The sequence below is a fragment of the Pinus tabuliformis genome, chromosome 6 (genome assembly GCF_031772625.1).
Source record: "Pinus tabuliformis cultivar Carrire ecotype Pingquan chromosome 6, CPIR1, whole genome shotgun sequence".
In the NCBI taxonomy this organism is placed as follows: domain Eukaryota; kingdom Viridiplantae; phylum Streptophyta; class Pinopsida; order Pinales; family Pinaceae; genus Pinus; species Pinus tabuliformis.
This window is the reverse complement of record NC_142292.1, coordinates 1118265584-1118409762: the sequence shown is the minus strand read 5'-3', so window position 1 is coordinate 1118409762 and position 144179 is coordinate 1118265584.

Sequence of the window (144179 nt, the reverse complement as noted above, 5' to 3'; positions counted from 1 at the left end):
CTGCTAGCTCTGTTTTTCCTACTTGCTGTCCATTATCTTCAGCTGATTTCTCGATGGTGTTTCGTTGTTCTCGTCCTTCTTTCTTCAAAACTTCTCTGAAATTTTCTACTATTTCCGGAATGCTTTCTGCTTCAACTAATTGACTATCTACATCATTAAAACTATTTGAATACAAAACAAAATACTCTAGATCTGTATGTACATAATTAATTGGATGATTAATGGGTTTCTCCTTGCTTATAATCATGTATTTCATTTTTTGTTCCCGATACAGTTTTCTCGTCTGGCCAAACACCAGAATTGTTGCATAGGAGAAATCTAGTTGTAGTGTCCCTTTTAATTTTTCTGCCCAAGACCTGGAAAGAAGCATACCGAACCTGGGAGGAATATCCACTACCACAATATCCATCAAAACATTCTTCACTGGGATTTGATCCAGACTTACAACCAAGTCTTTGATGAGCCCGATACATCTTACTCTGCTGGAATCAAATGAATAGAGATCATGGTATTTTTGGGTGACGTCCAAACCCAACTTATCCATGATAGCCTTGGGCATGAGATTGTGAGAAGCTCCGGAATCGAACATGGCATTGTGTAACACAAAATCATGCAATATTAAACTAATATAAAAAGGTGGCACATCATTGTCTGGAGACTCACCATTCAACGCTGGTCCAAAGATCATTTCGGGTTGATCATCTTCAACATTCACCATATCAGACATTGGATCACAGTTCAAAATTTTAGAAACTTGCCCTCTATAACTTATATTCTTCATTATTTCAATCAAGGGAATGGATACCTTCAATTTAGAAATTTCATTTTCTAAACTAAAAGCGGAAGTATTTTCTACCTCTTTGACCGAGGCTTCTTTCTTTTCCTTTTCTCTCGATACAATTTGCTGATTTGATTTTTCTGCTGATGGTGAATTGTTGCTGTCAGGTCCAAGTGCCTCTTTGCCTTTCTTTTGTGCAACTGACGAATCATTCTTTGATGTCGAAACTTCCTTCCTCTTCTGAATTGGGTTAACCGGCACATCTCTGTTTCTAAGTGAATATTGCCGCTGCTGAGTGGATAGAGCATTCATATAGCCCCTTTGATACTCCTCTGATTCTTCTTCTAAAACTGTCACTTGCTAGAATGAAATCTGCATCTTTGTGTGCAGCTGAACTTTCTACATACTCCTCCTCTTCGGTGATATAAGTAGGCAGATCATCCAGAGTAAAGAAGTGATTCTCTTCCCCTATTACTTTCCCTTCCTCATTAGATTTCGATCCATTCACAAAATTTTTCTGAAGAGGTGTCTGTACTGGCTGCTGTGCTGTTTGATCTTGGGCTCGTTGATCTCTCTGCCTTATCCTATATTATGGCTGCTGCTGGCCACGGAAGTTAGGATTTCTAACTTGTGGCTCAGGTTTGTCGAGTTTCACCCTTTCAAGCATCGTCTCTACCTTCTTGAGTAATTGATCCATCGAGGAAGAGTCTTCCTTGACTGTGACCTTCTTTTCTGCTTTCTCTCTAGCTCTTTTGGACGGCAGATTTGCTTCAATGTTGACCGCGATTTTTTGCATGTCTTCCATTGTGGCCAGCTCTCTCTCTCTCAGTTGATAAGCCATGTCAGCATCAAAACCATCCGGAAATTTCATCATGGCTAGTCCCACAGGTGGCCTTAGATGATCAAGAATTTCATTATAAACGGAATTGAATCTAATGCAGTAGTCTTGGACCGACTCACCAGCATTTTGTTTGATCTGCTCATACTCAGCAAGAATTTGAAGAGGATTCTTTTTCACTTCCCAGCGGTCTAAAAATTTTCTTTGCAGTTCAGCCAAGGTGGTGATACGTGCAACTGGCAAACCTCTGAACCATTTCCTAACTTCACTTGCAAATGTCTAAACAAAGAGTCTCATTGCTACATTTTCTGCATTGATCTCATGAAGGTCATAGAAATCTGCCATTCTGTCCACATGTTGTTGAGCGATAATGCTGTGAGGGGCACCATCAAACAAAGGGATTTTGCTTTGATAATCTGCAGGCATATCATCTAGAACTTGAGGCAGCACAAGAGGTGCAAATATTTCAATGATTTGATTCTAACAGGTGATGAGAAACTGATAAAATATTCAACGAGGATCTTGCAAGAGAATTCAAGATGAAGGACTTGGGGCTCATGCAATAATTTCTTTGTATGGAAGTATGATAAGGAGATGGGGAATTATTTGTCTCTCAGGGAAAGTATGCCAATGAGATACTGAAGAAGTTCCACATCGGGAGCAACAAACTAATGGAGACTCCTCTAGCAGCTAATTGGAAGAACGAAGATGCTACTTCAGGTGAAGTAGTGGAGGCTACTATTTATAAACAACTTATGGGTTCACTTATGTATTTCATGAACAGACGACCGAAAATATGTTTTTCAATTAACCAAATTAGTCAAGAAATGGTCAAGCTAACCAAACTCTATTGGAAAGCATGTAAACATGTGTTTAGAAACCTCAAAGGGACCACTCAGTTTAGTCTTTGGTAAAAATGGATTGAGGGAGTGCAACTTCAAGGCTTTACGAATGAAAATTAGCTTAGGATTCCATTTGACATGAAGAGCACATCAGGGGGAATCTTCAGTTTTGGGTTAGCAACAGTTTCTTGGTACAAAAGGAAGAAAATATTAGGTCCACTCATTTCAACAGAAGTAGAGTACATGGTTTCTAGTCAAGCAACTTGTGAGGCTATTTGAATGAGGAAGATCCTTGTTGGGTTATTTGGTTAGAAGATGGATCCTATAGTGATTTACTGTGATAATTAGAGTTGTATCAAACTCTCTGAGAATCCTATTTTTCATGATTGGTCCAAGCATGTCGACATCCAGCATCACCATCTATGAGATTGTGTGCAAAGGAGAATCATGTTGTTGGGGTACATTCCTACATAGGAACATGATGCAGATATTTTGACAAAGGTGTTATGAAGATGAAAATTTGAGTTTCACAAAGTCAAGATTAGGGTAGAAGATAATGCCTTTCCTGTTGAGAGGAGTGTTTAAAATGCAACAAGAAAATCTTAATTTAATTTTGTCCTTGTATTAAATTGGGAAGAAAATTGTAATTCCACATCTCATGACAACTTGTAACAGTTAACTAAGTTAATTTGACTTAGTTGGCTCAATTTATTCAAGTTTAGGGTCTAACTAGATTCATTTAGAGTGTATCCTACAATTAGGAACACTAGTTGATTTTGTTTTGAGTTGTGATTAATTAATTCAATCTAACTGAGTTAAATCCAATTAAACTAGTTCCAACTAATGGAGGAATTAGTGGGAGGTCTAGTAGTGTGGTGCTTCCTACAGTCGAGTGTGGTGTTGCCTAAAGTGTAGTGTGGTGCTTCCTAAAGTATAGTGGGGTGTTTCCTGAAGTGCAGTGTGGTGTTTCTTGCAGTGATCAACCAATAAATAGATATTCACTCATAATTAACTCATGCATGTCAGATCATAGAAAGACCCATTTGGGATTGGAGTTTAGGGACAGTGTATTATCAGTTATAAAATCATCTAAATTAAATCGATGGTGCATGCAATCAGAGGAAGCCCTATGATGACTGTGTAATTCATAATTGAGGAATTTCCCTATTAAATAGGAGCTAATTCCTTTTGGAAAAAAGCAAGGAAATAGGTACTTGGGAAAGCAAGAAATTGACTAAGTATTGGCATGAGTTTGTCTAGGAAGAAATGAGATAGATGGAGATAGTGCAGAGGTTGCTCATGCTTGAGAAAATCATTGTAATATTCTCATATTTTCTGATTAATGTAATATACAGATAGCAGGGGTTTTAGTTTTGGCTTTCCCCATGAAATCATTATGTTATGTGTGATTGAATTATTTCTCTTATATGCTTCGTGATTTCATCGATAATTTATTGTTTCCCCTGATGAGTGGAGTAGATTCAAGTCAAGTTTTTTAATATTACAATTTGCAGTTTCAACCTACAAGGAATTTCTACACTCAACAAGGTTAAATCCTATTGGAACGCCATTTTTATATTTCCAGACTTGCCTACATATATTGTGAAGAGTAGTGATAATTTTACTACATCTGAGACAAAATTTTAAGTGGCTTTCAGTATAAATGTTAAGTAATGGGCATCTCTATAGAATTATGAACTAGGCCCTCTGCATGGTTCAATACATTGGCCTTGACCACTTATGTGTTGCTACCCTTATATTGCATAACTAAGGAAACTATCTAGTTCACTCATTATTTAATTAAAAGAACTATTAAATTTATTACTAAAACTAGTATTACCCCTAAAGTCCCATGTTATGCTAGTTTGTAGTAAAGTTTGATTGTTGAAGATAGGAGAGTCATTTTAATATAACCTGTTAACATTTAGAGACTACAAAATCTGTTAGTATGTATCTATTAATACGTTAATATATTGTTGACATTTGTCTCCTTTGTCTTTTATGAAAAGGAAGACTACATTTTATGTAGTTGTAGTAAGCTTAATAAAATGTTACATTGTTTTTCCAATGAACTGCATAATGTTTTTTGCAGTTATGTTTCACATTAGCTTGCAATTGGGACTATTCCCTTCATTTTCTTGGTCAAGTGTGAATTAGGTAATTATACCCTAGTATTGTATTTATTTATTTTTATGTTCTTGATTGATCTAGATTTAATTTGTTTTGAAATGCTTAAAATTGTGAAAATTTTCTTGTGGTAATTTGACAATATATCTTCTCTTTGGCTTATGAAAAATTAGGTATATCATAGCATTTGAAGGAGATTTCATATTGTTGTGTCAAGGAAAGATTAGGTAGTCTCATTGGTCATTGTGTTGGTTTCTTAGGAAACCATTTATTATTGGTTAAATTATATTTAAATAAATTATTTAGAGAAATTATGAGGATTGTGTTAGTTCCCTAATTTGCATCCTTTTTGACCATTTTTCCCTTCCCAAATCATAACCATTTACCCCTGTTTTAATTATATTATGCACCCTCATCTTGCACTAGTGCGAGAATGATGACACATTTTGCATTAACTTCATATTTTACATTTTTTAATTTAACTTAGCATTTATTAACTATTTACTACGTGATTTCCTGCTTAGAATTAATTTTGTAACTTATTGTTACCTCCTATGTTATTTAATAGTTAAATGCTCACCTTGACCGCTGATTTTAAGTGTAGATCAAATCTCGCACCAATGCCAGCATCGCGAATCTTGGCAACAAATCCAGATCTCTTAGATTGCCGCCCAATTTTGCACCGCCTTAGCCATGAATAACAGAACATATCTGAAGGCAACCGAGTCCCAATTATAACAACAAGTCAATCTGGAGTAGCTCAGATCGGACTTAGGTGGAACGAACATCTGGAGATAGCCATGACCTATTTTGTTAAAATGTCTAATTGTGGAGGCCGAGAGCTTATTCTACAATCGGCTATGTAACGAGTTAAATGATCCTTTTGGCCTTCAACCAAGGATCTATATAAGAAGAAATGTAAATAGGACGAAATACAAAATGGTTGATAAAATTGTATAGAACAAAGAGTAGAACCAGGAAGGTGGTAACAGGTCTGTCATTTGTTATCGCGCAAATCTGGGTTGGATATGTAATCACGCATGTACTTGCTTTAATTATTTAATAAGAAGAGCTCTGCCTTACGCTTCATGAATTTTATTCTTTATGTTTAATAGTTGATGAATCGATTCAGTACTGAGTAGTGTTTCCATTTGAAAGGGAAACGCGCTGGTTGGCTAGGGCCCAACCAACCCAACACGTTTTCCCTCTTTTCTGATCTTGTAATTTATGTTTTTGAACTGCCAAGTGTGATTTACTTTACAGCATTTAAATTCCTATCTGAGTGAAAGCAGATTTGTAGCTTGAAGTAGTTAAATTTCCTTTTCTGCATCTAATTTTGAGTTGGTTTTTCCCACCTGGTTCGAGCAGGAGAAATTACCTGCACCAGTGCACGTTGGTGTGCTATTCACTTTCTGCACGATTGGTTTGGTTCTCCCTGCCTGGTTTGAGCAGGAGAAATTACCTGCACTAGTGCACGTTGGTGTGCTATTCACTTTCTACATGTTTGGGTTGGTTTCCGCCTGGTCCAAGCAGGAGAATTGTTCCTGCACCAGTGCTAGATAGTGTGATGCAGTAAGCCTCTTTAGTTTACTTCTAACAACTTTCTTGCTTTCGTTAACATTTCACAACAGGATAAATTGAAAAAGATTGTTTCTTCACTTCTGCAGATATTCATCTTTTTGATATGCAATCTGGTTTCATAACACTTGCAATAATTAAGCATTGGTTTCAAGAATTAAAAAGTTAAAGTGTAAGAAGCTCTAATTGGGTACAAGAACTAGTTTCTTGGTACTATATCTAAGTGCTTTGGACTTTGGAAAGTTCAAAGCCCTTGCACGAAGAAAAGCACTTTTAGTACAAGACATTACTTCACACCTTCTGCATAAATTGTTGTTCCTGCACTAGTGCAAGAAGAATGCATTAGTGCAAGATCAGTTCCTACAAGAAGGACATATTTACATAAGTAGGTTTGAAGGGCCCATATGTTGAAGACTACTAAGGTGTCTTTGCTAAAGAAAACCATTCTCAGTAGTTAATCAATAATAAGCTAGAGTAATTGCCTCCTTTTTCTGAATCTCTTTTGCAAGCACCATTCTTCTTGTTCTAGCCTTGGATTCTTTGGATAGTTCGAGTTGCCATTTTCCTCTATAGTTTTATTCTGCAATTTTTCCTTTAAAGAAAGTAGGAGTTGCTATTAGAAATATTCATACCATCTCTGGCATTGCCTATGCTTCATCTCTAAGTTTACGAATCCTCTGGGTTGACAATGTAAGTGTTGAGGAGTTTTACTTAAGTGTAATTCCCGCACCCAACATTTTGGTGCCATTTCTGAGGAGGCGATTTGATTTGGTAAGAATTTTTTGATTGTACAATAGAGGTAATTTTTTTCTCTTTCAGCATTGTTTGGGAAAGATTTTTCTTTTGAAGGAATTTTACTGGTGTTAATTGATTTATGACAACATATTTTTATTAGAAATTACTTGTTGTTTTTCTTTCTTTGAAATGAATGCCTAGGAAAGGTAAGGGTTCAAAGCCCACTAAGGGCCAAAAGAATTTTGAAAACATTTCTCATATTGAGTCTCCTTCTGTGAGTAGGAAGTCCAATCAAACCCATCACGCAGGAACAATCCACCTGGATTCTGGTGACAACAACTTAGGTGTGGTTCAGCCTGTTGAGAGTAAGAAAGAGATAATGGTAGATCATGAAATTTATGTGGAAGGGTCTGGTGAAAACCAAGATCAGGTAAGTGAAGAACAATACACTTTTGTGTTTCTAATTGTGGATCCTGATACTGTGGCGGAGATGAAGAATATTCCACCATCAGCTCTCCCCCATATCCATCGTAAATTTCATGAAGACCTTGACTCTTTTCTCTTCAAGTATGATATTTTGTGTAGAAGTTATGATTATTCAACTGATGCTCAGAAGTTAAGATTATTTCCTGCTACCCTCAAGGACTCACCCTTGCACTGGTTCATGGGGCTAAGAGGAAACTCTATAACCTCTTGGGAACAGATGAAGAGAGTGTTTTTGTCTAAATATCAAGAATATTGCAAAACTTGGGACATGCAGGATGAAATTTTTACGATCATACAAGATGATGATGAAACTCTTGAATATTACTTAGAAAGATTTATGTATATTCTACAAAGGTCGAAACTTAAGCTTGATTCGAGCACTATTAGAACCTTGTTCTTAAGAGGACTTACTGATAATGCTAGAAATAATCTAAACCTACTAGGACAAGGTGACATCTCTCAGCAAACTTTTGATCAAATTTGTGAATTATGCAAGAAATTTTCAAGAAATCAATATAGATCTGGTAGAGGAACTCGAAATAGAAATAGAAAAACTGAATATACCGATGCTATGGTTATTGGACTAGAAAATAAAATGGAAAATATGAAAATTGATATAATGAATGCTGTTTCTAAACAGTTGGACCCTTTAAAATTTCAGCAAAAACTCATAAAAGAACAAGAGTCACTATGTATTTTCTATCCTAAATTTAGAGATAAGCATCCGCCTAAAGAGTGTCCTCTTAATTTAAAAGAAACTAATAAGTGTGCTATTTGTGTAGAAGACCATATCACTGAAAAATGTCCCTCCATACCAGGACTTAAAGCTGTATTCATAGGAGGACAGGATGAAGCCGAATACTTGAATGCTATGGAAGCAAGAAGAAATTGACCTCAAGTAGGTGCAGGCATGGCTCCTAAATTTTCTCCACACTATTTTGGTTATAATTCACATGCATATTCTTATCCTAACACTAATCAGCAGTGGTAGTATGGAAATCAATATCAGCATGGACAACCTTCTCAACCATGGCAGCCAGGTTGGAGAGGGTCAACTCATTCCCCATATTCCTACCAGCCACATATGTAGTCATATCCTCATACAAAAAATTCAATGCCATAACTTCTGAGTCATTCTAATCCACCATTGCCTTTACCTCCACCCGTTTGACCTCCTCAATTGCCTGCTCAACCTTTGCCTAATCCTAACAATAACAAAGCAGTGTAAATGATTTATGTAACAAACCCACCTTTATCATTTGAGTACCAATCTATTCCAGTTGGGTTTCATGATATATCATTAAGATTGGGAAGGACTGTAACAGCAAAAAATCAGAACCAACCCACGGTGATTGTTGAAGAGAAAGGAGAAGAGGAAACTCCTAACCATTCTCTGAAAGCAACCACCAAATAACCCTCATCCTCTGGATCCTTACCACCTTCTTCCAGCCAACCTCCCTTCCTAGAGAGGCTAGTTATGGAAAGAAGTGAGCCTATTTCTAAGACTAGCTTGGCATCAGAGTTTTAGAATCTTTTCATTAATATACCTTTGCTTCAAGCCATCAAAGAGATCCCTACTTTCACTAAGATTATTAAGTAACTCTGTCACAAGAAACCTGGGAGGAATAAATTGGAACCCCAAACCATTCAATTTGTTGGTAGGGAAGCAGAGTTAATGACAGGATGTGTATCTATGGAAAAATATACTGATCCTGGAAACCCTGTTGTCTCAGTTCAGATTGGTAATGTCCTTGTCTCTAATGTTCTTATAGACCTAGGGGCAGCGATTAATGTCATGACCAAGCAAACCATGGATCAACTTCAGTTAACCCACCTTCGCCTACTCCCACTATGCTTGAATTAGCAGATAGATATGAAATTAAGCCAGAAAGAGTATTGGATGATGTGATCATTACATTATATTCTTGGGAATATCCTATTGATTTCATTGTGCTTTAGCCAAAGAACCCATTAGGAGGACGCCCTTTGATCTTGGGTTGATCATGGCTTGCTACCGTCGACACATATATTGGATGTCGTTTAAGTGATATGTATATTTCACATGGAGACTCTAGGAAGAAATTTACCCTATATCCCCGTGCCAGATCCATTCAGGACCTTCGAGATACTTTGTGGTTGGATTAATGTAGAAATGACGATACTTAGCCCATCTCCCTTATCCATCATTATACTGGGTCCTCACAAGAAGATGAGATTTAAGACTCCTAAATAATCTAGACACTATGCATAATTTTGAGCCCTTGAGCCAAATTTTCAGCCTAGATTTTCAAGAAGATCATGATCCTCATTCTTCTGCACCACTACATTTGACCACTCCCTTGAATACTCCTGAGCCTGATACTACTCTTGTTGAGATTATCCCTAGTAAATCCTTGTATATTAGTTCAAATTTGGACTCATCTCAGCAAGAGCAGCTTGTGAATTTGTTGTGAAACCATCTTAGTGCCTTTGCATGGGGTTATGAAGATATGAAGGGTATCCCTCCTGAAACCTACACACATCATATCTATATTCAGGAAGGAGCCCGACCTGTCCGAAAACCCCAAAGGCAAATGAATCCAGCTCTAAGAGATATTGTGAAAGAAGAAGTATAGAAACTCTTGGATGTCGGTTTTATCTATCCTATTTCCGATAGTCAGTGGGTCTCTCCATTAGTTCTAGTACCTAAGAAGGATGGAAGATGGCATATTTGTATTGATTATCGAGAATTAAACAAAGCCACTCTCAAAGATTATTTCCCTCTCCCATTCATTGACTAGGTGCTTGATACCCTTGTAGGAAAGAAATACTTTTCTTTTTTGGATGGCTTTAGTGGTTATAACCAGATACAGATTGCACCCGAAGATCAAGATAAAACTACTTTTACATGTCCATGGGGTACATTTTCTTATAGAGTGCTTCCCTTTGGTTTATGTAATGCCCCAGCTACCTTTCAAAGGGCAGTCTTGGCTATTTTTGCTGATCTAGAATTTGTGGAAATTTATATGGATGACTTTTCTATGTTTGGTGATTCTTTTTAGGAAGCTCTTGAAAATTTGGAAAAAGTACTTCTTTGGTGTGAGGAAGCCCATCTCGCTTTGAGTGACAAGAAATGCAAATTTATGTGCAAAGCAAGGGTGGTACTTGGCCATTTGATTTCCAGTAAAGGTATCCAGGTTGATCCAGCAAAGATTGAAATCATTCTGCATCTTCCTACACCCAAAACTCAAAGGGAGGTAAGAGGTTTTTTAGGACATGCTGGTTACTATAGAATATTCATTGAAAATTTCTCTAAGATAGCTGCTCCTCTTTTTAGACTTCTAGCTAAGGATAGTGAATTTTCTTGGACTACAGCTTGCCAACGGTCTTTTGAAACATTAAAGGAAAAGTTAGTACAGTCACCAGTTCTGATAGGTCCTAACTGGTCTCTTCCTTTCCATATTTCCTCTGATGCTTTATATTTGGCTATTGTTGAAGCTCTAGGACAAGAGGAAAATAAGCAATCCTATGTTATTTATTATATTAGTAAAAATTTGTCTTCTGCTGAATTAAACTATACAGTTACAGAGTAAGAGTTTTTAGCTGTGACTTTTGCAATTAATATGTTCAGACACTATATTACAAGATATGAAGTGTTTGTACATACTGGTCATTCCGCAGTTAAATATTTGATGAACAAACCTTTAACTAGTGGTAGAGTGACTAGGTGGTTACTATTGTTGCAGGAGTTTAATATTACTATTGTTGATAGACGAAGAAAATCTAATGTTGTAGCAGATTTTCTTTCTAGATTAGATAATCCTGGTGAAACAACTCCTGTTAATGATGATTTTCTAGATGAACATCTCTTTTCTATGTCAACAGATTCTCCATGGTTTGCTGACATTGCTAATTACTTGGTTACTAGGAAAACACCACCCCACTTGTCCACCCGTGAAAAGTGGAATATTATTCAGAAAAGTGTTGCATATTCCTGGATTCAAGGAGATCTCTTTTACACCGACCCAGATCTAATTATCCGTAGATTTGTAGGAGAGGAGGAGGTGTTTGACATTTTGAAATCTGCTCATGATGAACCTTGTTGAGGCCACTTCGCTGATAAGTGGATGGCATATAAAGCATTGCACGGTGGTTAATTTTGGCCTTCCTTGTTTAAGGATGCCAAACAATATGTCAAGTGTTGTGATAGCTGTCAGTGAATGGGCCAGCCCAATCAGACCAACGAAATGCCTTTATGCCCTCAAGTTATGATTGAGTCATTTGAAAAATGGGCTATTGATTTTATAAGGCCAATAAATCCAACATCATTAAGTAAAAATCATATTTTGGTTTGTAAAGATTTCATTACAAAATGGGTAGAAGCTAAAGCCGTTTCTTTTGCAACAGAAAACGTTGTTGTTGATTTTCTTTTTACTGAAATCTTTACTAGATTTGGTGTGCCTAGAGAAATTGTTTCTGACAATGGTCCGCAGTTTATTTCTAATCTGGTACAGGGTGTAATGGAGCAATACAAGATCCAACACAGGAAGTCCATGTCATATCACTCAGAAGAAAATGGCCAGGTGGAATCTATAAATAAAGTGATCGAGTCCATTCTTACAAAGACAGTCAATATGCATCGAAAAGACTGGGCTGAAAGATTACCAGAAGCTTTGTGGACATACAGAACCTCTTGGAGAAATAGCACGGGACATACACCATATGAGCTGGTATATGGCAAACAGGTTCTGTTACCAATTGAATTCCAAATCAAAACTTTCAGAACTCAGTAGTCCAGTTAGGGCTAGATCTCTCTGAGGAACAGCAACAACGTCTTCTCCAATTAAATGAGCTAGATGAATTTCGAAGGGATGTTTTTCAGCAAAACATACTAATTCAGCAAAAACGTAAGAGATTTCATGACAAATTTATTCAGAAAAATCAGTTCCAACCAGGTGATTGGGTGCTCCTTTGTGATTCTATATTTAAAATTTTTAAAGGGAAATTCCATACATGGTGGATGGGACCTTATGAAGTGATTCAAGTATTCGATAATGGAACAGTTGAAGTTAAAACTATTGATGGACAAGACTCAGTCTTCTTGGTAAATGGACACAGGTTAAAGAAGCACTTTAAGCCACCTACCAAGAAGGATTTTTCACAAGTCCAACAACAATTTGGGACGATAGTGGAAAATGGTAATACCAACTTTTTGGAGACTTGAATTTTTCTTCTTCTCATATATATATATATATATATATATATATATATATATATATATATATATATATATATATATATATATATATATATATATATATAGATAAGAAAGAAATGTATAATATATATATATATATATATATATAAAGAAAAAATCTTTTCCTGTACTTATGAAAATCAGTTTGCTGACATGATTGTAAAAGGATCAACCTGAAACCAACTTGTTGGCAGAAAGATCAAAAATTCCTAATAAAAAGAAACTGTTGCTTGACCTTTAGATATGCTAAGCTACCACCAAGTAGAAGCAGGTTCATCAGAACCAACCTTTATACAGTTGGGGTAATTAGCATGGATATTTTTTATTCAAGTAACGCTTAATTTTCACTGTAGTTATTTTTCTTGCACCAGTGCAGGCAGGTTTTCCAAAACAAATTCTGCCTTTCGTAATACTCCCTCAGTTTTCTTCTTTGATCCCAAAATATTGACCTTCCCACATTCTTCTAAATTTACCCTGTCCATTTCAAAGAAATCCCACTTTAACCCTGAATTTTTTTTCCTATCCCACTTCTATTTATTCCCTCTTTTGGTACTTTCCTGGAATCCCTGTAACAAAATTCCTTCCCATTCTAAAAATTCCCCTTTCCCACTCCTTTATTCCCTCATGAGTTTATTGTAGGATCTTGCATACGAAGAGCAAAAGGATGTGCTCTGAAACATCAGAAAGGGCGAAGGAAACTTTAGAAGTTGAGGAAATCATGTGAAATCTAGCCTACATTTTAATTCTCTATCTTAATATTATGCTTGCACTAGTGCAAGCATGTTGTCCTATGTGATAAGATGAGCAGAAAAGTACCAACAGAACGATATGATTTAAGTGGTACAAAGATCAGTATGAGCATGCACTTCGTCGACAGCATAGTACAAGTTATCATATGACATAAGAAAGTGGTCATTATGGAAAGTTATATGATGTATTTTCATGTCATCGATGAGTATTTATGCTATTATACTACCTAGGAGGAAATTAGTTAAAAGTACAAAGTTTTTAAGTAGAAATCATGATCTTTTTTAATGAATGCTAAGTCCTTTTTTGTAATTATGAAGAAATGTAAGAATTGTGTTAATTGTTGCTTGCATATAATCTACCCCGCTCCGCCATGATTTGAAACATATTTCACTCATAATTCCCCCGCTCTTCCATTTATCCTAAACGTCCCTTCACTGTGATTATTATTGCACTTAACCGTTAAACTGCCGCTGTGCATGCCAATTAGGCCTGACCAAAAATGAGAAGTACCTACGGCAAATAAATCGTAAATACAGTGGATGAGCGGTTATATTTTTATTTATGAAGGCCGATTCCTCAGTATTGCATGCAAAGTCTCAGAGCTCAACTATTCACAGCCTCTAGCAGTAATGCCACCTGTCTGAAATGAACCCCTATCTCTCAAAAAAATGAGCAAACTGTCAAATATCGCAACAGTCTTGCACTGTTGCAAGAGTCGGGATTTATACAGTTCCTGTAGAAGCTCGATGAGTATGATAGAGAGGTCACCCTATAATTTGCAATAAGTTATAAGAACAACCAAGTGAGAATTGGACCACAAAAAGTTAAAGTCACGAAGAAATTTGTAGCAGCAGCAACAGGTTTGGAGAATACGAGAGAAAAGTGGTTCAAGAACCAGAAGCTGGAAAGAAAATGCTGGTAGCGTTTCGTCGAGGACAAAAATATAGAGGTGAACTGGAAATGCGGAGTCCCGTGCAAAGCCTTGCTGGGTTAATGGCAGAACCTCCTGTTTATTTTGCCGAAATTTGTGACCTGCAAAGGGAGATACACCCACACCCTGGTGTATCACTTCAGAGTGTTGCAACACTTTGACATAGGCCAACACATTTGTTGGAGGATTAACTTCCCTCACTTCTTGCTCAAAAGCCTGGAGAAAATGGCTAGAAGTGTATAAGATGGAAAGGAAGACCAGGTTGATACACAGTTATACCATCACGGCTTAATCAAGATATTCATCCTAAAACAACTAGAGAGCATAGGTATGTCATGGGAAAATCTGTTGAAATAGCTACACGAAGAGTCAACCGAGGAAAGAAGACAGAGGCCCCTGTTAGTACAAGTAAGGGCCCGAACATAATCGAAAAGGGAAGTCCTTCTCACACTAGTGCAAGAAGGAAGCGATAATAGAAATAGACAGGAGAGAAGGCCTTGTCCTCCACTAAGGAAATAGTTGGTGCACTCATTGAAGAAACCCCTTCTCCACAGGCACAGGCCTCCGCTCGCAGATTTTATCAAAAGGTCCCATAAGAAGAGTAAAATCTCTAGTGTAGGTAAAGAAACACAACCCCCACAAGGTATGGAACCCCATCCTGCACCAGTATAGGAGGAAGCACCAACCTGAGAAGAAGAACATAAGATAGAAGGAGGATCTGAAGAAAAAGAAGACGCAGGAGAAGAAGAGATAGGAGAGGAGGAACCAGACAATGAAGAGCCTGAAAAAGAAGAGACAAAACCCATAGAGGAAGAAGAACCAGAGGAAGAAGAACCGAAATAAGAAGGATCAAAAGAAGAAGAACCAGAGGAAGAAGAAGAACTGGAGGAAGAGGAACCAGAGGAAGAAGAACCAGAGGAAGAAGAAGAGGTGGAAGAACCTGAAAAAGAAAAGGAAAAATCAGAAGAAGAGCAGAAGGAAGGAGACCTGGAAAAAGAGGGACCACAGGAAGAAGAATTCCCTGATATGACCATGGTAGATATGGAAGTCCCTAAAAAGGTGACAGCCCCTACTGAGACAGAGGGAGGAAAATAATTGGTGATTCCTGCTGCTCAAATAGCTGAGTTAGAGCTCCAAGTGAAAAACTTGGAGCAACTTGTGACCAAAGCATAGGAGGAGAAAGAACAAAGTAGGGAAGAATTAATGGCAGAGCTCAAACAAAAGAAAAGTGAGGTTAGAGTTTGGAAATACCAGGTTGGACGCTGTTTCAGGCAGTTGAAAAAGGTAGCAAAGAAGTTAAGGCACATCAAGAAGAAGAAGGCTGAAACAGTGTAGCCTGAGGAGAACGTGCCAGAACAGGATTGAGTTGGAGTGCTCAGAATTTTAAAGTTTTTTTATAGAGGTAAAGAGTTGTGTGAGGACACACAACAATTTAGGGATGGGAGGATATTATTTCCCTAATTTGCATCCTTTTTGACCATTTTTCCCTTCCCAGATCATAACCATTTACCCCTGTTTTTCTTATCTTATGCGCCCTCATCTTGCACTAGTGCAAGAATGATGACACATTTTGCATTATCTTCATATTTTACATTTTTTATTTTACCTTAGCATTTATTAACTATTTACTACGTGATTTCCTGATTAGAATTACTTTTGTAACTTGTCGTTACCTCCTATGTTATTTAATAGTTAAATGCTCATCTTGACTACTGATTATAAGTGCAGATCAGATATCTCACCAGTGCTAGTGCCGCAAATCTTGGAAGCAAATCCGATCTCTTAGATTGCCGCCCAATTTTGCACCGCCTTAGCCACGAATAGTAGAACATATCTGAAGGCAGCCAAGTCCTAGTTATAACAGCAAGTCAATCTGGAGTAGTTGAGATCGGACTTAGGTGGAACGAACAGCTAGAGATAGCCATAACCTGTTCTGTTAAAATGTCTAATTGTGGAGGCTGAGAGCATATTTTGCAATTGGTTATGTAATCTGGTGTAACTAAAGCTTATTTTTTAATTAGTTATGTATTTTGTTATAACGAAAGCTTATTCTACAATCGGCTATGTAACGAGTTAAATGATCCTTTTGGCCTTCGGCGAAGGATCTATATAAGAAGAAATGTAAATAGGACGAAGTGAAAAATGGTTGATAGAATTGTATTGAATAGAGAGTAGAACTGGGAAGACAATAACAGGCCTGTCATTTGTTATCACCCAAATCTAGGCTAGATATGTAATCATGCATGTACTTGCTTTGATGATTTAATAAGAAGAGCTCTGCCTTACGCTTCATGAATTTTATTCTTTATGTTTAACAGTTGATGAATCGATTCAGTACTGAGTAGCGTTTCCATTTGAAAGGGAAACACGATGGTTGGCTAGGGCCTAGCCAACTAGCACGTTTTCCCTCTTTTCTAATCTTGTAATTTATGTTTTTGAACTGCCAAGTGTGATTTACTTTACAACATTTAAATTCCTGTCTGAGTGAAAGCAGATCTGAAACTTGAAGTAGTTAAATTTCCTTTTCTGCATCTGATTTTGAGTTGGTTTTTCCCACCTAGTTTGAGTAGGAGAAATTACCTGCACTAGTGCATGTTATCACCCCAAGAAACTCTCCTAGGTTGTATCTCAGAGATGCTCGAGAACATTACAAACTCAAAAAAATGTTGGAAATGGATGAATGGAAGGAATGATGCTTGTTCAAGACAGATAACCACTTCTACTATGCTTAACTCCAGACATGGGTGAACTTCCCCAGAATATAAGGCTTTAGACCACCAATTACTCATAATTTGAGGATTAGGTGAACATCGAGAATACTGACCACACCAGCAGATGCACAAGACCATGTGATGGCCGGCTGCAACCAGTAAAGAGGTCTGCAAATCTATTTCCTAATGCACAGACAAGATGACAGCTCTCTGGCATTAAGTAAACAGAAACCTGCATAACACATTCAATGATACATACTAGACTTCAACATAGAGGTGGGATGATAGCCCCTCTAATGTTAAATATCAAGAGCACATGAACAAATGCATAACAGGCCCAGCCTGGAAAAGAGTAGAAATGGAAAGTGAGAAATTAACAACAAAAGAAGCTTATATTAGCTAGAAATGAAGACCAGACGTTGCAAGTATCAAAGTAGTTATAGTCTCCAAAATTTGAACCTTACATCAAGACAACAACCATCCACCCCCCTTACATTTTTGTTCTGGGTATATTTAGAGTTTGATTACAAATATCTTATGTTGTTCTATGCGTGGAGGGGTCATAATCGCCACCAACCACTTTAACTGTCTGATGACGTCTTTAGTGTAGTCTGCCTACTTTAGTGGACAGATTTGATATTATCGGATGTTTTGTTGTACTTCTCGGGTAGGTGGAGTGAAATATGGAAGACATTCCATAACCGATAAATGCGTTTAACTGCTCGAGACTTGTCCTTCTCACTCTTCAGCCATACTGCTCTTGAATGTAGTTTTTGAAGAGTAACTGCGCCGAGTACAGGTCGAGAATAAGAGGACTGCATGGCGGATGAATGGAGGAGGAAGATCAGTCGTTGGATTGCATGGATGGACGACGAAGAGCGCTTGATAAGTAGTATTGGGAAGTATGTGAGCGGGATAAACGAGGGCCGTCGGATCTTATATGGGCAGATCTAATGATCATCGGGGGTGGAAGATATGCGGACAATAACGAGCAGGGGACAGTACGATGCGTGGTAAGCGGTATTTCCAACACCGCTTTTCGGAGGTGGGTGGTAAACGTACACAGGCTCGCGATACGAGTCATAGCGCGACACGCGGTAGATGGGACTGGCAGAAAACCACTTTCCCCGCGGGTTAATGTGTGGGCATCTTATGGGTGCGAGAGGTGCGAATGCCATCGGATCACGTGGCAAACGATCGGATGATGGGGAAATAAACGGGGTTTAGCACGTAGGGGAAAAAGGTTTTGGCAGCAGGGACCGTTGGATCAGGACGATCAACGGCTACGATCAAAGGATGATGAAGGGCTGCGGAAGTGTGGGGTCATGTGATATCATAGGGTCATATGGGCATGGGTTCATGGGTTAAGCGCCCGGGCCTTAAGGTTTGAAAGAGCGATTTTACAGAGTTTATAGGAAAAATAGAGGGAATAGAACTGAAGGAGGATAAGTGGGATAGGGGAAGGAAGGAGATAGCGACCTGTGTGGAGTCCTTCTGCGCATAATCAAGAAGACCAAGCTTGTTCCTGACCTCAAAAAATGATCATTGAGTAGCAGAGCTAACAATGGCTCCTTCTGGGGATGAGATCCTCCCTGTGATGTCTCAAGATCTGCAGACCAATGCCTTCATTCAAAACAAGCTTAAAAACATTTCCTATTATTCCATTGGGCATGGAGTCTAATTAAGTCTATGCTAAAGCCTATAAAAAAAAATTCTTACAATCATTAAGGCATGAGAACCTTAAACAACATAAATCTTCAAAAACTGGCCATCTGTTGGGCCATCAAAACTGTTTCTCTGCCTCTTGGCCGGTTCATCATAGATCTACAAATTTGGGTTTATTTGATCCTCTAACTCAAATGTTTTAGGGAATTTGACCTTATTAGGTAGAGATGGCTTATATTTCACCCCCTCTCTGTATACTCTACTCCTTGGATGTTCTTCATGGGAGCTTTTGTACACCTGCTCAATAACCATGGTTACTGTGTACTTCTTTGTGCCCTTTGTGCCTTGCACAATTAGTATGACTGATGAACCATGGAATTCTTGTGTGGAGGACATAAAGACTTCATTTTCTACTGCATATTTCTTAGAGCAGTCCATGTCCAAGGAGGTGTTCCATCTTTCTGCACCCTCTTCCTCTGTGACCTGATAAACTACCCCTTGAAGTTGTGTGGAGGCCACTTGGGTAGGCTTCGGAATATCAAGACAGATATTATCCATATCAGCCTTGGGCATTGAATTCTGGCCTGCTTCAATGCCTAATGGGAAATTATGAGGGATTGTCACTTGAGAAGACAGAGAAACATAAGATGATGGGGAGCTTTATTCTCCCTTTTTGGTCACTGGACTGGGGATCACAGCAGGCTGGTCAGTTTGCAGATCTGCATAGTCATTGGAAGATGGGCTAGCTTTAGGCTCTTCAAGGATGGTGAGGTCTTCTGCTAGCTGCTACTACTGATAAGCTTGTTGTTCTGCAGGTACAACAAACTCATGAGCAGTGCCTCTGGATAATGACCTTTCAAAGGCAGCTTAGGTTAAGAAAGGGGCACTACCCTTAACTTCCAAACCATGGACCTCATCCTCTTCTTGAACATGCTCTTCTTCCATGACTATATTATGAAAAAGGGTCTTTACCCTTTTGACTTTGTTTACATCCTTATTTATCTGCAAAATCTGCAGCTGCTCCTTTGCTCCTCTATATGGATTTGGATTTGGAAGAGTAAAGGAACAAGGAACTCCTGCTTCCTCAGAACACTACTTAGCCTCTAATCTAGAAACTTCAGAGGCTAGTAACTCTATCATCTTGGCTAATTTATCGATCTTAAGATCTGAGGATGACGAGAGCTCTCCTCCCTGTATTCTCCTTTCAGCATCACCTTCGAGTCTTTCTACAGCCATGATGTTTGATTCTACTTCAAAGGCTACATCTTGCATATCAGCCAAAGAAGCACATCTTCTTTCTCTTAATAGTAGGAAAAACTGAGAATCGAAGGCATTGGGATAAGTAAGCATAGAAGAAGTATGGGTAGGTTTCACTTCAGTTGGCATTCTGCTGTTCATATGGTTGAATCTGATGTTGAAATTAGACAGCAACTCACCACTCTCTCTCTGTAAGTTCCCAAATTTAGTATGATAGTAGAGAAGATCTTTATTACCCCCCCCCGGTGCCTTAGGAACACATCATCTAAGGCTTCAATATCTGCTATAGACCTAGGGGCTAATTCTCTGAACCATTTCCTCGCTTCCCCATCTAGGCTTTGGACAAAAACCCTCATCCATACATCAACTTCATTAATATCTAGATTATCAACATAGCTATAAAAGGACTCTAGATGCTCTTCAGCTATTACTCCTTCTTTACTAGTAAACTTAGGCATATATTTCATATAATCTCCTATAGTCATGGCATTTAAAGGGGCAGGCAAGACCAAGGGTCCATACCTAGCAGCAACGATTCTTTCTATCTTTGTAGGAGCTTGCTGACCTGCCATGACTGAGGTAGGTGGATGGCTACTGGTAGACTGAGTAGTATGGATCAATGAAATGGATAACAGAGACAGAGGAATATGATGGACAACATGGGATACTTTCTTTGGGCTGAAATATGAGAGGGAAATGAATGAACAGGAGATTTATGAATCTCTGAAGGTGATTTCTTCACTAGCGGAGATACATGAGATTTTTTTTAAAGGCTTACCTGATCCTGATGCTCCTTTCTACAAAGTTTTCTTCTGCTTAACGATCTTTTCAGGATCAGGCATTGGGTCAGCTGGTGATTTCTGAAGATTTCTCCAAGCATACCTCACACACTGAGCCAGGACTGTGATTTGGAGTCGCCAAAGGTTGGTCTTCCTCCAGTGGAGTCACCAGATAGATGAATACAACCAGAAATGTGTCCAGGCCTCATCTATCATCAAAACCTAGAATTGTGTCGTTCTCCCAGGGAAGCTGAGCTTCAATCTCCTCTCCCCGGCAACAGTGCCAATTAATGTTATCACCCCAAGAAACTCTCCTAGGTTGTATCTCAGAGATGCTCGGGAACGTTACAAACTCAACAAAATGTTGGAAATGGATGAATGGAAGCAATGATGCTTGTTCAATCTAGATAACCACTTCTACTATGCTTAACTCCAGACATGGGTGAACACCCCAGACTACAAGGCGTTAGACCACCAATTACTCTTAGTTTGAGGATTAGGTGAACATGGAGAATACTGACCACACCAGCAGATGCACAAGACCATGTGATGGCCGGCTGCAACCAGTAAAGAGGTCTGAAAATCTATTTCCTAATGCACAGACATGATGACAACTCTCTGGCATTAAGTAAATAGAAACCTACATAACACATTCAATGATACATACTAGACTTCAACACAAAGGTGGTATGACAGCCCCTCTAATGCTAAATATCAAGAGCATATGAACAAATGCATAATAGGCCCAGCCTGGAATAGAGTAGAAATGGAAAGTGAGCAATTAACAACAAAAGAAGCTTGTATTAGCTGGAAATGAAGACCAGACGTTGCAAGTATCAAAGTAGTTATAGTCTCCAGAATTTGAACCTTACATCAAAACAACAACCATCCACCCCCCTTACATCTGTGTTCTGGGTATATTTAGAGCTTGATTACAAATATCTTCTGTTGTTCTATGCGTGGAGGGGTCATAATTGACCACCAACCGCTTTAACTGTCTGATGGAGTCTTTGGTGTAGTTTTCCTGCTTCAGTGGACGGATTTGTTATTATCGGATGTTCTATTGTACTTCTCGGGCAGGTGGAGTGCAATATGGAAGACATTCCATAACTGATAAATGCGTTTAACTACTTGAGGCTTCTCTTTCTCATTCTTCAGCCATACTGCTCTTGAATGTAGTTGTTGAATAGCAACTATGTTGGGTATAGGTCGAGGATAAGAGAACTGCATGGCCGATGAATAGAGGAGGAAGATGAGCCATTGGATCGCATGGATGGATGGTGGAGAGCGCTTGATAAGGAGTATCGGGAGGTATGTGAGCGGGATAAATGAGGGCTGTCAGATCTTATACGGGTAGATCTAACAACTGTCGAGGGTGGAAGATACACGGACGATAATGAGCGGGGGATGGTACGATGGGTGGTAAGTGGTATTTCCCACACTTCTTTTCGAAGGTGGGTGGTAAACGCATGCGGGCTCACGATACGAGCCATCCCGCGACGTGTGGCAGATGGGACTGGCAGAAAACTGCTTTCCCTAAGGGTTAATGTGCGGGCATCTTATGGGTGCAGGAGGTGCGAATTCCATCAGATCGCGCAGCAAATGATCGGACAACAGGGAAATAAGCGGGGTTTAGCACGCAGGGGAAAAAGGTTTTGGCAGCGGGGACCATTGGATTAGGACGATCAATGGCTGTGATCAAAGGACGACGAAGGGTTGCGGAAGCGCGAGGTCGTGTTATCGCGGAGGGTCGTATGGGCATGGGTTCATGGGTTAAGCACCTGGGGCTTAAGGTTTGAAAGGGTGATTTTACAGAGTTTATAGGAGAAATAGAGGGAACGGAACTGAAGGAGGATAAGCAAGATAGGGGAAGGAAGGAGAAAGTGACCTGTGTCGAGTCCTTTTGTGCATAATCAAGCAGACCAAGCCTGTTCCTGACCTCAGAAAATGATCACTGAGTAGCAGAGCTAACAGTGCACGTTGGTGTTCTATTCATTTTCTACACGATTGGTTTGGTTCTCCTCACCTGGTTCGAGCAAGAGAAATTACCCGCACCATTGCATGGTGGTGTGCTATTCACTTTCTACATGATTGGGTTGGTTTCCACCTGGTCCAAGCAGAAGAGCTATTCTTGCACCAGTGCTAGATAGTGTGATGCAGTAAGGCTCTTTAGTTTACTTCTAACAACTTTCTTGCTTTCATTAACATTTCACAACAACATAAGTTGAAAAAGATTTTTTCTTCATTTCTACAAATATTCATCTTTTTGATATGCAATCTGGTTTCATAACACTTGTAGTAATTAAGCATTGGTTTCAAGAATTAAAAAGTTTAAGTGTAAGAAGCTCTGATCGGGTAAAAGAACCAGTTTCTTGGTACTAGATTTGAGTGCTTTGGACTTGGAAAAGTTCAAATCCCTTGCACAAAGAAAAGCACTTTTAGTACAAGACATTACTTCACACCTTCTGCATAAATTGTTGTTCCTGCACTAGTGCAAGCAGACTACACTAGTGCAAGATCGATTCCTACAAGAAGGACATCTTTACATAATCAAGTTTGAAGGGGCCCATCTGTTGAAGGCTTCTAAGGTGTATTTTCTAAAGAAAACCATTCTCAGTAGTTAATCAATATTCAACTAGAGTAATTTCCTCCTTTTACTGAATCTCTTTTGCAAGCACCTTTCTTCTTGTTCCAGCCTTGGATTATTTTGATGGTTCGAGTTGCCTTTTTCCTCTATAGTTTGATTTTGCAATTTTTCCTTTAAAGAAAGTAGGAGTTGATATTAGAAATATTCATACCATCTCTGGCATTTCCTGTGCTTTGTCTCTAAGTTTACGAATCCCTTGAGTTGAAAATTTAAGTGTTGAGGAGTTTTACTTAAGTGTAATTCCTGCACCGAATAGATTGAATCCATGAATTGAACTAAACTTGTGTTGGGTATGTGATAGAGCTAACAATTCATGTTGTATATGAATTTGATCATTGAATTGATTGAAATTTAGTTAGCTTGTAATTGTTTAAAAATAAAAATTCAAGAAGAGTCCTCCCTAATAATTTTGATTGTAAAATTTGCATGAATTGGAAAGCTAAAATAATTGTCTAGTTTGTAGAATGAAAGAGATTGTTGGATTTGCCATGGTTTTGATTGGATGTATAGTTGCATGATTAGTTAATATACCTAAAAATTGTTGTAATATTTTGAGGTGGAAGTAATTTTCCTTTGTATTTGGGGCAAAAATGAACCTAGCTTCAAGAAGTAAATGCTTAAACTAAATATTATGTCAATTAAGAAGATTATTAATAATATTGCGAAGGTATATTTTCATAGGTTGGTTTAAGGTTATTGTATATGTGGTTATGCTATGAAATAATGCACGAAATCAAATGAATTGATTAATTATTGAATAGAAATTATGAGTGATTTTATAGTTGGAAAATAGGTTGACTTGCAGTTATTAAGATAGATTCAATAATATTAATATCGCATTTGCATAATGATGATAGTTGTTCTTGATTGCAAAAATACATTTTTAATTTGTTTTTGGAATGAAGATCTTCTAACTGAGTCATTCATAATTTATTCTCAAGTAACAGAAGTGAATAATAATGAATATTATGGCAATTCAAGGAATGGTCTATAATACAAAAGTGGGTCAATGAGTATATGGATCTTTAACATGTTACTTAAAAAAAAACCTTGTTATGTAAAATACAATTGGAATAAATGTTATTCATATTTATATTTGTCAGTTAGTTGATTCCCTTAAAGGTTTTATTTTTATCTTTCGTCTAATAATAGTGGTGTTATGCAAAAGTTTGCTTGGCAATAGTTGTTTTGAAGGCACTTGGCACATTGTTTCTACTTTATGTTCTCTTTGAAATATTTCACTTATTCCTTTTGCAGAAAATTAAAATATAAATCTCCCCTTAATTTTTTCCAATATCAATGTGCTAATTTAGAGTGTCCTATTAATAAATGAAACATTTGATAACATTTTTAGTTTGATTGATGCAAACATTGGCATGTTACATTTACTTCGGTTAATGCTTGAGATACCTATTGTTTGTGATATAAATATGTGGTAAACTTTTGTAACTTTTACTATAAGACATTGTATACATTCTTGGCAAATATGAGTTTATAATTTCTCCCTTTGTTCTATGTAGTTTAAAGTTTTGATTATTTTCAAAATTATTAGTCTCGAACAATTTTTAAAATAATTTAATCTCGATAATGTCTTATAACGTTGGTAATATTTTATAACCTTGATAACTTTTATATACATTCTTGACAAAGATGATTTTATGATTTCTCCATTTGCATTATTTGGTTTAAAGTTTTTGTTATTGTCAAAAGTATTAGTCTAGAATAGTTTTTGAAAGAGGTTAAGCTTTGTAATATTTTACATTGATTATTGGTATTTGGTCATTTTAAGATTCATTGTTAAATAGTTGCCTTTTGGAATAAGTTTAAATTAATTATTTTTATTTTTATAGGAAGGAAGGATATACGTTGATTTTGTTTCATGCAACACGCAATGGCAACAACAAGAATCTTTAGTTAAAAATCACCTATTTTGGGTAACTTAGGTTATAGACCTAGTTGGCAGTAGAGGGATCTTAATTAAGGTATCTAATTCACTTGTTTTGAGTAAAAATAACAATTGTGTATTGAACCTCCTATTGTGAGAGTAAACATTTAGTTAAAGTTGTGACCAGAGAGATGTCTTATGCAATAAAAAGGGGAAAATTGGATTGAGAAGACATAAATCAAGTGGGATGTAAGAGTGGATTATATATATGGCATCATGTTTTGTTGAGTAGTTTCACTGGCAACTTTATGTGGATGTTTTGATGCTTCTTGCATGCAAATTTGATTGTGAGATGGGATGGACCATCATTGTTGTTTATACAACTAATGTGGGAGTTTTTTGTGAGTTGGAAAGCTCAAATTTTATATAGAAAACTAAGAGAATGACATGTGAAATATTACTGAATTCTTAATGCATTAGATAGGGGAAAGACAACCATGTGTAACGTGAGATCATTGTCATTTATATGAGTAGATGTTCTATATTCTATATCATTTATAGATAATAATATATAGATAAAAAATGCTTGATTAGATGATTGTTTTGATATAATATGTATTGTAGTGTATATCAAATCTATATAGTATGGAATGACTATACATGGTACTTGATTAATAATGGTATGTTTTTTATTTTATTTTTTTGTGTATGTATTCATGGACAACCCGATTGGATATATATATAAGAAAAATTTGGTCCAAGTTTAATCCAAAAGGGGGAGTATGTAATGTCCCACCTTGGCAAGGTTAATTTTGTGACACTTAGAGAGGATGATTTTCTATGGACTGATATATGGATTATGCATGTTAAAACTTGGGAATAGGCCTATAGGTTGTAGACCTATTTTTTGTTCATATGGTTGATGCATATATACATATAGTGGTATCTTCGATTATCTTTATCATATTTTTTTAGTTAAATAGTTGCTATACAATATTTTTTATTTATGCATCTAACTTATGACATGGGTGCATGGCATGGATTATGATCCAAGATTAAGACATATAGATCCATGGATGACCATGGTTATGTGGAACACATGGGTAAGAATGGTTTACAAATGATACATTATTTGTATGACTATATATGCTTAATCTTGTACTGACCAAGATGTGGTAGGGGACTTGGTCATTTGGCAAAAAGGATGCTCAAATTATAAATGATTGTGGAAGGCATTTCTTAAAAACCAAAATGACTATGGAAGTCATGAAAATTTTAGGGTAAAATTTGATTAATTCAATTTCATTATGAAATTCATTTGATTCCTTTGATCTATGAGATTGTGATGTGTGTAGGTTTTGGAACAAGACCTTACCAACTGACCATCAAATGGGTATGAGCTCACAACTAGTATCTTAAGGTGAAGCACATAGTTTCAAAGCATAGAGATGTGAAGCCATGGAAATTAGGGCATGGAGTCTTTAATCCATGAAGGATGAAGACATGGAGCCTTGTATCTATACTAAAGATATTAGGGTGGTGAGTCCTAAATCTTTGAAATATCAAGGTGTAGAATCTTGGATCTTTGGAGTAGATTAGGGCATAGAGTCTTGAATCTACCAAGACATGAAGAGGCATGCAATTGGGGTGAAAAACCCATATTCTTTGGAAGAAAAATACCACTCATGGGCATGAATTGAATAGGTAATCCAACCTTGTTTAACCCATAAATGAATTAAATTCTAAATTTACCCACTTTGGAAGTGCTCTTAACTTTCATATTATTTTAATAAAAAGGTAGATTATTTATTTATGAAAAAAAATAATAAACAAATTATTTAAACATGACACATGTGGTGATGAATTTTAATTAATTTATGGCATTATATAATTTAGAAACTTTAAGAGATTGTCACATCAAGGGAGGGTGATGAATAATATGAAATATTTGAATTTAAAAATAAATTAATTTTGCATGAAAGGGGTGATGTGTCATCCCACTCAAATGATATAAATAGGGAAGCATCCCCATGGTTTGTGGGGGTGGATGGAGACTAGCCAAATGCTGCCAAAATGAATCTAATATTTCCTAAACTAAATCTACTTAGTAGCTCTACCTAGTTGAGTTGAAAATGAGTGGTATTTAGAGGAAATAAAAATTATCTTCCTTAACTTTTCTTTTCTCTCTCTACTACTGTGTATTTTGGTATTTCATGTGAGCTCTTACAACTCGGGGGTTTGAGGGGGGAGAAGTTCTCCCTAAATATGGTTGGGTGGAAAATTGGATGGTTCATAATGAGTTGGTAAGGACATTGGAGCTAGAGCATACTCTCATCTTTTTGGAGTTGGTAATCAAAGTTTTCAACGAAGTAGAACGAGTGATTATCAATTCCTTGTCAAATTAAACGTCCAATATAATTGGATTATGGAAGGAAAAATTTTGTTGTCTTTTGCAAAGAATATTATTATGTTCATTATTATTAGGAAAGAAGAATAAATATTACAAATTAAGCTAATTTTGGAATATATTTTTCACCCAATGATATTTACAAATCTTGTTATTCTCAAATATATTTTTTACCCAACCATGTTTACAAGATTGAATTTGTTATTATAGCTTATTTTTAAGCTTGAGAATATTATATTTTCCATATTAAAGTGTTGTATCATTACATGTGATACATAGATGTGAATCTTGGCATGATACAAAATGTGTTAACAAGATATATGTTTAATTTACTATTAGTAAAGTGCATTTTTGTTTACCTTTGACTTGTGATTTAAATATGTTTAGTTATGTTGTATAATTTTGGACAATTTGACAAGTTCTCTTGAATTTCATAAATTCAAGAGTACATATGTATATTTATATAAAGTGTAATTCTTGGAGTATGAGAAGGGTGATCTAAAGAGGAAATAATTTTGAGACAATTTTTTCAAATGTGTATTTAAAGAAAATGTGTAACAAGATTGAAATTAGATCATTATATGTAATCTTTTGTTTTTTTTATTTATATTGATATGCATCCATTTCATTCCAAATTCGCACATTGATTGTAATGTGTATTTAATCTTTGGATTAAATATGAAATTAGATGTCTATGGATATAATACTATGTTTTAGGCATGGAATTAAAGTTTGCTAATGTGTTAGCAAGTTGTGTTACAATGGTGGAACTTGGTTTGAATCAAACTAATCAACACAAGTATGCAATTTATGGGTTGAACGCTCAACAAGGTTAAATAATATTAGAACACCATGTTTATATTTCCAGACTTGCCTACAAATATTGTGAAGCATAGTGATAATTTTACTACATCTAGGACAAACTTTTAGGTTTCGTTGAGTATAAATGTCAAGTAATGGGCATCTTTGTGGAATTACGAACCAAGCCTTCTCTGTGGTTTAATAAATTGTCCTTTGACCATTTATGTGTTTCTACCCTTATATCGCATAACTAAGGAAATTATCTAGTTCACTCATTATTTAATTAAATAACTATTACATTTATGACTCAAACTAGTATTATCCTTGAAGTCCCATGTTATGGTAATTTGCAGTAAAATTTAATTGTTGAATATATGGAGTGTGGTTTTAATATAATGTTTTAAAATTTATAGACTACAAAAATAGTTAGTATGTATCCATTAATATGTGCAAATATTGTTGACATTTGTCTTCTTTGTCTTTTCTAAAAAGAAAGGCTAAATTTTATGTAATTGTAGTAAGCTTAATAAAATGTTACAATGTTTTTCCAATGAGCTACATAATGTTTTGTGCAGTTATGTTGCACATTAGCTTGAAATTGGATGATTATTACCCTTATTTTCCCGAGATCTATTTTTTGGGCACCATTTTCTTACTGGATTGTGAATTGAGTAGAGGCTAATATTTCAATTTCACTTCTTTCTTTCAACCATTTGCATCTCAAATTTCAAGTAAAATCCTTTAGGCATATCTACTTGTCTTGTGGTACAAATTGGAGATTTTATTTAAAATATTCAATTAACATTACATCACATTCTTACTCATTAATTGAAGGGTCTCTTGTAAAAATGAATACTCATGTGTTGTTCCTCCTTTCAAGAAATATTCAGTAAATGGTATTTAAACTTGACATTTAATTAATGTTGGGAAATTTGTGTTAATCACCTTCCAAGATGATGGATCTAGGAATTACCCAACTCATTGGATTAATGTTTTTTTTATCATTCTAAACTTTGATTGTTTAAAACACCATCTTATAATAGAATCTTTCTCGCATTTTTGCATGAGGATGTTTTCTGATTTTTAGGGCACACATTCTTATGGATGAGACATTCTAAATCCATAATAAGATAATTGGTTGTTGGAACATATAAATCTTATATTATATAATATGAATATCCACAAAATCTTGAAAGGAAAATAAAATAAAATAAAGAATTAAAAAATAAAATCGTATTTTGAGTCTTAGTATTCAATGGGAGTTTTACTTCTCTATTATATTGATGGTTGGTAAGGTGGGACCTTACAATCCTGAACAAGAGAAAGTATCGTACTTGTATTCTTCTTATCAAACTTTTCCAAGTTCCTCCCCTTTCCTTTCCTCGTGAGAGATGCAAGAGATTGAGTTTCTTCATCCAGTGGATTCTACAAGCTATTCCTAGATAGAATTATAGTCTCATATTGGACATAATTAGTCTATACCTTATCAAACTTGGGAACTTTTTCTCGTGCACAAATTCCCTGAATAAATGGTCCCATAACGGAAATCCATTTAGAGTCACTGTAACAAGCTTTGTATTATCAATGGTATGTCAAATGGCTACAAGCTCATCTCTAATATAGGATACACTCATAAGATATGAGACAATTGAATCTAATTTAGTCATCATGACATTATGGAGATGATTTTTCAAGATTAACTTCCTACTAGTGTTGTCACTATCATAATATTCTACCAAAGCATCATATACTTCCTTCGCAATATTCAATGCAACAACATGAGGAATAAAGTGGTCCTTTATGGAATCAACCAAGAGTCTCTTGGCCTTGGCTATATTATTTTTATACTTGGTTTTATCCTTAACTCCCTCTATCTCTAGAATGAATTTTAACATGATATTGAAGCTCATTCTCTTCCAATATAAGGAGTATACTAGTCTTCCAAGATATAAAGTTTATGGGACCATCTAACCTATCTTTAACTCTAAGACTTGGTGCCATAAGAGATCAAAAATCAAATCAAGTTGTGGAACACTTGCTTCTTAGGTTGTATTCAATGACTACTCTTTCAAAAAGAAGGATTTGATGCCATGTTGAATTTTCTACAAGATGCAAAGTAGAAACCATATTTTTTATTTGATAAATACTACCTAGTGATATTCAATAAATTTATCTCATGTCACTAATATCATTGAGAAATTATGCACAAAAAATCTCAACAGTGAATGTAGCGGAAATAGTCATAGAAAGATAACCATGCATAATAGAGACAATAACCTTACCTTGGGAAACCCAACCTTGGAAGAAAACCCAACAACTTTTCTTTCAGGAGAAATTATTCTTTAGCAAGGCTTACAAATCCAAATTTTCTAGAAATATGTGCCAATGTCCAATTCAAAAAACACCAATCAAACCTAGTCAAAATCAAAAGTAATATAACAATGGTCAAACTCAATCAAACCAACCAACTCTTGTTAAGATCAGTCGTGCAACTTCTACAATCAATCTATAGTTGGATGTCATCAAATTGGTCAAACTTTAGTCTGCATTCAATTGTGGTCAATTATGGTCAAACTAGTCAAAATTCAACCTATGGCTTCTGAGATCAACTTGTAGTTGACTATGGTCAAACTCGACCCTCCTGCAAATTGGTTAACTCTGGTCAAATTTGGTCAAATAGAGAGTGAATCAAATCGTTCAAAAAGATTCAATTTATCCTTATATTCTCCACACACGTGGTTGTCCAAGAGACCTTAGAAATGAAGAAGGAACATGCTTGCTTGATGATAAAAATTAAATGTCACATCATGTATTTATACTCATCGAATGGGATAAAATAAGCCAAGGGACACACCACTTCACTTGGTTGGGCTAACTTGATTTCCTAAGCCAATTTTCACTCCAAAAATAAAAGTTTAATTTTAATTTTCTTAGGATGACTTGGAGACCTCTTTGGTATGCAAGATTACCTATTGATTCTATAAATATCATCACCTTATTACATCAAGACTTCTCCCATAGCATACCCACTTGCTTTTGTCTCCAATTTGAAGGGTTGTTGCAATTTTGGTAATGTTAGAACTAGTGCTTGATTGGTATTCTACTTTAACTCCTCAAGGGCCCATTGCTGGCCCTTTCACGACTAGAAACTCTTGCCACTTGTTGTTATGGCGTGGAGTGGTGTTACTACCATTGAAAATGAGGCTACGAATTTCCTCAGATATTGTGCAACCCCAATAAAATTTCTAACCTCATAAACATTAGTTGGCATTGGCCATTTCATGATGGCCTTCATCTTCACAAGATCTATCTTCAACACTCCTCCACCTATCATGTACCCTAGATACAACAAATATTGTTGTGAAAACTCACATTTTTTTAGATTTGCTAGTAGTTGGTGCTTCTTTAATGTCTCCAAAACCTATGTCAAATGTGGGATGTGATCCTTCCAGGCAGCACTACATACTAATATATCATCCAAATAAACAATAACAAATAAATCTATAAACGGGTGCAATTTATCATTTATTAACCTCATAAGTGTAGTTGGTGGATTTGATAGGAAAAATTGAATCAATAACAACTCATACAAACCTTTCCTAGTTTTGATCAGGTATCTTCTCCTCTAATTTGAACCTGGTGATATTTAGACTTTAATTCCATGTTGGTGAAGTATTTATCTCACTGCCATTGATCCAAAAAATCATTTATTCTAGAAAGGGCTACCTTTTCTTGAGCATGATTTTTATCAACACCCTATAATCAATACACATCCTCCAAGTTCCATTCTTCTTTGGCAAAATGATGATGGGTGACCCACATGGTAATGTACCCGGTTGAAAGACACCCTATTCTATTAGATAATATAATTGTTTCTTCACCTCACTTGCTTGTATAACAAATTGTCTGTACAACCCAAAGTTTGGAAATGGGGATTCGAACAATAGTTGGATTTCATGCTCTACTACCCTCTTAAGTGGTAACCCTTTATGCTCTTCGAGCACATCCTTGTATTCATGCAGAAAATCTTGTAGTTGTTGTTTATGTTTCTTATTAAAACCCTCTAGGGATGCCTTGCCTCTTACTGACTCTTCTATAAATAGATTTTCTCAAGAAAACATTAAAACATACTTCTTGTTGGACCTAATCAATTTCTTGTCTTGGGTGGCACTTACCAATGAAATTTTTGACTTTTGTTTGTGTGCATTAATAGCGAAGGATTTCCCATCCTTGACTATCGAATATTGGTTCCATCTCCACATGAATATTGCATCTTTCATGTACATGTAGGGAATTCTAAACACTACTCTATATACATCAAGGGGAACTACATCTAGTTATACTTCATCAAAAAAATCAACACTGATAGGAAATCTAATTTTGCAATGCTTTTTTACCTTTAACTATGCATCCTTATTTAGCCATCCCAATGAATATAGTCTTGGATGATCATGAACTCCTAGTCCCAATTTTTTGACCGACTCTATTGCAATGAGATTTGCCTGCAATATTGAGTCAAAGAGAGCATCAATATTTTTCTTTTTGACCTGTATCTTTATGTGGAATAGTTAGGTCAGTTCTCTCTTCCTATTCAATGAATGCTACTCAGATTCACCTCCTTCTACACTGTTGTACAAACAATCTTCTCATCAACAACTAAGTTGTTTTCAATCTAGTTGCTCAAATAATTGGTCATGATATTCTTCTTCTTATTATCTCTTTTTTTTTCTTCAAGTTATGCTCTAGATGTAGGTTCCTACACTTTTCCTTTGTATGACCACCAATATTAAAGTGGTTATAGTGGTTGTTGGGCTCCTTGCATTAGTTTTGTGGCTACTATTTTTTTTATTTTTTATTTTTCCCCTTTCCACTTCTTCTTCGCCTGTTTAGAAGTGTCCTGGCGCTCCAACTTCGATCCACTTAATTTCCATTCCTTATGGCCTATCTTCTCTAGGTACTATGCCTATATACATGCCTTTTCCATTGATCTAGGCTTAAACAACATCACTTTCTTTCGGATATGGTTTTCTATACTCCCCAGATACTTGAGGAGTATATTTGGGTTCTTTGGGAAGATACCCAACATTATGGCCATGTTTCTGAACTCTATGGTGTACTCTTGTACACTCCACACTTGCATATGTCTAAAGTATTGCCACCAGATCATGGGGGCTTCACTCAATGAACCTCTTACTTATCATGTGCGTTCCTGGCATATTAAAAAATACCCTTAATTTGACTACATATTGGAAAATACCTCTAAAAATCACATTATTTAACTCATTACCAATATGAACCCAATATACCTTGCCAATTTAAAAACCCCTACTTTCACTAGATATTGTAGGTATCCATTTTTTCATTAAATTTTTTTATACCCCTTTATATTTTTTTATTAACTTTAGGTTCCATTTTTTATACTTGTCAATATAAAAACTCTCTACCTTGTATATATCCTCCATTATATTATGTCATTTTTTCCTCAATAAATATCCCCCAATATGAAACCACATGGTATGGTATTTCTCCCCTAGTGAAACCCCCGTGCACCAGATCCACTCGTCCTCTACATACCCAATAAGGTAAAATTGTCACTTTATAAGGGTTTTAAGGTCCTCCCAGCTAGTCACTGAAGGATCTCCCTCTAACCTTAAGGTCTCTTTTTGGCTTTCCTACTAAGTTAGGGCATCGCCTTCTCATTGTATCCACATAGCTGAAATCTTATGTTCTTCCTCTATATGATGAAAACTAAAATAGACTTCTAATTGTTACAACTAGTGATTTAGCTTCAGAGCGTAGATCTCACCAAGATACAACTTGATATTGAGGTTTTCTTCCATTTTAAATAGGGATTGTGAATGGTTCATGGCACTCGAACTGGGTTGATCTTTTTTAGTTTCGTTCTTTGGCTCCTCTTCTGGATCTCTTGATCTCCCCTCTAATTGATCATCTACATTATAACCCCTATATTCTTTGAATAGCCTAAGCTTATTACTTAGGTTCAACTTTAGGAGATTCAAATTACACCTTACATCTACAAATTTTGCTTACGATTGTGAAACCCTCTCCTCTATAGGATCACGAGGGTTCTTCACATATTCGTCAGCCATTACTAGGGTTTTATGAATTTTTACTTAGTCGGTCTAAATCCCTTAGAAATCTCCACAACATATTGAAAGAAATTAGTTATAATACTAATATGATTCATAAATCGCCATGGATAGTCCACTAGATAGTTCGTCACAACAAATCTGATAAATTATACTTAAAAATAAAAAATCTACACTATTAGAGTTTATTTATCTTTATATTTTTGGATCTATAAATTAATTTTTATTGCATATGCAAATTGTAATTATGAAGAAAATAGAGAAAAAAATAAATAGAAACTCACAAACCATGATTTGACACAAGATATAACATGGGAAACCTTTTGAGGAGAAAACTTAGCTAGAAGGTGAGGTCGCTCTACTCTCTTTATTTGAATATAAAATGGTTGCAAGTACAAAGAAGTATGGCTCGTGGCCTATGGGATACTTCAATGAAAAAATCCACTATGTGTTCTCTCTCCTTATCCCTCTCAGCTACTATGCTTGTCTATGGAACAAATGCACCCTAAAAGAATGGAATATTTTTTCCTCGTAACAATTGGTTATAACACATTTGGATAGCCTACTAGTGGTTAGGTTGTAATATGGTGTTACTCAACCAAGTGCCTAATTGATGGGCTCTTCAATTAGCTTCTAATTATTTGGTAGATAACTAAAGAACTATGCATTTAATTATCAATCTATTGTTCATATAGAACTTGTCAACTGTCATGCATTGTATAAGTTAGTATTATATTGTTAAGGGTCAATGAAGTTGTACTATTTTAGATGTGTTTAAAAGAAAGATATTAATGTATTTTACAATTCAAAAAGAAAATAAAACCACACTTGCAGAAAATTAAAGATCACACTCACAAAATTGAGAATAGCACACTTTTACATAGTGGGAGTAGAAAGCTTAATGTTGTTATCCTCAACACAGGTAGAACAATCCACACAGGTAGAAAGTAAATAACATAAAATGTAAAGTGGTGACTTTCTCAAGGACTATGGTCATCTTAATCCATGTATAAAAGATGCATATGTAATGGTAGAATGTTGGTAAATTGCATTATACAAAATCCAATCCAATTGAATATACCAAAGGTAATACTACAAATTTGGGAAACAAAGTAATGAAAGGCAATCTTTAGAAAAAAGAGTAAGTTACCTATTCAAATTTATGAGTTGCAAAACTATAAGAAAAAAAAACTACTTCTCATATAGATTAATAACATAGAGGAATAAAGTTATTTACCTGGATTCGAGAGTTGCAACAACATATAGGAACAAAGTAACTTACTAGACTAGTGTGTTGTAGTAACTAACTTATCAAATTAGTGAGTCGCAACACAATAGAGTGAGTTATTAGATTAAAGAGTCGAAACAAAGAAAAGTGATTGAATTAAAAAGTTGCAATGAAACAAAGTAAGCTATTGAATTAAAAAGTTGTAACAAAACATTGTAAGCTATTGAAATAATGAGTTACAACAAAACATAGTAAGTTATTAGAATAAGGAGTCGCAAAAATGTAAATAATATAAGTTAACAAAATGAAACTAAAAAATGATATATAAGGAAGTACATGACTAACAAGGGGGGCCTACATCAAGGGAGGCATTGTTTATAAAATCATATCACCTCAATTAGTAGAACACTAGTTGCATAAAATAGAACAAGAAATGCAACAGAAGCATGATCTTTGTATTAATAAAAGTTCATAAATAAAAATGCAATTATCTTTGTCCTCCCTATTGGATACCTAATCCACTGGGATTGGAAAAATATTGTAAATATGTAAATAGAAAATTAGAATAGGAAGAGACCCTGGAATGTGAATCCCAAGGGTTACCATCCTGATTATATATAATTACATTCATCTTAACGAAATGCATCAATTCGAGAGTTTCCATCCTAGCTTGACATGGTATCAGAGCATAGGTTCCAAATTTTGCATTCCTCTACCCTAGTAACTCCTTCACTATAGATTCCCTATCTATCAGGGGTGTAGAGCTACACCAATCCTTTTCCCTTTCCATAATTTATTTCTCATAATAATTCCTTACTCGTAATTATTCCATATGCAATCACTACTCCTCTAGACTTGTCCTAGACTCAAGGTGCATTATTTTGTGAGCAAACACATATGTTATACACTATGTTTTGTGACATCACTATGTATTCTTCTCTATGAACCCTTCTTATCATAATTTTTCTTCTAATTAGATCTTGTCATTAGAATCAAAGGTTCTTGGTAGTTTTCCTTTGAATCTCCCTTACACAAATCACCCTTCATAGTAATTATATTTAATATCACAACAAAATCACCTCATAAATGTTATGTGTTTCTACATGGCCTGTGTGTTGAGCGATTCAGTGGGAGCTGGCTATCAACTTAAAAATATTTTTGGCCTTGAAATGGTGAAAGGAGAGTTGCGATTTTCAAAATAGTTGTGCTAACAAATAATTGAAGTAGAAACCAAAGATTAGAGCTGAATAAATTTTGCACTACGAGAATCAAGATTTTGTGCTCTGTAATTTGGTAGTAATCCATAGCTTCCATGAAGTACACAATGTTTAGAAATTTTCCCACTAGCATATTACATCAAAAGGTCAAGGTAAACCATCAATTTCCATGGAGTCAGTAGCCGCTTTATTGGCACCAGGTGGCCTCATCAAATATTTTATGAGAGTTTCCCATACAACATCTCCTCTATGTTGAATGGTGTCCCTTGGATGAGGGTGAGGATGTGAATGTACCTACTTTGGGTCCAATTTTTTTGTGGAGCCACTCCTATACACTTTTCTTCCACTGGTGGGAATTTGGAGGTAATGGAAAAATTATGAGTGTGGCACTAAAATTGATGCACAGGTTGTCAATTAAATATTTGATCTTACCATGGGCATTATTTGATTAAATTTTGGTGAAATAATTTTGAGTGAATTATTGATCGATTTAGATATTAATTGAAAGTCATATTGCAACAATTTTTAGTGAACAAAGAGATATTTTTTATATTTTAAATAGAAATTATTGTTGCAGTAGCCTAAATTTATCTAAGTTGATCTTGAAAATGCATTCTCTCATCTTTTTTGTTGGAGATGTACTCACTGGGAAAGAAAACTACCTTGAATAATCAAGAAAGGTCGGGCACACACTTATCTTTAATGACCTATGGAAAGGTGTATATGATGGAGAAGGTGACAATCCATTTTCCAAGACCATATTAGATAAATATCTTACCATATGGGAGAATAAGAACAACAAATCATATGACCACATTGCTACTCGCGTAAACTAAGAGGTGAGTTTCCATATTATTCCAATTGCAAATGCTTTTGATGCATTAATGAAGTTGAAATATTTACATGACTCACACTTACAGCTCGAGGTAGTCTAATTAATGATCAATATTTTCAACCTAGAGTTGAAGGATGATGATCCCTTGGCCCTAGCCTCAGAAATTAGAGCTATCATGCATGGTGTAGAAGCCACAAGAGTTAAAATAGACATTCCTCTCACAAATTTTGTTAAGTCTCTCTATCCCACACATTCTTACTATCTTGAATCCTTAAAAGCTAATTCCCAACTTAAGAACATTACTTTTGACACTCTTGTGGAGAATTTTGTAGAAAGGAAAAGTTGTTGTTGGAAAATATGGTAGCCATGGTCAGTATTTTCATCATGAGGAGAATTTAAAATTTTGAAATTTTGATTTGCATACAAAAAAATTTCAAAGTCACCCTCATATTATTTTAGGTTAGTTAGGCCCCCAAGAGGCCCCAATTTGACCCCCCTTAATGTCTAAATAAAGGAGAACCTTCCTCCATCATTTGACACATATAAATTGATATTTGTGATCCAACAAAGGAAGAAAAAAATAGGAGGGACAAATTTCAGAAGGAGGTCTTGGAGGATTGCATCTTGTTATTGGTTTGGTTGTTATCATGTTATGATTATTTCTGATGTATTGATGAATCTGTAACTCTCTCTCTCTCATAAGGAAAGAATTTTATAGGTTTTCCCATTGTGGGTTTTCCCTGGCCTCGTGCCTAAATTTTATGTGTCTCTTGTCTTATTCTGTCTCATGCTTATATTTATTTCCCTTTCATGTTTAATGGTTTACATTTTCTTTTGTGTAACCACTTAATGATATTAAATGTTTTTAACGGTAACTAACCATTATAAGTAGTTATCTTTTGAAGGAAATTATTGTGTGCCCTAGAAAAATCAACATGGTATTAGAGTTGGAGACTGAAAAGTAGTTGGGAATAGGAGCATCATGATCAATCCTATGCGCTCCTATACGGATTTTTATATCTATTTTTATAAGTCCATGCAAAGATCCCAAGGCTATATGTATTTTGGGCTATGTGATACTCCATGTTATAGCTGAGAAAATTTTAGAGAGACCCTATTTAATGTGATAGGTCAAGGTCCTCTTCAAAGGAAGTGAAGAATATCAGAAGTTATATATTAAACTCAAGTCCACTCATCCATCTTTGTGCTAAATCTCCTTGGTTTGAGGTAATGTGTGAGTTTTGTAAATTCTATGGAAAGTAATTCTATGATTAAGAGAGATTTGAATTCTATGTAAAAAGACCAAACCTATAGTAACAAAGTATCAAATACTTTTTGAGATCTATGGAACCATTTTTTTCCTTATAATTGTGTGAGCCATCTATGGCATCTCTTGCAAGACATGAATATGTCTACTCAAATGACAACAATTAGAATGATGAGCATCTAATCTTCTTTGTGGCATGGTATGAAAATTTCCCGAGGCTTCTTATATCTCAAAGGCACAAAGATCTGAGGATAGGATATGCAAGCTACTTTAGTGAATTCTAATCCCTCCAGGGCATCCTAAAAATTTCAATCTATGGCATCAAAATCATCTATTTCATTGTGAAACAGAGACAAGCCTTAGGAATTGTATGTGCACAAAGCTATGGAAAACTAAGGCTACTTATATTAGAAAGGTATGAAGTTTTTTCCATATCAAGAAGTATGAAACTATGTTAATTCCCTATGAGGTAAGACATGCAAATTTTGTGTTGAATCTAAAAGCATTTGAGCTCTCTTTGTGGATCTGAGATTTGTGATCCAACTTATTGCAATAATAATTATGATCCTATCATGGGAGATTCTTTATGGTGTGGTATACAAGATCCCCTATATGGTATGAATTCATATCATAAACATAATCCATACTACACTCAGATATGATAGAAATCTAAACCCTGAGCTCCATTCAGAAACAATCAACTTGAAGTGTCAAATCCATACAAATCCTAGGGTTGGATATCTCTGTGATAATTCCAAGTTCTTGTGATAGATTAGAAGTTTATATTTGTCATTCAAGATCATTGTTCGGTAATATGATTTTATTTGTATTGAATCATTCAAGGCTATTGTATCACTAAAGTATGATAACATATAATTCTAAGGTTATCTCCATGGAAGTTGAATTCTCCAGCTGATGTTAATATTTTATACATAAAATATGATTGAAACCTTCATTGCAAATAAGGTTGACCTAATAGATCTAAATTTAAAGAAGCCAACTCTCGCATGTTCCAAGGTCATGTCACTTTGTTCAGAAGGAAATTTGAAGATCACAGTAGCCCAGTGTTGTAGCTGCTACAACCACCCTCCAAATTGTTTTCCATGATTCGATTTTGGAGCCTCCCTTCTGTCCACAAGAGCTTATCATTCACTATCGTCAAGTATTTATGCTATGATTAAGACTTATCTTTTCATTTTGTGCTAGTGATTTCTTGTTTTGATCCTGACTTGAATCATTTCAATCACAACCAAGCTTATGCCCACACCTTGAAGCATTACCAGACTTCCCTTCAGAAGTTGTGTAACCTTGGAAGGTGGGCGAACCTCGAGGATTTTAATTACACAATCTAGATAGGTAGGATAGCCTTGAGCTCAAAAACTATGCAATTCTCATAGACATCCCGACCTTGAGTTCAGAAATTATGAAAAGCTTCCCTTGCTCTCAGAAACTGCACAATTCACTGAGTCAAGGAGTTTCTTAGTCCCCTATGGTTGGGAACTAAAAAATCCTTATTGAAAGTGTGAATTTTTTGTTTCCAAAAAAATAAAAAGAAAAAGAAAAAAGTAATCCCTAGAAAATAGGGAGTGATTAATTAGTTTCCCAAAGATTGGCACAAGTTATTATTTTTTATCTTCCACCAAGTATCACTTTTTCCTTGATTTAGTCGTGTGCGCCAGAAACCCTAACAAATCTAGATCTATATAATAAATGCCCCTAGAGCTCATTTACACATTCGATCTTGGATATCTAGCCTTCCCAAGGATATCAAGGAGGCTTTGTTGGAGTTTGCGACACTTTTCTGGGTGAGTTTTGCTTCTGACGTATTTTGTCACTTTTTTGTCGCTTTTTGTCATTTCATTTCTATGAGTTTTGTTTTTCTTGTTTCCTTTCATGGTTTCTGGCTTTTTAACTTATATTAGGTTGTACAAGTGTTGGTTCAATCCTTCTTTCACCTTTTACAAGTCTCACATCAACTTTCTTGTTTTTCCCAATTAGTAGTCGTCATTTTGTTGACTCCTTGTGCATGTTTTCTTTTTCTTTTAAATGTTGAGTTTTTGCACTTAATTTTCACTAATATATCTTTTCTTAGTCAAATCTACACTCTAAATTGCACTATCACTCAGAACTTTCACTTTCCCATCCTCTTCCTACGCAGATCTTCCCTTCTCTTGGCCAACATTTTCCATGTTCAACTGGGCATTGTGCATGTCCAGTGCTCAAGGCTCATGCTTTGCCTTTGATACTGTGCAATGTGAATTCCTTGGCTTTCCCAACTACGCATTGCACAATTCCAGGGCTCAAGCCTCATCCTTGGCCACTTAGACTACGCAATGTGTAGTCTCTCCCTCAATCTACCTAGGCTGAGATTGTGCATGGTGCAGTCTCAAGCCTCAATCCTCTCCCTTGCAGGAAAAAATTTAGGGGCTAATATTTGCAGATGGCCTAATTTCCATGCTTTCTCCCAAAAAAAATTTGCCAATATCCATTTTTTCTCTAAAATGGTTTACCAAAATTCTACAGTACACCATTATTTTACCTTAAAAATTGCCAAAATATTATATAAACTAATATAAAATCATTGGAAATCTAAATATTTCTACAAAAATATCACCAAAAAGTTTTACAATTTTCATATTAGAAACTAGTAAGATTCGCCAAGGTTTCTAAACATTAAGATAAACTTCCATCCTTAAAATTATCCCTACCCCCTTGACTACTAAGACTACGCAATGCATAGTTCATCAATCCAGTCTCCCACCTTCAGCTCAGGAATTGCACAGTTTTCCCTCTTATTCTTGTGGTTGTTGCCTTGATATTGATTTGTGAGTCATTTTTCTTGAGTTAATTTATCTCTTCCATAAGTGCATTTTTCTCCTACAAGTACTACAGTTGTTGAGAACTTCTCTTGATTAGTTACTATCACTATGGCTCTCAAGATATTTTTCTCAAAGGAAACTATAAAAAGTAGCACTGGGGAGGTAGTTGAGAGTACTCCAGTGAACTTGCTAGTATTCTCAGATACTTGGTTGTTCATAGAGAAAGAGTCATACATTACATGGCAGAAATTGAATTATACACTCTCAACAAGAAGTTTCAAATAAGACCTTGAAGACTAGCAAGTGTATATCAATATCCAAAGGTTAGGGTTACATAATATTGCATGTAGGTACCTTACTTTCCCATGTCAAAACATTGTCAGTTGGTACTATCTCATACAGATTCCAAGACCATGACTCTTAGTAGTGCCACTGGACAAAGGCTTTCCTCTTTCCTAGCACTAGATTACCATCTCATGTATCATTTGTCACTTCCAAAATATTATAGGGATTCCCACTTCTATGTGGTCAAAAATTACTTAAGCATAAATGATACCATCAAAAGTTAGGTGAATGAGCCTTCTAAACCCCACCAAAAACCCAAAAACACTTACAAGACCAAATACCTCAGGAAGGATAATCGGTACTTGATAATCTTATGTTGTCGGATCTATGGCTAGAGTTGTACTAAGACCTTTCTAGAAGGCTAGGCATTCTTTCTTAAACGGGTTGTGAATGAAGAAAACCATTAAACTGGTCAAATTTGTTGGATCAACAATTGAGAACCCATGTAAGCAATTCCAGAAACCCTCCCAAGGGTAAGAAAGCCAGGTTCTACATGTCTACCTACTTGTTGGATGCAATCTGTGCTCAAAACACTTTTCCCGATATGAATTGGACCTAGTCAGCAAAAGAACCTGTTGTGCACATTTACTGCAAGATGCTTTCAGATGGAAGTTAGAAATGAGTGATGGAAAATCTGACTGATCACTTCCTCATTCCATTGTACAGGTTAATCTTTCAGGAAGATCCACCTTTCATGTCTCATGGGGAAATGGAAGTGGTGTCAGAATTAACATATTGGCTTGCCTCACTGGATGGCACCTTCCTCATAGTGTTTGGGGGTTAGAAGTCTCCACATCTAGTTTTGTTTAGGTATTCTGTTAACACCCAGGTTGTTCCCTATGACTCCCAAGGGAATACGGCCGGGGTAACCACTAACCAATCTTTGGATCACAGTTTCTAGCCAAACTGTAATCAGAGAGGGCTCTCTCTTTATGATTTATCTCTATTATGCTGGTATTTTAGGCTAGCTATTATGCTTAGATTTTGGTTTATGATTTGGTTGAAGGATTTCTTTCAAGTCTTATGATATAGTGTTTAGACAGTGAAATACCATTGGGAAATGGAGTCTGGAGTTGTGAAATGGTTTGAGATGCAGGATTAGTGGTGTTCAAACTGCAGGGCCTATTGTGTATTTTAGACAAACAAAGTTAGATTAAATGGTGATGTATGTCAACCAACAGAAAGCAATTAAGAATTTTCTATTAAGTTGGTGGGGTGAAGGTGAACACACTGCACAGGAGCAAAACTTGAATTCCTGTGACAAAGGCCACTGTGAAAGGTGTATTCTGAAAGTGCAGCAATTAAGAATTACACTTATCTAGATTACAGCTGAAGAAAACATTCATAAACAACACAGATTGAACTCAGGGTACTCAGTGAATAAATCCTGAAAGTTATTCTTTTTCCTTGTTGCTTAGTATTGAAAATCAGATAACATATATGGAATTTTAACTAAACAAGTAAATAACAGAGAGAGTTACAGAGACTTATTGTATGGTGAAATACACAGGAATCCAGCAGTTATCAACAGACACCAGAACACTTTCAACACTTCAGAAATCCGAGAAATTCCATCACTTTCTTTATTAAACTTGTGAAAGGATTACAGCATAAGAATTTCTTCAGGAGAAATCAACAACAACCCTTGCAAGCTCATGCGAAGGGGACTTTATAGGAATGTTTATACAAAATATCTCAGGCATTGAGTCATCTGAGAGAGAAAATATCTTCATAACTTCATACAGAAAGTAGAAAAGAAGTTATTACAACTTTGAATGCAGCATAAATGCTCGTTATGTCTGTCAGAGGATAATTTGACCTTTGGAGGTCAGTGAGTCGGTTGAGCCACTTTGATTTAATGCTGGAGAACACGTCTTTATGCTTGCTGCGCTGTATTTTCTCGGGTTTGCCACCTGTGATTGTGATTGCTGCTGTGGTGACCGAATAGCCCTGCTGAGTTGGCTCAGCCTTTATCTTTCCTTTGTATGCTTATCTACCAAAATTCTGCCTGTGTATGACTACTTATAAACTGGACAAAAATTAACATTTACAGGTTCTGGCTTGACAATATTATCTGTGTCAAATTTTTCCAGACTTCCTGTGTGGGCAATTGGTGCTTCACAATTGCCTCTATCGTTTCATCTGCTTCTGTATACTTAAAAAAGTTTGGAGGCACATCGAACAGATGATTGATCTCATTCATAATAAAAAATAGGTTGTCCACCCTATTGTATAAAGTTTGCCCTGATGTTGGCCCTGATTCTGCTGAGGTGCTGGGCTGTCTTGCAATTTGTCCTGCAGCATGGGCATCAACCCTTTTGATGTAGTTTTCAAGGGTAAGCAGTCTTCCTACACTGCTTAATATGCTGGGGAGGCCTCTGTTCTGTAATGCCTGAAATCTGTCCATGAACTTGTTGATTTCAATCTGCATATCCTGGGTTCTTCTTTCCAGTGTTCCAACCAGGTTTCATAGTGTCAGGACCCTTTTAACCATTGAGATTGTCTCAGTCCTGTGAGCAATTCCCATGGTGGCCAGTTGAGAGCTTGTCCTGTTATTTAAAATATTTATCATTCTGGTGGCAGCATCAGGCATGTTGCCAAGGCTTGCTCTAGCTCTGTGTATTTCCCTGTTTGCATTTGTAATGAGTACTTTTTGTTCATCTATAGTCTCAATGTACTGCTACTGATTGGTGATAGACCGGCCAATATTGCCCCAAAGGACTGCTTTTAGCTCTGCTGTTACCTTTTCTAGTGTGAGCTCCTTCTCAAGCTCAGTTATCCTCTTCTTTAGAGCTTTTATTTCTCGATCTTTTTCAGCTGCATTCTGTTTGCTCTTATCATATCTCTCATTTATTTTAGCCAAAGATTCTTTGGCTGAATTGAGCTCCAACATTTGAGCTTCCAGGACTTGAATTTCATTTTGGATCTTCTGCATATCCAGACTATGAGTCTGTTCTGTTGTTGGTGCAGTTGTTGATGTAGTTGGTGCTGTAGGCCCTGTTTGCTGAGGAGGAGGGGCAGTTGTTGGGGCAGCTTCTTCAAGATTGATTATTTCAGGAGGAGGCTGGGAGGTTTGACCCTCTTCTTTTTGTTTCAATGCTGCCTGTAGTGCTGCCTTTGCAGCCTCTGATTCTCCTAGTTTGTCTTGAGTCCGGATTAGCTCCTTGTATAGAGATATCAACAGGGTTGTGGCCTCTTGATCATGCCTTTGCTGGGCCACATCATCTGTTTGAGGGTGGATTGTGGTAGGGAGTTTCATCTTTCTCCTCAATGCTGCCATGTCAGCATCCCTCAACTTCAATATCTCTTGGATCCCTTTGATATCTTTGGGATCATGTCCAATCTCAATGATTATTTCTTCCAAGGACCTTATTCTGTTGTCCTTTGCCTGGGATGATGCCCTCTCCAACTCCAGTTGAGAGGCTGTATTGTTAAGGCTATTTTGTAGCCTATAGTTATCCAAGGTCTGGTCTGCCAGGGAAGCATAGACCATCTCACCCGTTTGCTTGTGCAATTCTATTTTGTCCATTGGGTGGATATCCTTGGCAAGGACTTCCAAGTTAGTCCTCAAATAATGAGAGGTAGTTTGGGGCTGTACTTCTGTTGGCATGAAATGACTCATGATCATTTTGCCTCCCTGCACATCATATGCAGACATGAGTCTTTGCTGATTGGTGGGAGCCAAGTTAAGCAGATGGTTGTACAGCTGTCTTTTGATGGGCTCATTTCTCATCTTAATATCGATGAACTGTTGTTTAATACTAGGCCCACCTTCCCTTTGCTGCCTGGAGGAACTTACTTCTCCTCCCATTGCCCTATCCTGTTCCTGTTGAAAGGAACTCGCTGATGTTTCCCTGCTGGGTGGGACCATACCCAGCGGCTGCCCTATTGGTATCTCTTCCTCTGAAAGAGGATTGATTCTCTGCCTCTTCTCCCCATGAGTTGCTGACGTTGTAAGGGGAGTTTCTCTGTCCCTTTTCCTACTTGTGTCCTCCTTTTGTGGTGTCTGGAGTGTGGATGCCTCAGCTGAAGTCTCTTGCCTTGGAGGCTCAGTTTGTTCAGTGCATTTAGGGGCTTCCACTGTTTGCTGTTGCTGGGCAGGCTGTTCCTGCCTTTGTTCTTTTTGTTGTTGCTGCTCCTCTTGCTGCTGTCCTTCACCCTGCTGCTCCATCTCTTCTTGTTGCTGCACTAGGGTTTCCATTTCTTCTTCGGTCATAGGAGGTGGTTGTTCCACCTACTTTTCTTTGCCCTTGTTGACTGTCTGTGGAGGATTCATGGCAGCTTGATGATGCTTTGTTGAGGACGAGGCAGCTGCTCCAAGTTGTTTTTTGTATGAGAGGGGAACCTGTCCACAAGTTTCTAAGTCAGCTTCCTTTTGAATATTTCTAGCCTCTCTCTCTAGCAGCTCCTCACTAGTAATTTCCTCTTCTAGGGTACCTTCTTCCCAGCTTAATGTATTGGCATACTGCTCAATCTCAGGCTGCCTCACGTGTGAATAACTGCCCAATTTGTATTTTATCCTCCTGAGGGAGACAAAGTGATTGGGGTCATAGGGTATCCATTCAAAACTAGTTTGCAGTTTGAGGGCCTCTAGGATACTGTTTGCCTCTTTCCACCCCTCCTCTTTTCTGTTGTATAGGAAAGGGCCCAGCTGGCTCCTTACCTTTAACTGGGACTTCTTGTTCTTGCTTTGAAAGTGGAGGTAGTCGGCATTCCCAAACTGCCTGAAATATTCTAAGGCAAAAAGCCTCATGGGGACATACCTTGGCAACCTAAAAGGCTTCAACTCACAGCCATATATTCTGATGACTGTGTGGTCTTGGTAGAGGTACCAATTACCAATGCTGTAGGTTTTGTTCAGGTGGAGAATTCTCCTCATGTCATCAGTTAACCTTGGAGGAGGAACACCATACAATACTGTCATGGCTGGATGAATGAATAAGTCAATGAACTCGGAGTATGTGTATGGTGATACAGAGGCACAATGAAAGACAGAGGTCCAAAACACAACTGACCTTGGATTTCCCTGGGCATTGACTTGCTTCAAGGGAATAGAGAAGCTGGCTAGCTGATAAAACAAGAATAGGTGGTATATATATGAAGTATACCTGAACAGTCTTTCCCTCTTCAAATTCATAAGCTGGTCATGGATCTTATCTGCAATGTATGTAGCATAATCATAATGTACAGCTGGGGGCTTACCAGGAGAGAATATAGACAGCATTGCCATTATGATTTCATCCACATCGTCCAGTCCCTTGAACCCTAGGACATAGCTGATCAAATCCACTAACATCCTGCCCAATTCATTCAAGTACTGATATCCAATAGGAGGAGTTCTGATGGCTTCAGAGCCTGGTTGTACAAACAGCTGGTTGATTTTGATGAGTTGGTCATTTGACAACTTGTTCCCCTTCTTTATCAAGTTCTGCATGTGGAGGGGGGTCAATGGCTTTGCAGTATGGAAGTGCAGCATCTCATTTATACTCTCTGGGGTGATATGGAACAGGACTGAGCCTGTAGGGCTGAGGACAGCTCTTTGGCCTGGGTCATAGCACTCCTGGCATCTGTAGATCAACTCTGGCATAGGATTTACCTGGGGGAGGTTGTAGATGGGCAAGTTTGAGTCCCAAATACCTAAGATGTCTGCTCCACTAAGGTGTTGGGCTTTCAACTCATTCAGCATCTGAATATTATATTTGGTGCCCAATGGAAACCAGTCTAGCATTTGATAATCCATATCTCCTAGGGCTTTCCATTCTAATTCCTGGTGAGGGGCATTGAGAGGCTTGATGTTCAGTGCAATTGGAGTCTCCATGGTCTACTCAGTTTCTGTCTTGCAGGTGAATTAGTTTCAAGTGAGAAGTACAGCACAGAGGTGAGTTTTTGCAATGCAACTGTGAATTATGGGGAGCAGAGGGTGGAGTGGACACACAGCAATTGAAATATTGCTCGAATTATAAATAAGACCAATGCCTGGTCTCCCTCTGTCTTCTATGGTAGGTTTTAAGTAACTTGACCAACTGTCTCACGTTTGCGCGAGCAGTTTACAGTTTTTGACCAAAACTCGGGAAATGAAGGCTCTGGTGGTGGTTTCAAGGTTGCAATTGTAATTAAAAGTGTTGCAGAGGAAAACTGCTGGTGAAATAGTGAGTTTCAGTGTTACTTAAGCGTTCTGAGCAATTTACAGTGAATTTAGGCATATGGAGGACGAACTATGAGAAATACCTGGCTAACCGCGAACAGAGGTCGTAACTGTGGGTGTAATTGGTGCTTTGGAGGTCTTCAGGACGTTTCCCGCAGGTGGCGCAGTTCAGGACGTAAAAATAGCATGCAGAGGAAACAGTAGCAAATGAGTGAAAAGTACACAAAAACGCGTTTTTTGGCTAAATATGGACTTTTTGCAATTTGGCGCTTTTTCTGTGATGACGTCAGCATGACGTCATAGGGTGGGGTCAGCCTTGGATGACGTCAGCATGACGTCATCGGATGAGGTGGCAGGCTGCCATTGGTCCACGGGGTAATGAGGTGGCGGGCACGTTGGCACAGATGCGGACAAAAGTGTGATGCTGTGGCAGGCAGGGTGATGACGTGGAGGTTACACTGGACCATCAAACCGGGCGGTGAGTGACCTAACAGTTACGGTTTAGCCCTAGCCGCCACGGTTTCTCGGGGCGGTTATGATACGGCCCCTCAATTGTCAGAGGTTTCTCCGAGAGCCCTTAATGGGCGACGCGTGGCCGCGCCCTGACGTAACGCAACGTCACTTTCTCGGGCGCTAAACCTCTGTCGCGGGGGCCGCTCCGATATTAATACGGACCGTCGGATCTCTTGGATCTGATCCGACGGTGGACGGGGGAATGATATGATCAGGGGATACGAATGCGGGCGGGTACTTTTTTTATTATTTATTTTTGGGAACAGCGCCCGGCAGAGACCTTAGGATATGGGTTTTCATAATGTTCTCAATGTATTTCAAAAAATAAACCAAATGCATGCGCCAACTTTGGTTTAGGCGGTCAAAAGTGGGTTTTTTGGGTCTTTTCGTGATTTGAAAGGGGTTATGGGTAAAAGGGGCTTGTATAGGGTTTTTCTTATGCACAAAAAGACAGCCCCAATACTTTGGATAAGAGAATGAAATAGGTATTTAGGAGTTATTTTGTAAATGAAGTGGGTATAGGCAAAACCAGGTCATTTGTGAGACTTTTTAGCAAATGAAGTTTTTCAAGGGGCCAACTGAATTCAGAGGAGGGGGTTAGGGTTAGGTTCATCAAAGTGACCAGATGCCATTTGATCCCTGACAGAGAACTTATTGGCTAAAATGCCAAAAGGAGGGATATTTATACAAATTTTGGGGTTTATACACCATGGTGTTAATACTAGTAGGGGAAAGGTGATATAGGGATTTACATAGTAAAGTTAGAGTTAATATGGATGGGGTAAATGAAGGGGGAAAATACTGAATTTGTTTTTACAACACTTGGTTTAAAGAGTAGATCAAAATGAAAAGATTTTTACACAAGAAATGTGGCTTTTGAATGAACAAGAACCACCATGAAACCATGATCTTCTTCCATGAATCTCAGCTGATAAGGGGATGTTAGTAATGAAATGAAAGGGGGAAAGAGGGAGGTTAGTCATGCTCCTTGCTGTAACTTGATGAAGATGAACACCTTGTCAATTGATAGACTTTGCCTTGGTAAGCACAGTTAACACATCTGCAATGGTAAAGATAACCTTTCTGCAACCCCAACTACTTACCCAACTACTTGCCTAGCATTTTTTATTTCTTCTTAGAGGGTGCACTTGGAATTGCAGACCCTTGCCTTTTCTTTTCTTTGGCTTTTCCTTTGTTTTTTCTATCTACTTCTACCCTTATCTCATCCAAGGTCCCAGATTAAGCTGTTGGGAGCCTTTTCTTCTCTACCTGAACTACTTGTCTGCCAAGATTAAACAGTTTGGACAGACTCCTTTCTCTATTCTACAGCTGCAAATTTAAACCATGGAATGATCCAGATTAGACTTTTGGACCATCCATCAAAACTTTGAGTCCATACCAAGCTATAAGCACAGATCAGATTCTCTAGAAAATATGTGATTTTTGAGTCATCAAAGCAGAGCATATTTGGACCTTCCATAGCCAATCATGAAATATGAAACCTATTGGTATAGGTATCTAACAGTGGCTCCACATGGGGATGGTTTTTCTTTTGAAAGACCAAGAACAGCAGGTCAGAATGGCTTGGCCTTTTACTGCTTTTATGAACTTGAAGTTTTGCTGCCTTGAGATGCCAAAATTGTGTACTTCTCTTCTTGGTAAACCTCTGATTCTTTTCACCCTTTGCTGACAACTAATAACACTTGAGAAACTGTATTTTACAATTAAACAGAAAATGATATATACATTTGGGTATGTACAATGGAAGCTCATGCTGCACTTAGGGGTGGTATTCAAAATAGTGCTTCAGCATCCTGCCATTCACAGGACCTTCATCCAAGTCAGTTTCACTAAGACTTTTGAGGAAGTAAGTATTGTTTCCTTGCACTGCTTGGACAGCAAATGGTCCTCTCCATAAGGAATCAAATTTCCCATGTTTTCCTTTGTCTTCTCTCCTTGCATCCCACTTGAGGACTTTATCACCAACATTAAAATCTTCTGCTTTGGTTCTTTTGTCAAAAGCCTTCTTTAGTTTTTCTTGTAATACCTGAACTCTGCTGAAAACTTGATCTCTGGTTTGCTGCAGACATATGATTTGATTTATCCTTCTTTGCATATCATTTGGTTCTGCTTGGCTTTCTTGAAGAAGCTTCATAACGGGTACTCCTAGTGATGAGGGAAATTTGGCTTCTAGTCCATAAACCAACTCATATGGGCTGGTCCCAATTGATCTTTTTGTTGTTAGTCTATCTGCCCATAAGGCATTGACTAGTTTCTTGTGCCAGTTCTTTTTGTTCTCTTCCAGCACCTTCTTTATGATAATTACCAGGCTTTTATTTGATGACTCAGCAAGGCCATTTCCTTGGGGATAGTATGTAGTAGAATGGCCCAAAGTAATATGAAATTTGTGACAGAAATTCACCATTTCCTTGGATCTGAAAGCAGCAGCATTGTCTGTAATAATTTTATCAGGGCAGCCAAATCTAGCCAATATGTTGTTTTCCAAGAACTGAATGATTACTGAATCATTTGCTTGTCTGCATGGGGCAGCTTCAATCCACTTAGTGAAGTAGTCTATGGCTGTTAAGATCCATCTATGTTGGCCTGAAGATGAGGGATGAATTTCCCCAATGAAGTCCAATCTCCATTGTTGAAAAGGTCTCTCTGTTGCAATAGGCCTTAAAGGAAGTGGCAGCAGTTGTCTCTTTCCCTCAAACACTTGGCATTTATGACATGATGTGATGAATTTTTTGACATCAGAGAACATGGTGGGCCAGTAGTATCCAGCCCTTAGTATTTTATCCACAGTGGACTTCCAGTACAAGTGTCCACCACAGTCTCCTGCATGAAACTCTTGCATGATATTGTTAATCTCATTTTCCATTAAACAGTGCAGCAATATACCTTCATGGTTTTTCCAAAGCAAATTGCCATCCATCACACAAAATCTTGATGTTTTCATTTTTAAGAACCTACACTTAGTTTTGGATAGTCCTGGGGGAGCACACAGGTTTTGTAACACATAACAGATATCAAAATACCAGGGGGATTGTTCAAAGGCTACATTGATCTTTGGAGTCGCCAGCTCTGTTTCACTGTCTAGCTGATTGATGTCTAAGGCTTGAAAATTTTCTTCTGTCATTAATTTGGCCAAGCCTTGCCCTTTTATTAGTTTTGTTGGTTTTATTTCAATGTCAAATTCCAAAATGCTGGCAATCCATTTTCCTCTTCTGCCTTCTAAATTCTCTTGGGTGAGAATGTCTTTGACAATAGGACTTGGCACATATGCTTTGACATGGGAATAAAGGATATAAATCCTAAAGTCTTTAATTGCTTTGACTAAAGCATAAGCTTGCTTTTCCATGATTTGATACTTTAAAGGTGCATCTCTAAGAGCTTTGCTAAAGAAAGCAATTGGATTCTCATTTCCTTGGTCATCTTTTTGTAATAGAACAACAGCAATAGTATGTTGGGAGGCAAAAGAAAAAATGATAAATTCTCTGTCAAACTGAGGATTGGTCAAGACTGGGGTTTGGGTAAGGGCCAATTTTATACCTTCAAATTCTTGATTGGCTTCAACATTCCACTTCACTTTTGAATCCTTTTTCAGCATGTTATTTAATAATCTGATTAGCTCAGCTAGGTTTGGGATAAACCTTCTCAAGAAATTTATTTTTCCCAAGAATCCTTGTAATTCTTTGACATTCCTAGGGTGAGGCATTTGCAAGATAGCTTGTATCCTATCTGGGTCAATTCTGATGCCATCTTTTGAGATGATGTGTCCTAAGAGCTTGCCTTCTTCTAAACCAAAGAGGGACTTCTTAGGATTCAAGGAGATTCCATATTTTCTGCATTTTAGGAAGATCTGTCTCAAATGTTTTATATGTTCTTGGTCTGATTTTGAGAAAGGTGTTAGGTCATCTAGATAAATGACTAAAAAGTCATGAATTTCCTTGGCAAAGGCAATATCCATTGCTCTTTGAAATGTTGCCCCTGCATTCTTTAATCCAAAAGGCATCTTTACATATTTGAAAGTTCCCCATGGGGTTGTAAATGTTGTTTTGTCCTGATCATCAGGGTGAACTAAAATCTGGTTGAAACCTGAAAATCCATCCAGTAATGAGATCCTTGAGGCCCCTACCACCCTTTGAAGAATGTGATCCATCTTGGGTAAGGGGTAGTTGTCCTTTAAGGATACTTGGTTTAGATTCCTTAAATCCACACACAGCCTGATCTCACCTGTCTTCTTTCTTGTAGGGACTAAGTTGGAAATCCATTCAGAGAATCTGATTGGTGCTATGATGCCTGCTTTGAACATTTTTTGTACCTCTAGTTCCATTGCTGGGAGAAGCATTGGATTGATTCTCCTCAGTTTTTGTTTAAAGGGCTTTTGATCTGGTTTGAGAGGGATAGTGTGTTGGATTACCGAGGTGTCATAGGACTTTAGGTCCTCATAGCTCCATGCAAAAACATCCTGGAATTCTTTGAAGAGGTCAATGTATTTTGGCTTTTGGTCAGGAGGTAAGGAAGCAGATAATTTAATTATCTTGGGTTTGTCAATTGTACCTATGTTACATTCTTCAATGGCTGCATTTAGGGGCTGCATTTTTGGTTTTCTGGGAATATCATTTGAATCAAAGATGTCCTCTAGTGGGGTTAGGCCTGTTGGTAGAAAATTGTCTTTTAGCTCAATGATTTCAGTTTCAGCATTGGATACTCCCTCTTGCCAGTCAATTTGTTGAATTTGCTGGATGTTTTCTATATTGAAAATAGTTGGATTCAGCATTTGTTTTGCAGTTCTAGGTGATATTGGCTGAGCAGTCTGTTGAAACTGTATTTGTGATGGACTTGCTCCATTGAGTATTTGTGATTGACTTGCTGGCTCAAGTATTTGTGATTGACTTGCTGGATCAAGTATTTGTGATTGACTTGCTGACTCAATGTCTATATTTAGTCCTGCAAATTCTTGCTGCAGAGTTAAAAAATGGTTTATTTGCTTGTCATCCTCAAATACTTGCCAATCATTGATGTTGTTTGGTATGGAGGGTCTGTGTTTTACCTCAGCTGTAAAACAATGGTGGGGCTCAAAAGGCAACTTGCAGGTACTTGCAAAGGTGGCTAAACTATGAGCATGTAGATTCTGGGTTCTGGGAATTTTAGTAATTTGGAATTCAGAGAAGAAGTTTAGTACCTCGACAACAGCAGACCTATAAGTCCTTAGTCTTTTGTCATTGGTGACAAAGTTTCCTTTCACTTGTTCGATGACTAAATCTGAATCTCCCATGATTGAAACCCTAGCAGCTTGTAAGAATTTTGCCAACTTGAGTCCTAGTAAAAGGGCTTCATATTCTGCCATGTTATTAGTACATCTGAAATTTAGTCTATAGGCTCTGCCCTCTGCATGACTATTTTCTTTATTGTGTACCCAGACTCCAGCTCCTGCCCCTAATTTGTTGACTGAGCCATCAAATTCAAGGAACCATAGAATATCTTGTTGGGAAGGAGGTTTTATGATCTGTTCATGGGCTGGTAATGTAAGTAGCAATTGTGGTTTTTTCTCTAGCTTGTCATCTAGGGCAGTCTCATCATTTAATTGGATGTTCTTGACAACTAAGGCAGCAGCACTATCTAAAGTTTGATTGACTGTTGTTTCATAAGTGATACTACTTTCATTTGCATCTTCCTCTTGTATGAATATCTTGGTTTCAACTTCACCTTTGGAGGGAGTAGTTGTATCATTGAAGAGAATGTATGAGTCTATGTCTGAATGGACAGCATATATAGGAAAATTTTGAGGTTTTTCTTCACTGCTGACCATGTACTTCATTAGTGTTTCTCTGTACAGTCTTTTTGGTTGCCCAAACACAGAGATGGTAGCATATGACATGTCTAATTGCAGGGAACCTTGGAGTTTAGCTCCCCATGATCTTGATAACAACATTCCATACTTAGGTGGGATATCAACAACTACCACATCCATTAGGATTGTCTTGTTTGGGTATTGAACTAGAGAGACACATAAGTCTTTTATGAGACCTAGACACTTGACTTGGCTAGAGTCAAAGGAAAACAGATCCTTGTATGGTCTTGTTATGTCTAAATTCAATCTCTCCATTACTGCTTTTGGCATGAGATTGTGAGAGGCACCTGAGTCAAACATTGCATATATTTTGTCATGAATATGTAAACTGACATAGAACGGTAGTACACCTGTGACCACTATTTTTCCATCCACTTCTGGGCCAAACAGGAGTTCCGGGGTGTCATCCAGCACGTTGACATCATCTTTGTTGCTAGTGAGTTGAAGGGACCTTTTGATTTGTAATTTATAAATGTCATGCTTGGCTAATTCCACAAGAGGAATAGCTATCTTTATTTTGCCAATTTCTGTTTCAAGATCAAAAGGTTTTTCAGATTGGGTCTTGGGGTTATAGGTGACAGTTCTTTCCTTGTTCATTACATCTTCTTCCTGATTTTTGTTTTGACCTTGGGACTTATCCTTTTTACTCATCTCTTGAGGAGTAACATTTAAATTAGGATGAGAAGGTGAAGTGTCCAGAGACTGTTGTCTTAAAGACAGTGGTTCAGTGATCTCCTCAACAATCACCTCTTCTGTAGATGAATTTATTTTGTCATTAGGTTCTGTGACTATAACTCCTTTATGTTGCTGATTATCCTTTTTCTTTTCAGGCTGGCTAACATTCACAGTTCTGCTCCTTAGCTTGTACTGTTTATGGACTTCATAAACAGCAGTGTCATAGCCTTGTTTAAAGTCAAAGGATTCCCCTGATTTAGTTTGGAATAGTTTGATTTCCTCATCCTCATGATCTTCTTGTGTTAAGAAAACTTGACTTTCACCATCTAGCCCTATTAAATTAATCTCAGGATCTTCATTGGGCTCTGCTGAAGTGGAGGTTTCAGCGTAATTTTCTTGGAAAGGGGGTCTTATATCTTGATCAGCACTGGTTTTACCAATGCCTGGGTTTTGATTTCTCCTAAAATTTGGATTCCTAGGAGGGTTGTTTTGTGGTGCTTCCCATGATGATTTTCTTTCAACAGATTCCACTCTATCACCTAATCTTTTCATTCCATTTAATATGGCATCAAGCTTTTGATCAAAGGTAGAGGGTTCCTCTTTGAAAACAGTCCTCTTTTCCAACCTTGCCCTGTTTCTTTTGGCAATCAGGTTGGCTTCCACTGTGACAGCAACCCTTTGGGCCTCTTCAAGGGATTGACAGTCTCTCTCTTTCAACTGGTAGGCCATGTCAGGGTCAAAGCCATCAGGGAATTTGTACAAGGCTAAATCAGGAGGAGGCCTTAAGTTTTGTGGAATTGAGTTATATACATTGTTAAATCTTGCACAATACTCCAAAACAGTCTCCTGGGGACCTCTTTTGATAGTGTCATATTCCCCAAGTATGTGCAGAGGATCTTTCTTCTTCTCCCATCTACTGGTGAAGGCTTGATACAGTTCAGCAGGAGTTGTAATGGAGTTTGCATTCAGGGATCTAAACCAAGTTCTTACATCCCCAGTTAGGCTTTGAACAAACATCCTCATTCTGACACTGTCATCATCTATTTCATAGGTCTCAAAATGGTCTTGCATCCTTTTGGCATGCTGGGCAGCTGTCAGAGGGCCATTGGAGTAAAAATATGAAATTTTGGTTTGGTAATCTTGGGGTAGGGCTGCAACATTAGCTGGTATCTGCAGTGGTGCATATCTGTTGGCCATATTTACAGGATTTAGAGGATTTACAGGGGCAGCTGGGACAATAGGAACAGTGGGTATCACAGGGGTAACAGGTAGGGGTGAACTTAGAAGGTTGATCAAGGGGATATGTGCAGTGGATGAAGATATGAGAGGGGGACTTTGAGATGTGGATGGTGAACTAGGGGAACTAGGGGTAGACCTAAAAAGGACCTTTCATGGAGTAGGTATGAGGCTAGGATGATCTGGCTCTGAAGTCAAATCAGCAGGCTGCTCCTGCTTTTGCTGCCTCCTAATGTTTCTTGGGATGGTATTTGGATTATCAATAATGGTAGGTGGATTAGGGTCAGGATTTGCCCTAGTGTGTCGAGGATTTTTCTTAGGAGCCAGTTTCTGACTGTTTTTTAGGATTTTGTGGGAAATTTTTATATCTGAAGGACTGGATGAAGATTTTGGAATGGCTATATATTCTCAGAGCTAAGATGAAGATTCCCTAAACAAGCTCCTCCCTGAAACTGTTAATGTGATACAGAAACAGATCAAAGGCCTCTTGACTTATTTCAGGCTTGATAGTAGCTTATGGAAGATATATAGTAATTAAAAAATCTCAAGCACTCCCCAGTGGAGTTGCCAATTATGTTAACACCCAGGTTGTTCCCTATGACTCCCAAGGGAATACGGCCGGGGTAACCACTAACCAATCTTTGGATCACAATTTCTAGCCAAACTGTAATCAGAGAGGGCTCTCTCTTTATGATTTATCTCTGTTATAATGGTAGTTTAGGCTAGCTATTATGCTCAGATTTTGGTTTATGTTTTGGTTGAAGGATTTCTTTCAAGTCTTATGATATAGTGTTTAGACAGTGAAATACCATTGGGCAATGGAGTCTGGAGTTGTGAAATGGTTTGAGATGCAGGATTAGTGGTGTTCAAACTGCAGGGCCTATTGTGTATTTTAGACAAACAAAGTTAGATTAAATGGTGATGTATGTCAACCAACAGAAAGAAATTAAGAATTTTCTATTAAGTTGGTGGGGTGAAGGTGAACACACTGCACAGGAGAAAAACTTGAATTCCTGTGACAAAGGCCACTGAGAAAGGTGTATTCTGAAAGTGCAGCAATTAAGAATTACACTTATCTAGATTACAGCTGAAGAAAACATTCATAAACAACACAGATTGAACTCAGGGTACTCAGTGAATAAATCCTGAAAGTTATTCTTTTTCCTTGTTGCTTAGTATTGAAAATCAGATAACATATATGGAATTTTAACTAAACAAGTAAATAACAGAGAGAGTTACAGAGACTTATTGTATGGTGAAATACACAAGAATCCAGCAGTTATCAACAGACACCAGAACGCTTTCAACACTTCAGAAATCCGAGAAATTCCATCACTTTCTTTATTAAACTTGTGAAAGGATTACAGCATAAGAATTTCTTCAGGAGAAATCAACAACAACCCTTGCAAGCTCATGCGAAGGGGACTTTATAGGAATGTTTATACAAAATATCTCAGGCATTGAGTCATCTGAGAGAGAAAATATCTTCATAACTTCATACAGAAAGTAGAAAAGAAGTTATTACAACTTTGAATGCAGCATAAATGCTCTTTATGTCTGTCAGAGGATAATTTGACCTTTGGAGGTCAATGAGTCGGTTGAGCCACTTTGCTTTAATGCTGGAGAACATGTCTTTATGCTTGCTGCGCTGTATTTTCTTGGGTTTGCCACCTGTGATTGTGATTGTTGCTGTGGTGACCGAATAGCCCTGCTGAGTTGGCTCAGCCTTTATCTTTCCTTTTTATGCTTATCTACCAAAATTCTGCCTGTGTATGACTACTTATAAACTGGACAAAAATTAACATTTACAGGTTCTGGCTTGACAATATTATCTGTGTCAAATTTTTCCAGACTTCCTGTGTGGGCAATTGGTGCTTCACAATTGCCTCTATCGTTTCATCTGCTTCTGTATACTTAAAAAAGTTTGGAGGCACATCGAACAGATGATTGATCTCATTCATAATAAAAAATAGGTTGTCCACCCTATTGTATAAAGTTTTCCCTGATGCTGGCCCTGATTCTGCTGAGGTGCTGGGCTGTCTTGCAATTTGTCCTGCAGCATGGGCATCAACCCTTTTGATGTAGTTTTCAAGGGTAAGCAGTCTTCCTACACTGCTTAATATGCTGGGGAGGCCTCTGTTCTGTAATGCCTGAAATCTGTCCATGAACTTGTTGATTTCAGTCTGCATATCCTGGGTTCTTCTTTCCAGTGTTCCAACCAGGTTTCGTAGTGTCAGGACCCTTTTAACCATTGAGATTGTCTCAGTCCTGTGAGCAATTCCCATGGTGGCCAGTTGAGAGCTTGTCCTGTTATTTAAAATATTTATCATTCTGGTGGCAGCATCAGGCATGTTGCCAAGGCTTGCTCTAGCTCTGTGTATTTCCCTGTTTGCCTTTGTAATGAGTACTGTTTGTTCATCTATAGTCTCAATGTACTGCCACTGATTGGTGATAGACCGGCCAATATTGCCCCAAAGGACTGCTTTTAGCTCTGTTGTTACCTTTTCTAGTGTGAGCTCCTTCTCAAGCTCAGTTATCCTCTTCTTTAGAGCTTTTATTTCTCGATATTTTTCAGCTGCATTCTGTTTGCTCTTATCATATCTCTCATTTATTTTAGCCAAAGATTCTTTGGCTGAATTGAGCTCCAACATTTGAGCTTCCAGGACTTGAATTTCATTTTGGAGCTTCTGCATATCCAGACTATGAGTCTGTTCTGTTGCTGGTGCAGTTGTTGATGTAGTTGGTGCTGTAGGCCCTGTTTGCTGAGGAGGAGGGGCAGTTGTTGGGGCAACTTCTTCAAGATTGATTATTTCAGGAGGAGGCTGGGAGGTTTGACCCTCTTCTTTTTGTTTCAATGCTGCCTTTGCAGCCTCTGATTCTCCTAGTTTGTCTTGAGTCCAGATTAGCTCCTTGTATAGAGATATCAACAGGGTTGTGGCCTCTTGATCATGCCTTTGCTGGGCCACATCATCTGTTTGAGGGTGGATTGTGGCAGGGAGTTTCATCTTTCTCCTCAATGCTGCCATGTCAGCATCCCTCAACTTCAATATCTCTTGGATCCCTTTGATATCTTTGGGATCATGTCCAATCTCAATGATTATTTCTTCCAAGGACCTTATTCTATTGTCCTTTGCCTGGGATGATGCCCTCTCCAACTCCAGTTGAGAGGCTGTATTGTTAAGGCTATTTTGTAGCCTATAGTTATCCAAGGTCTGGTCTGCCAAGGAAGCATAGACCATCTCACCCGTTTGCTTGTGCAGTTCTATTTTGTCCATTGGGTGGATATCCTTGGCAAGGACTTCCAAGTTAGTCCTCAAATAATGAGAGGCAGTTTGGGGCTGTACTGCTGTTGGCATGAAATGACTCATGATCATTTTGCCTCCCTGCACATCATATGCAGACATGAGTCTTTGCTGATTGGTGGGAGCCAAGTTTAGCAGATGGTTGTACAGCTGTCTTTTGATGGGCTCATTTCTCATCTTAATATCGATGAATTGTTGTTTAATACTAGGCGCACCTTCCCTTTGCTGCCTGGAGGAACTTACTTCTCCTCCCATTGCCCTATCCTGTTCCTGTTGAAAGGAACTCGCTGATGTTTCCCTGCTGGGTGGGACCATACCCAGCGGCTGCCCTATTGGTATCTCTTCCTCTGAAAGAGGATTGATTCTCTGCCTCTTCTCCCCATGAGTTGCAGACGTTGTAAGGGGAGTTTCTCTGTCCCTTTTCCTGCTTGTGTCCTCCTTTTGTGGTGTCTGGAGTGTGGATGCCTCAGCTGAAGTCTCTTGCCTTGGAGGCTCAGTTTGTTCAGTGGATTTAGGGGCTTCCACTGTTTGTTGTTGCTGGGCAGGCTGTTCCTGCCTTTGTTCTTTTTGTTGTTGCTGCTCCTCTTACTGCTGTCCTTCACCCTGCTGCTCCATCTCTTCTTGTTGCTGCACTAGGGTTTCCATTTCTTCTTCGGTCATAGGAGGTGGCTGTTCCACCTGCTTTTCTTTGCCCTTGTTGACTGTCTGTGGAGGATTCATGGCAGCTTGATGATGCTTTGTTGAGGACGAGGCAGCTGCTCCAAGTTGTTTTTTGTATGAGAGGGGAACCTGTCCACAAGTTTCTAAGTCAGCTTCCTTTTGAATATTTCTAGCCTCTCTCTCTAGCAGCTCCTCACTAGTAATTTCCTCTTCTAGGGTACCTTCTTCCCAGCTTAATGTATTGGCATACTGCTCAATCTCAGGCTGCCTCACGTGTGAATAACTGCCCAATTTGTATTTTATCCTCCTGAGGGAGACAAAGTGATTGGGGTCATAGGGTATCCATTCAAAACTAGTTTGCAGTTTGAGGGCCTCTAGGATACTGTTTGCCTCTTTCCACCCCTCCTCTTTTCTGTTGTATAGGAAAGGGCCCAGCTGGCTCCTTACCTTTAACTGGGACTTCTTGTTCTTGCTTTGAAAGTGGAGGTAGTCGGCATTCCCAAACTGCCTGAAATATTCTAAGGCAAAAAGCCTCATGGGGACATACCTTGGCAACCTAAAAGGCTTCAACTCACAGCCATATATTCTGATGATTGTGTGGTCTTGGTAGAGGTACCAATTACCAATGCTGTAGGTTTTGTTCAGGTGGAGAATTCTCCTCATGTCATCAGTTAACCTTGGAGGAGGAACACCATACAATACTGTCATGGCTGGATGAATGAATAAGTCAATGAACTCGGAGTATGTGTATGGTGATACAGAGGCACAATGAAAGACAGAGGTCCAAAACACAACTGACCTTGGATTTCCCTGGGCATTGACTTGCTTCAAGGGAATAGAGAAGCTGGCTGGCTGATAAAACAAGAATAGGTGGTATATGTATGAAGTATACCTGAACAGTATTTCCCTCTTCAAATTCATAAGCTGGTCATGGATCTTATCTGCAATGTATGTAGCATAATCATAATGTACAGCTAGGGGCTTACCAGGAGAGAATATAGACAGCATTTCCATTATGATTTCATCCACATCCTCCAGTCCCTTGAACCCTAGGACATAGCTGATCAAATCCACTAACATCCTGCCCAATTCATTCAAGTACTGATATCCAATAGGAGGAGTTCTGATGGCTTCAGAGCCTGGTTGTACAAACAGCTGGTTGATTTTGATGAGTTGGTCATTTGAAAACTTGTTCCCCTTCTTTATCAAGTTCTGCATGTGGAGGGGGGTCAATGGCTTTGCAGTATGGAAGTGCAGCATCTCATTTATACTCTCTGGGGTGATATGGAACAGGACTGAGCCTGTAGGGCTGAGGACAGCTCTTTGGCCTGGGTCATAGCACTCCTGGCATCTGTAGATCAACTCTGGCATAGGATTTACCTGGGGGAGGTTGTAGATGGGAAAGTTTGAGTCCCAAATCCCTAAGATGTCTGCTCCACTAAGGTGCTGGGCTTTCAACTCATTCAGCATCTGAATATTATATTTGGAGCCCAATGGAAACCAGTCTAGCATTTGATAATCCATATCTCCCAGGGCTTTCCATTCTAATTCCTGGTGAGGGGCATTGAGAGGCTTGATGTTCAGTGCAATTGGAGTCTCCATGGTCTACTCAGTTTCTGTCTTGCAGGTGAATTAGTTTCAAGTGAGCAGTACAGCACAGAGGTGAGTTTTTGCAATGCAACTGTGAATTATGGGGAGCAGAGGGTGGAGTGGACACGCAGCAATTGAAATACTGCTCGAATTATAAATAAGACCAATGCCTGGTCTCCCTCTGTCTTCTATGGCAGGTTTTAAGTAACTTGACCAACTGTCTCACGTTTGCGCGAGCAGTTTACAGTTTTTGACCAAAACTCGGGAAATGAAGGCTCTGCTGGTGGTTTCAAGGTTGCAATTGTAATTAAAAGTGTTGCAGAGGAAAACTGTTGGTGAAATAGTGAGTTTCAGTGTTACTTAAGCGTTCTGAGCAATTTACAGTGAATTTAGGCGTATGGAGGATGAACTATGAGAAATACCTGGCTAACCGCGAACAGAGGTCGTAACTGTGGGTGTAATTGGTGCTATGGAGGTCTTCAGGACGTTTCCCGTAGGTGGCGTAGTTCAGGACGTAAAAATAGCATGCAGAGGAAACAGTAGCAAATGAGTGAAAAGTACACAAAAACGCGTTTTTGGATAAATATGGACTTTTTGCAATTTGGCGCTTTTTCTGTGATGACGTCAGCATGACGTCATAGGGTGGGGTCAGCCTTGGATGACGTCAGCATGACGTCATCGGATGAGGTGGCGGGCTGCCATTGGTCCACGGGGTAATGAGGTGGCGGGCACGTTGGCACAGATGTGGACAAAAGTGTGATGCGGTGGCAGGCAGGGTGATGACGTGGAGGTTACGCTGGACCATCAAACCGGGCAGTGAGTGACCTAACGGTTACGGTTTAGCCCTAGCCGCCACGGTTTCTCGGGGCGGTTATGATACGGCCCCTCAATTGTCAGAGGTTTCTCTGAGAGCCCTCAATGGGCGACGCGTGGTCGCGCCCTGACGTAACGCAACGTCACTTTCTCGGGCGCTAAACCTCTGTCGCGGGGGCCGCTCCGATATTAATACGGACCGTCGGATCTCTTGGATCTGATCCGACGGTGGCCGGGGGAATGATATGATCAGGGGATATGAATGCGGGCGGGTACATTTTTTATTATTTATTTTTGGGAACAGCGCCTGGCGGAGACCTTAGGATATGGGTTTTCATAATGTTCTCAATGTATTTCAAAAAATAAACCAAATGCATGCGCCAACTTTGGTTTAGGCGGTCAAAAGTGGGTTTTTTGGGTCTTTTCATGATTTGAAAGGGGTTATGGGTAAAAGGGGCTTGTATAGGGTTTTTCTTATGCACAAAAAGACAGCCCCAATACTTTGGATAAGAGAATGAAATAGGTATTTAGGAGTTATTTTGTAAATGAAGTGGGTATAGGCAAAACCAGGTCATTTGTGAGACTTTTTAGCAAATGAAGTTTTTCAAGGGGCCAACTGAATTCAGAGGAGGGGGTTAGGGTTAGGTTCATCAAAGTGACCAGATGCCATTTGATCCCTGACAGAGAACTTATTGGCTAAAATGCCAAAAGGAGGGATATTTATACAAATTTTGGGGTTTATACACCATGGTGTTAATACTAGTAGGGGAAAGGTGATATAGGGATTTACATAGTAAAGTTAGAGTTAATATGGATGGGGTAAATGAAGGGGGAAAATACTGAATTTGTTTGTACAACACTTGGTTTAAAGAGTAGATCAAAATGAAAAGATTTTTACACAAGAAATGTGGCTTTTGAATGAACAAGAACCACCATGAAACCATGATCTTCTTCCATGAATCTCAGCTGATAAGGGGATGTTAGTAATGAAATGAAAGGGGGAAAGAGGGAGGTTAGTCATGCTCCTTGCTGTAACTTGATGAAGATGAACACCTTGTCAATTGATAGACTTTGCCTTGGTAAGCACAGTTAACACATCTGCAATGGTAAAGATAACCTTTCTGCAACCCCAACTACTTACCCAACTACTTGCCTAGCATTTTTTATTTCTTCTTAGAGGGTGCACTTGGACTTGCAGACCCTTGCCTTTTCTTTTCTTTGGCTTTTCCTTTGTTTTTTCTATCTACTTCTACCCTTATCTCATCCAAGGTCCCAGATTAAGCTGTTGGGAGCCTTTTCTTCTCTACCTGAACTACTTGTCTGCCAAGATTAAACAGTTTGGACAGACTCCTTTCTCTATTCTACAACTGCAAATTTAAACCATGGAATGATCCGGATTAGACTTTTGGACCATCCATCAAAACTTTGAGTCCATACCAAGCTATAAGCACAGATCAGATTCTCTAGAAAATATGTGATTTTTGATTCATCAAAGCAGAGCATATTTGGACCTTCCATAGCCAATCATGAAATATGAAACCTATTGGTATAGGTATCTAACATATTCCACCGATAATTTTGTCATGCAAGAATTCACTTATCATATGTGCATAGGCTTATTAGGAATGTTGCACCGAAGGAAGAAGGTACCTTGGCTCGTTCTTCTTCTACAAATTGGATTATATGAGATCAAGAATTTGAAGGTTGCAGACACTAAAGTCAAGGAGATAGAAAAATTCTCATTCGGTCATTTGGACTTCAATCCTTATAATCCTAGGAATGTTTGCAAAGAACACTGTGCCATGATTCATTTTCAGTGGCCAAGCAAGACATTTTATAGAGCTAAGGAGAAAGAAATGAGGAATTGTTACAATGCCTCCAAGTTCCATGAACCAGTCAGATTTGCAAGAACATCACAAGTTACTCCTAAAAAATAAGTCACTCTATAGGCAGCACTAGTAGAAAGGCACAACCCAGTGCGCAAAAATGGAAAGAGGAAAGTTGCAGGTAGTCTAGTGGAAGAGGAAATCCACAAGATGGAAGCAAATCCAATCATCCTGAAAGTGGCCATAGTAGCATAAAATATGAGGAAACAGAGGAAGTGGGATGAAGAGATGAAGTAAAGGTAAGAACAAAAGCATAGGACAATGGAAGAATAAAGGTAGAAACAAGAAGAAGAAGAAGCAACATAGAAATAAGCCGAGGAACAAGAGTAGAATCAACCACTAGAAGAGGAGAGAAAACAAATGCAAGGGAAGGAAATTGCTCAAGAAATCGTCGAACTGATTGTGACTCAAGAAATGGAGGTGGAACCAGAGCCTCTAAAAAAATATGGTGATCTTATTCTGAACACTCAACAGGTAACCATTTAGTCTTCCCCTCCTCTGACAATAGAGAAATTTCCAAGTGAAGAAGAGGAAAATTTTCCTCTTTATGATGTTCTAGTTATGGATACATACAATATAACTTACGATGAGCTTTAGAAGAAGATTGTACAAGCATGAAAGAAAAATTTTCTAAATGATCTTACATCTCTTGCATTCATTAGAGAAAGGGTGATTGTAATGGATACCAAGAGAAATATTGAGGCCATTGTTGCAGCCAACTTGGCCTTTGCATGTGCTACCAAGTAAAATACAAAGAATCTCATGGACGAGAATAGGAAAGTGGAAAAGAACTTATATGCTACAGGGAAAAATATTGAAGTGATACAAGTAGAGGTCCAGAAAGAAACTCCCACACAAGTATATATTGAAGAACTTAAGGCAACCATACCTGGTGAGGTATCGATGTTGGGAGAAACCATGCAAAGCCTTTATGAGGAGCTCATCACTGTACATAAAGCAGTTGTTCACTTACATGACATGAAACAAAGTTGAAAGGATAATGCTAAATCTCTCAAGTCTATCCATACAATGATCAATGTCATGCATGAGTGGTTAATGCAACACAAAGGTGCACAATCTGAATTGGAAATGAAAACAAAGCAACACGCAGAGTTAGAGAAAGCACAAGTGCAGATGATCATTCAGAGTAAAAAACAACTTGCCTCATTCTTCACCAATATTCAGGCATCATATGCATGATTATAAAGCAACTGAGATTTCATGGTGAAATCACATAAGATCCCTTAGTTTGGATCACCCACCAAAGCCAAGCGCAAGAATTAAGTCAGGAAGGAGGTCGAAGAATACTTGGACTAGCTCAGATAGATAACTACCAAGGAATACTTGGAGGTGAACAAGAACAATATGCATAAGTGCATTGGTGGCCATGTCCAGATCAACACCATGTTGCTCCTTCTGAAGATGGAAATTCAAACCGGTTCCAAATCAGTCAACCCGGATGCAACAGAGGCTAGAGTCTTCTTCCAGCCTAATCCCATCGCACATTTTGGGGAATTCATCGTACAATACAAGGATTAGCACTGTTATGTGACCAAGGAGCTACAAGTTGAGGTAGTTTAGCTATAGTTTCCCCAAACTTAAGCTTAACTTGTTTTGTCTTATCAAGCATCTAGTTGACTCTACCCAATTTTGTCTTACATGGGTATGAGCAATATTGTAATATTTTTTGTAAGTAATTGTAAGTGAAATTCCAAGTGTCAATTGTGGAATGCGAAGAGTCATTTGTAATAAAGTACAAAGTTCATGATTGAAGGAATTCAAATTGTCATGAGGGAACTCAAAGAGTCACAAAGGGAAATGAATAGTCAACCCTTTTATTATAAATATACCCTCATTATTCATATAAAGGGATTTTGGGAACCAAGGTGTTGGCTAGGCTTTGGCCTAGGATCAGGAGCTTCAAAGTTTTGTTGCATTAGAGAAATCTTGAGGTCTAAAATGGGCATCCTAAGAAAAATGTACAACCAAAATAAACTTTTTAAGAACCAATATGATTCAATATGATGATGTCGATGTTGGGCGCAACCCAACTTGGTCTGGTTTTGGTCAAAGGCTCTACATTTTGAGGAGAGGAGCACAAGAAGTCGTGAATTTATATTTATGACGTGATGTTTAGGGGCTTTGGGGTGGTTCAAAGCCCCTCATTTTGTAACGGGTATTGTGTGTTAGTTCATTGTTATGTCGGATCCATGGAATGTGGACCATGGTCTTGTAGTAATGAAATGTATATAAGGACATATGGTGCCTTGTCGAAAGTAATATGAAAATAAGTCATAGATGAATCTTTGATATCTTCTATATTTAGTCTTTATTTTGGGTTTTAGGAGAAGGCTCCACAGCTAAGTGCACAAAGGCCTTGAAGAGCCTGCAGCTGGGTGCACAAGTTGAAGAATTTGTATGTATTGAAGATATATCTTAATAAAATAATAATAATTTTTGGAAAAAGCTTATGTATATGTGTTTATACATATTGTAATGCATGCTTTTTACTAAATTATACGAAATAATAAGTGTTATACTATTATCTTATATGTTTATGTGATAAGTGAAAATCCATGAAGTAAATCATCAGTGTGAAGTTATTTATGAATGTCAGAAGTTGTAGATAGGTCTAAGACATAAGTAAACATATGGGCCTCACATTGCGCATATCCCTCTGGCTGTAGAAACCTAGTTCTGCAACCTCTCATAATCGCTTCGGGTGAGACTGTGATCTACTTGCAGGTCATTGATTAAAGGGCCAGTGGTTGAGGGTTTTGTTGGTGCACAACACACTTTGAACCTGGGTCCAAGCCCCTTAAGCCAACAAATGGTTATGCTGTTGGGACTGGGATCTATTTGAGGGATATGTTTTGGTTTCCATTGAAGAAGGAAATCTAGGAGTGGGTTAAATAAAAAGACAGAGAATTTGCAATTTAGAAAAATAGAAATCCGCGATTGTCGACTGAAAGATGGTTGCAGAAGTATATCTTCAAAGAGTAGTATGAAATCTTCTTTGGTTCATTTCACATTGAACTGTATGAGTGGGTATCAAAGCTGACTGAGCATAAGACTTGTTTTAAGGAAGATGAATCTAAGGAGTGGAATATTGTATTGATACAATGACTGAAGTACGTCAATAACAAGATCTCAAGAGTTGTTGATTTATGGATCAATAGCATTTTGGGAGGATTTATCACTAAATTCGCAATAGACATGTCTGCATCTTACAACAAAGATAAGTAGATATTTTTCAAGGGTTTGCGATGTAAGTACTTGAACTATTTGTAGTTGTGGATTAAAATTATTTTATGTGAAAATGGCATACTACGAATGCAGTCATATTAATGTTTAGGCGAAGAGGAAATAAGTATGAACCAATATCTATGAGAATCGAGAAGCGATATAGAGTAGAGTATGAACCAAATAAATTTATTGAGACTGACTATAGTCCCTTGTTGGGGGGTCTGAGAGTGAAGAAGAAGGAAGTAACCCTGTAACCCCATAATATTCCCCCTCTCATCCTGAAGGCACGTCGAAGTTAGGAGTTGAGAAAAATCGGGGCGTCTTTTGGATTCCACATCCATCTACTCCCCTTACCCCCCATCCCCATCTCCATAATTCCCCTACTCCCCCTCTCCCTCCCCGTAAGCCCCCAAGAAGAAAAAGGGACAATGACATTAAGCTACCTATATTTAAAGGACTTGGATCAGAGGATCCTCACTAGTTCTGATTTGTAGTTGATGTAGTAAGGACAAAAAGACAAGTCACTAACGAATATTTAAAGATGATGTAACTTATCACGACACTACGAGAAAGAGCACTGACATGGTACATGAAGTACTCAATGCCTAACTTGGTTTCTTCACTGAATGATATTAAGAAACCATTGGTATCATAATTTAAGAAGTCGGAGTTGGATTCATAATGCACTACAGAGTTGAACGAGATCAAACAGTCAGATACTGAGTCCATGTGGGAGTTGGATCAATGGTTCAAGGTATTAATGGGACAAGTAAGCTTTAACATACCTCCAAAACAAAATAAGGAGTGGTTTATAGCCATGCTACTTCCACATATCAGGTTACCCTTGACACAATAAAAGATCATGACTCAAGTTGAAGCATTAGATATTGCGGTGAAGCTAGAAGCTGATTCAAGATACTCACATAGGAGTGTAGCAGATTCATCGCTAGCTAGAAAATTTGACCTTGGAATTACAAAATCTCAAGAAAGATAAAGAGACTAGATTAGAAGTATGGTGCACAAAATGAAAAGTAGAAGGCAATTATAAGGATCAATGCCCTGTGTTCAGAGATTAATTGGCAAGTGGAGCACCTAATCCAGTGAACCTAGGATCAAGTTTGTGGTGCAATATTTGTAGAACAAGAGGCCAACATCGCTCTGAATATTGCTATTTATTACAGAAGTACATATAGATGCCAAAGTAATTTTTTTGCAACTTGTGTAAATCAGTAGGCCATAATGAGAGAAATTTTCAAAGTTATGACTTGATGATGGAGCGCACTGACGATGCTTATAGACTGCAAGATGAAGGACATACACACGAGGATCTAGGCCAACATGTTGGTCAAGGAGGGTTCCAAGGACGATGATGAAGAACTGGTCAAGGACACTGCCAAATCATCTCTTATAACTGTGAACATGCATGACACTTCACAAGGGATTGTGAGAACCCTACGACAACCTGCCACTGTTGTAAGTCTTTTGATCACGTAATAGAAGAATTTCACATCCTTATTGTGAAGATTCGGGAGAAATGGAACCAACGGCCTGAACAAATATTCAAATGATGATCGCTGAGCCAAGGGAGGATCAACATGCATTGGCATTGTAACAAGAAGTGGATTTGCGACTGGAAATGATAAAGCCAATGGGAAAAAAGAAGTTGAACCTACATGGGTAAGAAAAACTACTAAAAAATCTCCTACATTTGATATTCAAAAGGAAAAACAAGTATTCATGGAGACAAGGCGAAGCTTTATGGATGATGGGGCTTCAACCTTTATTGTGCAGCCAACATAGAAGAATAACCGTGAGATAGTACCAACTGCGACACAAGATGTGGATCAAGATATTTTGAAGTCTTTTCTATAAACTTGCATGAAGGTGTTAAGAAACCAAAAAGATATGGAGGGATTGTAGGAATTGATAGACCCTTGTGCTTCTAAGTAAGTGCCACAAAACAACATGCATGCAGTAAATAACTTACATTGACATAAGAAGAGGATTGGAAAAGAAATGAGGCTTACTGCACATATTGGCTAATATGACATGGATCAGGTTATCTTGGATCTAGGATATGATAAAGATGACTTGCTGAGGCAGACTTGGGAATTGATGGGTAAGTCGAAGTTGCAATGGTCACTGATCCAACTGAAGATTACAAACCAATAGAATATTGTTCCTCTAGGAAAATTGTCAGGTATCACAGTAGAAATTGAAGGAGTGTGCACTACTACTAACTGTGAAGTGATCGAAATTTTGGATGATAGTAATCCCTATCCTTCGTTGCTTGTATTAAGGATTGGTCATTTTTTAACATGGCTAGAATTAAATTGAAGAAAAGGAAAATGATATTTGAAAGCAATAATGTTAGAGTCATTGTTTCATTAGATCCATTAAAGGGAGTGAGGTATACTGAACTTGTTAAAGAGGAGTACAATGCATATGACATTGAAAACATTTATTAAATAATAGCAAAAGAAGAATAATGGATCAACCCTACTGCAGATGGAAAATTGGGTTAGGAGCAAGATAGTTCCTGCACTTTAGATTCAGAAGAGGAATTAGAAAACTATAAAAATAGGTTACATGAAGTGTCTACAAGGCGATGTGCAAGGATCACTAAAGCAGTGCATTGTATGACATCAGAGGAATGTGATTTACCTTTTTATGATGGTTTGGGTAATGTCGATACTTCCTTTAGAGACTATGAAAGACAGGTGCCAGAATGTCAGAGGGTGTTAGCTTTGGATCTAGCCCTATGAGCTACTCCTACTAGATGGCAGGGTACAAATAAGAAGAACATAGGAGGTTGGAAACAATTTTGAAGATTGATGTGGGCAAGGTTTGGCCAAGTAGAAGCATAACTGGAAGATAATTATGATGGTCAAACTGATCCTAGATAACACATACAAATCTATATGAAAACATGGAGAGAAATTCTGCGAGAAGAATGGGTGCATCGCTTCACCCATACCTTGGAGACAATTCCTCAGAATTGGTACCTAGAAACAGAATTGTGACATGGTAGCAAGCTAGGCAAAGATGGTTGATGGATCTATAATGAAATTTAGTTATTATATAATGTAATGGAATGTTACAATATCATTACATAAGAGGAGGAAGATCCTCGCAAAATTGACATCAGAGAATATGAAGCTCACTACGAAGTGAATGGACCTAAAATACAGATGCCTGATGTAATGCAGCCACTAAAGACGAAGAGGGTGAATATAGGATCAGAGGATGAGTTGAAGTTTGCAACGATGGTAGATTACTAGGATGAAGACACAGTCAGCGAGATAATAGATATTTTGCATGAGTACCAAGAGTTTTTTCCCACTAAGTTCTCAGATATGAAGGGCATAGTAGGAGACTAGGGAGTTATGAATATTCCTCTGAAACCGGATGTGAAGCCTGTCAAGTAGAGACCTTATATATGGAATCCAAAATATAAGGAAAGGTGAAGGAATAATTAGACAACATGATAGCAGCTGGGATCATCGAACTTGTCAAAGTGTTTGAATGGGTAAGTCCCATGGTGGTTCAAGAAACAAAGGTAAAAAGTGGAAATCAAATTGAATGATGCATGTCTGCATGAACCCTTCCCTACACCATTTACAAATGAAGTATTGGAAAACGTAGGAGGACAGGAGGTCTATTCTTTCATAGATGGATTTTTGGGGCACCATCAGATCAGAATTACGCTAGAGGATAGACATAAGACAACCTTTGATACAGAATGGGGCTCTTACTAGTACATAGTGATGCCTTTTGGTTTGAAGAATGCGCCTGCCATCTTTTCCAGAGTTGTAGTTATAGCCTTCAAAGAATATGTACACAATTTTTTGGAAGTTTACTTTGATGACTGGACAGTCTTTGGGATGTTGAAGAAGCATGTGATGAGCTTGAGGTTGATGTTGGAAACATGTAGAAAATAGCAGATATCATTGACCTTGAAAAAGTGTATCTTCTATGCACCATTTGGCATATTGTTGGGACATGTAGTTTGTAAGTAGGGGTTAATGGCGGATCCCGCAAAGATTGTAGTTATTGTGAACCTGCCATTACCGAAAACAGTAATACCACTACACATGACACTGGGACACACTGGTTACTACAAAAAGTTTATAAAGGGGTATGCATAGATAATTGTGTTGATGGAGAAATTGTTGAAGAAATATGTGACTTTTCATTTAAGCGAAGAGTGCCAAAAAAGTTTGCATGTATTGAAAGAGAAGATGGTAACTGCACCTATTCTAGTTTCCCTGAACTGGAATAAGGAGTTTCATGTGCATATTGATGCATCTTACATATCGTTGGGTATAATACTAGCGCAACCATGAGCATGAGAAATTGATCAACCCATAGCATTTGCAAGAAGAAAACTCTCCAAGGCAGAGAATAACTATAGCACAATAGAAAGAGAGGGGTTAGCTATGGTATATACATTACATAAGTTCAAGAACTATTTGTTGGGAGTGCATTTCAAGATGTTCACAGATCACTCCACACTGAAATATTTGGTGAATAAGATTGTTTTAGGAGGAAAAATTTGTTGATGGTTGTTATTGTTCTAGGAGTATGACTTCGAGGTTGTAGTGAAGCTAGTGTTGTGGGGAAAAGTATCCGATGCGGATGACACTAACCCTACTCTAAAGGTGACAGTCTTTAGCAACAACTGAATGATAAAGTTTTCATGTTCCTCTTTATGAAAATACAGAGAGAATGGAAGAAAGTCAACCAACCTGGTGTCCTTCGCTTAGTCGATCCTTGTCCTTCTCTCTTTGTATCTCGTTCCCAGCTCTTTGCTCTCCTAGCCGATCCAGCTGCACACAGAACCTGCACAAAACAAGAGAGCAAACTACAAGATACATGTACTCATAACTGAAGCATGGATTAGGGTGCATCAAATATACATGTAAACACAAAACATCTATGTAAAACAAGTATATAGGAGAACATGCAAACTTTATTGATAGAAAGTAACAGGGTTCCAGAGGAAGTTACAACCAATGATGATGGCTCCAATCCAGCAGCACCTCCTCGACAGCAAGAACTCTCCTCTTCACCTCTAGTAAAACAATCACCCAATAGCTCTGACTGCAAACCAACAGCACCTCCTTGCTTATACAAAATTCCAGCCTCCCTAGACCTCATAGAAGAGCTCTATAAATAGGAGAGAAGAAGAGAGGATGAGTCAGCTGGAGGCTGGCATATAGCTGACTAGTGTCCTCTCCCTCTTCAGTTAATCTTCAGTTCTTGAGTCCACTTGGAGATCCTTGGTTACACATGGTGATCAAGTACCTCTTACTCATCACAAGGCGAATCTGATGAACCAAGTGTCAGTTTTGAAGCTTCCTGGGCAGTTGACACCTTGCAGGATGACTGTGCCACTTGGCCAATCTCGCCCAGCGCAGGTAGCCTTCATTACTTTTGACTTCCAGCGCAGGTACAGAGTGGGACAGTTGCAATACAGCGCAGAAGCTCAGTTAAGCAGCTGACATGATCCAAAATAAGCCTGTTTTGAAGTGTTTTCAGGTGGAGAACTGATTGGAAGTGCTGTTGATTGATGACCTTGTTCTTTTAGGGGTAAGAACAACATGTTTAGGGACTGAGGATCCCTGTAATTATTGACATTCCATGCTCCTTGACGCGAGGCACAAAAATGTCTATAACAGTTGCCCCCTAAAGTATGAGGCCGTTTATCGGGTGAAATGCTTTATCTAGAGGATCCGAAGTTCGTTCCAGTGCTGAGGAGAGTGCCCTGTAATACAATACAATACAATACATTATTTTTCATTCATCATTATTCTCATGATCTAGCTGAGGTGGGCATTCCCATGCTCAGCTTTTTATAAATACATTTTGGTACATATGACAGACGATCGTCTGAAGATAGACTGATAATTTTCTGCTGAAATTATCATCCTTTGAGTAGGATGATCATCTGCTGCAATGAAGTACACGGCAAATGCTTTTATATTTCCTGAATATATATCGCAGCCCGGATGGATGAAACTAGATCCGGGGTCTTCAAACTCGTTCGATCTTCACTCTAAGTACAAGTCGATCCATGTGAGAATTGCGTTGAAGTCGAACATGGAAAGACATCGCTTGATTACCGGTCAATAATGAAAACCGTTAACAAGCGCGAGAGGAATCACCAATAATGACGATGACCCTCAAGGTACTGCAGTACAATTCACGTGGCGTGAATAAAGGACTTGGCGTCGAACGCCACGCAAAATCTTCTGGTCGAAGGTCATTGATGTATACCTGTCGCCGGAAGTGAGAAACTTGCCATTGAGGCATGCAAGCTTCAAAGTACTGATGGGGGTGTTCCTAGATCAACTTCTTGGATAATGAGCTGAAGTCGACAAGAAGCGATCCGTCAAAGGAGGGCCTTAATGAATCCCACATCAATGACACGGAACGGAGCTAATGACTTTAGTGGAGGTGAAAACAAACTGTGAAATATGATTCAGGGTGGCGATCATGAATGGATGAAGGATAATGTATGGTAGTGGATGGGACACGGTTGACACTTCCAGAATGACCCCTCTTGAACATATAACGACACTGATGCGATGGATCGGTAGCATTACCCCAAATGTGGATGGTGTGGCGAGGACCATGGTGATGAGACCGGTGAATGAAACAACCCAACCCGATATGGTACGGAGGAAAAGTGTCATGTCCAAGAGTGACTTGCTACCTTTAAACTTTGATGTTCTCCCAATTTTTCCCCAGTCATTTCTGACCAGTACCTCTTTATTTTTGTCAAGCTTGAGGAGGATAACATATGCTTGTTCTATAACCTGCCCTTCGGGCAAGCCCATCGCTATGATTTAACGAGCCTAGCGATAAGGAAACTCGTTCTCGTCTAAAGACAAGTTTGTCGCTATTTAATCATTTTAACGAGTCTAACGACAAAGAAAACTCGGTCCTTTTCATTTTTAGAGAGTCTAAAAAGGTACAGAAAGTCAACTCCATAATTCCTTTTTCGTCATCTAATCCCTTAAGTCCGAAAAAGTATAAAACAATACAGAAGGGATGGCTGTTCGGTACTTTTACGAGCCGAACAAGACAAGCGCTCGATCTTTTTGTGCAATAATCCCTCAGGTCCAAAAAGATTAAAATCTAGAGGAGGGATAGCTTTCGGTCGTTTAACGAGCTAGAAGGCCAAAAACTCGGCGAACTTTTCATATTTTACGAGTCAGTGAAAAGAGCTCAAAGAAGACTCGTTTTTTGAGGAACGAGTGATAAACAGGGATAGCAACTGATTCCAGGTACAAATTGGAATTTTCCAATCACGGTAGTGTCACAAGGATGGCTAGGTGAAATCACTCTTCGCAGCTGTTCCTCAAAATAGGTAAACACACATATGGGGGTGAACGACCGGCCAAATGAAATGGAGGTGATGGATGAAAACACGACCAAGGCTTTTAAGGCTTATAAATTTACGATCGCAATGGTTATTTACCTAGTTCAGTTCATTTTTTAATGAGCTTGAACTTTGGCGGAAAAAACTCTGCTCACACTTTTCTATTTTTTAACGAGCATAAATTCCGTGGTAAAACTGCTCGATTCATGGTCAAATTTTAATTTTTACTTTTACTAGCTTTTCTCTTTTCAAATGTAGTACTTCATCTTCAATTGCTACAACAAATTTTGTTAGAAATGGACAATATTTGCATGAAAACGAGATTATAACCCTAATATTTAACTTTAAACTGTGTAAAAAGTCATAAAAAGGGGTTTTTACCTCTCACTTACCATTTCATTTGCATTTTGCTTGTTGGAGCTCTGGAGGTGCCTCTTCTTCCTTGATTTTCACCAGCTGATTCCGGGAGATTCTGTGGACGATTTTCGGCGCCGTTTGGACCAGGTAGGAGCTAAACCTTAGCCCTTCAGTTTCATGGTTTCCTTTTTCAGTTTCATGCCTGTTTTTCAGAGCTTCTGGGCCCCAGGGGTTTCATTAGGGCGCCCTGGCATCAGCGCAGGTTCCCCTTTCGAAATCTGCGCTGTATTTTAGGCAGCCTTAAGGCAGACTGAGTTCCAGAGCAGGGGGAACACTCTCTGCCTGCGCTGGGCCTAAAAGGGCTGATTTTGCATGAGTTTTTTGATGAGTTTTCGCCAGATTTTCATCAAAATCAGGAACTTACTCTTTCTCTTGTTTGATTGTAGGGAACTTTGGACAAAATGTCCCTTACATGGCGAGAACGAGAACATGAAGCGGAGGACATGGTTGCACTCCATGACCCAGTCACGGTGAACGCGCTTCGGAACTGTGGCCTGCTGAAGTTCTTCCGTATCTCTAGCATGAGAGCACAGATTTCTTTACTGCAGTATATGCTTGATGCTTGGGATCCTGTTAACCAAGTATTCCAGATTAGGGGGAAGTCCTTCCCCTTGACCATAGAGGACATGTACTTCTTGACTGGGCTGTCAAGGCGGGGTGCTCCCATTTCTTTGTCAGGTACGGCTCGAGGGACTACTTCCACCAGAGACTATATCCGTCAGTATTGCCGGGAAGGTTCACAGCCGAGCAAAGACGGCAAGATCAATATCCGTGACATCACTGACAGGTCTCTCAGGTCCATTCTGTTTACTATTGGTAGGATGGCCGGTAGCGCAGCTTTGCATGTTGCCAACAGATCTTATATGCAGCACGCCTTGGAGTGTCTCCAACCGAAAGTGTTTAACTGGTGTGATGCAGTACTTATCCAGATGAAAAGTCAATTGACCAAGGTAAAGGACGGGGGGCTGAAGAACTTTGGATTTGGTTCTATTCTCACTGCCTTTGTCTTGGAGAAAATCCCATTGATGCAACCTCAGTACATCTTGCTTGATGTGCCTTCTCCGACCGAGCCACGCATGCAGAGGTGGGTTGACCATATGTCCCGGCATGCTGGTCAACCTCATATTACATTCACTGAGTCCTTCTTTAGGTGGTTCGAGCGTCAGGAGATGGCCTTTTCTGAGTATCCATACGTGGGTATGGACTACCGAGGTGATCCGGACTTGGTGCTTCCGGATGGCGAGCAATGGGGTGCTATTGGTAAAATCTCTGACCATATCACTGTTTATTATTTTCATTCATGATGTTTACTGTTCAAAACTGATCAAACTCTTGGGTGCATGCAGATGTTGGTCCTGTTCGTCCAGTAGCTCGTCCACGATCGCCAGTTGCTGCCCCAGCAGCAGAGCCTGCTAGGAGAGTTGTTATTCGCGACCTTGGTGATACTGAGATACTTGCAGTTGTGCAGGAGCAGGTTGAGAGCCTTACTCGTGGTCTTCCGGATGTACAGATTGACGAGTTACCTTTACAGTTGCAGCGGCACACCATCGGCGTGCCTAGACGATGGACTCGTCTCTTGCGCATGATCGCACAGACCGTGACGTACTTTCATGAGCACCACTAGGCTAGGGTGCCCCCTAGCATCTTTTTGAGTTCTAGGTCATATGACCAATTTTGTTTTGATTACAGCACATTATGTACAAACTATAAACAGCTTTATATATTTTGATTTTCGGAGTTTATTTCAGTTTATTTGTGATCCACTTACATAGCACCGATGCATCTCTTTTTATATATGTTGTAAATGTCTATCTAACACATAGTTTGCCAATGAATCTGTTAATGTGTTCAAGTTTCTGGAAATATGTTGGTATTGAATTGAATCAAACTCTCTTTCCAAAATCTTAACTCTTAGAAACATACGATAAATAGCTGGATTGCGGACTGAATATATACCAGTGAGTTGTAGTATCACAAGTTGTGAGTCTAGCCTAACAATTAGCCGGCGTATACCATGAGCAATGGTATCAGAGAGGAGTTCGATCAACGGACTATACTCAGCGATATTGTTTGTCGACCGTCCAATACACACACCTCTGAAACTCACTAACTCGCCGCTTGGATCAAAAATGGCCCAGGCAGCGGAGGACAAATTCCGCGTACTACGACTCGCTCCGTCGGCATATCCCACATATGTATCAGAATAATTCGACATCTGCAACAAACGAGAAGGGTGGATTACTACCGAAACAAACATTTTAGCGAAAACAAAATACAACAAAAGCACTCAGGTTACTATTTAGGCATAGTAACGCTTGAGATACAACCCGTTACGGGGTTGCGCCAGTGGTATTCCGTCATAATCCATTAACTCGTAGGCTCCTTTTGCTAACACCCTTTTAACAATATAGGGACCCATCCATAAGGACTGAAATTTTCCTGCTCCTAATTTATCGGATTCTTGGTCGTAAAGAAAAACCAAGTCACCCTCAGAGAAGTTGCGCGGTTTGACATTCTTGTCAAACTGTGCTTTGACTCGTTTCTTATGAGCCTCGTTTGCCAAAGCGGCATCACGACGGTTTTCATCCAACTGGATCAATTCCAGGAAACGAGCCTCTTCTTCTGAGGTTCCGGGGAGGAGGTCAATTGCGAGTTTAAGAGACGAAATTTCGCACTGGATCGGTAAGACTGCCTCCAGGCCATACACCAATTGGAATGGTGTGAACCCAGTGGCGTTCTTTACTGAGGTTCGGTAAGCCCATAATGCTGAGTACAGGATTAGATGCCATCTTCTCTTGTGAACCCCGATCATCCTTTGCAACATACGCTTCAGGACCTTGTTGATTGCCTCAACTTGTCCGTTAGCTTGTGGATAATACGGGGTAGAGCTGTCGTGCGATAGCCCTAGTTTGGCAGCTAATTCAACCATCATGTGATTGCAAAAATGCGATCCATGATCTGTCACTATAGCTTGCGGAACGCCGAACCTGGCGACTACATGATTGAAAAAGAAAAGGGCAGCTGTTTCACCAGTGTTATCCAATGTAGGCATCGCCTCGGCCCATTTGGTAAAATAGTCAACAGCGACTATAATATACCCATGGCCCCAGGTCGAGGTGGGGTTACATTGCATGAAATCGATGCCCCACTTGGCGAAGGGCCCAACAGCAACTATCGGCTGTAAGGGTGCGGGTGGTCTTCTGGTTTTGCTATCAAAGATCTGACATGCATGGCAACTTCTGACAGCTATTATGCAATCTTTAAACATAGTTGGCCAGAAATATCCTGCTCGTAAGATTCTTTGTGCTGTTGCATATCCAGATTGATGTCCCCCGCACGCGCCTGAATGACAATCATTCATGGCTTTTTCGGCCTCCTCATGGGTAAGGCACCTCCTCAGAACCGTATCGACGCCACGACGGTAAAGTGTATCACCGACGATCATGTAGTCTTTTGATTGGTATCGTATACGTTTCCGTTCCGAGTGTGAGGTATTAGGCCTAAATTTTTGGGTTTGGATATAAACAATGATGTCTCCATACCACTCATCGCTTACTGATATCAGAAACAAATTTTCATCCACGATTGACTCTTCTGATGTTTCATCGTTGGATGACGATGGGAGATCGCATAATAATTCCGCGAAAACTAGAGCTTTCTTTGATTTGGATTTTACAAAATCTAAATCAAACTCTTGAAGGATGGCTATCCATTTTGAATATTTGCCCCCAAGCAACTGTCGCGACAGTATATATGTCATGGGATTGCAATCTGACAAAACGGTAGTTTTCCTAAAGAGGACATAATGTCGAAACCTTTGAATCGCTTGAACAGCGGCAAGCGCTAGTTTTTCAACATAGGAATATTTACTTTCTGTATCATTTAAGTTTTTACTCAAATAATAAATAGGATGTTCAACTCCATCGACTTCTTGTACTAAGACCATCGCAATGGTCGTATCTGCTGCAGCTAGATACAGGTTAAAATCTCTTTGATAGTCTGGGGCGTACATTAATGATGCTATTACTAGACAATCTTTCAGAGCGTCAAAGGAAGCTTGCGCAACCTGGTCCCAGACAAAAGGTACATCCTTTTTCAAAAGACGAGTATAACCTTTGGCAAGTTCTGCGTAATTTGGAATGAACCTCCTCAGAAAATTTGCTTTCCCTTGGAGTTTCTGAATCTGAAGCAAATTTGAAGGTGGAGGCAAATTAATGATTGCCTGAACCTTACAGGGGTCGAGACGAATCCCGTCCTTAGAGACAACAAAGCCAAGTAAACGACCAGAACCGACGCAAAACACACACTTGTGTGGATTGAGTCTTATCTTATAATGTCGGCAACGTAGAAATATCGCTCTCAAATGCCGCGGATGATCAGTCCGTTTTCGCGAATGAGCCGGAAGATCGTCGAGATAAGGTTGAACAATGTTCTTGATGTCATGAAAGGCATAATTCATTGCCCTCTGAAACGTCGCCCCTGCGTTCTTTAAACCAAAAGGTAATTTTCGATAAGCGAATGTGCCCCACGGACAGATGAATGCAGTCTTAGACTGGTCCTGTGGGCGGATATTTATTTGATTATACCCGGAAAATCCATCCATAAAGGAAAAGATTTCACATCCGGCGCATTCATCAATTATCTGGTCGATGAAGGGTGTAGGGTAGTTGTCCTTTGGACAAGCTTTGTTTACATCCCTATAGTCGACGCACACTCTTATCGTCCCTTGTTTTTTCATAACAGGGACAATATTCGATACCCAATCGGTTAGAGGAACCGGGTAGATGAAACCAGCATGGAGGAGTTTTTCAACTTCCGCCTTAATGGCAGCGGATTTCTTCGGATGTACCTGCCGAAGCCGTTGTCTTACTGGTTTGACATCAGGATACATTTTAATTTCATGTTCAACTATGCTCGAGTCAATGCCTGGCATTTCATCATATGACCATGCAAAGACATCTCTAAATTCGCGAAAGAGAGCACTATATATTTCCAGTTCTGAAGGGGAACAACTTTTGCCGACATGAATGTTCTCAACAACATCAGACTTTGTCGAGATGTTTATGGCTATTGTCTCTTCAATATTGGATAGGTTTCTCTCTGAATCCACCGTATTTACAGTATTTGTTAGGAATTCAAACACTGAAGGGTGGTATAGGTCGTGATGAGTTTCTTCTTCACGCTCTGGAAGAAGGGAACGATGGTGGTTATCATTCCATGGTGCCCCCTCAATCATCATTGATTGTAAGATTCCTTCGTCAGTCCCATGAACTTTTGACCATGGATCTAATGGGGTACCATATTCTTCGGACCTATCTACCCAAACGCTTGACGAGTGTTCATTTGGGCTCGCCTCCCATGCCTGAAACATTGATTGCTACAATATTTCAATGGGGCTAGGTGGCAATACCACTTGATGATCCATGACGACTTTGTCTTCTGCGACTTTAGACGAAGATACCATGTTGCATGTTGCTACAAACGGGATATTCCCTTCATGGAAAGGAGTTGGCAACGCGAAAGTTCCCATCATCGTGGGATATTTTAGCAAGCCTACTCCGATATCTTTTATCGAATGGTCGCTCCCATGGATCAGGGGAATGCTTCCAGTAACTTGTGAACCATTAGGGAGGAAATTCTGTTGGTCGACGATCGTAATCCCTCCTTCAAACGGGAATGCGATCTTCCTAAAATATGTCGACACTACAGCTGCCATGGCATATATCCATGGTCTTCCCAGTAGGATGTTATAGTCAAGATTGCCATCAATGACTTCAACATCAATCTCTACTGTTTTTCCTCCTAGTTCAACCTTAAAGTTATTTAGGATACCGTACGGAGTGTACGACCTACCGTCAAATGCTTTCAATGTCGTCGAAGATCGCGACAAGGTTGGAGATCCAAGAGTTTTCCAGCAACTCATCGACATGATACATGTCGATGCACCCTCATCAATAATCGTTCTATGAACAGTTTTGTTGAGTGCTTTCACTTGAATAAGGAAAGCTAATTGTGCTGGTAACTGAGGATCATATCCTTTGTGATCAAAGGATACAAGATTGGAATCTTTAGGATCCACTCCACCAATTGTTGATAACAATGCCTGCCTTTGGGATGGGCAATTTTGTAGTACCTCAAGAGTCGACATAGTAGATGGCGATTGGGCCAAATCCTCCACTATATTATAGTGTTGCGCCGCTCTGGCGCGAGGGTTGAATGTCGACTTGTGGACTACTCCCTTAGGCGGCTTTATTGTTAATTCATGCGTGAGGGGGGGTACAACTTCTGCCGAAGTTGTTGTCGAACTACTGGGTTGATCTTTCCCTTTGTCATTCGACACCGGCGGATTCCCATAATCTTTATTCCTAGTCGATATCAAAGCATCACTTTTCTTAGAAACCGACAGCATAAGCACTTGAGACGGGGAAGCATTTCCACTATCAACCATATTCTGACCTGGGGCGGGAAACGGATCAGTCAACACAACTGAAGTTTGGGAACTTTTTAGGAACCTCTTTAACTCAGCTTTGAACGGACAGTCCTTTGTCGAATGATTTTCATCACATATTTGACATGGATAAAATTGTTTCTTTTTCCCAGGAGGGTTTGAAGAAGTTTTTTGAGGGGATGATCCACCTTGATTCTTCTTCTTCCCTTTGTTTTGTTTCTTCTTGCTTCCTGGTTGATTGGAGTTTTTGTCTTTATCCGTAGATACAGCGTTTACCTCCGAAGCAAGAATCTCTTGATTTGCTTTTTGATTCGAAGTCTTACGGGCTTTCTTATTCGAATCCCTTGTCGACTTAGCGTTTGCAGTTCCAATCACGCCATCACCGGCATGAGAGTCACTGTTCGATCCGGGAGGAGGAGGGATTGAAAATTCCGGTCTGGGGGCGTCAGGTATCTTATCATAGAGCGTGCCCGACTGAGTATACACTAAGTCCAAATATTGAGCACGAGCAATAACCTGCTCCTCTGTTACGACGCCTCCCTTGGCCACATCTTCTGTAATTGCCGGCAGAAGCGACTTTATAAACCACTCAGCTAACAGCTGATCTGGAACATAGGTCTTTACCATTCTGCGACGACGACGCCACTCATGTATATGATCAGATATATGTGTGGCCGTTGTCTGCTTGAAATTGGTCAAGATCTCTGTTCCAGTTTCGTACCTTATAGGTAACTGAAAGTGTGTTAAGAAAGTCGTGGCTAGGGAACTAAAATTGTCGAAAGAGGCTCTAGGTAATTCAATATACCATTTGGCCGCCGGACCAGTCAATGTCCTCTGGAAAAGGCGAAGCCTTATCGAATCATCATTCAAGGTATTCGACGAACACCACAGATGGAATGTCATCACATGATTCGACGGGTCTTCGCCCGGATTTCCATTGAATTTAGGAATGTCCGAAGGAAGTTTGTGAGGAATCGCTGGCCACCAATGGGCATAGGCGATTGGATCGTTCGTCAAGCGATGTAAATCTGGTAATTCTAAGGTCGCCACGAATGGCAACTGCTGATTCAGGTTTGGCGAGGCGTACCCAGGGTACGATGGAATCGCCTGAGCAGTAGGTCTTTGCATACCAGTATAATGCAACTGATGTTGATATGACTGATATGGCTGGTGGGCTTGGCCACTGTAAAGTGGTTGGTTTAACCCATTCTGAATATAGGGTTGCCCACTATTTGCAAAGATCTGTTGCTCAGATCCCTGGTACACCTGTTGAAACTGAGGTTGTTGGTATTGCACCATCCATGGTTGTGAAGCCATGTTTTGCTGTGCGACACTAACCGACGGACCAAGATGCGGGGTTATAGTCCCCGTTTGTATCTGTGTCGTCCCGACAATTGGCGATTGTGGTTGTGTTGCAGGGTCAATAGGCTGTTGCATTACAACTTGGGGTTGACATACAACAGTCATCGATTGAACTTGCGACACGGTCACAATTGCTGGTGTCGTCGGGATACTAGACATAGGTACACATTGTTGCATGGAATATACAACTCTTGGTTGTTGAGGTAACATAGGTACCCAACCACTCGTCGTTACTTCAGTCAAACCTGAATGTGGATGAAAACTGCCGTATGGGTATCCCCCTGAAAGGGGAAGTGAAAGGGAATTTTGCCCCCCATACGGTAACAATCCGGAGCTCAAGGGTATAGATGGCCTTTGAGGACTGGATGGTCCAAAATGATTCCCAAAGGGATCAATTTGTCTAGTTTCAACATAAGAATTACCGGGTATTATACCGGAAGAGCAAACTGGAACAGACCAAGTTGTCATAATAGTCCCTGGGTGGACTCCTTCTAGTTGATGAGAACTAGTTGGGACAGATGGTATGCCGGCAAACATCGTTGGAATGGCAGCATGAGCTTCTGCTGTCGCTGTATCATTTGGCACAGTCCTAGACGTCGACGGTTGTTCAGACATTTTAAGTCTATCCAATAAACTTCCTAACGATTCTTCAGGAACTTCTTGTGGCGATAGACAAACTTCTGATGCAGAAGGAAAAAGTGCGGTACCTACTCCAAAATGAATCGGAGTATTTGCTTGCTGGTCCTCTACAATTTCTTCTATTGCAATCAGACCAGGAGGAAGAGGCAGACCGTCAGGTCCGTAAAAGATTTCTGGTGCCGAAGAAGGGGTTTCTTCGACAGCGACAGTTGTTTGAACAACAAGACTCTGTGGACCGGTTTCAGATGGAACTGGTTCAGTTATGCAAGTACTCGTTTTCAGACTAGGATCAGTACAACTGTCCTTCTGTTGCTGTTGAACTTCTTCAATAGAGGCAGGGATTCCAGAAATATTGGGAGTGACCAGAATCTCAGATGTTGTTGGAACTTCCGTTCTAACTTTAAAAGGAGATTTTGACCTGGTCCAGCGAGATCGCTTTGCCCGTACTACTCTCGGTTCCGGGGACAAAGGTGGTTGACTCGCAAGCCTCCCTGAACGACGGGGTTTTAATTGACTTTCCTCCACGATTGCGGATTACTTGATCAACTAAAATGCAAAAGGGGAATTATGTTTCCGTATTGAATGAATTTTATTAGACGCTTTTAGACACAACTTTGCTTTTTCATGTTTTAAGAGTCGAGAAAAAGCTAAAGATGACTCTAGTCGCCTTCGATGTATTAACGAGCCCGAAGTGACAAATGCTCGGTTGGACCTTTTCAATTATAGAGTTTGAAAAGAGCCAAAAGAAACTGCTCTGGAGGTCTAGGCAGAGGGTGTGCCAAACCTTTCGCGAAACCACAGAATACGTTTTACGGTACGGGTGGTCGATCTTCGTGAATGCTGTGTTCACTGCATCGCGATCAGTAGGGCGGTCGACACGGCTTCCTAAGGATAAAGGATAATTGCCTATAGGGGTCTCCCAATATACGCGACGGTACGCGGGAGCTCAAATCCGTATTAGTGCTATCGTCCCTCAGGAGGAATCACCCACCTTCGTAGAGATCGACAGTCACTACGTTTAACGACGCCGGAACACGTCTCTACCTAGACCTCTATTGTGAGCGTTATGTTACAATGCGTTTTTAGATTCATTCAATATATTTTAAGTTGATCTTTTTATCAGTTTGTCTTTCAGGATCACCACGAGATGTATTGGTACAAATTCCTAAATGCAGCTAAAATGATAAGCAAGCTTTCACAATCCTTTTAGCTTTTAAAATCCTAACTACTGATGGGAGAGAAAAACAATATCTTTCCACACAGAGCATAAAGCACAAACTAATGCACTTTCTCCTAGATCAGACACCCAAACTTATCAAAAATGCAAATGCAAGATGCATGTATTTCTTTTCTTTTCCTTTAATGTTGATGCTAACAAAAGGAAAACTGTTGTATGACTTTCGAATTCAATTTGAAGTGTAAACAAACAAGTATTGTCTAAATGAAAAGACGCTTTACAGGTACTTGTTTTACACTAAAAATGTATGAATTCAAACCATAAAGTGAAAACAAACCAACTCAAACAGCCATGAACAGTAATAACACTAACTCATAAGATCGCAAAGATACTTTTACAGCTCAGGATCTAAGAGGCCACAGCTACTAGGTTCGCTTTTCACAATGGGAAATTGTAACTGAAACAAGAAATACTGAAAGAACGTTTACAATTTCATCACACAACTGAGGCGGAATAATGTCAAGGAGAAATGGTCTACAGCAAGTACAACAACCAGCAACCAATCAGCCAAAAACAAGTGCAAACAGGGCCAAGACACAAAGGAAGAGCTGAGCTAGACTAAGGCTAACTGGACCAGCGCAGGCACTGGTCTGTCAGTTTCACTCTCAGCGCAGTTCCCGAAGGGAGCACCTACGTTGTAATGCAGACTGCCTGTGGACAGCCTGCACTGACTTACGAGAGTTACGTCTGCTAAGAATTCCGGGTCATAAAAAGCTCAAAAATGTACTGTTTTTGCTGAAATAAAATGCTATGGGTTAAGTACAGGCTAAGGGATGATCAAGAGGATGAAGATCTATCACAAAGAGTAAAGATTCGTCTGTAGATTGGCTCTTTAAATCTTGAATTTGCTCAGCAAAGGAGCAAGAGTAGCAAAACCCTCTACTTCGCTTTTGATATAGTCAAAAGCTTTTCGATTCGGTACTCTTTTCTTCAAGAAATGAATAGCAAAATACTACAACAACAAGATACTAGGATCTCCCCAGCGGAGTCGCCAGTTTGTTGTGGGGAAAAGTATCCGATGCGGATGACACTAACCCTACTCTAAAGGTGACAGTCTTTAGCAACAACTGAATGATAAAGTTTTCATGTTCCTCTTTATGAAAATACAGAGAGAATGGAAGAAAGTCAACCAACCTGGTGTCCTTCGCTTAGTCGATCCTTGTCCTTCTCTCTTTGTATCTCGTTCCCAGCTCTTTGCTCTCCTAGCCGATCCAGCTGCACACAGAACCTGCACAAAACAAGAGAGCAAACTACAAGATACATGTACTCATAACTGAAGCATGGATTAGGGTGCATCAAATATACATGTAAACACAAAACATCTATGTAAAACAAGTATATAGGAGAACATGCAAACTTTATTGATAGAAAGTAACAGGGTTCCAGAGGAAGTTACAACCAATGATGATGGCTCCAATCCAGCAGCACCTCCTCGGCAGCAAGAACTCTCCTCTTCACCTCTAGTAAAACAATCACCCAATAGCTCTGACTGCAAACCAACAGCACCTCCTTGCTTATACAAAATTCTAGCCTCCCTAGACCTCATAGAAGAGCTCTATAAATAGGAGAGAAGAAGAGAGGATGAGTCAGCTGGAGGCTAGCATATAGCTGACTAGTGTCCTCTCCCTCTTCAGTTAATCTTCAGTTCTTGAGTCCACTTGGAGATCCTTGGTTACACATGGTGATCAAGTACCTCTTACTCATCACAAGGCGAATCTGATGAACCAAGTGTCAGTTTTGAAGCTTCCTGGGCAGTTGACACCTTGCAGGATGACTGTGCCACTTGGCCAATCTCGCCCAGCGCAGGTAGCCTTCATTACTTTTGACTTCCAGCGCAGGTACAGAGTGGGACAGTTGCAATACAGCGCAGAAGCTCAGTTAAGCAGCTGACATGATCCAAAATAAGCCTGTTTTGAAGTGTTTTCAGGTGGAGAACTGATTGGAAGTGCTGTTGATTGATGACCTTGTTCTTTTAGGGGTAAGAACAACATGTTTAGGGACTGAGGATCCCTGTAATTATTGACATTCCATGCTCCTTGACGCGAGGCACAAAAATGTCTATAACAGCTAGGAATATTCAATGTGAGGCCTGATCATCTGTCAAGGATAGAGACAGGAGAAAAACCCACCAATATTGAAGATAACCTACCTGATGTGCATTTATTTGCAATCAGAGTCACAGATGATCACTTCATGGATATTATTCAGTTTCTAGCTAAATGAATGATGCCCGCAGAGTACACTATGAAGCAAAAAAAGGAGTTGGTAGCCAGAGCAACTGATTTCTTGTTGATTTTTGGACACTTGTATAAAATGGGCCCAGATGAAATACTACGCAGATATGTCCCTAAACATGAAAGGCAGAGTATTATGACAGAATCTCATGGATGAGTCACAGGTGAACTTTATGCAGGAAAGGCCACTGCGCATAAAATATTGAGATTTGGGTTATGGTGGTCCACAATACAGAAGGATGCAAAAGAATCATGCCAAGCATGTGACGTATGTTAAGGATAAGGGGAGCCTTCTAGGAGAGATGAGATGCCACTAGTACCATAGGTAACTTTGCAGGCTTTTGACAAATGGGTTATTGACTTTGTTGGACCTATCAGTCCACCAGGAAAAAGGACTGATGCGAGGTATATAATCACTGCAACTGATTATTTGACGAGATGGGCTGAAGAAAAACTAGTGAAGGACTGCAACAAAGAAACCACTGTGAAGTTAATCTTTGAATATATATTGTTGTTCCAGTTATGCCTATGGAGTACGTTGTGCCAAGTTTGAGGATTGCAGCATTCAAAGATATGGAAAACCCTGACATTATGAAGGAAAGGATGCCATTGTTACTATATCTATAATAAGATAGGTTCATAGAACGGTTCCATCAGTAAGTGCATAAAGTAGGGGAGAAGGCTTGGCATGAAAATCACATCAAGGGGAAGACATTCAAGGAAGGAGATCTTGTACTATTATATGACAATAAGTTCGTGAAGTTCCCAGGAAAATTTACAACACATTGGTTAGGGCCATAGATCATCAAGGACATCTGTAAAAATGGTCCAGTTTACCTTGCGAATTAAAAGGGTCAGTTGATTCCAGGATGAGTGAATGGTAGAAGATTGAAAGTATATAATGATGATTTTGTCCCTGGAAATTCACACTGAAAAAAGAAGGGAAGAAATTCTTAGTGCCACGTGCAGTTGAAAGTGGGCACGAGACTATAAAATACTCTGAAGAAAGGGACTTCACCAAAGGAAGATTACAACACGATATTCAGGAGTATGACAAAGTCCAAAGGAAGAAAGGATGATTGTGCCACAAGGGAAGGTTTATCAAAGTTGTCTGAAAATATGACCGTGGGAAGGAAAAAGCTACCATTAAAAGGAACTTGTTGTTAAAGGGCACGGGTGAAAAACATTTATGAAGAATAGCTAGCCGAATCTAGCACCATGCTTGCATTAAATGAGCAATATCTTAGCCAATCATGGAGATGGAAATTCAAATTCGTTATAAAAACTATATCCTGCACCACATTTTACACTTTGATATCTGGAGAATTTGAGAAGTTGCAGCTAAGTGTGAGAGAAGTAAGCTTCTATATGTATGATAAAAATTTTGAAGAACTTGCTAGAGAATTTGCAAAGAAAGGGCTAGCAAGAGTCATGGAATCCTAGGGTGGTCAAACCGTAGCAACGAATATACCCATGTCCCCAAGGAGCACAAGGTCTATGTGAAAGTAGGTACCCACAAAGCACATCCATAGAACAAACAGGAAAAGAGGTTAGCTGAGGCCTCTGGGGTAGAACTAAGGAAATCTCTGAGGAAGAAAGAATAGGAAGAAGTGGAAACAAAGAACAAGGAGGACAAGGGGAAGAAACTTGCGTAGAAGGGAAATAAATTGATCCAAAAAAAATAAACACAGGAGATTCATGATAGTGAGGAAGAGGTCGATGTGCACCAGATGGAGACAAAGGGTGCAAAAATTCCCTCTATGCTCCCACCTTACATGCCACCAAGGAAACTGAGGGCAAGTTGGTCAAGGATCCAAAAGATACAAATTTTTGTAGTTCACTCCATTGCTACCAAAGGAAGTGTCATCTGACAAGGAAGTGTTGGGGAAGATCCCATGGCTGAAAATGGAGGACTAGGATTTCAATGATCAGATAAAATATCCACAGTTTGAGTCGAGTAGATACATGCATTAGGTATATCACCCAGAAAGTAGAGTCACAAGGTTGGAGCTTTACTGGTGGGCTGCAGGATTGTAGAGAGAAGTCTTGTTAAATATGCTACTTGTGCCACACTTCGGTAGAAGCACATCCAATATAGCCTATGTGTGACAACTTCTCGCATTAGTACATGATGGATGCCTCTTGGTGAGGACAAGAATCCTGATCGATGAAATGCTGATAGGAAGGATTACATAACTAACTCATAAAGGAAAAGACCCCGCAGAAGAGTTTGTGGCTGAGAATTAAGACAAGGAGAAGGCATAGACGATGAAGGATAAGTTTGGAATTGTCAAGATATGATATCAGCTCTATTAGAAACCAAGGGGTGAACTTCGCCCGCACACATCTTAGCAAGGAAGATCATGCGGAAGTGCAGAGCAAATGAGGTCCTCATAGCTATGGTTTCTTTGGTTGGGCAGTGCAGCACTAGGGTCCAGTTCAACTAGGATGCCTATTTTTGTAAAGAGTTTTTGGAAGATTGTAGGGAGCTTCCGGAGGAAGGGAAGACATTTCATTATGCATGGTTAATAATCATCATCATGCTAATTGCATGGAAGGAGTTGGAGGACTCATAGTTTCCTCCTATCGCACTAGATTTTTGTGAAGCAACGAGTATGCCTCCCTTTGGTATACTAAAGATCCATCATGTGCGATGGAAAATAGGATTTTCTTCATAATATTATTGATGGATTTACACATGGTGGTGAATGAGCACCCATGGTTGTCACCCATTCTATATAGGAAATATTGCAACATCACAAAATTTAAAGAAGACTTCCATCGAGTCTATGTAAAGGCAAGGAAGGACCCGAAAAGAACATGGCACCCATTACCATATTCAGTAACCAAGGACGACTTACTTGCAATATTACAACATTGGTCAATAGAGTGGATGACTACACCCACTGAAGATGTTGAAACAGAGAAGGGTACTCCACAGGATGTAGGTCCGAGTGGAAAGGATACATAAAAAGAACAAGGCATGGAAGAGAAAGCCATAATAGGTACATGGTACCCAACAACCCCTCAATGATGAAGGAGTACCAAAGGAGTCACCATTCATCATTAAAAAGAGGGTACCTACAACAACCATGTCAGGCCTCAGGAAAAAGAATAAGGAAAACAAATCTAGGGGTGATATACCACTTGTCTTGACTGATGGGGACATCGATGAGATCGGGGAAAAGGTCTAGGAGGTAACAATAGAAACTTGGGACATAATTGATGATTGTTATAAAATGATATTGTCCAAGGTTCAGTAGGGCATAAGAAAGTTGAAGGCACTACCATAGACAATGAGACAACCGGAGCAGACAATTCAACCACTACATGAAGAACGACGAATAGAGACAAACATTCAGCATTAGTATTTTGAGGGTGTTAGCTAGAGCACTACAGTTTGATTCACTGGAGCACAGGGAGCGAGCTAAAGCCTAGAGCAACGTCAACATGAACATGGTCATGCTGTCAATTTAGGTACTGCATGAATACCACAAGATTATAACAACTGAGCTGCAGGAGCAGGAACAACAAACTTTCATATGGACTGATTAGTTGGAAAAGGAAAAATATTCGATGAAAAAGGAGTTGGAGTAGTTAGCTAAGTAAATATATGAGGGGTAGCAGAAACAACAATAATTGGAAAAATCCATTGTAGAAACTTGTAGCATAGTTCTAGACATAAAGGTCCATGAAGAGGAGCCACGAACATAGAAGGTTGTGAAGCTCGCCCTCGCAATAAAAGAATCAAAGAATACAACAGCGAAGATTAAAATCACTATGAAGTGTAGATTTCAGAGTTACAAATAAGACTACAGTTAGCCATGCCATTAGAAGTACAGGAGTAGAAGGAGAAGGACTTAAAATCAGCTTTGAAAAGCATCTCCAACACAGTGGAAGACTGTGGAAAATTACTACATAACACTATGAAAATTTGGACCTCACTACAAGAGGATCCAAACATTCAAAAGATCAAGGAGGAGATAAGGTGAAGCAGAAGCAGCGGGAAGAGGTCCTAGAAACTACAAAGACCCTACCAGCATCGTAGAGGCTTTCCAACATTATTGCAGGAAAGAACCTCCAGAAACAGATAGAAGATCTTCAAAAGAAGGAGCAGATCTTGCAAGTGAGGACTCAATCATGGTAGGATGAGGCTGTCTAACTTTCACAAGTAGTTATTGGAAGGTTGAAGCAGTTAAAGGAAAGGGAGAAAGAAATATTGTAGAATATTGTTGGTTCAACTACAGAGGAATTTCTAGAGGATGTGCGCCAAGAGGAGAAACAAGTAGCAGAAATAGTCTTGTAGTACAACAAAATCTACAATGGTATTGTAGTGAAGATCAAGGGCATCGTAGCTGGGTGACTTGGGGCAAGTCACATGTGAATGTTGGGGGCTCATTGGGTGCAACCCAACTTGGTCTAGCTTTTGTCAAAGGCTCCACATTTTCAGGAGTGGAGTGCACAAAGTGCACGAAGTTATATTTACCGTGTGATGTTTAGGGGCTTTGGGGAGGGTCAAAGCCCCACATTTTGTAACGGGTATTGGGTGTTTGTTCATTGTTATTTCAGATCCATAGTATTTGGAGCATGGTCTTGTAGTAATGAAATGTAGATAAGTACTTATAATTCCTTGTCGAAAGCAATATGAAAGGAATTCATAAATGAATCATTTATATCTTTTGCCTTTAGTTTGTATTTTGGGTTTTAGGAGAAGGCTCCACAGCTAAGTGCGCGGAGGCCTTGAATATTCTGCAGTTGAGTGTGTAGAACACCTGCAGCTAGGTGCGCAGGTCAAATAAGTTGTATGTATTGAAGATCTATCTTAATAAAAGAAGAATATGCTTTCACAAAAGCTTACGTATCTATGTTTATTGTTTGTATTTATACATATTGTTATGCATGTTTTTTACTGAATTATACGAAAGAATACATTTATGCTATTCTCTGATATGTTTATGTGATAAGTAAAAATGTGTGAAGTAAATCATCAGCGCGAAGTTATTTTTGCATGCGAAGTTGTAGATAGGTCTAAGACATAAGTAAACACATGGGTTACACAACGCACATATCCCTCTGGCTGTAGAAACATGGTTCTACAACTTCCCATAACCGCTTCGAGTGAGACTATGATCCACTTGCACGTCGTTGCCAAAAGGACCAATGGTTGAGGGTTTTTTTGGTGCACAGTACACTTTGAACCTAGGTTCAAGCCCCTTAAGCCAACAGTCAACCATTGGGGATGATTCATCATTTTTGGGGTAAAAAAGTAAAAATATTAAAAAATAATAAAATAATAAAACTACTTTTTCAACTGGTATTTTCAACTTATCTCCCTAAATTTTTACTCAAATTTCAAGTGGGATTACTTGTTGGATGAAAAATTTAATTCCTCATCCAAGGAGCACCCATGTTTCATACTTTTGATTGGCCATACTACATGGAAAATGAGAAATGCATGAGAAAACGTGATTGCAATCATGTTTTTCATGTATTTCTAGTAGGGTATATCAAAAGTATGCAACATGGGTACTCCTTGGATGAGGAATCGAATTCTGCATCCAACGAGTGTTCCATATCAAAGTTTGAGTAAACCCATAGGGAGATAAGTTGAAAATATGAGTTGAAAAAAGTAGTTTTTTCTTTTTCTTCCCTCTAAATTTTGATGTAATCTAATCTTATTTTATTATTTCCATTATTATTTTATAATTTCCTTAGGAGGCCCATTTTAGACCTCAAAATTACCCTAATGAGAGCCTTGGCTTCTCCGTAGCATAGAGGGAGTATATTTCTTTGGAGGAGTAGGTGTAGACTTCATGTTCTACTATTAGGACTAGTGGTTCGTCAATGACATATGTATCCTTGGAAATTTCACTTTAATAAAAGCTCAAAGCGGGCACATTTTCATGCATATGTTGTGAATATAGTAGGAATATTCTTGTTGTGTTTGCAATATATGCTATTCCATTTACGCTAATTCTTATAAACTATTTTTTTTGCATTAGTATGAATCTTGTTGAATGCGTGTTGTTGTATATTTCAATCATGGTTAACTTGTGAACTATTTTGTAGGCCGACTTGTGATTCCTTTTATGCTTGTGTGTTCATTTTAAGTTTCATACTATTACAAGATTCTAAGGGGTTCACTCAATTCCCCTTCGTCGTGTTATAACCTTTCATGCGTCAGCCTTGACCCTTCACAGAGTCACACACTTGTTTAGCCAAAGTCATGAATACAACATTACATTTGTTATTGCAGCCAAGGCACATCATTAAAACCCAGTGCTTCAACAACTAGGTCATATTCCAGATGGGACTTCCACTCCAAACAGTGTGAGGTCTAATTACAACTTCATATCGAGGAGGCCTCCTAAATGTTGGCGGGTCCAACACCATCAACATTTATAGCTCTAGAAGGAGGGCCAGATGACAAGATGAGATTGTGAAATCCATTATAAACTTTCCTTATCTTTGAATGGCTTGTTCCCATATATTAACCTCAGCATGTTTTTCTAGAACTACAAATCTAAAAGTGCCTAATGGGATAATTAATGACTTGTCAAATCTCAAGTTCAATGGCAAGGGTGGAACATCCATTCTTGAGCACACTGCTCATTTTCTTTAATTTTGCACCCATCATGATATTCATGGTGAGGATACTTCTTGTAGATTTTTCATTCTCACGTTCAAAGCACACATTAAGGAATGGTGTTACACTTGCTAATCTCTTCTATTCACTCTTCGAAACATATTTTCAAGGAGCTTGAACATTTCTCACCCATCACAATATGCACTGTGAGGATATTGCTTGAGGTTGATTGTTCTCATCTTCAAATCACGCATTAAGGAATGGTGTTACACATTGCTAACTGCTTTTATTCACTCTTTCGAACATTTTGAGAGATATGATTACAAATATATTTATAGAAAATTTATGCATCTTAGAAAATCACCTGGTGAATCTCTTAACGATTTTCACGATCTCTTTATCCATTTATGTTACAAATTTTCTGAAGATGATATTGATTGGAATTTCATGAAAGAGAAGATCGAATTTCTTGGTCATATTTAAATGAATTCAAAAGAATTATTTATATTTCAAAAGTCTCCCAACATACACTAGTTATGGAGCTCCCAAATCTATGACGAAGGGAGTTGTTGTTCCAAGTGACCCTTCTTATTCCCCTCCTCAAACAACTCCATTTACATAGTTTGAGGTTGGAGAACTTGAGAGTCCATCCGTTGATCTACCACCAATTTCTCCCACCTCACATATTCAAAATTTAAACGCAATTTTGGACTACAGATCTGATTTTTCTGGTGATTTGCTTTCTCCTCGCCCTCCTTCTGTTGGTTCTTCTGGTCCTCCCAATTGCAAGTTGTTGTATCCACTAGTTTCAACTAGTTCTTCTCGTGTTCATGAGGATCAAACTGAGGATGGATATAGTGTTGACCATCAAAATTATAATATCATTTATGATGATTATGTGTGGTATGCTATTTCTGAAGAAGAATTTGCAATGCAAGTTCATGTTTCTCCTTTTTTTCCTCTCCCTCATTAACCTCACATCTTCCACTATTTTGTCATACTTGTTGAATCTTTTGAAGGAACAATTTCTAACGATGTTAATTCTAATCACACTCAAAGATCGTGGAATGTCAGTTTTACATATGAACTTGGAGAGGGAAATTTTTCTCTTCTTGATCTCCCTAATACATCATTTGATCATTCTGAAGAAATAGAGGGTGAAATTTATTATTTTCAATCTTCCCCTCTCTACTATTCGTCAAATCAACAGGATGCCTTTGTTTTTGATGTTGAACCTTTTGATCATGGTTGTCATGACTCTGATTTTTCCTCTATTGATCTTTCTAAGCCACTGGTTTTTTATGATCTACCATCCAATGTCTTGGAACTACCTCAAGATGTCGAGACAATTCAACCCATGTTAATGGTTATGTCAGGTTCTCACAGTCTTGAGGCTAGTCCAAATCATGATTAGGATAACACTTTATCTTTCAAGTATCCTCATCATTTGATTGCACAAATTGAAAAGCAATCATTGTTGAAAATAGCAACAAGAAATGATAAAAATAGAATCAAGAATATTCCAATTTTAATTTGTCCTTGAATTAAAATTGTGAATTAAATTCGAATTTAGTCTCACCAACTGCTTGGAATTAATTAATTAATTCATTATGGATTAATTAGTTGGAGAAATTCAAGTTAGAAGTCTTTCTGAAGCCATGCAACAGTTATCCCTTAAATTAAGGAGATTATATTTTCATTAAGGAGATAAGATTGAGTTATATTTGAGTTGTAATTAGTTGGCTCAGTTTACTGAGTTAAGTCCAGTTAAATTAGTTCCAAACTATTTGAGGAACTAATTGTGATTTATCAGTTAGTTGAAGCATGCATGCACTCAACCAGTGTACTCCAAATAACTTAATATTCTCTCATTTGAAACTCGTGCATTTCTATTCTGAGAAAGACCCAGTTGAGCTAAATGTCAAGGACAATGTACTATCAATTGCATGTTTTCTCCTATAGAGGAAACTCATGTATGCAAAAGGATTAATGTACAGGAGGATTGTGCAGTTCTGACAAGGTGTGAGATTAGTGTGAGAGATCAGTGTTCCACTTGGTAACAGGAGGATCACCCAGGAGAAATTGCACAAGGAAATAGGAGATTGGAGGGCAAAGGAGAAGGCTTATGAGAAGCCAAGTTTCCCTGTGAGCATCGAGGAGGATTGTACTAAGAGCTAGCTAGCTATGAGAGCTAAGGCTATGTATAATCTTGATGTATTTCCACCTTGTATGATAATATAGATAGTGGGGTTTTTTAGCTGAGGCTTTCCCCTGAGTATTTTTTGTGTTTCATGTGCATTGATTCTTATTCTTATGGTTATATGTGTTCATCTCTGATTCAGCTCGATCTTTAAGCTTTTTCAAGTTTGATAGTAGAAGTAGATTATAGTATTTTGATTTGATATATTGCATTATCGAGTTAATGTACAATCAGATTTTCTACATAGATCTCAGAGGTAGATTTGTAGAGAATTTGCAGGAAATTCTACATGGTATCAAAGCCAAGTTTATTAGAGCTAAGTTTATCGGAGCTGTGAATAGTATACAGAGAAGAGAATTCGAAGTTTGAAGTTTGGGGTTGCTGGTGAAAATTGAATTCTTATCATACTTCAAAGTTGGCCAATGGTGTTCTATGGCTTGAGAATTGAGTATGCCTTGGAAGGTAGCTCAAATTACATAGCATGGAAAGATCGCATGGAGGCTATATTAGAAGACAATGGCTTGAAGGATTTCATTGATCAAGAAATCCCGAAGCCAGTTTCAACTAATGCACAAGAGTTTGCTAAGTGGAAGAAGTGTGTGGAAAGGGCGAGATAGAACATCCTTGAAGGAGTTCGAGATCATATTGTCTCAAGTCTCCATGGGAAGGATACTCCATATTCAATGTGGAAGACATTGAAGGACCTCTACCAAAATAGTATCAACCAGAGGATATTAGCGCTTAAGGATAATCTTCGAAGAATCAATATGGAGAATGGTGATACTATTTACACATATCTGAACAGGCTCACCACTTATAGAGATGAGCTTACCAATGTGGGAATAACTACTGTCGATGATGATATGGTGAGCCTTGCTCTCCTTTGCCTTCCAAAGAGCTAGAATAGCTACCTGGACTCTGTGAATGGAAGGGAGAAACTGCTGGATTAGGAATGACTATGGTCGGATCTCATGCAGGAGGAGATCAGGAAGAGCACTTGAGATGGTTCTTCATCCAGGGATGATGATGAAGAAAATCTGGCCTTGGCAAGTAAGGCAAGGAAAGGGAAGGGTAAGGCATTCCATTCTAAAACGAATTCTTCTCATGGAGGGAAGAAGGGTGACAAGTCTAAATGTGAGATGCTTTAATTGTCACAAAATGGGACATTATGCAACTAATTTCCCATCGAAGAAGTCCAAGAAGGGATCCTTAGAAGGATCAAAAAATGAGGCATTAGCCTCTCAGTTCAAAATGGACTTTACTCTCATCGTATGCATGATGTCATTGATGATGGGTTTGTGGTTGGTATCTTGACAGTGGATCCTCATTCCACATGACTGGTGACAAAAGCTTATTCAGTACCTTGGAGGAGAAATACCTCAAGATGCACACCGAGATGGGTGACGAGGAAAGGTATAATGTTTCAGGAGTGGGCACGGTTGCTTTTCAGAGGGATCATGTTCTATCACCTTGATAGATGTGAAGTATGTCCCTGGACTGAATAAGAACTTGGTATTGGTCGCGATGTTGGAGGACAAAGTCTACGATGTTGTCTTTAGTAAGGGAAAGGTTTTCCTTAGACACATCACCATGAGACAAGTGAAATGGATCAGTTCACAAGTCAAGAACATGTATGCTCTTGAGGTTCAAGATGCATGCAAAGCCTTGAGGAGCAAGGAAAATGTTAGAGACTTGGTGATTGAGAGGGAGATTAAAGTACCTCTCAACATGCAGTCCCAGAAGAAGTCTCAAACAATTGTGGAGGAGCCACAATTGGAGAAGTGGGCAAAGGGATCACATGCAACCATACCTCTAGGTGTGAGGTGGGGATATGTGAAGTGATAGTCTTAAGAAGGTTGAAATTGGGCAGGGTGCATTGATAGATTTTATCTCATGGATCATACCTTGCTACGGGAGCCCAAAGTACATGGTAGCGAGAGGAATCTGTGGGATTGATGCAGTCAAAAATCAAAGTGACAGAGGCTAGAGCAATCAGATACTGAAGAGCGTAGAGAAGGATTGACAACAGTGCCAAAAGGCAGAGTCAGCCAAAGCACAAATTTTTTAGTTGACATAGGTAATAGTAGTCAAAGACTTTGATGACAAATGCATCATACTGATTCAGTTTGGATGTTTTTTTTTTTGTTTCTGGAGTTTGCTAGAGCAACAACAGTAGAGATAAGTATTACATGTAGAACATTCCAAATGTTCAGGATCGGGATCGAGTTGAATTCCTTTCTTGTTGAGAGGGAGCGTTGAAAATAACAACAAGAAATGATAAAAATAGAATCCAAAATATTCCAATTTTAATTTGTCCTTGAATTAAAATTGTGAATTAAATTTGAATTTAGCCTTACTAGTTACTTGGAATTAATTAATTTTCATTATGGATTAATTATTTTGAGAAATTCATGTTAGAAGTCTTTCTACAATCATGCAACAATTATCCCTTAAATTAAGGAGATTATCCCTTAATTAAGGAGATAAGATTGAGTTATATTTGAGTTGTAATTAGTTGACTTAGTTTACTGAGCTAAGTCCAGTTAAATTAGTTCCAAACTATTTGAGGAATTAATTGTGAGTTATCAGTCAATTGATGCATGCAAGTAGTCAACCAGTGTACTCTAGATAACTAAATATTCTCTCATCAGAAACTTGTGCATGTCTATTCTGAGAAAGACCCAATTGAGCTAAATTTCAAGGACAGTGTACCAATCAATTGCATGTTTTCTCCTATAAAGGAAACTCATGCATGCAAAAGGATTAATGCACAAGAGGATTGTGCAGTTCTAATAGGGTGTGAGATCAGTGTTCCACTTGGTAATAGGAGGATCACCCAGGAGAAACTACACAAGGAAATAGGAGCTTGGAGGGCAGAGGAGAAGGTTGGTGAGAAGCCAAATTTTCCTGTGAGCATCGAGGAGGATTGTATTGAGAGCTAGCTAGCTGTGAGAGCTAATGATTTGTATAATATTGATGTATTTCCACCTTGGATGATAATACAGATAGTGGGGTTTTTTAGTTGAGGCTTCCCCTTGAGTATTTTCTGTGTTTCATGTGCATTGATTCTTCTTCTTATGGTTATACGTGTTCAGCTCTGATTCAACTCAATCTTTAAGATTCCACAAGTTTGATAGTAGAATTAGATTATAATTTTTTGCTTTGGTATATTGCATTATCGAATTAATCTACAATTAGATTTTCTACATAGATCTCATAGGTAGATTTGTAGAGAATTTGTAGGAAATTCTACAATCATTTCCACAATATTCGCACCCTCAATCTATTTTTCACAATGTTATCGCTCAATCATTGGAGGAATCATACCTGGCAAGTTTGTTTGTGAAACACAATTTTTTCACTTTGTTTATGTTTGTTGAGTTTATAAGTTCAAAAGGATTCTCTTGCCTATCACCTTGTTGCTATGTGTACAAACACAACAATGCATCCATAGAGTGTTTTGCATATGCTTTTCTATTGTATTTTTTGTGTGCATTTTCAGTCTTCAAATGTTGTGGCATGTATGGATTTATCTTTCTTTCTTGTTGTTATCATGGAATATCTTTCTTAATATGGATTTCCTTGCCCATATAGGTTAGCCTATGCATCAGTTATTTCATTGGAAGTTTCATTTTACGTAATCTTGGCCTATTCTTAGTTATTTTAGGAGTAGGAGTAGTTTGTTTTTTTTCTTTGATTTACTTTCTGCCTTTCTATTTTATTTTCTTTTTTTTTGTAGGAAAACTTCCACATGAGACTATGTTTGGTTTCTGAAACAAGCATGGTGAAGTTCGAGAGGAAATTGTGCTTTTTTCAATGTTTGTTTATCTATTTGTTCACTCTATTAGCGTGGATATTTCACATTTTAGTTAATGATACCCTGATGGAAAACATGTTATTTTTTCGAGAAAAACATAGTGTAATCATGATGCTTAATCTATAACTAGTACCACCTACTCTAATCGGTTTTATAATTGTTCATTTTTGTCTTGTCAACTAAGTCAAGTAGAATAAGGAGGGGGGGAACTTTAACAAGTGAAATGTATTTCAAAGGTGTATAAATATCCTTCTCTGAAGGGACAACCTTTTTTTCTCTCAATAAGTTGGGATCCCTCTTCAGCCACATTAAATCAATAAGTGTGGATGCATAGTTCTCTGAACACAAAAAAAAAGGTGAAAGAAGAGAAAGGATTCTTACGCACGAAGGTGAAGCAAGAAACTTCATTGGGGTACTATCCAGGCTCGCTGGTAGCGGAGTAATGTTTGTGTTCCCGAAGTGACTCCGTCGGGGTACTATCTAGGCCTACTAGCAGAGGAGCAACACTAGAGATGAAAACAAAGACTCTGATAATCCTTTTTCACTTGTGTATCTATATACTCCCCGTCCCCAATCAAAACAACTGAGTTTAACTTATCTTTATTAGTGTGTCACTGATGAAGAGAATGGTAGAGACTATATCCTTAACTTAAGTAAACAAGCTATGGTGATCAATGAACTAAACAATACTTCCTGAAGAGCTAGACATGTTTTACATGAAGTAAGACCCATAAAGAGAGTTGGATTTCTACCATTGTGTCGCCATGCTGTAGCTACTACACCCACCCTCCAAAATTTTTCCCATGCTTTGATTTTGGAGCCCCCCTCTATCCACATGATCTTATCATTTACTGTCATCATGTATTCATGCTATGATTAAGACTTATCTTTTCAAGTTGTGCTTGTCATTTCTTGTTTTGATCCCGACCTGAATATTTTCAATCACAAGTAAGATTTTTCCCACACATTACAACATTTCCAAACTTCCCTCTAGAAACTATGCAATATGGGAAGGCAGGACAACCTTGAGGATTTGAATTGCACAATCTAGATAGGTTGACTAGCCCTGAGCTTAGAAATTGTGCAATTCTGGGAGACAGCCTGACCTTGAGCTCAGAAATTTCACAAAGCTTCCCTTGATCTCAGAAACTGCATAATTCACTAAGTCAAAGAGTTTCCTAGTCCCTTGTGGTTGGGAACTATGTAATCCTTCTTGGCAGTGTGAATGGCTAGTTTCCAAAAAAATAAAAAATAAAAAAAATCAATCCCTAGAAAATAGGGAGTGATCAATTAGTTAATTCTTGAATAGTGGCGCAAGTTTTTATTTTTTATCTTGTGCCAAGTGTTGTGTTTTCCTTGATTTTAGGCATGTGCATCAGAAACCCTAACCAGCCTAAATATATATAGCATATGCCTCTAAATCTCATTTTCACATTCTCTCTTGGAGCTATAGCCTTCCTAAGGAGATCAAGGAGACTTTAGTGGAGTTTGTAGTGCTTTTCCAAGTGAGTTTTGCTTCTGGCATCTTTTGGCGCTTTTCTGTCACTTTTTTTTGTTTCGCTTATATGAGTGTTATTTTTCTTGTTTATTTTCATTTTTGCTGGTTCTTTAACTTATATTAGCTTTTACAAGTGTTGGTTCATTCCATCATTTTCCTTTTACAAGTGTCGCATCAATTTTCCTATTTTTCACATTAGTGGTTACCATTTCTGTGACTCCTTGTGCAAGTTTGTTTTTCCTTTTGCATGATGACTTTATGCACTTGATTTTAATTGATCTATCTTTCCTTAGTCAAATCTACACTCTAACTTTCACTATCACTCATATTTGCCACTTTCCCATCCTCTTGCCGAACAGATCTTCCCTTCTCTTGGCTAGTAGTTTCCATTTTCAACTAGGCATCGACAAGTCCTAGGCTCAAGCATCATACTTGGTTTTTGATATTGTGCAATGCACACTCCCTATATTTCCCAACTACACATTACACAGTTCTAGGGTTCAAGACTCATTTTTGACATCGATACTACGCAATGCATAGTCTCTCCCTTAGTCTTCCTAGGCTGAGACTATGCATTATGCAGTATCAAACCTCAAGCCTCTCCCTTAACTGCTGGACTACGTAATGCATAGTTCTTGAGGCCATTTTCCCGCCTCCAGCAAGGATTTACGTATTTTCCCTCTGTCTTATGGTTTTTTTCCTTGATCTTTCTTTGTGAGTCATTTTTCTTGAGCTAATTTATGTCTTCCATGAGTTCATTTTTCTCTTAAAAGTACTACAGTTATTGAGCACTTCTATTGATTAGTTACTGTCACTATGGCTCCTAAGGGATCTGCCTCAAAGGAGACTACAAAAAGAAGCACCAGGGAGGCACTTAAGAGTACTATAATTAACTTTCTAGTATTCTCAGACACTGAAATGTTCATAGAGAAAGAGTTAGATATTAAATGGTAGAAAGTGAATGAGACATTCTCAGCAAGAAGTTTCAAATAATACCTTCAAGACTGATAGGTGTATATTAATGTCCAAATGTTAGGGTTACAAAATATTGCATGCAGGTACCCAACTTTCTAATATGTAGATATTTTCAACTGGATATTGTCACATACTTATTCCAAGACAATGACTCTTAGTAGTGTCAGTGGAATAAGTCTTGCCCCTTTCCTGGCACTGGATTACCATCTCATGTATCATTTTCTGCTACCAGAATATTACATGGATTCCCAATTCTATGCGGTCACCAACTAATCGAGCAGAAATGATATCATCAAAATTTGGGTGAAAGAGCCTTCTAAATTCCACAAAACACCCAACAACACTTGCAAGACCAAATCCCTTAGGAAGGCTTATTTGTACTTTATAATCTTATTTTATCATATCTATGGCCAAAGGAATATTGAGACCTTTCCATAAGTCTTGGAATTCCTTCTTAACTAGGTTGTGAATGAAGGAAAACCATTCAACTGGTCAAATTTTTTGGCTCAACAATTGAAGACCCTTGTAAAAAATGCCAAAAACCCTGCCAAGGATAAGAAAGCTAGGTTCTACATGTCTTCCTACCTATTGGATGCAATATGTGCTCAAAATTGTTTTCTTGACATGAATTGGACTTGGTCACCAAAGCCACTTGCTGTGCACATTTAATGCAAGATGCTTTTAGAATGCAGTTACAAAAGAGTGATGGAAAAGTTGAATAATCACTTCCTCATTACATTGTATAGGTTAATCTTTCAGAAAGAGGCACCTTGCCTGTCCCATGGAGAAATGGAAGAAATGTTAGAATTAGAAGAATGGTTTTCCTCACTGAATGGAACCTTCCTCAGAGTGTTAAGGGGTCAGAAGTCTCCACATATTCTGTCGAGGTATGCCACCAATAAGTTGGTCATGAAAGAATTCATGTATCATCTGTCCAAAGGGTAATCAAGGGTGTTGCATTGGAAGAAGAATGCACCTTGGCCCATCCTTCATTTGCAAATTGGATTGTATGAGATAAATAATTTGAAGGTTGAAGACATCGAATTTAAGGAGATAGAGAAATTTTCATTTGGCCATTTGGAATTCAATTCATACGATCCCATGAATTTGTGCAAAGAACATTGTGCAAGGATTCATTTCCAGTGGGAAAGAGGGACATTTTATAGGAAAAATGTGTTGAGATTGCAACAAGATGATGGAGCTTAGTGAAAAGAGTCGCCTTCACTAAGTGGGCCCGCAGGCTATTTTTGGCGCAAGTCTATTTTTAGACTATGTCTATTTTTAGACATATGGATCATGTCTATGTTTATGGATGATTGATCAAGTTGGGAAAAATAGATGGACTTCTATTTTTTATGAAAGTGTGAGTGATCACAGTGTGAGTGATCAAAGTCTATTTTTAGACTGGCTGTCAAAAATAGAAAAGTCAAATATTATTATCTCACAATAATATTTGGACTATAAACTTAATCTTATTCTCTTGGAGCACTTCAGTTTGAGCTACAGAAGTGGCACATGCAGCTGTCAGAAGGAAATACGCTTTTCTTATGAGTGAGTTGAGTTGTTGCATGCATGACTTCAGTTAGAACTCAATCAGTTGAGTTTGGTGGAGTTGATTGTGGAGTTGATGGAGTTGTGTTCAGTTTAGCTTTGTTAAACTGGTTGTATTTAGTCTAACTGGCAAATAGACTAGAGATGAGTTGAGTGAATTAGTTATTAATTAATTCACAAGTTATTAACTCATAATACAACTAATGAATACATCAGTTAACTCAGTTGCATGTCAGTTCATGTTCAGTTCAACAGGGACAGGTGGTAGAGAATCAGATTGCTATCAGTTGTGACTATAGTTGTGCATTAGATCTTGCACAATCAAGGGATTGAGTATGCCAATGAGTTTGCTCACGTATTTGGCCCACATTTTAGCCTTTGTTCACGTCCACAAAGAGTGAGTGACTATTTTGCAGGTGAAAAACGAGTTTGGGAAGCCATTCTCATCAGTTCTTGAGCAGGTATTGAGCAGTGGAGGCAGGCAAGCAGTGGAAGAGATTTGGAGATCAGATCTGAGCTGTATTGTGTGTAACAGAGGTGGAGATACTTGTGAGAAGTATTATGCTGTGTAATGTTACATGACTCAATCAATAATATACAGATAGTTGGGGTTTTTAGCACGATGCTTTTCCCGGGATACATACTGTGTTAATGTGTGAATGCTCTTGATGTTTTATTGTTATTGATGCTGCTATATTGTTGATCAACGTAGAGGAGCTTATGTATTGTGTATGTTTTCCGCAATAGTACATGATCAGGATAATCTCCATTGAATATGTGTTAAATTATTCAAAATTTCTACATGGTATCAGAGCGAGCTATATAATTGTAGAAAAAGTTTCTACATGGTATCGGAGTTGTTGATCATCAGATCTACTATTCAGGAAGTGTTTACATTCTATTTCTCTAGGCAGAGCCTATAATCGGGCCAGGTAGCCTCTGGATTCATCCTTCCTTTGGAAGGTGAAATATCCAGTAAAAGCCCATACAGTCAATCTCTGTACGAGAAATATTGTGTTCTCACGAATCTTAGATCCGAGGCGGTTGAGTTGGTTGCTGGTGGAATTCGAATTTGCAGCAGTGTTTTCTTGGTGACAACGCAGCAATGTCTTTCAATGGATTGCGATTGGAGTATGCTCTTGAGGGCAGCTCAAACTATATTGCATGGAAGGACAGGATGGAGGCAGTATTGGATGATAACAGGCTGAAGGAGTTCATAGATATGGATATCCCAAAGCCTACTGATGCTACTCAAGCTGATGCTTGGCAAAAGAAGATCGCAAAATGTCGAAGGATTCTGTTGGAGGGAGTGAAGGATCACATTGTGTCCAGCCTACATGGAAAGGCTACTCCATATTTGATGTGGAAATCATTAACAGAATTATTCCAAAGCAAGAGCGATCAGAGGAAGCTGGCACTCAAAGATAAACTCAGAAACATCAAATGTGAGAAGGGTGACAGTATTCCCAAGTATCTCACGAAGTTCACTCAGTGTTGAGATGAGCTGGGAAGTGTGGGGGTTACTGTCGATGATGAGGACTTGGTGAGCTTGGCTCTCCTTGGTCTTCTGAAGAGTTGGCATTCCTATCAGGACTCTGTCAATGGTCGGGAGAAGTTGCCAGGATGGGAAAGACTATGGTCAGATCTTGTGCAGGAGGAGATCAGGCGGAGTACCAGGGACGGATCTTCGTCAAAGGGAGCTGATGAAGAGAATTGCGCTTTGGCTGCCAAAGCAAAGAAAGGGAAGAGCAAGAAAGCTTCTCAGTCTGGTGTGAAAGGCAAGAAGCGGGATATGTCCAAGGTGAAGTGTTTTCACTGTCACCAGCATGGACACTATGCCACAAATTGTCCGCAGAAGAAGAAGAACAAGCAAGCTGCTGGATCTGCAGGGGGAGAGGCCTTAGCTTCTCAGTTTGAGCTTGATTTTTCATTGATCGCATGCTTGGTTTCAAGTGTGATGGGATCAGTGTGGTTCTTGGACAGTGGTGCGTCTTTTCACATGACGGGAGATAGAGATTTGTTCTCTGATCTAGAGGACAAAGATCTTGGAGTGCACATCGAGATGGGCGATGATGGTAGATACAGTGCGACCGGTATCGGTACCATTTCCTTTGAGAGGGAGTCTGGTAAACCCTTTGTATTGAAGGAAGTCATGCATGTTCCAGGATTGAAGAAGAATCTCATCTCAGTGGCGATGTTAGAAGACAAGGGGTATGATGTTGTTTTCAGCGAGGGAAAGGCCTTCCTGCGCAGCAAGAAAAATGGTGAGACCCGGACGATAGGGATTCGAGTTAGGAACCTTTATCAGTTGCATGTAGATGGATTCGCAGCAATGGTAGGCAAGGCAGAAGGATTGGTGAGCCGGGATGATGGCGAGCTGTGGCACAGGAGATTGGGTCACCTTCACCATGGAGCCTTGAAGATACTGCAGCAGATCACTACAGGGCTTCCTAAAGGCACACTTGCGCAGTCAGATCAGTGCAAGGGTGTACTTTGGGGAAGTTTGTGAAAGCCACCTTTCACGAGAAGGATAGTCGCGCCATGATGATCCTTGAGAGAATTCACACAGACGTGTGTGGACCTTTCTCAGTTGCTTCGACAGCAAAACACAGGTATTATGTGATTTTTGTTGATGATTTCTCTCGTAAGTGTTGGATCTTCTTCATGCAGAAGAAGAGCGAGACATATTCAAAGTTCTGTGAATTCAAAGCATTGGTCGAGAAGGAGTCGGGGAAGAAGGTGAAGGCTCTTAGGATCGATAATGGTGGTGAATACATCTCGGACGAGTTCAAGGATTTCTGCAAGGCAGAAGGGATTCGTAGAGAGCTCATAGCTCCCCATAACCCACAACAGAATGGGGTAGCTAAGCGGAGAACAGAACGATTGTGGGTGCTGCACGGGCAATGTTGCATGATCAGGGCCTACCCCTTCACTTGTGGGCGGAAGCATGCAATACAGCAGTTTATGTTCAGAACCGTTGTCCTCATAGGATACTTGGCATGAGTACACCTGAGGAGGCTTATTCTGGTAAGAAGCCTGATCTTTCTCATTTGAGGATTTTTGGTGCTAAAGTTTACATGCATGTGATGAAGGATGCCAGAAAGAAGTTGGAGCCGACTGCAGAGGTTGGGATATTTGTGGGGTACACTGATACGCCCCACAACTATCGTGTGTATTTGCCAGACAGTGGTGAAACTGTTGTGCGACGGGATATAAAATTTCAGGAGGAGAAAGCCATGAAGTGTTTGCTTGAGAGGGAGCTACACTTGCATGCAGATGAGGAGCTATTAGTTCCTAAGGATGAGATTCAGGACGTGGATCAGCCACAGGACGAGGTTCATGGAGTGGAAGAGACCACTCATGCAGCGCCAACCATCAGAGGGCGAAAGCGCTTGACAGAAGCTGAGCGAGTGGCTCAAGATGCAGAGAAGTTGTAGGACCACCTACAGCTATTACACTAAAAAATGTCACCATGACTATTTACAGTTAGTATGGCTCTATCAACAGTCATGCTATCCTCTTAGGCAAGTCTTATGCCTCTGCTCTCCATGTCAAACTCCAAAAGGAGAGAAAGTCTTTATAAATGTATTTATCTCTGGGGACGCAGGTTCTCTCAACCTTACCTGCGGGTACGCACCCAATGTTCACAAAAGCTGCGTCTTTGGACGCTCTGTATGTAAAGGGGCAGGTGCGTCCCCCTGTAAAGGTTAAAATGCGCAAGTTTCATCTTTAAAAAGTTACTTGTGGTCATTTCTAGAGCATTCTAGAAGGTTGTTCGACGTGTATGGAGCGCCTCCAGATGGTTCATGCACTCCTACCAAAGAGGAACTTATCCCATCAATAAGGGAGCTATCCCATCCAAAGAGGGGATTATCCCATTGATGGTTGACCTGATTAACTTCCTCTTGAGCACTATAAATACAGGCATTGGGCCAGAAGGAGAGGAGGTTGGAAGCTATACATTTCTAAGGGTAGATGCTGCAGGAATTAGGACTCCCATTTAGAAGCTTGTGAGGAGAGATTGCCATATTTGCTTGTTCTATTTGGAAGTGGGTGAGCTTTGTCAAAGTAAAGGAGAACTCTTGATGGACCTTGGGAAGGACTTGCACAATACCAAGGCTCAGGTTGTATTTGTTCCTTTTGTTACCTATTAATGCAAATGAGTCCATTCTTCTCAATAACTTGTTATTTATGAGTTGTTTCATGTACTCTTTGGTCTATGTGTTAAATATGTTTTATTCTATGAGATTATCAAGTGTTATTTAATCGTTTGATTGTTAGTGTATGCAGGTTTCAAAGTGAAGGAGGAGCTCATCCGGATCAGCGGAGCTGGACTGCTACAACAGTGTTGGACTACAGGTAGGATCTAAACACTTGATTTCCCATATAGTAAATGCATGTTTAGAGAAGGATTGCTCTTGTTTGCCTTGTTTGTCACTAGAGAGTCTTAGGCTCCTAGGGAGGTTGGTTGTGTCCGCACAATCGACTCTTTCCGCCTGACAAATTGGCGACTCCGCTGGGGACTCCATTGATGTGAAAGTCTTTTCCTTTGTATGAACTTTGCTCTGAGAAAATTGGTTTATTTTTCTGGTTTTTGGCTCTGTGACTTTGTTTTTGGGTGGGTTAGCTTAGGGTTAGATTCATTTTAGTTTTTCTTGAATTTTCCAATAGGACACACCCTCTGAGTATTGCACAGTGCGTCCCTGGACGCACTGTCGCTGTGTGCACAGAGCAGGCCCGCACCTGTCTTAACGGGTCGCCTGCGTCCCCTGCTAAAATTTGAAAAATTTCCATTTTTTTTATTTTTCCTCTTAGTGTTTGCTTTTTCTTAGTTTTTACTGCCCAGATTCATTAGTCTCTTGTCAAAGATCTTCACCTGAACTTGTTTCGATAACATTGAGTGTTTTAGTGGATTTCATAGAAATTTAAGCCCTAGGGTTTGATTTTTGAGTAGGTCTTGTAGTGAATTTGGCGGTAGAAGTTGTCAAGCCTTAGATCTCTCTGGTTTTGTCAGCATTCTTAGAAGTCAGACCTATCATAAAGTCTACCTGTGAGAGAAACTTACCATTGAGTTGTCTCTTTGGGCAAATTTCAAAGTGCTTGTTGATTGAGTCTTGAATTCCATTTTACAAAAAGAACAAAAAGATTTGAGTTTTGTTTTGACTAGTCTTTTGATTCTGCATTAGCTGGTCCTTGATTTGATTTTGGTCAAGTAAAACAACCTAGAATCATCTTTGTGAGCTTTTGCCTTGTTAGGTTTGCTTAGAGTAATTTCCCTTTTGATTTGCTTGTGAGTCAAGTTTTCATAGATTTTATAGCTTTTGAGATTGATTTTTGTTAAAATAGGTTTATATGCTTTATTAAAAAGAGAAAATACAAAAACATCTCCTTTGAAAAGTTTTGTTTCAAGTAGCTTTGAAAAGTTTTGAAAGAAAAAGAGTTTTTCGTGCACGTAAAGAGTGGTCATGTTTATATGCTTGAAAAGATAAAGAGAATTGTTTCTTTGATTGTCTTTACTAAGAAAGTTGTTTTCTATAAAATTTGCATCTCTCAACTCTCTTAGTTAAGAATTTCATTGAAAAAGGAAAGTAGCGTAAGTCATCTTAGATGCATCTTTGTAGTGGTTTGAGTCGAGTCTACACACCATTGGTTTCACTTCCGCTACCTTTTGTCTTTAAGAAAAACCATAAAATTAACGCTTAAAGTAAAATTGACGTAGTAACTTTTATTTACTAGGGCTCTGAAACACCAATTTAGATCAGGCTAGTGTCTTGGAGTAGGTGAGTAATTAACTCTCCAAGACAACAAAACCAAACAAGTAGCTTATCTTGTGATAGAATAAATCCAATTGTCTCATTTGTACTTTGGGAAAGCTCCTCTTAAAGGAGAAGCACGAGCTCGTGTCCGAACCAGTGAGGGGATCAATCCCCCCTCGTTGGGAATGACGCCATACACGCACGTATTACAAATGGTAAACCTCAGATTAACCATTGTCGAGGAGCCAGGGGTCACTTGTCGGTAAACCTTGGATTATTGTCAAGGAATCGGCAAGGGGATTGAGCTTGATACTCTGCCCTTGCGTGCTGTCGGAGTTTACACTGTTCCCCCAGGTGCATTTGTTGCGATTGGTAACCTTAGTGACCATTATCTTTAGGATTCTACCGAGGTGATGGTGGAGGGAAGATCCCACTGTACCTGGAGCAGACGTCGGCTAGACTCACTTGGATTTTCCGGGGGGTTCACTTCACTCGAGACGGTTAAAGTGGAGGAACTTGTGCCGGTCTATTCATTAAGTAGGTTGTCGGGGTAACTGTTCCACCCGCCACTTCTGTACTGAATCCGGCGATGTTGGGCTTCATCACCAACTAGCGTTTTCGGTCTGGAAGGCTACTGTTTGTGCTTGGTTTGATGCCCTAGATTCTTTAGGCGTGTGATTCAAATTTGTTTGGTTCTTTAGAGACTTTAGGTGGTTTGATTTGAATTTTTACTTTGTTTTCGTGTGTAGTAGTTAAAAGTTTTTAGCTGTGGCGGAATTACCGAGACAGTCCTGTATACTTCGGGGCAAGTCACCTGAGATTGTTACCGGAACAGATTTGTTGAGGAAACTCCGTAGATCGCGGGGTGGATCTCCTGAAGACGTTCCGGGTCAGTACGAAGGGTTGAAGGTCCTTGTAACTCCTCCTAGTGGCAGTAGAGTAGGTTCACCTGAAGAAGGAGAATCTTCCTTGGTAGTCCATCCAGATTACCAAAGTTTAGAGACAGGTTATAATCCCGAAGTTGTTACAGTTTCTGAGCTTGTTGGTAGTTTTTCGTCTGCTAGTGATACAAGCGAAGAACCTGAAATATCTGAACCTGTTACTCTGACTTCTAGTGTTCCAGATTCACCAAGAATAGAAAGAGTTATCACCGAAAATCTTCCTACTGGTTTGATTGCTATCGAAGAACTTGCTCCAGAGGAAGAAATAGGCGTCTCTAACCTTGAAGGTCAACTTACCATTGATCTCAGGGAGCGTGAATCCATCTTTTACAGTCCTCCTAGAAGTACTACTTGGTACCTTTCGTTAACCAATTATTTAGACAACTCAGGGGTAGGTTTTTCTACACCTCGTACTCCATTTCCACCTGGAGGTATTTATACTCCTGTAAATATGTCTGGTCAGTCGTTCGTGTTTACTCAAAGTCCTGAATCTTTCTTACACGGCGGTCCTTCTGTTCCCACCGGGTATCAATCACTTTCTGGTACCTTTGCAGGGGCATCTCCTCAACCCGTTGATCATGGGTTATTAACTGGAAACAGTGGTAATATACCATTGCGTGTAGGAGACATTTACATGATATCAGGTTCAGTTCCCGTTTCCCAACCTCAAGGTGGCCAATTACCGCCTGGGGGGCAGCCTCAGTTAACGCCTGGGGGGCAACCTCAAAGTACACAAATCGTGTCTGGGGGGCAACCTCAAGGTGAGTATGCACCTATCGTACAATACATGCCTCAAGGTCAACCCCAACCTCAATATGTACCCCAGGGTCAACCTCAGTATCAATATCAACCTCAAGGATGGCAACCTCAAGGATGTCAACCCCAAGGGTATCAACCCCAAGGGTATCAACCCCAAGGGTATCAACCTCAAGGGTACCAACCTCAAGGTCAAGGTCAACCCCAGTATCCGTATTTACCTCAAGGTTATCAACCTCAAGGTCAATACTCGAGTCAAGGTTATCAACCGCCTCAAGGTCAGTCATATGTTCCAAGTATGGGAACTGCACCTTACAATTATCAATCCTATCCTCAATCCGGTTATGGATCTCAGTATCCTCAACCTGTTACGGGTCAATACCCCGGAATGTTAGTGTGGGATCCATCACAAGGTCAACAGGTGTTGCAGCCAACTTTACAGTTGGCACCTCAAACTGGACAACCCGTAGTTTCTGGTCCACCCCAATAACCGCAGCCTGTCCAGTCAAATGTTCAAACTTCTGTAACTTCGGTAGTTACTCAGCCATCAATTGCACCTAGTACTCCATCTCAAACGGCTGTTATACTTACTTCTGGAGTATCGACAGCTCTGGTTTCTACTGTCTCTGTAACCACTCCTCAGACATCTTTACCGTTGTCTGGATCTACGATTCAAACCACGGTCCAGATGCCTACAGGTCAGCCTAGTATAAGTACGGTTGTCACTACTCAACCTCAATTTGTTCACCAACCGTACCAGGGACAGTATCAACCTGGGCAAGCTGTCCAACAACTGGTTTACCACTATCAACCGTATCCTGGGTACACTTATCAACAACCTCAACAACCCCAGTACGGTCCGGTTAATCCTGGTTTTCCAGGAGGATATAATATCCCAAATGCGACTCCTGTTCCTAGTTATCCTGGATATCCTCCTCCTGGGATTGGTCTTGTGACCCAGAGTTTTAGAGATCCTAACCGGCAGTTACCATTTATCGCAACTTTGGATTTACCAGATTTGACGCGCCTAACGAATGATCCAATTCAATATCTTCAGTTCTGGCCGCCAATGCCAAATAAGTTGCCCAGTGATATACCCAAGTTCGAAGGTAAGTCTGGAGAGGATCCGTCCAATCATGTGATGACTTACCACCTCTGGTGTGCTTCGAATTCTATCTCGGATGATTCGATCCGCTTACATCTTTTCCAGTGTACACTCATTGGTCTCGCGGCCAAGTGGTACATTGAGTTACCACGGGCCTCTTTTTACAATTTCAGCCAGTTAGCTACCTCATTCTTAACTCACTTTCAGTTGCCGGTCAGATACGATAACGACACGGAGTTATTAACTTCACTAAAACAATCGAAGTCCACGTATATTTCTGATCACATTCATGAGTGGAGACGTCGAAGAAGGCTAGTGAAAGTTTTTATCCCGGACCAAATCTTAGCTGAATGGTTTGTTAAATCATTATTACCGAAGATCACTGAAGATGTAGCTAAGGCCGGAGTAGTTACTGAGGAGCAAGTCATTGCTCAGGCGCAATACCTTGACTTAGTTTACACTCAGTCAGGTACATTACACGAGAAGATTCCGGATCTTCCAAAATCGAATCAAATCGCTGCTGCTCCTTCGGGATCTCATGCCGCTGATGGTATGATTGGTATCGTGAATCCAAAGAGCAAGAAGAAGTCTTCCAAGGTTTCAACTACTCCTATTATCACTTTGCCTAATTCCCCGACAGGAGAGTCTTCTCCTGAACTTACCGCCGATATTCACGCTGTAGAGTCATCTACGGCCAAATCAAAAAACGGTGGAAAGAAGAAAGGAAAGAAGAAGGCTAAAGCAGACAAGGCTCCGAAGGAGAAAACGGAAAAGTCGGAAACCAATGACGAAAAGCGCAAACCTCGATATCCTTGTCTTATTTGTGAAGAGGATCATTTTACGAGAGATTGCCCTCATCGAGCCGAGGTTGTGAAAATAGTCAAAGGTTCTCCCACTCCTGCTGTGTTAAAAATCCATTTCCGAAGCAGGAGAATAAGATGATAGGTTCTTCTTCGAATGCAAGTGAAGAACCCATTTTGATGATGTCTCATGTGAGGATTGCAACTCGATCGCAAGATTATGGTAGTAAGAATCCTGTTGATGGTAAGGAAGCAAAATCTTCTCACTCTAACCCATCAACCTCAGCTCCTGGTTCTGATCCACTAGAGATCGAAAAACCTAACCCGGACTTAGTAATTAAACCGCCTGCCAAGGGTGTACTTCGAAGGTCTGCTTTCAATCCACATGCGAGAGCAGCCCAAAATTACAACATTGTTGAGGACTTAGCTGTTTCACCCTCAGCAATGTCGGCGTTAGAAGTGCTGCAATCATGCCCAGCACAACAAAAATTACTTTTGTCGGCTATCGGAGCTGTTGATGTTCAGGACCCGAACCTGATAATCTTCGATCTAGAAACTAGTACACCGCGTCTACCCCATCAAATGTCTTTCCAAGTCCCAGTGATAGTCAAAAACAGGCCTATTCATCGGACTGTGATTGATGAGGGAGCTTCTACGTGTATTATGTCGATTCAATGTTGGAGATCTCTTGGTTCTCCTTCGTTAAACCAATCCCCCACCATCCTTAAGGCCTTTGATGGCCGTGGGTTCCGTCCGTTTGGTATTCTATAGGAATTGCCTATAGGGGTAGAAGGTAAAACCGTTAGTCTGGATGTGGAGGTGGTTGATGCCCCTCTGGACTACAACCTTCTTTTGGGTCGAAGTTGGTCATATGCTATGACTGCGGTCGTTTCATCGGTCTTCAGAGTAATTAAGTTTCCATATAACGGTAAGATTGTGACTATTGATCAGCTGACATACTTTTCATCCGACCCAGCCTCTTCAAAGAGTATCCAGCATGTCGGTAAGACGACAATCCCTTATAGGGACGTTGGCGTAGGTTTAGTTAAAGATTCCGGTTTACTGGGAACTTTTCCTCTCCCTCCAATCAGCGTAGATCCTTCATTTGCATCAATTCATATGATTACATCAGAAAACATTATTTATGATGATCCTTGGATTCTCCCATCTGACTCTGAGATAGACTCATTCGGTGATGCTATGCCTTTGAGTCCATATGAGATTGCTTATGAAGCTGTCATGTCTTTTACCGACTCGCGTTCAACCCAAATCGACCAAATGGATGTGGTCAGTGAAGAATCACTTTTCACCTCAACCTTAGAATAGATAGCGTTTCCCGAAGTCGTGTCATTTGACGAACAACTTCGCGAAATCCTAAGTGTAGACGATCTACCATGGGAAGATCTCTATCACAGATCTTCGTTTTTACCTAAGGATGATGCATTTGAAAATGATTTTTCATCTATTTTTACCACTGAATATGTCAAAGACGCTCAGGATCCAACGAAACATTCTGATTCAGAGTTGAATTTAGGGAATATTTCTCGCACTATTCCCATTGATATTTCAGTGAAGCCCGAAATTGAGGAGAACATTCATATAGGTGCCGCATGTACAGAAGATGAAATCCAAACTTACAAGGCCCTATTCCAAGAATTCCGCGATGTGTTTTCCTGGTCTTACGAGGAAATGCCGGGAATCGATCCTGCCATTGTTGTTCATGAAATAAAGACCTACCCGGATGCTAAACCTGTCCGGCAACGGTTGTGTCAGATTCACCCTCGAAAAGCGGCTGCGATTAAAGCAGAAGTCGAAAAGCTGTTGAAAGCAGGTTTCATTTATCCGATCCCGTTAACGGATTGGGTATCGAATATTGTTCCGGTCAACAAGAAACAAGGAACAATAAGAATCTGTATCGACTATAGGGATATAAATCGAGCTTGTCCAAAAGACAACTATCCTACGCCTTATATCGATCAAATTATTGATGATTGTGCCGGAAGTGAAATGTTTTCCTTTATCGATGGTTTTTCGGGCTATAATCAAATCAATATTCTACCTGCTGACCAACCAAAAACGACATTCATTTGTCCATGGGGGACATTTGCTTATTGCAAATTACCTTTTGGGCTTAAGAATGCCGGGGCTAATTTTCAACGGGCGATGTCTTACGCATTTCATGACATCAAGCACATTGTGCAACCATATCTCGATGATTTGCCTGCTCATTCTTTACATCGAGTTGATCACCTTGTCCACTTACGAGCAATCTTTATGAGGTGTAGGCATTATCGAATTCGGTTGAATCCCCACAAGTGTGTTTTCTATATAGAAACAGGTCAATTGCTGGGATTTGTTGTTTCAAAAGATGACATTCGCGTCGATCCCTCGAAGGTCGAAGCTATCATCAAATTGCCTCCTCCTTCAAGTTTGCGCCAACTCCAAAGTTTGCAAGGGAAAGCCAACTTTTTACGCCGATTCATCCCAAACTATGCCGAGGTCACTAAAGGTTTTACATGGTTGTTGAAACAGAACGCTCAATTATTTTGGGACGAGATTGCCCAACAATCTTTTGATGCACTTAAACACGCGTTGACCCATGCACCGTTGTTGCATCCTCCCAACTACAACCAGGACTACTTCTTATACCTCGCAGCTTCGCATTCCACCATTGGAATGGTGTTAGTTCAAGAAGATGAATTCGGAGCGGAACATGTGATATATTATCTTAGTAGGACCTTAAATCCCATTGAGCTAAAATATTCGCATGTGGAGAAATTGGCCCTGGCAGCCGTTCAAGCTGTCCAGCGTTTTCGTCACTACATTCTTCTCCGTAAAACTACAGTTATTTCGGATTGCAACCCTATGATTTATATTTTGACAAAACAACTGCTAGGGGGCAAGTACTCTAAATGGATCGTTATACTGCAAGAGTTCGACTTGGAGTTCGAGAAGTCCAAGTCTAAGAAATCCTTGGTTTTTGCGGAATTGATGTGTGATTTCCCTCGTGCTGACACAGAGACTGTGGCAGAGGAGTCCATTGCGGACGAATCTTTGTTTCTTATCAGTACTGTAGATCCGTGGTACGGAGATATAATCATCTATCTCCAAACCCAAACCTTTTGGCCTGAAGCTTCCAAGGCGGAACGTCGAAAAATCCGGTTTCAATCCCAACAATACAAAATTATTGGAGATACACTTTATCTCCGGGGGGCAAACTTAGTTTTTCGACGTTGTTTAACTCACGAAGAGGCTGAGAGGGTTTTGAATGATTGTCACTCTGGAGCATGTGGCGGTCATATGTCTGGGTATGCCACAGCTCAGAAGGTGTTGCGCGCTGGCTATTTCTGGCCGTCTATGTTTAAAGATTGTATCATTGCAGTCCGGAAGTGCCACAACTGTCAAGTGTTTGATCGCAAGATGCGCGCACCACCTGCTCCTCTCCACCCTATAATTGCCGTTGGTCCATTCGCCAAATGGGGTATCGACTTTATTACTTGTAACCCTCACTCGGCCGGGGGGCATGCGTATACCATCCTCGCGGTTGATTATTTTATTAAATGGGCCGAGGCGATGCCTACATTCGACGCAAGCGGCAAAACAGCTGCAGTTTTCGTATTCAATCATATTATAACTAGGTTTGGTGTCCCACAAGCAATCATTACTGACCATGGGAGCCATTTTCGAAACATCATGATGACTGAGCTTACAAGCCAGCTTAGTTTGCGCCACGATAGCTCTACTCCTTATTATCCGCAAGCCAATGGTTTGGTTGAGTCTATCAAAAAAGTTATGGTTATCATGATCCGACGAACCATTGGTATTCATCGATCGAATTGGAACAACATGTTATTTTCAGCGCTATGGGCATACCGAACCTCAATGAAAACTTCAACAAGGTTCACTCCTTTCTAGCTAGTTTACGGCTTGGAAGCTGTGTTACCCATTGAATGCGAAATCCCATCACTTCAAATGGATGTCGAATTACTTCCAGCTACTTCCGAAGAGGAGAAACGTTTATTGTACTTAGCTAAATTAGATGAGACTCGACGTGACGCTGCATTGGCAATCGAGACTCACGCGAAGCGAATGAAAGCTCAGTATGATAGAAATGTGACCCCTCGAAGTTTTTCAGAGGGAGACCTAGTGCTATTATATGATCAAGCTAACGATAAGCTAGGTGCTGGAAAATTCGTTCCTATGTGGCATGGACCCTACATTGTAAAGCGAAAGCTAGCAAAAGGGGCTTATGAGCTGGTAGATTTTGATGGGGACTCTTTGGGTAAACCCAGAAATGGACTGTACCTAAACAGGTATTATGCTTAAATGGTGGGTATGGAGAATTTTTAGTTAGGTTAGGTTTTCTTTCTAGCTAGCGTGTTTGTTAGTTTAGTTAGTGTGCTTAGCTTAGAGAGTGTGTTTTTCGTCGTTATTCTAGCTTATCTTGGTTTTACTCTTGATATTGCAGATGTCGACGCCTCTCCAAACATACATTGGATTTGTTGATGGTGCTTGTCGTAGTACACGGAATATCTCTTCCGCAGCCTGGGTTATTTATTCGCCCTCTGACGAGTTATTTTCTATGCATGGGGTAAGCCTCGGTCAAACAACGAACAACATTGCAGAATACAGTGCAGTGGTTGAATTATTATCCGAATCTATTTCATTTGGAATTCGACGTTTGATAGTGAGGTTAGATTCTGAACTTGTTGTATTACAGCTTAATAGAGTATATGCCATTAGAAATCCTTTGTTATTAAGGTTGTTTTTGAGAGTGCGTCTCTTGGAACGTGAATTTGATTACATCGAATATCAGCATATTCCAAGGTCTTTAAATACATTAGCAGATGCAATTGCTTCTCGAATGTTGGACAGACATTTACAATAATCATGCAAGTAAATTTAAAAACATTTCATCACATATGTTAAACAAAGATAAGCCGGTAATAGTGATATATATATAGATAGGAGTGTGTCAAAAAATATACATCGTCTTCGATCATAGGTTGAAAAACACCTTATGATCGGCAAAAATGATAAAGTACAAAAAGTCAAAAATGTCACATGTGTCTACAAAGTGACTAGCCAATCACTGGTGGTGCTCCCTATACGACACCACTGCATGGGCTACCTTACACAAAAATCTCCTAAACGGTCCAGGGACTGCGACTACATAGCGCTGAAGTCTGATAGGAATATCATCTATGGTAGTCTCAGGTATATCCACCGTCCGACGCTCTAGATCCTGCTCCAACTCAGCTAGTGACTCTGCAGCCGCGTCCTGTGGGGCCGGTACCGGTGCAACTGGATGTCTCCTATCAAAAGGCCGGAGGTTGGCTGGGCGCTGTGGTCCAACATCTGCATTTTGAAAATTTTTACTGTCAGTTTTGAGATGATATATATAAAAAACAAAAAAATACATAATTTGAAAACTTGTGAAAAATAAAGTACCTCTGTCATCCCATTGTTCTCCCTGTGGAAGAATTATGTCCGGATCACCTCGAAAATCTACTCTGGCATACGGAAAGTCCTGGATCGAAAAAACCTGGTCCTCTAACCAGTGAAAATAACTATCAGAGAATCGAACAATCGCTGTGCCCTCGTCAGGATGCCGGGCCATCACTGTAACCCATTGTATCAGCTTTGGCTCCCGAGGACCCAAGATATCAACAGTGAGTTGCTGAGGGATCAGCATCGGAACTCTCTCTAAGGCAAAGCTCACAACTAGAGGCCCATATCCAAAGGTCTTCAGTTGTCCTTTCTTTGCCCTAGTCAGTTGGCTCTTCATATTAGCCGACACAACATCACACCAGTTGAAAATGGTGCCTTGGTAACAGTTAATCGCCATCCGCATTTGGGACCCGGAGGCAATATGTAAAGCGGCTGCGCCGCAAATTCTGGTAACCGTGAAAGCGATAACTTTGAGTTCACGTAGAGAGATGTGTTTGATTTCCACGCCTTTCGCATGGTGTGCATTGGGTGTGCACCAATCTGCCCGGAGACTAGCAAGGGATTGGCCACCCGGCCTAGTCCCGGCTAGATTGAGTTGCTCGCCTCTATTTGGCAAGCCAGTGAGAAAGTATACGTCAGAGGGCTCTATCTCGAGATGGTGCCCTCCTATGTAAAAGTATTGCTCATGAACGTTCCATCTCTCAACTAGCCATTCCAAGAATCTCACATGAGCCCTCATGCCAGGTATGGCCCAGTATTTATATAGCCCGCATGCTTTTAGGGCATCAATGGAAGGTTGATGTTCAATTGCGGCTAAATCAACGTCCTCGTGCTCTCTTTCTCTCCAATCCAACATGGTGAGTGCCCTACACACCAAGAAACAGAGATTAGAATTGATTTGGGAAATTTTAAATGGTTGATTGTGGAGTTTGGGGTTCCTAATTCCGCCTTTCGCGGGGTCACCCGAAGGGCACCTCCGTCCCCCGCAGAGCGCACTTTGAAACCCAAAACCCCCCAAAAATCAAAACTAAAACCTAAAACACAATTTTAATCGGATGAAATTGAAGAGGAGGATGTTGTAAAATACCTGGAAGAGACGGCGTTCGATTCTGACGGTCGGATTTTCCGCAGCGACCACGGGAAGTTTCTTGCCAAAAGCCCTTTTTTCAACCTCGACAGTAAAATGGTAAAAATAACATGGTAAAAAGTCTTTTTATAGGTTTTTTGGATGAATTTGTTCATTTTTCACCATGGAAGGATGTTTTTCGATGTATTTTTGCCTATCTTAAACATGTATAAGTAATGTGTCATTTTTGTGCAGGACAAAGGGATTTAGAGGGAAAAATGTCATTTTTCACGAACCAAAATATCAGATTCATCTTTTAAGCCCTTTTCTGACTCCTAAAAAATGAAAAGATTGCCGAGCGTTTCTTTTACACTCGTTAAAACGGAATTAAAAGACGGTCCCCTTATAGCTCTTTTCTGACCGTAAAATCAGGAAAAGATTGCTGGGTTTTTGTCGTTTCAAACTCGATACGGAAATAAAACGACGTGTCCTTGATCGCTTTTTACTTTTCAGGTCAGTGGCACTAATTATGAAAGTACTCCTTGGTCGCAAGATCAAGCGGTTCCCCCAGGTATTATTTTATACTTTTTCAGGCTTGAGGGACACAAATCTACGAAAAAGTTCAACTTGGAGTCTTCTTAAGTTTTTCAGACTCTCTAAAATTGAAAAACGTCGAGTTTCTCCTATACTGGGCTCGTTAAACATTTCACAGTAAAGGACCTGTTCAATTACAAACAGGAACGAACCACTCCTTCCTAGGGTTCGAATCAAAACTAGGTTGGACTCATCCGAAGGGTGAGCTTATAATCAAGCATATGTTATCCTCCTCAAGCTTGTTAAAAAATAAAGAGGTACTTGCCAGAAATGGTGGGGGAAAAGAGAGAAGAATGAACCTGTTTGTTATCTTTTGTCTCAGAAGAAACTTTATTACCACTCTTGAACACGACACTTTTCATTCACCTGGGTTGGGAAATCTTTTACCTCACAGTTGATCAAACCACTTTAAAAGTCTTTAGCCGGGTTCCGGGGATTAACTTTGAGTTATTCATCACCAAGCCATCTGTCGTGTCGTTATGTGTTCAAGAGGTCTGCAAGCAAAACTTTCATCTGCAAAATACTTGTCATCCATTTGACCATCCCTGAGTCGGTCCTTACAGCAACATTTCTTCAACTTGAACAATGATTTCGTGTTGTGGGCTTGCCTGCAACGGGTCGCTTTCTATCGACATCAACACATTATCTAGAGAGATGACTTAGAAATCGTCAGTACCTTGAAGTCTGCATGCATCAATGGCAGGTTTCTCGCCTTTGACGTCAGTTTACATCATTGACTTTTGATCGAAGGATTCCGTGAAATGTTCGACATCAACTCATTCATTCACATCTCATGGATTGTACTGGGTACTTTGAGAACCATTGACATTACTGGTGGTCTCTCTCACACTTGTTAACAGTTTACATCATCGACTGGTAATCAAGTGGTTTCTACCGTGTTCGACATCAACTCATTTATTCGCATGGCTAGAATCGTACCAATTCGGGAAGTAGAAATGAAGACCCTGGATCTAGTTTCCACCATCCAGGCTGCGAGGAGTTTTGTATTCATTATCTAAGTATACTAATCATAAACAGATGGCTGCGCCCATACTGTGTCTACAGAAGTCTATGATTATGATGTACTGTAAGATCATTCCTGTATCAGAGTAGTTAGTCTCTTAGTTAAAGTTTTAATCTAAGTATGGGAATGCCTACCTCAGTGATGATATAATCTTATACATGTATTTTGTGTTGAAAATTGCAGGTTCTGACCAGGCTCTCCACGAGATAATCCTTGAAATGATAAAGCGCTTCACCCTTCCTAGATAATACAAAACCCTAATCTATTACAGGCTTCACACTTTAGGGGGCAATCTGTTACACTAAAAAATGTCACCATGACTATTTACAGTTAGTATGGCTCTATCAACAGTCATGCTATCCTCTTAGGCAAGTCTTATGCCTCTGCTCTCCATGTCAAACTCCAAAAAGATAGAAAGTCTTTATAAATGTATTTATCTATGGGGACGCAGGTTCTCTCAACCTTACCTGCGGGTACGCACCCAATTTTCACAAAAGCTGCGTCTTTGGACGCTCTGTATGTAAAGGGGCAGGTGCGTCCCCCTATAAAGGTTAAAATGCGCAAGTTTCATCTTTAAAAAGTTACTTGTGGTCATTTCTAGAGAATTCTAGAAGGTTGTTTGACGTGTATTGAGCGCCTCCAGATGGTTCATGCACTCCTACCAAAGAGGAACTTATCCCATCAATAAGGGAGCTATCCCATCCAAAGAGGGGATTATCCCATTGATGGTGGACCTGATTAACTTCCTCTTGAGCACTATAAATACAGGCATTGGGCCAGAAGGAGAGGAGGTTGGAAGCTATACATTTCTAAGGGTAGATGCTGCAGGAATTAGGACTCCCATTTAGAAGCTTGTGAGGAGAGATTGCCATCTTTGCTTGTTCTATTTGGAAGTGGGTGAGCTTTGTCAAAGTAAAGGAGAACTCTTGATGGACCCTGGGAAGGACTTGCACAACACCAAGGCTCAGGTTGTATTTGTTCCTTTTGTTACCTATTAATGCAAATGAGTCCATTCTTCTCAATAACTTGTTATTTATGAGTTGTTTCATGTACTCCTTGGTCTATGTGTTAAATATGTTTTATTCTATGAGATTATCAAGTGCTATTTAATCGTTTGATTGTTAGTGTATGCAGGTTTCAAAGTGAAGGAGGAGCTCATCCGGATCAGCGGAGCTGGACTGATACAACAGTGTTGGACTACAGGTAGGATCTAAACACTTGATTTCCCATATAGTAAATGCATGTTTAGAGAAGGATTGCTCTTGTTTTCCTTGTTTGTCACTAGAGAGTCTTAGGCTCCTAGGGAGGTTGGCTATTTCCGCACAATCAACTCTTTCCGCCTGACAACAGCCCAACGCAAGCAGAGACAGTCACCTGATCGGTGCACTGGATACATGGCTCTTATGAGCAAGTGTGTTGTGACTGAGCCATCCTCTTTCGAGGAAGATGTGGAGGATCTGGCATGGGTAGACGCCATGGTGGAAGAGTATGATTCTATTGTCAGAAACAGTGCATGGGAGATTGTTCCTAGATCGGAAGGGAAATCAGTGGTAGGTTCAAGATGGATCTACAAAGTTAAGCAGGTAGCTGACGGGAGTGTGGAGAAGTACAAGGCAAGATTTGTTGCCCGAGGCTTTTCACAGATTGAGGGAATCGATTATGAGGAGACCTTTGCACCTGTCGCAAGGTATTCTTCCATATGGACGATTCTTGCTCTCTCAGCGCAGATGGGATGGCACATTCATTAGATGGATGTGAAGACTGCATTCCTCAACGGAGTCATTGAGGAGGAGGTGTACATTGAGCAACCCGAAGGTTTTGAAGTCTTCAACAGCGAGTCGCATGTGTGCAGGCTCAAGAGAGCGCTGTATGGGTTGAAGCAAGCACCACGTGCTTGGTACACACGGATAGACAACTATTTCACAGGACTTGGATTCTCCAAGAGCGAGGTGGATCCGAACCTATACCAGATTGTGGTGGAGGGTAAGTTGCTTATCATTGTACTGTATGTTGATGATTTGATTCTAACGGGTGATGAGCTGTTGATACTGTCATGCAAAAAGGATCTTGCTACAGAGTTTGAGATGAAGGATTTGGGCCTCCTTCACTATTTCCTAGGATTGGAAATATGGTAGCGCAGTGGTGGACTGTTTGTTTCTCAGGGCAAGTATGCTCGGGAGATACTGGAGAAGTTCAACATGCATGGCTGCAAGCCTGTTGATACTCCTCTTCCTGGAGGTTGGAGGAAGGAGGATGCCACTTCGGGAGAAGAAGTGGATGCCACTGTTTATCGACAGTTGGTGGGGTCGCTGATGTATTTGGTCAATACACGACCTGATATATGCTATGCAGTTAACCAGCTTTCACAAGCTATGGTTAAGCCTACCAAGCTCTTCTGGAAGGCGGGCAAGCATGTATTACGCTACTTGAGAGGCACATCGGGATATGGTTTGTGGTACATACAGGAGGATGAGGTGAAGCTATGTGGCTTCACGAATGCAGATTGGGCAGGGAGCCCAACAGACAGAAAGAGCACATCAGGAGGGGTCTTCAGTATCGGATCGACAGCAGTTTCTTGGTACAGCAGGAAGCAGAGATCCGTGGCACTCAGTTCAGCGGAGGCCAAGTATATGGCAGCAAGTTTGGCTGCATGCGAGGCTATATGGATGAGGAAGATCCTGGTTGGTTTGTTCAGTTCTCATTTGGATCCTACTGTGATTTACTGTGATAACCAGAGTTGCATTAAACTCTCAGCTAATCCTGTATTTCATGATAGATCTAAACATATTGACATCAGGTACCATCATATCAAAGATTGTGTGCAGCGGAGGATCATGTTACTTTCGTACATTCCAACGGAGGATCAGGATGCTGATATTCTGATGAAGGCTCTCACTAGGAGCAAATTCGAGTACCACCGAGGCAGGATAGGGGTTGTTGATAATCCATATCTTGTCGAGAGGGAGTGTTGAGATTGCAACAAGATGATGGAGCTTAGTGAAAAGAGTCGCCTTCACTAAGTGGGCCCGTAGGCTATTTTTGGCGCAAGTCTATTTTTAGACTATGTCTATTTTTAGACATATGGATCATGTCTATGTTTATGGATGATTGATCAAGTTGGGAAAAATAGATGGACTTCTATTTTTGATGAAAGTGTGAGTGATCACAGTGTGAGTGATCAAAGTCTATTTTTAGACTGGCTGTCAAAAATAGAAAAGTCAAATATTATTATCTCACAATAATATTTGGACTATAAACTTAATCTTATTCTCTTGGAGCACTTCAGTTTGAGCTACAGAAGTGGCACATGCAGCTGTCAGAAGGAAATACACTTTTCTTATGAGTCAGTTGAGTTTTTGCATGCATGACTTCAGTTAGAACTCAATCAGTTGAGTTTGGTGGAGTTGATTGTGGAGTTGATGGAGTTGTGTTCAGTTTAGCTTTGTTAAACTGGTTGTATTTAGTCTAACTGGAAAATAGACTAGAGATGAGTTGAGTGAATTAGTTATTAATTAATTCACAAGTTATTAACTCATAATACAACTAATGAATACATCAGTTAACTCAGTTGCATGTCAGTGCATGTTCAGTTCAACAGGGACAGGTGGTAGAGAATCAGATTGCTATCAGTTGTGACTATAGTTGTGCATCAGATCTTGCACAATCAAGGGATTGAGTATGCCAATGAGTTTGCTCACATATTTGGCCCACATTTTAGCCTTTTCTCACGTCCACAAAGAGTGAGTGACTATTTTGCAGGTGAAAAACGAGTTTGGGAAGCCATTCTCATCAGTTCTTGAGCAGGTATTGAGCAGTGGAGGCAGGCAAGCAGTGGAAGAGATTTGGAGATCAGATCTGAGCTGTATTGTGTGTAACAGAGGTGGAGATACTTGTGAGAAGTATTATGCTGTGTAATGTTACATGACTCAATCATTAATATACAGATAGTTGGGGTTTTTAGCGCGATGCTTTCCCCGGGATACATACTGTGTTAATGTGTGAATGCTCTTGATGCTTTATTGTTATTGATGCTGCTATATTGTTGATCAACGTAGAGGAGCTTATGTATTGTGTATGTTTCCCGCAATAGTACATGATCAAGATAATCTCCATTGAATATGTGTTAAATTATTCAAAATTTCTACAAAATGAGGAAGAAATGAAGAATTATTACAATGCCTCCAAGTCCTGTGAACTAATCAACTTTGTAGGAACATCATAGGTTTCTCCTCATAAATAAGTCACTCTACAAGCAACACTAGAATAAAAGCACAACCAAATGCATGAAAACGGAAAGAGGAAAGTTGCACGTAGTCTAGTGGAAGTGCAGTCACAAGATGAAAGAAGATTCAATCATCCTGAAATCAGCCATAACAACAGAAAATAGGAGGAAATAGAGGAAGAATAAAGAAGAGGTGAAGCAGAGGGAAGAACAAGAACAAAGGAGATTGGAAGAAGAAAGGAAGAAACAATAAGAATAAGAAGAAAAGTGGATAATATAAGAGGAAGAAGAAACTTGGAAACAAACCAAGGAAAAAGAGCAGAATTAGCTACTAGAAGAGGAGAGAAAAAAGATGCAGGATAAGGAACTTGCTCAGGAAATTGAGTAACTAATTTTGATTCAAGACATGGAGATGGAATGAGAGCTTCTAAACCAATATGTTGATATTATGTTGAGAACTCACGAGGTCACCATTTAGTCTCCCCCTCCTCTGATAGTAGAGCAAGCTCCAAGTGAAGAAGAGGAAATTATTCCTCTTTATGGTGATCCAGTCATGGATACATACAATATGACTTACGCTGAGCTTCAGAAGAATATTGTACAAGAATGAAAGAAACATTTTCCAGATGATCTTACATCTCTTGCATTCATTAGAGAAAGGGTGATTGTAACAAATACCGGGAGAAATCCAGAGGCCATTAGTGTAGCCAACTTGGACTTCGTAGATGATACCAAGCAAATACAAAGTATCTCATTGCTGAGAATAGGAAAATGGTAAAAAAATTGTAGGCCACAAGGTAAAAAAATGAATAGCTTCAAGAAGAAGTCTAGAAAGTAGCTCCCACATACGTATATATGGAATAATTTGTGGCATTTATAATTGGTGAAGTATCGACATTGGGTGAAACCATGCAGAGCATTTATGAGGAGCTCGTCACCATGCATAAAGTAGCTTTCCGCTTGCATGACATGCAACATATGTGCAAGGATAATGCTAAAGCTCTCAAGGCTATCCATACAACCATCGTTGTTGTGCATGAGGGTTCAATTTAACACAAAGGAGCACCATCTGAATTGGAAAAGAAAACAAGTCAACAGGCAAAGTTGGAGAAATCACAAGTGAAGATGATCATTTAGAGTAACAAACAACTCACCTCATTCATTGCCAATATTTAGGCTTCATATGCATGATTATACAACAACTTGGATTTCATGGTGAAATCACATAAGATCCCTTCAGTTGGATCACCCATCAAAGCCAAGCTCAGGAATGAAGTCAGGTAGGAAGTCGAAGAATACTTGGACAAGCTCAAATAAATCTCCACAAAGGAAGATCTGAAGATGAACAAGACGAATATGCAAAAATACATTGGTGGCCATATCCACATCAACACCATGTTTCTCCTATTGAAGAAGAAAATTCAAACTGGTTCCAAATATGTCTATCCAGATGCAATGGAGGCTAGAATCTTCTTTCGGCCTGATCCCATCACATAGTTTGGGGAATTTGTCACACGGTACAAGGCTTGGCACCACTATGTGATCGAGGAGCTACAAGTTGAGGTGGTTGAGTTAGATTTTTCCAAAACTCAAGATTAACTTGTTTTGTCTTATTAGGCTGTTTAACTAACTTTATCCAATTTTGTCTTACATGGGTATGAGCGGTATTGTATTATTTTTTGTAATTAATTGTAAGTGAAATTTGAAGTGTCAACTGTGGAATGTGAAGAGTGATTTGTAATGAAGTCCAAAGGTCATGGTTAAATGAAGTCAAAGGGTCATCAGGTAAGTCAAAGAGTCACAAAGGGAAATGAATAGTCACCCTTTTTATTATAAATATACCCTCATTAGTCATGTAAAGGGCTTTTGGGAGGCAGGAGTTTGGATAGGCTTTTGCTTAGGATCACAAGTTTCGAAGTTTTGTTGAGAGCCTTGGCTTCTCTGTAGCATTATATTTATTTGGAGGAGAAGGTGTGGACGTTATGTTCCACTACTGGGACTAGTGGTTCATCAATGGCATATCTATGCTTGGAACTTTCACTTTAATAAAATCTTAGAGCTGACACATTTTCATTCATATGTTGTGAATATAGTATGAATATTCTTGTTGTGTTTGCAATATATGTTATTCTATTTTCACTAATTATTATGAACTATTTCATTTGCATTAGTATGAATCCTGTTGAATGTGTGTTGTTGTATATTTCAATCATGGTTAACTTGTGAACTATTTTTCAAGTTAACTTGTGATTCCTTCTAAGGGGCTCAGTCACTTCCCCTTCATCATGTTAGAAACTTCCATGCATCGCCATTGACCTTTCACAGAGTTACACACTTGTTTTACCAAAGTCACAAATACACCATTCTATGTGTTATTGCACCAAGGTACATCATTAAAACCCACTATTTCGACAACTGGGCCATATTCTAGATGGGGCTCCTACTAAAATGGGTGTGAGGCCTAATTGTGACTTCATATTAGGGAGACCCCCTGAATGTTGGCGGGTCTAGCACCGTCAACACCCAGAGATCTATAAGGAAAATTAGTAATTTGAGGCCTTTCACGAAAGGGTCTCCTATTATATATCTTGACCAAGAATAAAATATTCAAAGAAGGTCGAAAATCTTAGGCATGAGGAATCATCAATTTGAAGTCCTTAAGAAGCAAATCCAAGCAGTAAAGAGAGAAAGTTCCTGCGACATATGGTATATATCTAAGAAATTAAAACTTGATACAAGTCTATAATAAAGCTAATGCAGGGCCAAAATTGTGTCATAAGTTAATGCCTCCTCAGTAATAATGAAGTGACATGTTCGAAATTATCTATATCTCAATATCTGGTCATTACAAGTCATACTCTCAGTTGATCCCAGCCTAAATATTTTCAATCACAAGTAAGCTTTTGCCCACACCTTACAACATTTCCAGACTTCCCTCTAGAAACTATACAATATGGGAAGGTAGGCCAAACTTGAGGATTTGAATTGCACAATCTAGATAGGTTGACTAGCCTTGAGCTTAGAAATTGTGCAATTCTGGGAGATAGCGTGACCTTGAGCTCAGAAATTTCACAAATCTTCCCTTGCTCTCAGAAACTGCATAATTCACTGAGTCAAAGAGTTTCCTAGTCCCCTGTGGTTGGAAACTATGTAATCCTTCTTGACAGTGTGAATGGCTAGTTTCCAAAAAAATAAAAAATAAAAAAAATCAATCCCTAGAAAATAGGGAGTGATCAATTAGTTAATTCCTGAATAGTGGTGAAAGTTGTTATTTTTTATCTTGTGCCAAGTGTTGTGTTTTCCTTGATTTTTAGGCATGTGCATCAGAAACCCTAACCAGCCTAAATATATATAATATATGCCCCTAGATCTCATTTTCACATTCTCTCTTGGAGCTATAGCCTTCCTAAGGAGATCAAGGAGCCTTTAGTGTAGTTTGTAAGTGCTTTTCCAAGTGAGTTTTGCTTCTGGCATCTTTTGGCACTTTTCTGTCACTTTTTTTTGTTTCGCTTATATGAGTGTTATTTTTCTTGTTTATTTTCATTTTTGTTGGTTCTTTAACTTATATTAGCTTTTACAAGTGTTCGTTCATTCCATCATTTTCCTTTTACAAGTGTCGCATCAACTTTCCTATATTTCACATTAGTGGTTACCATTTCGGCGACTCCTTGTGCAAGTTTGTTTTTCCTTTTGTATGATGACTTTATGCACTTGATTTTAATTGATATATATTTCCTTAGTCAGATCTACACTCTAACTTTCACTATCACTCATATCTGCCACTTTCCCATCCTCTTGCCAAACAGATCTTCCATTCTCTTGGCTAGTAGTTTCCATGTTCAACTAGGCGTCGCACAATTCCTAGGCTCAAGCATCGTACTTGGTTTTCGATATTGTGCAATGCACACTCCCTATATTTCCCAACTACACATTACATAGTTCTAGGGTTCAAGACTCCTTTTTGGCATCGATACTACGCAATGCATAGTCTCTCCCTTAGTCTTCCTAGGCTGAGACTATGCATTACGCAATATAAAACCTCAAGCCTCTCCCTTAACTGTTGGACTATGTAATGCATAGTTCTTGAGGCCATTTTCCCACCTTCAATGAGGATTTACGCATTTTCCCTCTCAGTCTTATGGTTTTTTCATTGATCTTTCTTTGTGAGTCATTTTTCTTGAGCTAATTTATGTCTTCCATGAGTTCATTTTTCTCTTAAAAGTACTACAGTTATTGAGCACTTATATTGATTAGTTACTGTCACTATGGCTCCTAAGGGATTTGCCTCAAAGGAGACTACAAAAAGAAGCACCAGGGAGGCAGTTAAGAGTACTCTAATGAACTTTCTAGTATTCTCAGACACTCAAATGTTCATAGAGAAAGAGTCAAACATTAAATGGTGGAAATTGAATGAGACATTCTCAGCAAGAATTTTCAAAGAATACCTTCAAGACCGATAGGTGTATATTAATGTCCAAATGTTAGGGTTACAAAAGATTGCATGTAGGTACCCAAATTTTTGATATGTAGATATTGTCAGTTGGATATTGTCACATACTTATTCCAAGACCATGACTCTTAGTAGTGTCAGTGGAATAAGTCTTGCCCCTTTCCTGGCACTGGATTACCATCTCATGTATCATTTTCCGCTACCAGAATATTACATGGATTCCCACTTCTATGCGGTCACCAACTACTTGAGCACAAATGATATCATCAAAATTTGGGTGAAAGAGCCTTCTAAATTCGACAAAACACCCAACAACCCTTGCAAGACCAAATCCCTTAGGAAGGCTTATTTGTAATTTATAATCTTATTTTATCGTATCTATGGCCAAAGGAATATTGAGACCTTTCCATAAGGCTTGGAATTCTTTCTTAACTAGGTTGTGAATGAAGGAAAACCAATCAACTGGTCAAATTTTTTGGCTCAACAATTGAGGACCCTTGTAAAAAATGCCAAAAACCCTGCCAAGGATAAGAAAGCTAGGTTCTACATGTATTCCTACCTATTGGATGCAATATGTGCTTAAAACTATTTTCCTGACATGAATTGGACCTGGTCACCAAAACCACTTGTTGTGCACATTTAATGCAAGATGCTTTCAGAATTCAGTTACAAAGGAGTGATGGAAAAGTTGAATAGTCACTTCCTCATTACATTTTATAGGTTAATCTTTCAGAAAGAGGCACCTTGCCTATCCCATGGAGCAATGGAAGCAATGTTAGAATTAGAAGAATGGTTTGCCTCACTGAATGGAACCTTCCTCAGAGTGTTTGGGGGTCAGAAGTCTCCACATATTCTGTCGAGGTATGCCACCAATAAGTTGGTCATGCAAGAATTCATGTATCATCTCTCCAAAGGGTTATCAAGAGTGTTGCATTGGAAGGAGAAGGCACCTTGGCCCATTCTTCGTTTGCAAATTGGATTGTATGAGATAAAGAATTTAAAGGTTGAAGACATCGAATTCAAGGAGATAGAGAAATTTTCATTTGTTCATTTGGAATTCAATTCATACGATCCCATGAATTTGTGCAAAGGACATTGTGCAAGGATTCATTTCCAGTGTGAAAGAGGGACATTTTATAGGACCAATGAGGAAGAAATGAAGAATTATAATTTGCCTCCAAGTCCTGTGAACTAATCAACTTTGTAGGAACATCATAGGTTTCTCCTCAGAAATAAGTCACTCTACAAGCAACACTAGAATAAAATCACAACCAAATGCATGAAAAGGGCAAGAGGAAAGTTGCACGTAGTCTAGTGGAAGTGCAGAGTTGCAAGATGAAAGAAGATTCAATCATCCTGAAATCAAACATAACAACAGAAAATAGGAGGAAATAGAGGAAGAATAAAGAAGAGATGAAGGAGAGGGAAGAACAAGAACAAAGGATATTGGAAGAAGAAAGGAAGAAACAATAAGAATAAGAAGAAAAGTGGAGAATATAAGAGGAAGAAGAAACTTGGAAACAAACCAAGGAAAAAGAGCAGAATTAGCTACTAGAAGAGGAGAGAAAAAAGATGCAGGATAAGGAACTTGCTCAGGAAATTGAGTAACTAATTTTGATTCAAGACATGGAGATGGAACGAGAGCTTCTAAACCAATATGTTGATATTATGTTGAGAACTCACGAGGTCACCATTTAGTCTCCCCCTCCTCTGATAGTAGAGCAAGCTCCAAGTGAAGAAGAGGAAATTGTTCCTCTTTATGATGATCCAGTCATGGATACATACAATATGACTTACGTTGAGCTTCATATTGTACAAGAATGAAAGAAACATTTTCCAGATCATCTTACATCTCTTGCATTCATTAGAGAAAGGGTGATTGTAACAGATACCAAAAGAAATCCAGATGCCATTACTGTAGCCAACTTGGACTTCGTAGATGATACCAAGCAAATACAAAGTATCTCATTTCCGAGAATAGGAAAATGGTAAAAAGCTTGTAGGCCACAAGGTAAAAAATTGAATAGCTTCAAGAAGAAGTCTAGAAAGTAGCTCCCACATAGGTATATATGGAATAATTTGTGGCATTTATAATTGGTGAAGTATCAGCATTGGGCGAAACCATGCAGAGCATTTATGAGGAGCTCGTCACCATGCATAAAGTAGTTTTCCGCTTGCATGACATGCAACATATGTGCAAGGATAATGCTAAAGCTCTCAAGGCTATCCATACAACCATCATTGTTGTGCATGAGGGTTCAATTTAACATAAAGGAGCACCATCTGAATTGGAAAAGAAAACAAGTCAACAGGAAAAGTTGGAGAAATCACAAGTGAAGATGATCATTCAGAGTAACAAACAACTCACCTCATTCATTGCCAATATTTAGGCTTCATATGCATGATTATACAACAACGTGGATTTCATGGTGAAATCACATAAGATCCCTTCAGTTGGCTCACCTATCAAAACCAAGCTCAGGAATGAAGTCAGGTGGGAGGTCGAAGAATACTTGGACAAGCTCAAATAGATCTCCACAAAGGAAGACCTGAAGGTGAACAAGAACAATATGCAAAAATACATTGGTGGCCCTATCCACATCAACACCTTGTTTCTCCTATTGAAGAAGGAAATTCAAACGGGTTCCAAATATGTCTATCCAGATGTAATGGGGGCTAGAATCTTCTTCCGGCATAATCCCATCACATAGTTTAGGGAATTCATCACACAGTAGAAGACTTGGCACCACTATGTGATCGAGGAGCTACAAGCTGAGGTGGTTGAGTTATATTTTCCCAAAACTCAAGATTAACTTGTTTTGTCTTATTAGGCTGTTTAACTAACTTTATCCAATTTTGTTTTACATGGGTATGAGCGATATTGTATTATTTTTTGTAATTAATTGTAAGTGAAATTCGAAGTGTCAACTGTGGAATGTGAAGAGTCATTTGTAATGAAGTCCAAAGGTCATGGTTAAAGGAAGTCAAAGGGTCATCAGGTAAGTCAAAGAGTCACAAAGGGAAATGAATAGTCACCCTTTTTATTATATATATACCCTCATTAGTCATGTAAAGGGCTTTTGGGAGGCAGGAGTTTGGATAGGCTTTTGCTTAGGATCAGGAGCTTCAGAGTTTTGTTGAGAGCCTTGGCTTATCTGTAGCATTATATTTATTTGGAGGAGAAGGTGTGGACATTATGTTCCACTATTGGGACTAGTGGTTCATCAATGGCATAGCTATGCTTGGAACTTTCACTTTAATAAAATCTTAGAGCCGAAACATTTTCATTCATATGTTTTGAATATAGTAGGACTATTCTTGTTGTGTTTGCAATATATGTTATTCTATTTTCACTAATTATTATGAACTATTTCATTTGCATTAGTATGAATCCTGGTAAATGTGTGTTGTTGTATATTTCAATCATGGTTAACTTGTGAACTATTATTCAAGTTAACTTGTGATTCCTTTTATTCTCATGTGTTTCTTTCAAGTTGCATACTATTACAAGCTTCTAAGGGGCTCAGTCACTTCCCCTTCATCATGTTAGAAACTTCCATGCATCACCATTGACCTTTCACAGAGTAACACACTTGTTTTACCAAAGTCACAAATACACCATTCTATGTGTTATTGCATCAAGGCACATCATTAAAACCCACTATTTCGACAACCCGGTCGTATTCTAGATGGGGATCATACTAAAAATGGTGTGAGGTCTAATTGTGACTTCATATCAGGGAGACCCCCTGAATGTTGGCAGGTCCAGCACCATCAACACCCAGAGATCTACAGGGAAAATTATGACTTTGAGGCCTTTCATGAAAGGGTCTCCTATTATATATCTTGACCAAGAATAAAATATTCAAAGAAGGTCGAAAATCCTAGGCATGAGAAATCATCAATTTGAAGTCCTTAAGAAGCAAATCCAAGCAGTAAAGAGAGAAAGTTCCTATGACATATGGTATATATCTAAGAAATTAAAACTTGATACAAGTCTATGATAAAGATAATGTAGGGCCAAAATTGTGTCATAAGTTAATGCCTCCTTAGTAATAATGAAGTGACATGTTCGAAATTATCTCTATCTCAATATCTGGTCATTGCAAGTCATACTCCTATGGACTATTGATGAAAGAAGTAGGATCTTAAATATTAAATATTTTAAGCACAAAATTGAGTCTCTCTATTGGATTTATTACCTAATCAAATGGATATCCAAATCTTTGGCCAACCAACAAATTGTTTTGACCAAGTCATGATAAAGGAAAGATACAATCAAGGAAAATTAATGAAGCAACATAATCACACTATAATGAATGAAGTTGAATATGAGACCTTGAAAATAAGGAAAATAGTTTAAATCTTGACATGTTGGGATATGTTTTGTGAAGAAGTCACACTAAGAAGTGAAGTGAATATGTTGCATCAGAGGCCGAGTACTCAAGAACAAAATACGATGACATCTAGACCTTCTGGAAAGGGAGATGCATTGTATAATGATAGTGATCTATTATGATATGAACAATGTAAGCTTAATGTATCATATTATTTTTTTATGAGAAATCATCTCCCATATCCAATCACATGTATATGGGAAATTTATTTGATATTATCTTCTTACATGAAGTTTATTATTCATTCTACATCTTGGCTTTATAAATCCTAGACAAGGTTTGGACCAGAATACCTTGGGGATTGTGGACAAAAGCCCTAGTTTTGTTAATGAAATTAATGAAGCTATAAAAATTACTCATTTAGAGTTTGTAAACCCTAGCTCCTAGACGATTTGACATCTTGATGATGAGGTTGATGTGTAGGTTGGGTACAAGAAGGCTAAAGATTAAGAGGGAGTTATCATGTTATCAAAAGATAAGTATATTGTACTTCTTTTATTGTTTTAATCATTACTAACATTATATTGTTTATGGTTTGTAAACCCTAGGTAGGATTTGTAGAAAAAAAATAAAAGGCTTATGGACCAAATACTAGAACTGATTATGGCCGCTTGAAAAAAGAAACCCTAACTCTTTAATGATGTAGATTTCTTGATGATATGGAATTATTGATGATGTGTATTTCTTGATGATGATATGGACTCCTTGATGATGGAGATTTCTTGATGATGACATGGAATTATTAATGAGGTGGATTTCTTTACAATGTTATGAACTCCTTAATGATGTGGATTTCTTGATGATGACATGGATTTATTGATGAAGATATGTACTTCTTATTAATATGGATTGCTTGATGATGTGGACTCTTTGATGATGAGGATGTGGACGAATTAACTCCTTGAGAGTTGAGCGAGGTTGATTAGACCCAAGAAGATTGAGATAAAGAGGGAGAGATAAGTACCTTTTTTTTCATTATGAGTCTTTTCTTTGTATGTTTTTTCCCAATTGTATTTGTTTTTCCATGCCCTCCTAGTGAGAATTATAGGTACATTGTAGGGACCTTCCCTATGACACCACTTTCATTTTATTTTAAATTTACAAATCAAAGTACCAATCAAGTTATTGGGTACATCAATTAATTCATATTTAAGTTACAATATTATAATAATAAGTAAATAATAATTCCACTCAACTAGTCCTTTGCTAGCCACACCCATTATGAAATCACACAATACTTAAAATTACATCAATACTGAAAACACATAAATTTGAGATGCATATGTCAATAGCCATAATATGAAATTCAACCATCATTGAATTCAAATTTAATTATTTTCATTATGAATACATCATTAACCATATAACAAAATTTATGATTACACATTGTATCATTCACCAAGGGTTGTAGATTTAGTTCTTGTATTTGTTGTTACTTGTGCTCCCCTGTTGTCATCCATTTGCACATGTGAATGTTGATTCATTCTGATCGAATGTTAGTGACTCACCAATTGACCTCCAAGCCTACTCCTTGGGTACTCTTCTTCCCCATAGATGCTCGAGCTGCAATGGGGCTATAAAATAGAGGCAGAATGCTAGCTAATGAAGGTGAATACTCTTGGCTCAAATTTCCCCTCTCTAAGAACTCCACCTCACCAAACTTATTATATCTCATAGTCACTCAAAATAGCATTATCTTATGCATCCAACCATAGGAATAAAGGTCCCTTATCCCCTAGCTCGCCCCTTGTTTTATAGGAGGCTTCATAGGTGATACTTGGCACTTCATGTATAATTAATTATTTTTATTAATCCAAAAGTTTGATTATTCACCCACCCACATGTCACCCTCTCACCAAGGATCTCCAAAATGTTTACTTAGATTTTAATTCAAAAATTAAAATTTTCCTCACCCCAACCGATCCAAGTGGATATTGGTCACCACCCACCAATTCCACTTGGACCCCCAGCATTGTTTCTTTCAATTTTTTAGTTTACTTAATTGTAGCATAGTTTACTATTTTTAGCAGCTTTTCGATTCCTAAACTTTCGGAGCTGTTTTGAGGCCCTAAATGACGTTTTTTTGGAAATCTACCGCCAACGGCTTTTAATCCAAAATCACCTTTTCCATTGTATTCCTCTGAGCTATATTTCCAATGAGTTATCATGCGCATCAAACAGAGATAAAATGACCAAGCCGCAACCTCGGGAAGTTGGCTATCCAACTCACCCCAACGGGGCCCATAAACTCTTGGTGTTACATCTCCTCAGGTTCGGGTTTTGGTTGTTTAGGGTTTGCTCTTATTTTTCAATAATAAAAAGGCCCTTAAGCCTCATTGTAATGCAATTCAGAGACATGTAGCTGCCACATCTCTTCTCAGAGATAAGCTACCATCGCCTGAGCTAGTCTTATTTCCATTCTGTTGGTAAGCATATTTCAATCTTTAATATTAATGAAATGAATTTTTATTTCTAATATATCTTTGTATTTAAGGTTATATCTGTAATTTTTTGTGTTCGTGTTTAAATTCAGATCAGTGGTATCAGAGCAATTTTCTTTTTCTCTATTTTTCTTTGCATGTCCCTAATGAAGTCAGGATATAAGGAGTTAGGGCTTGAACTGGTCAAACCTTTGCAAGATCAGCCTCACAAATCCCGACAGCCTCCCATGGTAGATGAAAAGAAAGATGAGGGAGCAGGAGATCCTATCAAAATATTGCTTGAGGAATCCCTCGAGCGACAAAGGAACTTGATGGACAACTTTGCCCAGATCCTTCAACGAATACCCAAGGGAAATGCATCTACTTCTGATGGCTACTCTGGAAGTGCCACACCCTTTAAGGTACATGTTAACTTTGAAATTCCCATATTTGAGGTTGAAATAGATGCAAACGTTGTCGATAAATGGTTAAATCTACTAGAAGTATATTTTTCCATTCATGATTTTTCGAGCTGGAAAAAGATCACCTTTGCACTTCTCAAAGCAACCCCCCACGTCAAGCACTAGTGGGAAACCTACTGTGAGAAGAAGGATGAAAGTATGAACTCACTGTTTTTAGCCGCACCTACTTGGAACTTGTTCCATCATGCCATCAAGGAGTAGTACTACCCTGTCAGGAGCTATGAGGATAAATACATAAAGTGGACAATGTTGCGATAGGGAAGGGACCAAGATGTGCCTGATTTTACTAATGTTTTTCATACCCTTCGCACAAAGTTGCATATCAAGGATTCTGAGAAGAATTTGGTTCTCAAGTACCTTGGCTGCCTACACAGGTACATCCAAGATGAGATGGAATTCCTGGACATCTCCTCGCTCGACACGACATGTTGATATGCAGTTAATATCGAGCAAAAGTTTAAACAGAAGAAGCGTGTTATGAAACCAGCTCACAAAACGATAGAAAAGATAGTTGAAAGCCTTAGAATTCAGCCTCTTCAAGGGGGCAAGAACCATTACATTACACAAATGAAAAATTCTTGGATGATTCAAATGAAAAAACCTCCTTTCTATATATAGGAGTCTAAGGGGTCACAATATAACCAAGCCGACCTAACAATAATAATATAAAGGCACAAAAACAATAATAGAGGGATTATATGGGGCACAGTAATAAGAATATGGGGACAATAGGGGCACAACATTATTAATAAGGGATACAACTACAATAGTAATGGGGGCATCACTAGTATTATAGGGACCTAACATGCCCCTCTCCTTCAAAAAAGTGTTGTCCTCAACGCTTAAGTAGTTTTGGATGCTTCTGTATAAAGTTCTCATCCTCCCATGTGGAATATTCAGCAGATAAGTTCTTCCACTTGATGAGATACTCCAAAATGGATCGATTTCGTAGCTGTCAATTTCTTGTTTCTGTGACTGCTTCTGGTTCCTATATAATTTTTCCTTCCTCATTAAGTTCTGGCAATATTGTTTGAACTGGGAGCTTGTCGCCTATAACCTTCTTTAAACGTGAAACATGGAAAACTGGGTGCACTCGAGAAGCTGTAGGAAGCTCCAATTTGTATGCCATAGTACCAATCTTTTGGAACACCTTGTATGAATGATAATACTTTGGTGATAAATTATTATCCTTCTTAACTTGCTTGAGGGACATTTGTTTATATGGTTGTAACCATAGGAATACCCAATCACCTACATCAAAACTTCTTCACTGCGATGTTGATCATCCTGTTGTTTCATTCTATTTTGTGCCAACATGAGGTTATCCTTTAAGAGTTAGAGAAATTGTTGTTGATGCTCAATGTGATGTTCCACTGCTTGAACCTTAGAATTTTCTCTTAAATATGATGTGATGGATGGTGGCTGATACCCATAAAGTTCCATAAATGGGGTAATTTTTGTTGCAGTATGGAAGGAAGTGTTATACCACCATTCAACTAAAGGAAACCATTTGACCCTTTGTGTCTGTTTATCAGATACAAAGCAAAGAAGGTATCCTTCCAAACATTTGTTTACTATCTCAGTTTTCTCATCAGATTGAGGATGACAAGATGAACTATGATCTAACTGAGTACCAAGACAAGAAAATAATTCTGCCCAAAAATTTCCAGTAAAAATGGGATCTCTGTCACTTACAATAATCTTTGGGTTTCCATGTAGCTTTTGAATTGTTTCCATAAATGCAGTAGAAACTATACTGGCTTTAAATGGATGTGATAATGCACAAAAGTGTGCATACTTGGTAAGTCTGTCAACTACCACCATGATGGCACTCTTTCCCTCAGACTTGGGTAAACCTGTGATAAAATCCATTGAAACCTCCTCCCAATGTTGGCTTGGAATGGATAAAGGTTGTAATAGACCTGGTGTCTTAATTGTTTCAACTTGTTTTGTTGGCAAACCAAACATTCCGCCACAAACTTTTGAATATCTGATTTAAGGCCATCCCAAAAAATTCCTTCTTAACCCTGTGGTAAGTGCAATTCGAGAAGAATTTTTTGTTTGAGTTGGGAATTATTACAGAGGTATAAGTGATCTTTGTACCACAACGAATCATTTTTCCAGCTAAATGTATCATATGTACTGGAATCTTGTTGTAACTTTCAAATAAGTGCCCACACTTCTTCGTCAATATTTCATTCCTCCCTTGCTTCGTTTATCCAATCTGGTTGGATAATAGAAATGGCGCACAACAATGCTTCCACATCCTCATCCTTTCTTGTGAGTGCATTTGCCACAACATTTTGCTTCCCTTTTTTGTAGATGATTTCAAAGTCATAACCCAACATCTTTGTGACCCATTTTTGTTGTTCTTCAGAGGATAATCTTTGTTCTAAAAAAGTATTTAAGGTTATCATGATCCGTTTTTACCTTGAAGTGTCTTCCCATTAGGTAGGGTCACCATTTCTTAAGTGCATGTAATATTGCCAACATTTCCTTCTCATAAATAGCTTTGTGTAAATACTTTCCCTTGATAGGATGACTTTTGAAAGAAATGGGTCTTTCATCTTGCATTAAAACAACACCAATTCCATTTCCTGAAGCATCGCATTCCACAACAACTGTTTCTGTGAAGTCTGGTGTAGCTAAGACCAGTGCTTGGCACATTGCCTCTTTAAGATGTTCGAAGGCATTTGTTGCTTCTGGAGTCCATGAAAATGCATCTTTCTTCAATAATGTTGTTAGAGGTGCTGCTATTTTCCCATGATTCTTAACAAACTTGCGATAATACCCTGTCAACCCAAGAAATACTCACAGATGCTTTATGGATGTGGGGATTTTCCATTCCTTAATGGCTTTAATTTTGATAGGGTCTAACTTAACTCCTTCATGAGATACAATATGACCCAGATATTCCACCTCTTGTACTCCAAGGAAACATTTGGATCTTTTTGCATATAATTGTTTCTCCTCCAATAGTTGTAGCAGCCTGTCAACATGTTCAACATGATCCTTCCAAGACTTGTTGTAGATTAGTATATCATCAAAAAATACTAACACAGATTTTCTAAGGAAGGGTTTGAAAATGGAATTCATCGAACCTTGAAATGTGTAAGGTGCATTGGTAAGGCCAAAAGGCATGACCAAAAATTCATAGTGACCCTCATGAGTTCTAAATGTTGTTTTTGGAATGTCCTTAGTCTTCATTCTAATTTGATGATATCCTAAATGAAGATCCAACTTGGTGAAGTAAATTGATCCATGCAATTCATCCAATAATTCATCAATGACAAGAATGGGAAATTTATCTTTAATAATGAGCTTGTTGAGCTCCCTATAATCCAGACACATGTGCCATGATCCATCCTTCTTGTGCACCAATACTACTGGAGAAGAGAAAGAACTTTGGCTAGGTTGAATTATACCAACCTCTAGCATTTCTACAACCATACGTTCAATTTCACTCTTTTGGGCATAGGGATATCTCTACGACCTGATGTTTGGAGGAAAACTTCCTGGAATCAAATGAATATCATGATAATGATCAAAAATAGGTGGGAGACCTTTGGGAGTCTCAAATACCTTGGAATGATTGTCCAGGAAGTTTTGGAGATCTGTAGAAATAGATGATTTTGATGTGGAAACTTCTAGCGAAAATAATTGTGCAATTACACCTTGTTGTTCCTTTTTTAGAAGCTTTGTCATACAGTCAGCGCTGATTATCTTTCCTGGTTTCCCTGCAATGCCACTTAATTCAACTTCCTTTCCTTCCATAGAAAATTTCATGAAAATTTCTTGAAATTTAAAAGCTATTGTACCCAAGGATTGTAGCCATTGGACTACTAGTACAACTTCAACACCTCCCATTGGAATGGAAAGCATTGGGCTATTCAATACATATTCTCCCATGGATAGCTTGATATTATGGCTCTTTCTAGAGGAATTTATCGTTCCTCCACTTGCAACCATCAGTTGACACTCTGGTGTTAGATATAGGAAGAAATTCAGTTCTTTTGATATCTTAAAATGAATAAAATTGTGGGTACTTCCTGAATCAGTCAACACTATTACCTTTTTCTTCTTGATATGTCCTTCTATCTTGATGGTTTGAGTAGTGGTAATTCCAACCAATGCATTACAAGATATGGTTAGATTCATTTCTTCTTTATCTAGGTTTTTTTCCTGGAGTAATCCTCTTCTTTTGACCTTTCTTGTTCCTTTTCTTCTTGCTCTTCACAATCTATGTAGAATAATTTCTTCTCAGCACACTTATGACCTTTAGTGTATTTGCTATCACAACTGTAACAAAGCCCTTTTTCTATTTTTTCTTCCAATTGTTGTGGTGTCAACCTTATAGGTTGTGGAAGGCTAGGGGCAACAACACTTCCATATTTATAGTTGTGAGTGGTAGGCTTCTTGGTTGCCATAATTTTGCTTTCCATTTTTCTTACTAACTTGAATGCCTTCTCCAATGAATCAAGTTCCCAAAGGCAAACCTAATGTTGGATATTATCCTTTAAAGTCCCTATGAACACATCAATCCTATGCTCCTTTGGAATATCTTTTACCCTTATGTTCAATTTTTGGAACTCCTCAATGTGCTCCATTATTAAACCCTTTTGTTTGAGACTTATCAATTGGCTAAAAAGGTGTTGCTTTTTGTATCCTCATAATGTAATATCATTTCTTTCATAAAAATTGCCCAAGTGAAAATTTGTTTATGAGAGAAAAGCCATTGATACCATAAAAACTGATTTGGTTCCAAATATAAAGTTGCAATGCGTACCTTTTGTGTATTTTTCACATTATGGATATCGAAAAATTTCTCCATCTGTAGTATCCATGTTGCAGGATCCTTGCCATCAAACTTCCTCATATTGATTTTTGGAATATGGTGGGTCTTCAATCCAACATTAGAGTCTATGAAATCATGATTAACATTTCTTCTGTTCTCATCATGAGTTTCCTTTACTACCCTTTCACCATTAGTGACCATTTCTTGTAGCAACTTATTCAAATTTATCTTCAATTCTTCCATCTTATCATCCATGCCATCCATCTTAGCGTCCATGCCATTCATCTTAGCTTCCATGCCATCCATCTTAGCTTCCATGTCATTCATCTTAGCTTCTACACCTTTCTTTAAACCATCCATCTTAGATTCTGTTACTTTTTGTGCGAGTGACATTTGTTGCACTTGGTCTCGTAATTTTGATATATCATGTTGCATTTCTTCCTCTTCTTCATGAGTCATGCTAGAGATTTCAGGTTGCTTACAAGGTGTTTGCATTTTTTTCCTCGGCGCATCAATTACTGATAATAACTCTTTACTATGCCCTTTAGTAGCCCCCTACGTCCTCTTTCCAATGCCGCTAGTCTGATCGAATTTAGATTCTCCAAGGCAGAGTTATGCACAATCTGCCAAGATGACTTGATTATATACCTTTCCAGAAGAGCGAACTTGTATGAAGTTCCACGCATCACTGTTTTGACCTTAGTATCTGAAAATTATAAATAGGAAACAAAAGTCCGTCCTCTTTCTGTAAGTTCTTACGAAATTTCAATCTGATGCTCAAAACTAAAGTTATGATAATTTTCCCTAGGTCACTTGTTTGGAATGAAATTCAGGAGTCTACAAAAAGGCCAACTTCCTCAAATCATATCTCCACAAATATAGCGCGAAAAGCTCTGAAATTTGGACCCAAGGTTCATAACGATTTCGGCCCAAATGGGTTTTTCTTTTAGTGTCGAAACGTCACAGAAAAAAATTTATAGCACAAATGCCATGATGACCTGTTTGGAGCAGCAAAACCCTAAAATTCAAAGCTCTGATACCAAATGTTATGAAACCAGCTCACAAAATGATAGAAAAGTAGTTGAACACCTTAGAATTCAGCCTCTTCGAGTGGGAAACCTCCTTTAAATGACACAAATGAAAAATTCTTGGATGATTCAAATGACAAAACCTCCTTTCTATATATAGGAGTCTAAGGGGTCACAATATAACCAAGCCGACCTACAATAATAATATAAAGGCACAAAAATAACAATAGAGGGATTTTATGGGGCATGGTAATAACACTATGGGGACAATATGGGCACAACAATATTAATAAGGGATACAAATACAATAGTAATGGGGGCATCACTAGTATTATAGGGAC